Genomic DNA, 144179 nt, shown 5'->3' on the forward strand with positions numbered 1-144179 from the left:
AGTTTTCTTCCGTCGTCCTTTGTGGTAATTGTCGAATTCTTGTAGAAGTACCTTTGCAGAAAGTTGAAGCAATTGACCACTTGTAATACATCTGATGACACCAAAGGGAAAACAGTAAAACAAATCACCATAACGTTACATAAAAACAACACTCTTGTAACCCTTCTAGACAACTTGTCGATAGATCATTCGTTTAATTTTAATCAATTTATAAATATTCCTTTAAAATTCTTTTCCTACAGTATTATTCATAGTAAGCGTTTGTGTTTGATAATCGTTTTTATTTATGGTCGTAATTGGTTTATTTAGTTTTAAGATTCAGTTATGTACAAAATGATATCAAAGATGTTTCATTGAGGAAATTTTCTTAGAATAAGGTGGCTACTGCAAACATTGTCTACTTCCGGTAAGAATTGGAAAATAAAAATACTAAATCCGTGTAAGTACTACCTTTTATACTTGGAATTAAATTAATCTTGATGTTCCTTATAAAAGAAGCTTTTACTGAGAGAAGAATCAAATGAATCTTGGTAAGCGGCCTCCGTTGTCGACTGATTATTTTGCACATTTTTGGAGTGAGCGCACGTATAAATAACACAACATCAACATGGTCAGACGTGGTGAGCGGTGTACCTCAGGGAAGTGGTTTAGGACCAGCTCTTTTCTTAACATTTATAAATGATCTTCCTGATGTAGTAGAGGGTATAGTGAAAGTTTTTGCTGATGATTGTAAAGTTTATTCTAAAGTCTCGTCATATTATGAGTGATGTAAGTTACAGGAAAATTTGGACAGATTATGTGAATGATCAGATATATGGAAATTAAAATTTAATGTTGTAAAAGTATTGCATATTAATCCTGACAATGACCTGCAATATCGTTATACCATGTTGGATGAATCCTGAAATTTTATTGCATTATCTATAGTGAACGAAGAAAAAGGTCTGGGAGTAACTTTCGAGTCTAATTTGAAATTTAAAAAACATATAAGTGTTATTTATAACAAAGCGCAGAGAGTGTTGTCTCTTATTCATCATTATTTTGATCACATGGATCAAGATATGTTTCTTATTATTTATAAATCAATAGTGCGTCCACTGCTAGAATATGCGACATGTGTCTGGTTATCGTATCTTAAAAAAGACATCCACAAACTGGAACTGGAATTTGTACATAGAAGGGCCACAAAACTGGTAAAAAATATTTGAAAACAGGCTACGTTCATTGGTTTGCCAACCTTGGAATATCGTGGGAATAGGAATGATAGGATACAAGTCTACAAAGTTAATATATTATATATAAATATATTATTATGAGATGAGAAATCGTATACGACAATTTAAGATGAGGGGTCAGTAGAAGCCTTTGGCTTATGTAACGACCCAAAGGTAAAGGTATAAAGGTATAATTCAAAAAATATTTTATATAATGGAAAGGAGCAAGTTCGGGAAGGGCCATATTTGGCCAATTATAAAGTTCATAGTTACAAGACAATAAATGTTTTAAGTTGCCTTAAAAACATGTGAGAAAGTTAAGCAGAACTGTTTTTGTCAAAGTTTAATTCTAACACGTTGATTTTTACATCCCAAAAAGGTCAAGATAAGGGGGTTTGGTAAAATTGGACAAAATCAGCTGGATTTTAACAAAATTACGGACCAGGAACTATAGAGCGCAGGCGTCGACAAATTAATATTCAAATAAGACATGTGAAATGTCTTCACAAACATTATTTTAAAAGATCTTCGAATGCGCTCTATGTTTCCTGTCCAATAACATATGTAAATTTACCCATTTTCATTGAATTTTTCGTGAAACATCAATATGAGTACTACATTTGACGTCATAATGGAACGCAGAAGCGTAAAATTTTCAACAAAATGGCTTTTTCAAATCTAGTCACTGTATTAGCTATAATTTTTTGTGACGTTGGTCAATTTGAAATTTAAGCTAAGAACGGGGGCCATTTTAGGACATTACCGAAAATACTCCTGTAAGGTTCATCATAACAAACTGAAAATTAATAATGGCGTCCAAATTTAGGATTGATTGAACCTTAAATAAACTAATATATGTAACCTATTGTCAAAAACTTATATAATACAGTTAAATTGAGAATATGAATAATACAAAGAAAAATCTACCAATATGAAAAGGGAAATACATGAAATATGGAGAATGTTAGAGAATATTTGAACAGCAAATTTTGAAAATTTCAAGGAGAAGCTAACAAAGATGAACATTGAAGAAAACTGGACTCTCTTTAAAACTCACCAATTTCAAGCAATGGACCTACATATACCATCTAAAAATTTGAAATTGAGATTTAACTTACCTTTATAGGTGAATCAACACATAAAGAAAATGATACGGAATAAAGAACGTATATATGAAGTTGCAAAAAAATACCAAACTAAAGAGCACTGGGATAAATTCAATCAATATAGAAAAGCAGTAAAAACAGAACTTGAGTTATCGCATAAGTGGTATATATTTGATATGTTAGAAGTTAGCCCATCAACATCAAAGCTTCAACAAACACACAAGACCAATACAGAATAGGAAAAAACTACTGAAAATATATAAAATTTAAAAAGAAAAAAAATGAAAGAGAGAAACATTTCGAGTATCAACACTCAAAGTTAATGGGGAGACAATAGACAACATCAAAGCAAAGTCAGAAGCACTTCATGCACAATTTCAATCAGTATTCACGATTGAAGACTTTAATAGCTTCCCCAATATACATGAAAATAGAACACCGGAAATACCAAACCTACACATCAGTTCAGAGGGATTAATCAAACTACTAAAGGGAGTGAACCCAAGCAAGGCAAATGGTTCAGACAACATATCATGTAGAATATTGAAAGAGTGTGCAGAGTCAATATCACCATATTTACAGCTAATCTTTACCAAATCATTAAAAGATCAAATTGTAGTTGCAAATGTCATCGAACTATTCAAGAAAGAGGATAAGAGTCAACCAGTCAACTACCACCCATTATCTTTGACGTCAGTTCCATGTAAAATAATGGAACATACCATATTCAAGCACATCATGAACCATCTTGACAAATATAATATACTTGTGAACTTCTAACATGGCTTCAGAAGAAAAACATCATGTGAGTCACAACTTGTCATAACAGCAGAGGACATTACTAGAAATCTGGATAATAACCAACAGGTCGACATGCTTATAGTAAACTTTAGTAAAGCATTTGACACAGTACCACACCAGCGGTTGTTGAAAAAAACTTGCATCATACAGTATCGACGGAAACATACTTGCCAGGTTAGAAGCGTGGCTGACACAAAGAGAACAACAAATCACACTGGAAGGAGAAAGTTAAAGTACTGCTAAAGTAATATCAGGCGAACCACAGAGAACAGTTTGAGGACCATTGCTGTTCCTCCTATACATAAATGACATAGGTAACGACATAACATCAAAGATTCGCCTGTTTGCAGATGATAGCTCACTTTACCTAGCAATATCAGCAAAAGACGATTACAAACATCTACAAGACGATCTTGACAAAATGGTAAAGTGGACCAAAACTTGGCAAATGATTTTTAATCTGTCAAAATGTTATTTCCTTACAATAACCAAAAAGAGACAAGCCATCAACTACAATTACAACTACAAAATCAATGGACATATCCTAGAATCAGTATCATCAACCCCATACCTAGGAGCTGAACTTACCAACACAATGTCATGGGACAAACAAGTTAATAAAGTTGTCACTAAAGGAAACAGAGCACTAGGCCTAGGCTTACGAAGAAATGTTGGATCCTGTCCAGAGGAACTCAAGAAACAAGCCTATCTCGCCCTTGTCCGACCTCACCTTGTGTACGCTTGTAGCGCATGGGACCCTCACCTGCAAAAACATATATACCAGATTGAGATGGTCCAGCTCCGTGCAGCACGCTTTATCAAAAGTAAATAATCAAAAGAGCCTATTTTCCAAGTTTTGGGGTTTTATTGATTAACTAGAGGCTCTATAGAGCCTGTGTTGCTCACCTTGGTTTATGTGCATATTTTAAAACAAAGGACAAAGATTGAATCATGACAAAATTGTGTTTTGGTGATGGTGATGGTTTGTAGATCTTACTTTACTGAACATTCTTGCTACTTACAGTTATCTCTATCTAAAGAACTTGGCCCAGTTGTTACAGTGGAAAATATTTTGTAAAAATTTACAAAGTTATGAAAATTGTTAAAAAATTGACTATAAAGGGCAATAACTCCTTCTGGGGTCAATTGACCATTTTGGTCATGTTGACCTTTTTTTTACGACCGCAATATTTTTTTTGGGATGATAATGGTAGGATGTGGTCTGCGTCGTTGTCGTCTGAGTTGTCTTCATCGAAGACACATTTTGTTTCTGGACAATAAGTTTACTTTATGTGAATGGATCTCTTTGAAATTTTACAAGTAGATTCAATACCACAAAAGAAAGGTTGGGATTGATTTTGGGGATTATGATCCCAAAGGTTTAGGAATTAGAGGCCCAAAGGGGCCCAAAACAAGTACTTTCTAGTTTCAGGACAACAAGTTGTTTATAAGTATTTCAATTGCTATTAAATTGTACCAACAATGTTTAATACCATAAGTAGAAGGTTGTGATTTATTTTAAGGGTTATATGGCAAAATGTCTAGATATTATGGACCAAAAAGGGGCCAAAAACAAGTATTTTTCTAGTTTCAGGACAATAACTTGTGAGTACCTGTATGGATCTCTCTTATATTGTACCACAAGGTTCCATATAACAAAGGGAAGGCTGAGATTGAGTTTGGGGTTGTCAGAAACCTATGCTGTGTCAACTTTTTTAATCACACACCAAATTCAGAGCTGTATCCAGCATGAATCTTACTGTGTCCATACTTGTCCCAACTGTTCAGGGTTCGACCTCTGTTGTCGTATAAAACTGCAACCTGAACCAAGAATGATATTGATATTATTAAAAAGTTTGATCCCTTAAACTACACAGTTTGACTGCATATATATTGCAGTTGTGACCTTTTATTATTTAATAATTTGTTGTTTCTCCAATTTTTCCCGTCTTGGGAATGACGACTTTTTCAGTTTACCAATATTTGAGGTTTTTTTTCCATTAAAACTAACTACAGTAGATAGACGAAAAACAGTAAAAAGGCAGACATTACCATGCAGTTAAACAAGACCTGCAAAAAAATCGCTTAAAAAAAAAAATAAGAAATGCAATTAAGAACAAAAAAAGAAATAATTTGAAAAGGGGTATGAGTGCCATTGCCCAATAAGACAACTCTCCAAATGCAAGTCTTACTTTGTTTAAAGTAAATCGCCATAGGTCCAGATGTGGCCTTCTACACGGAGCGTCAATTAATATGGCTAAATACTTGTTTGGTTTATAGCATCATATATAGCCTTATAATTTTAATATAAAGATTTATGCTTATACCCGATTGTTTTACAAAATGTAGAAAACAGACATGGATTCTTAATGATTGAAACTACTTTTCAATGTTCTGCATAACTTTCCGGCTTGTTTCTTGTCAATTCTCTCTCTCTCTCTCTTCCGATAGAAAAACATAACAAAATTCTCAATAGAGGGCAACCACTGTATTTTACTTTTCGGAAGTTAGAGCTAGCTCCCATGAATCATGATTGTTTGTTTCTGTAGTCAGTTTGAAAATAGTTCACAAAGCTATACTGGCTTTACATCCCTCGCACGGTCGGAAACCAATTAGTAATTTACTGTACACTGGTATATATATACTTTGGCAATTAAGGATCGAGTTACCATTTGATTTTTATGGGAGGGAGGGCTAGGATGAAAAATCATAGTCTGTCCTTTTTTTTAGTTGAAATTAGTTCAACCCGCACCCCAAATAAAAATCAGGCGCGGATCCAGAGGGGGGGTCCGGGGATTGGAACCCCCCTTTTTTTGGACGATCAATGCATTTGAATGGGGACATGTAATTGGAACCCCCCCCCCTTTGTCTGGGTTAGAAAATGGCTGGATCCGCCCCTGAAAATCAAATAGTAACTGTAATTCCCTGAGCTAATATATTCAAGATATGCTCCAGATAGATTTCAGGGTAAAATTACATTATTAAGGGGGCCTCTATTAAGTTTGATGTATTTCAATATCTAAATCAAAGTACAGAAGTACTGAACATCTGACGACCGCAAGTTCTGGTGGATGGTCACAAGCACTAGTATCAGACAAAATAATCACATCTCTAGTCTATACCTGAAAGTGAGGTTAAATTATATTAAGGTACATATATGGGGGTTTCTTCTGAGACAACTGAGATCGTGTGTGGATGATGAAAAAATTACAGACAAATCAACCTCACCTTAAAAACTATTATATTTTGGACCTCGTGATATAATTATAGATTATCGGTGATCATCTCAACGAGATTGATTTTCTCGCTTGAGCCGGGACGGCGAAAGCGAGAAAGGCAATCGAGTTGAGATGAACAATGGTAATCTTTTTATCGCTATTTTACCTATGACGACGTTGTCAATTTCATGTCAATTTATTGTCAATTTCGTTGGCAACGCCACGTGTAGCTTAGTTTCTAGCGATAATTTTCCATCTCAAGCGAGTAGCATGATATGAAAATTATCACAAAAAAAGATCAAAGGAAAAATGCACAAAATAGCGATAATTATTTTTTATCGTTTTACTCTGGTTTGTTGTCATATATTATATTAATATTTGTATATATCAGTTATATATTATTTTCCTCCATTCAGTTGTATATTATTCTATTCTATTATTCTAATAATAATGCAGTGCAAGTGAATGGTGGACACTCTTCTGCAGTAATCCGCTTTTCTAATAGATTGGATTTGAGTTGGCACACATATTTTTCTCAAAACGTTCTTGTGATATTCTTCCGCATGCGATAATACAAATTTTCGGTATTCTCGAAAGATAACTCCAAATGAAAATTTCTTGCTATTGCACAATATTGTGCAATTAGATATTTCTTGCTATTGCGCAATACTGTGCAATTGAAAATATTTGCTATTGCACAATACTGTGCAATTGAAGATTTCATGGTATTGCGCAATACTGTGCAATTGACAATTTCTTGCTATTGCACAATACTTTTGATATAATAATTTTCAAGGCCGTAACTACCCTTGAGGCAAGTGCCTCACTAAAATTTCGACACTGATTATTTTTTTTTATACATATATATAAATATAATAGTCATTTGTTGTTCTGTCTCAACCTTAATTGCTATAACTTGTCATCATTCCTTTTAAACTATTCTTCCTGGGTATAACTCAGCATCTCAACGAGTGATGTTTCTCGATTACATTAACCTAGTTACGATAATCATCCTGGATCTTTAGTTAAAAACAGGCTCTTGCAGAAAAAGGAAAAGCGACACTGAAGGTAAAGAAGGAATAATTCTAGTAAACTAGCTTTTTTTGTGAACAGAGTCTGAGTATTGCATATAACTTCATTAGAACAATCCAAAAACGATAAGTAGACTGACAAATCAAGTACTGGTCTTCGGAAGGGGGCAGTCCTGTCTGCGTATTCATTTCTCCGTTTCACCAACTTTTGACAAATCAACGGTACTGGGCATCGCAAGGGGGCAGTCCTATCTGCGTATTCATTTCACGAACTTTAATCTTTCTCTTTACAGATAAATAAAATATAAATAATATGAAACATTAATGCATGAATTAGTTTTTATCCATCATTCTTTAACCTTAAAAATTGAAAGAATATCCCATATTCCAATTTGATATTATTGAGGAATGGTAGAACCTTTAACACCGGATTTTGTCTTTACTTATTCGGGACTACGGAATTTCGTTTCTTTATATTCGGGGTTTCGGAATCGGACACCCCAACCCTTAACTCCTAAATTTATAGATTCTTGAGGGGGGGCAAGGGGTTTAACTGTTATGCTGTTATGGGGCAATTTAATTCTTTGTTATCTGTTATTTTGAAAATGTATTTGCTGTTAGCTGTTATTGTCTTATTCTTTGTTAGCTGTTATTGGGCTTTTAGTTTTTTTGTTATCTGTTATTGTGATAATGTATTTGCTGTTAACTGTTATTGAAAATTGGAATGTTAGCATTTTTTTTTGACAGTCAATATTCGGTATAAATTGAAGATCATTGGCCATTGGGGTCTAACACTACTAATATGTTTGTCCTGTATTCAGAGAAGGATTCCATTAACATATACCCATCTCAGAAGTGAGGTCCAGGACAATTCAAGTATATCTTATGATTATCCTTTGTAATAAATTCCATTTTTTTTTTATGAATGTGTATTTAGAATTATCTTAATTTTTTGTATAAGAATAATGTTCCTTGTTTTCCGTACGAACATATTAAATTAAAACAATTCTTAATATGACAAAAAGGAAAACATATGGCTAGGAATATCTGACAAGGATCTCAATTAAGGACTAGGTCCTAACAACCACTTAACCTTTTATATAATATGGTACATAGACACAGCTCTGTAATTCTTTTCAAAGCAGAACCAAATGCATTGTACAATGAAAGTTCCAACCATGTACTTGGGTCCGAAGCTGCACATAACTCATTACAAACAAAGAGTTATTTCGTTTCAAGTTATTGTTTCCCTACTAAACTATGTATTCTACTTACTAGTACATTTGGTACAATCAAAAACCTCAGCTGATAAAAAATTGTTCAAATAAGGCCTTTGAAAATAGTGGAATAAATTGCATTTAGAGTGTCAAAATTCGTTCAAAGTACTTGATAAATTGCATGCTTATAATTGGTGCTTTTGATTTTTCTACCCTATATACCACTTTGCCTCATAGTTTTATTAAGGAAAATTCACACACCTCATTAAATGGTCATTTAGAAAAAGTCAGAATATTCAAACTCTTTTAGGTCACTTTTTTGATTAGCAACAAAGGGAGCTTCAGTCAATATATATATATAAACAATACACCAATGTTTCATGAGAACTGCTGAAAACGTTTTTGTGTTAATGTCTGAAAACTGGAAAATCACCCCTTTTTAATTAATAAAACCCGTTAACTCGGAAACGTAAAATCTAAAATTTATAAAAATTGAAAGTGACCTCATGTTAATAGATATAAACGATAAATTCACCAAAATTCCTTGCTTTGTGAAAGCATTTTTGAGATATTATCAGAAAACTGAAAAAAAACACCAATTTTATTGAATAAAAACCCATTACCCAGAAACTTAAAATCTAAAATTTATAGAAAAAAAAAAAAAAAAGGGAGCGTCAATAGATATAAACAATTTCCCAAAGTTTAATGCAAATGGTTAAAGAGTTTTTGAGTTAATGTCCGACATGTTGACAACAGACGGACAACAGTATACCATAATACGTTCCGTAAACGAGAGTATAAAAAATATTATAATATATTGAGTAGTAATTTAAACACATTCTAGATACATAAATTAATACTAAAACATAGTCATAAAAAATGGAATGCATTACAAAGGATTATATCCGTAATAAGAAATACTGATTTGTCAAAGACCGAATTATTTTAATATTTCATTTACTGTTATCTGTTTTTGTCCATTTTAATTCCTTGTTATCTGTTATGAGCCAAATCAATTTGCTGTTTTGCTGTTTTTGGGACCCCCCTTGCCCCCCTCATTCTTGAACTAAAATACCACCAACTATTTCCAGAAATAATTTGAAATTACGGAACTACATGTAAACGTCAAAAACTCCATTCCAATTCCCCTGTACCCATATCATATATACTTACTCTATAGATAGAATCATGTGCTTGTATGTTATCTCATTCTATCCCTAGTTTGTCTACTCTTTGTCAGCATAAAAGCGAGTTTAATATTTTGTAACTGCGACTGTATGATGGTGCTTACAGGAAAGCTTAATTCCCTTTTGCAAACAAAAGCTGCTACCGAATTGCTGATGGAGAAGGAATTGTAAGAAGACATTGATCATTGTGTTGATGATAATGTGCTACCTTTAGAAACACAGACTGCCCTGAAACGACTAAAAACTTGAAAAAGAGCATGCATGAGTGGCGAGAGATTGTGCGGTCTTGCCATGCTCCATGTTCATCGCGCTAAGGATATCAGCAGACCAAATTATGATTCTGAAACGATTTGACTGAACCGGCCATAGAAAAATTTGACAAACTCTACTGAATCTATGTTTGTTCTATGTTCTGGCAGCAGACTCAAATCAGTGATATTTGGATGATTATCTTACATGTTATAAATTTAAATAAAGTTGTTAAAAATTTGGTGTTAGTAAAAGTCTTAAAATATGAAAAATTTATATAAAAAGTGTCCAAATTCAAAACATTATCAAACTCTCTAAAAATGTCTAGAATGCAGGATTTTGCACCATTCATTTCATACCCTCCAAAAAAAAATTTCGCCGCCGGTGCGCACCCCCGGAACCCCCCCCCCCTGGATCCGCCACTGCATATTATTAATAACGTTACATAGGTATTCTTATATACATAGATTGTACTTCATATACAAAAAATGCTCAGTGTCCAAACAATAAAATTTGAACATTTAATTTGGTATGTGAACAAATTATGATGAAAATACAACAATCATCCCAACTAAAAAAAAATGTAGACCTCCTGTATTTGTTTATATCACGAGGTCAACATCAGAAATCATTAAATTGGAATATTTTGTTTATAAATACACCTTTTGCATTTTTCTAGTACACACATAGAAACAAAATTGCAAAATATTTCAGGACAACAATATTCTTTGAATTCATTGAATTCATTTCACGATGTTACAATAATTCTTTTTCCATCTGTGAATCATCTGTTGTTTATGCTCACCCCGACCAGGAACATAAGTTATTAGAAATGACATGTTCTCAGTCCGACCGCAGTGGCGGATACAGAGGGGGCGTAGAGGGCGTACGCCCCCCCCCCCCTTTTTGCTTGGACTTTTTTGTTTTTAAATTTGTAAAAATGATTAATCAGACTAAAACTTCGTGAAATTTGCCATCTCCCGTGTATTTTGTTTTTATGCGACAATTCTTAACTTATAACGATATTTTTCGCTCGTAGCTACTGTAATATACTATTGGTTATGTCCAAGTCATGTGATTCAAAACGGCGGAGTTAACCAGTGCGTCGAAAAAACGTCATTCAGTCATTTTGAAATTCAGATTACAGTAACACTTGCTTATGCTGAGGGTGACAAGTATGACACCTTCAAAGTGACAAAGGATTGAGCAAGAACGTACTGACTTCTTTTTCATAATTCCACCAAACAGAAAGTAATATTCTATTACACTTTCGTGAAAGTTCCACAGCAATATTATTTATCTACGAAAACATGTTAAGCCCAAACGCCCAGCCTATTGATAACATAGCTGAAAAATGATCCCCAGTCAGTACGCTCTATATATATTTAAAGTCTAAGGTACGGACTATTTGATTTGAGCGGGGAGTCTGAGAAATTTGAGAGAAAAAAATCTTACCCAGATTTTTGTCTTAATAAAAAATTCTGGTCGTATAAATCTGGATTGTAAACAATAAGTTTGTCCACTCATTTGCTATTAGAAACATAATTTCAAACATAATTATTGAGCATAAAATGAACATGATGAATAATAAACGGGTGGTATTTTTTTGTGCCGGGGTTTGCATGTAAATGCCATATCTGACCGGAATATTTGTTTCGCCGAACTGATGTATTGAATATTTTTTCAAGGCCCGGCTGCAACCTGCCTGCTGGGTGTGACCATTATGTCTCCATTTGTCGACCGTCATTCATAAATTCGTTGTCCTTTCAGACTCATTCGTAGACTTTGGTTAATTTGGAAACCTCACTTCCCTTGTTGGCTGAAACATTTCAACCAAACATTTGGACAAAAATGCTTTGTTTGTTTTTAACTTGTGTTTGTCGTATTGTAAATTTCATCAATAGCCCGGCGTATATATCTTGTTTACAACACACACAAAAATGTGAGGTTATACAAATTAAACAAACGAGAATTGCCCATGTCCATTTTTTACTGACAACTCCCACATCAAATATATTAGTACATAGCTTTCGATCTATCCAATCATTTTATGATAATTTTATGTTTTTTAGCCTAAAAAAGGTCCCACAACTATATCACTATACTAGCTCCGCTCGGCGAATTTATAATTTAATTCGCCCCCCCTCCCCCCTTTTCCAATATCCTGGATCCGCCCCTGGACCGGGCAGATAAGTTAACTTATATAGAATGAAATTCAAAACAGTGTAGCTGTGGCCATTGATTGACACATTAAATTCATCCATTGACTGGGACAATTTACGTGAACGTTTGTCTGTAACGACCACTGTTCACGACGTACCTACGATAGACATTTAAACTGTGGGGTCACCAAAGGTTTCTTAACGCCTTTAATTATAAAATAATTCGAAAAATTAATCAGGAATAACCTTTATGTTTTGATTTATATAATTGATATAAATCAAAATATCGTGTTATTTCTGATTAATTTTTCGAATTACTTTATTAAGGTGTTGAGAACCTTTGGTGACACCATAGTTTAAGTGTCTTTAAAAAGTACATAGTGAGAAGTGGTCGTTACATACAAACGTTCACCTAAATTGTCCCAGTCAATGGATGAATTTAATGTGTCAATCAATGGCCACAGCCACACTGTTTTGAATTTCATTCTATACTCCACGGCTCCTGTTTAAGTTTTATTGTTAAGTACAGAAAAGGGAAATTCGCCTTATTCGTTGTAAAAGGTTTTTAGCTTTTAAAATATTACTAGTGATTTTTATACGACCGCAAAAATTGAAAATTTGTTAGTCGTATATTGGTATCACGTTGGCGGCGTCGTCGTCTGCATCCGAATAGTTTTAGTTTTCGCACTCTAACTTTAGTAAAAGTGAATAGAAATCTATGAAATGTTTACACAAGGTTTATGACCACAAATGGAAGGTTGGGATTGATTTTGGGAGTTTTGGTCCCAACATTTTAGGAACTAGGGGCCAAAAAGGGCCCAAATAAGCATTTTCTTGGTTTTCGCACTATCACTTTAGTTTAAGTAAATAGAAATCTATGAAATTTTGACACAAGGTTTATGACCACAAAAGGAAGGTTGGGATTGATTTTGGGAGTTTTTGTTCCAACAGTTTAGGAATTAGGGCCAAAAAAAGGGCCCAAATAAGCATTATTCTTGGTTTTCGCACAATAACTTTAGTATAAGTAAATAGAAATCTATGAAATTTAAACACAAGGTTTGTGACCATAAAAAGAAGGTTGGGTTTGATTTTGGGAGTTTTGGTCCCAACAGTTTAGGAATAAGGGGCCCAAAGGGTCCAAAATTGAACTTTGTTTGATTTCATCAAAAATTGAATAATTGGGGTTCTTTGATATGCCGAATCTAACTGTGTATGTAGATTCTTAATTTTTGGTCCCGTTTTCAAATGGGTCTACATTAAGGTCCAAAGGGTCCAAATTAAACTTAGTATGATTTTAACAAAACTTGAATCCTTTGCTGAATCTAAACATGTACTTAGACTTTTGATTATTGACCCAGTTTTCAAGTTGGTCCAAATCGGGGTCCAAAATTAAACTTTGTTTGATTTCATCAAAAATTGATTTATTGGGGTTCTTTGATATGCCAAAATCTAACTGTGTATGTAGATTCTTAATTTTTGGTCCCGTTTTCAAATTGGTCTACATTTAAGTCCAAAGGGTCCAAAATTAAACTAAGTTTGATTTTAACAAAAATTGAATTCTTGGGCTTTTTTGATATGCTGAATCTAAACATGTACTTAGATTTTTTTTTATGGGCCCAGTTTTCAAGTTGGTTCAAATCAGGATACAAAATTATTATATTAAAAGTATTGTGCAATAGCAAGAAATTGTCAATTGCACAGTATTGCGCAATACCATGAAATCTTCAATTGCACAGTATTGTGCAATAGCAAATATTTTCAATTGCACAGTATTGCGCAATAGCAAGAAAGATCTAATTGCACAATATTGTGCAATAGCAAGAAATTTTCATTTGGAGTTATCTTTCGAGAATACCGAAAATTTGTATTATCGCATGCGGAAGAATATCACAAGAACGTTTTGAGAAAAATATGTGTGCCAACTCAAATCCAATCTATTAGAAAAGCGGATTACTGCAGAAGAGTGTCCACCATTCACTTGCACTGCATTATTATTAGAATAATAGAATAGAATAATATACAACTGAATGGAGGAAAATAATATATAACTGATATATACAAATATTAATATAATATATGACAACAAACCAGAGTAAAACGATAAAAAATAATTATATCACGAGGTCCAAAATATAATAGTTTTTAAGGTGAGGTTGATTTGTCTGTAATTTTTTCATCATCCACACACTATCTCAGTTGTCTCAGAAAAAAAACCCATATATGTACCTTAATATAATTTAACCTCACTTTCAGGTATAGACTAGAGATGTGATTATTTTGTCTGATACTAGTGCTTGTGACCATCCACCAGAACTTGCGGTCGTCAGATGTTCAGTACTTCTGTACTTTGATTTAGATATTGAAATACATCAAACTTAATAGAGGCCCCTTAATAATGTAATTTTACCCTGAAATCTATCTGGAGCATATCTTGAATATATTAGCTCAGGGAATTACAGTTACTATTTGATTTTCAGGGGCGGATCCAGCCATTTTCTAACCCAGACAAAGGGGGGGGGGGGGGGGTTCCAATTACATGTCCCCATTCAAATGCATTGATCGTCAAAAAAAAAGGGGGTTTCAACCCCCGGACCCCCCCCCCCTCTGGATCCGCGCCTGATTTTTATTTGGGGTGCGGGTTGAACTAATTTCAACTAAAAAAAAGGACAGACTATGATTTTTCATCCTAGCCCTCCCTCCCATAAAAATCAAATGGTAACTCGATCCTTAATTGCCAAAGTATATATATACCAGTGTACAGTAAATTACTAATTGGTTTCCGACCGTGCGAGGGATGTAAAGCCAGTATAGCTTTGTGAACTATTTTCAAACTGACTACAGAAACAAACAATCATGATTCATGGGAGCTAGCTCTAACTTCCGAAAAGTAAAATACAGTGGTTGCCCTCTATTGAGAATTTTGTTATGTTTTTCTATCGGAAGAGAGAGAGAGAGAGAATTGACAAGAAACAAGCCGGAAAATTATGCAGAACATTGAAAAGTAGTTTCAATCATTAAGAATCCATGTCTGTTTTCTACATTTTGTAAAACAATCGGGTATAAGCATAAATCTTTATATTAAAATTATAAGGCTATATATGATGCTGTAAACCAAACAAGTATTTAGCCATATTAATTGACGCTCCGTGTAGAAGGCCACATCTGGACCTATGGCGATTTACTTTAAACAAAGTAAGACTTGCATTTGGAGAGTTGTCTTATTGGGCAATGGCACTCATACCCCTTTTCAAATTATTTCTTTTTTTGTTCTTAATTGCATTTCTTTTTTTTTTTTTTAAAGCAATTTTTTTGCAGGTCTTGTTTAACTGCATGGTAATGTCTGCCTTTTTACTGTTTTTCGTCTATCTACTGTAGTTAGTTTTAATGGAAAAAAAAACTCAAATATTGGTAAACTGAAAAAGTCGTCATTCCCAAGACGGGAAAAATTGGAGAAACAACAAATTATTAAATAATAAAAGGTCACAACTGCAATATATATGCAGTCAAACTGTGTAGTTTAAGGGATCAAACTTTTTAATAATATCAATATCATTCTTGGTTCAGGTTGCAGTTTTATACGACAACAGAGGTCGAACCCTGAACAGTTGGGACAAGTATGGACACAGTAAGATTCATGCTGGATACAGCTCTGAATTTGGTGTGTGATTAAAAAAGTTGACACAGCATAGGTTTCTGACAACCCCAAACTCAATCTCAGCCTTCCCTTTGTTATATGGAACCTTGTGGTACAATATAAGAGAGATCCATACAGGTACTCACAAGTTATTGTCCTGAAACTAGAAAAATACTTGTTTTTGGCCCCTTTTTGGTCCATAATTTCTAGATATTTTGCCATATAACCCTTAAAATAAATCACAACCTTCTACTTATGGTATTAAACATTGTTGGTACAATTTAATAGCAATTGAAATACTTATAAACAACTTGTTGTCCTGAAACTAGAAAGTACTTGTTTTGGGCCCCTTTGGGCCTCTAATTCCTAAACCTTTGGGATCATAATCCCCAAAATCAATCCCAACCTTTCTTTTGTGGTATTGAATCTACTTATAAAATTTCAAAGAGATCCATTCACATAAAGTAAACTTATTGTCCAGAAACAAAATGTGTCTTCGATGAAGACAACTCAGACGACAACGACGCAGACCACATCCTACCATTATCATCCCAAAAAAAATATTGCGGTCGTAAAAAAAAGGTCAACATGACCAAAATGGTCAATTGACCCCTGAAGGAGTTATTGCCCTTTATAGTCAATTTTTTAACAATTTTCATAACTTTGTAAATTTTTACAAAATATTTTCCACTGTAACAACTGGGCCAAGTTCTTTAGATAGAGATAACTGTAAGTAGCAAGAATGTTCAGTAAAGTAAGATCTACAAACCATCACCATCACCAAAACACAATTTTGTCATGATTCAATCTTTGTCCTTTGTTTTAAAATATGCACATAAACCAAGGTGAGCAACACAGGCTCTATAGAGCCTCTATTTAATCAATAAAACCCCAAAACTTGGAAAATAGGCTAAATCTGAAATTTATAAAAAACCAAAAGGGAGATAAATATAAACAGTTCACCAAAGTTTCAGGCATATTGGTTAAAGTGTTTTTGAGTCATGTCCGACATTTTGACAACAGACAGACGGTCACCAACAGTATATGATAATACGTCCGTATAAAAGGACAGCACGACAGACAGCAATCTTTATAATATAATTTAACTCAATTTTCACCATTATTTTTTTTTATTTATTTCAACAGTAAATATATCTTGGTCAAAGAATAATTTCAGCTGAAATTGTCAATGAAACAAATATCAAAATTTGAATCATCCTGGAGACAGTTCACATTCTTAAGAAATAAGAAACAAGATCTGTAATTCATTCTTGAAGGCATCACATTCCTTCCATATACCATGAGTTATTTTTTTCATTATTAGTTTTCTTCTTGCATCTGGAGCTTTTCTCTTTCCTTTCAGTGTTTTGTTTTTCAACCTCTGATATTGATTCTGAAAAAAAGAAGAAAAATTTTGTTGATAATTTAATAAAATAAAGAATAAAACAAAAACAATTGCAAACATATATTTCTAACATTTTAAAGTGTATAAAAAATTTTTTTTTTTTTATTTATCAATTTTAAGATATCTTATGAAGTATACAAGTGTGGACACAGATGAGTGTGGATAGTATGGTTGGATGTTGGACATTGTCTTATGACAAAAGGAGTTCTATGTTTTTCTTTTATGGTGTAATTTTTTTGTCTATCTGATAAGCCTTTTTTAACTGATTTTTATAGTTCGTTCTTATGTTGTACTGTTATACCACTGTCCCAGGTTAGGGGGAGGCTTGGGATCCCACTAACATGTTTAACCCCGCCACATTATTTTTGTATGTGCTTGTCCCAAGTCAGGAGCCTGTAATTCAGTGGTTATCGTTTGTTTATGTGTTACATATTTATTTTTCGTTCATTTTTTTTACATAAATGAGGCCATTAGTTTTCTCGCTTGAATTTTTTTAAATTGTCTTATCAGGGCCTTTTAAAGCGGACTATATATGCGGTATCGGCTTTGCTCATTGTTGAAGGCCGTACGGTGACCTATAATTGTTAATGTTTGTGTCATTTTGGTCTTTTGTGGATAGTTGTCTCATTGGCAATCATACCACATCTTCTTTTTTATATTATTAACTGTGTTGCACGGTGACAACGAACCTGAGCATTAGAACTGTTTTTTATTTAATTTTTTTTTTATGTTCAAGACAGGCATGAAGGAGACAGTAATAACACTAGTTACCGAATGATTATGTTCTACATCTTTGATTTTGGATACATTTTGTATCTAGGAGAGCAACACATAATAGATTAATTTTTTCACGCGTTTTTTTTTATATGGGAGATGATATCTAGATTTGAGAACATGATATAAAGAGCCTGTAACTCGGTGATTGTCGTTTATTTATGTGTTACATATAAGTTTTTTGTTTATTTTTTTTTTTAACATAAATAAGGCCATTAGTTTTCTCGTTTGAATTGTTTTATATTGTCATTTCTGTGCCTTTTAAAGGCAAGTTATTTTAATAACTTATTTTATGCAAACGACGAAAACCATTTATTAATTTTTTTTGATTATTTTCATAATCCTTTGGGGAACCCCTGCATTACGCTCTTTTGACTGGATACCCATTGGTTAGTTTCCTCCCTCACTATGTATCTTATTACACTTTCTTGCTTATCTACAGATCGATAGTTTTGTAAACAAGATTTTTATTTTGAGATTTTATAAACTTTTTATTAGCTATTCGGACTTTTATACCGATACAATGATTGAATATGTGTAAGCAAGGAACTAGGTAAATTTTATTTAAGCATTCGTTCGTGCATATTATTCCTTTTGAACTGATGAATGCACGAATGTAGTGATGATGCAGCTCTCTCGATCGCCATTTTGGATATTTTATGTGCACGAACATAGATCTTATGAATATATGTAAACATATCGTACACATTATAGGAACATTATGTAATAGTGTATTCCACAACAATGATCATGATGATATATACGATAAATCTTTTAAGCACTTGAGTTTTTGAACTTTTACCACTATTGTTGTAAGTCGGAATTTATTCAAGCTTTATACGGAAGTTGATTTGTATGTTCGTTCTCGTCGTCCTAAATATTGACATCGTACCTAAATACACAGTTTTATTTCACGTCTCACTCAAGCTTTTTTCAAATGAACCAAAGTTACAACCTGTGCTTTAATTACGCGTCACGTAGCTATAATATGTAATGGCATTGGTGTATTTTATACAAACTGTATTAAGAAGATGTTTCGTTGGTTCGCTCTAGTCGTTCTATTAACCGACATTTTTTGTAAGGTATTGAAAATACAAAAGAGAAAAAATATGATTTTACGTCTCACTTAGGCTTTAACAAATTACCCAAAACTACAACATTTGCTTTAATTCAGCACAACGTAGTGGTAGATATATAGTGTGAAATGGCAGTGGTGGATTTATTCCAACTTTATTTTGAAAGAGTGTTGTCCGTTCGTTTCTCATCGTCCTATAAATTGGCGTTTTATCGAATGTATTGATACTAAATAACAGTTTTATTACCTGTCTCACTCAAGCTTTAACAAATGACTTGAAGTTACAACCTGACCGGAATTATGCGTCACATACATGTACATGTAGATGAGTGTGTAATGACATTGGTAGATTTTAAACATGTACAAACATGTACAAAGGATGTTTCGTTTGTTCGTTCTCATCATCAAGCTTTAACCAATAACTGAATGTTAAACCTGGCTTTAATTCAGTGCAACTTAGTGGGAATGTAATGGTATTGGTGGAGGCACAGTGGATAAGTTGCAAAATAATGCAGCCTACATTATACAGTTTAAACCATCAGTGATAAATTTGAAAATGAAAGTAATGGCCTGTGCGATGCAATCTTAAAACCACATACATGCATAAGCATATAGATTTGATGTGAGATTTATAAAATAAATTATAATTTTGTAAATTTTGTTTGTATGAAAACTATTTTCATGAACAACCCTTGATTCAGTACAGATTGAGAAGTCAGAGAAAAAAGAATAATTGATTACAATGCATTACCTATTTTTATCAATATAGCAATGATATACATGTACATTTATCCTTGGCACATTTAAGACCAAAGATCAGTTTGCTGCAGATGGGATACATTTATCAGCATTAACATGAATTATTAAATATTTTTGAAGTCTTTGCCTTGATAAAGTACTAGTGTATGTTCTAGATTTAGTGTAATTATTTTATTTCAAAAATATTCAAGTCGAGGTCAGTTTGCTAACTGGTGCATGACAGAATGACCAACCTTACAGAAATAATACTGTAGGCAAATTTGTCCTATGCAGGTACAATTTTGTATATCATCATGCACTTATAATAAAAAGACATGTATTTAGAGTCTGACCATGTATTTGGCACATACATGTATCATACTTGTTCGTACATGTACATGTTTGTATGTACATGTACACAAAAGAACATCTGAACCATGCATAGATAAATTTATTCCATGTATTTGGTAAATGGTAACAGTATTTACATTTAAAATACAATGTAGATCATGTATTTGGACAAAAAAAGTACAATTTAACTATACAAAATGTATATACATGTACATGTATTGTCATACAATATATTTGGATATAAAGAATGAATAAAACTACAGGGACACTTACTGTATATTTGGACTATTTTATTGAAGAAGCATCAATGGTTCATACATGTGTTGTTATGTTAAACATGTTTAAATGTATTTGTTTAATAAGGTTTATATATTTGAATTTAAAAAAAACTAAAAAAGCATAATTTTTTAAAAACTAAATATTTAGTTAATCAGTTGATGTTTAATTAAACACTGTATCTATTTAGACCATGTTCATCATGTTCATATATTCCTTTATAGAACATAAATTGGCATATATATATGTTTAATTTAGTTAAACATTGTATATATTAATTAAAGCTCATGTACATGCACTTGTTCAATATTTGTTGGTTAAATATTATATATACTCATGATACTTGTTCCATAGACATAATAGATTTATTTAGCGTATGTACACTGTATTTGTAAATTGATGTTCTTAAAAGATTGATTGATAGGTGTTTCATCCCACTGTTGGTAATATACATGTACATGTACATATTGCTAGATGGAATAGAATTTTTAGATATAATCATTTTATATTTACATGTACTACAATGTCAATAGAATATTCTGTTATGCATGTTAGATATATATAATGTATATATATACATTGTAGATTAGGTTGAATATGTTTATTTTCAATAGAATGTGATTTTTATATTTATATATTTTATTCAATTTAATTTAATGTATTTATTCTCAAAGAACATCTTTTATAGATACAATATGTATAATACTTTTTATTTAGATCATTTATTCATTCAATAGAATATGAATTTGATTTATTATTAGAGATATATATATATATATATATTTGATGTACACATTATACATGTATTTGTTCATTAAAATTTGATTTTTAGATACATACAATTTATGTTAACTAAATATAATGTTGCATGTTGGTAAAAGACCAATTTATATTACTTTTAAACCCTGTATTTGGTCAATAGATGTTAGTAACAGACCACGGTTTTCGTCAATACATGTATATGTATATTATAATATATTAATCATGTATTAGGTCCATGAGGTTGGTAACCGACTATGTTTTGTTTAATAGAATAAGATTGTTATGTATGATATGTATTTGTTCAAAAGAATATGAATTGATTTATAAAGATATGTACTTTTTATGAACAGAATCTATTTTTATTAAATAGAATTTAATTTTTTATTTTTTTTTGATACATACATTTAATACTGTGTGTGTTTTAATTTTGTTATTATACCTGTATGTTTCGTTTTTGGTCATTTTATATTATACATTGTATATTATAGTAAAAGACCATGTATATGGTCATTATATGTTTTGGTCGTTTGGTATTATATATTAGAGTAACAGACCATGTATTTGGTCATTATATGTTACGTAGACCATGGTTTTGGTCATTTGATATTATAGTAACAGACCATGTATTTGGTCATTATATGTTATGTTGAGACCATGGTTTTGGTCATTTGATATTATATATTATTGTAACAGACCATGTATTTGGTCATTATATGTTAAGTAGAGACTACGGTTTTGGTCGTTTGATATTATTATAGTAACAGACCATGGTTTTTCTTTGGTCAATATATGTTACGTAGACCATGGTTTTGGTCGTTTGGTATTATATATTATAGTAACAGACCATGTATTTGGTCATTATATGTTACGTACACCATGGTTTTGGTCATTTGATATTATTATAGTAACAGACCATGTATTTGGTCATTATATGTTACGTAGGCCATGGTTTTGGTCATTTGATATAATTATAGTAACAGACCATGGTTTTGGTCATTATATGTTACGTAGACCATGGTTTTGGTCATTTGATATTATTATAGTAACAGACCATGGTTTTGGTCATTATATGTTACGTAGACCATGGTTTTGGTCATTTGATATTATAGTAACAGACCATGTATTTGGTCATTATATGTTACGTAGGCCATGGTTTTGGTCATTTGATATTATTATAGTAACAGACCATGTATTTGGTCATTATATGTTACGTGAGACCATGGTTTTGGTCGTTTGATATTATTATAGTAACAGACCATGTATTTGGTCATTATATGTTACGTAGACCATGGTTTTGGTCAATAGATATTACTTTTAGACCATGTATTTGGTCAATAGACATTACTTTTAGACCATGTATTTGGTCAATAGATATTAGTAACAGACCATGGTTTTGGTCATTAATTGTTTAGTTTAGACCATGGTTTTGGTCGTTTTATATTATATATTATAGTAACAGACCATGGTTTTGGTCATTATATGTTATGTAGAACATGGTTTTGGTCAATAAATTTTAGTAACAGACAATGTATTTGGTCATTATACTGTTTTGGTCATTATATGTTATGTATAGACCATGCTTTTGGTCATTTGAATGATGTAACAAACCATGATTTAGGTCATTATATGTCACATACGACCATGGTTTTGGTCATAAGATAATATATTTGTATCATGTATATTACTTTAAGACTATGTATTTGGTCAATAGATCTTAATAACAGACCCTTAATTGGGTCAATATATATAACTTTTAGACCTTATTTTGGTCAATAGAATATAATTTTAAGTTATATAAATTCTGTGTATGTATTTTTTGTTCAATAGAATATGATTAAATGTAAATTTAGTTTATGTAGACCTAACATTTGTGTATAGAATATGATTTTTAAAATCAAACATGACCAGTTTACTTTAACCTGGTATTTGTTCATTAGAATATGATTTTTAGATATATACATTTTAGTTAGACATTGCATTTGTTCAATATATTATGATGTTTAGATACAAGCATGACCTTTTTATGTGAATCATGTTTTGTTTAATAGAAAATGAATTTAAGATATCTATACATTTTATGTAAACCATATTTTTATTTAAAGAGTGTACAATTTATGTAGACAATGTATTTGTTAAATAGTATTTTTATTCTATATATGTAAACATCAATACAATATGATTTTTAGATATATAGTAATAATATACATTTTACATATATACATTTGATGTAAACCATGTATTTGTTGATTTTGTTCAATAGATGTTGCTTTTAGACCATGTATTTAGTTAATATAGATGAACTACAATAAACTACCATATATTTATTGATAGACTTTACTTTTCATAGAACATGTATTTGGTCAAATAAAGTTGATGGTCAGTTATGCATTCAATATAAACCCTGTATTTGGTCAACAGAATTTAATGTTTGCATTCATTTTTAAAAATGAACCTTTTCTTATAAACCATATTTTTGGTTAGTAGAATTTCATTATCAGATATACATAACATAATAGATCAAAATATAAAGAATATAGCTTTAAAAATTTGTACAGCTGAGAGATGCTGGTCTGAGTTACAGTTATGCTGCAATGATAAAATGCTTTAAAAGAGACTCCAATAGACAAAGTTTTGACATTTCTAATATAATTACCTGCATGGGCCGGTAGTTAGTTTTAGAACCTTTTTGTTTTTGTTTTCAAAAGTTCTACATAAAGTAAGCCTTTCATAAAAATTATTTTTATGCACAAAATATGAATGTGTCATAGCAGTAGGATATCATGCTAGTTTAACTAAACTTAACTGCTTGGGCCGTTAAGTCATTATTACAAAATGAATGCTTGATTTAATCTCTCATTCAGATATTTGCTTATATGTCTTGCTCATTTAGTTGTTTTGTTTAGGTGAAAACAGTCTTTTATTGAAGTTTGATATTGTAATATACATGTATATATAATCACTGAAAAGATTGTTGACAAGGACATTGTCTCATTGTTATTTTGCAGAACTTGCTTGGGCTGGTACTGTATTGCAACTTATTTATAGGTTTTTCAAATATTCTTAATCACATTCAGTATTTTCACTGTTAGTTACAAACATAGATTGAGCTTGAACTAATATAGCTAATATGAAAAATTGAACATCTTGTGAAGGCATAAATAACTTGTTGAACATCAAATATGACAAACAGTTCTGAATTTTGCCAAGTGCTTGGCCTTTGTGGGGTAGGAAAGATTTATTTTATTGCATCTTTCCTGGTGGCTTAGTTGACCCCTTCCTAGGCCAAGCTATTGTATTCTGTATTATTTTATTATCGTTTTATGTTTTGCATTCATTATTATCAGAGACATATAATACATTATATGTCTCTGTTATTATCTTGTTGGAAAATGTATATGTATATATTATATATTGTTTATTTTTGTATGAGAAACATTTTTACTCTGAATAAGTAAAAATATTGCAATTCAACTTCTTGTTTCTCTTTTCATTTATGCATTGCCCAAATGGTCCAATAAATGTTAAATACATGAGATACTCGCCGATTCATTCAAGTGAAAGGTAAACCTCTCGTTGTTTGTTTGGCTTGAAGGAGGAAAGCATAAAGGCAAGTTATTTTAATAACTTATTTTATGCAAACGACGAAAACCATTTATTAATTTTTTTTGATTATTTTCATAATCCTTTGGGGAACCCCTGCATTACGCTCTTTTGACTGGATACCCATTGGTTAGTTTCCTCCCTCACTATGTATCTTATTACACTTTCTTGCTTATCTACAGATCGATAGTTTTGTAAACAAGATTTTTATTTTGAGATTTTATAAACTTTCCCACCCTCCTTCCCCTTTTCAACACCTTTAGCTTTTTATTTAAGATATTGGTTAGATGTTCATATATATTTTTGGTCGATTACAAATGTATTTCGGTAATAACGCCAGTTTATTAAGTTTGTTGGCTACCATCTTCATTTTTGTATGCTTATGTAGCATGTGTTACATTTATCATTTTATATCTTAATATGGCTTAGTTGACCCCTTCCTAGGCCAAGCTATTGTATTCTGTATTATTTTATTATCGTTTTATGTTTTGCATTCATTATTATCAGAGACATATAATACATTATATGTCTCTGTTATTATCTTGTTGGAAAATGTATATGTATATATTATATATTGTTTATTTTTGTATGACAAACATTTTTACTCTGAATAAGTAAAAATATTGCAATTCAACTTCTTGTTTCTCTTTTCATTTATGCATTGCCCAAATGGTCCAATAAATGTTAAATACATGAGATACTCGCCGATTCATTCAAGTGAAAGGTAAACCTCTCGTTGTTTGTTTGGCTTGAAGGAGGAAAGCATAAAGCTGATTATGCGGTATTGGCTTTGCTTATTGTTTATGTCAGTACAGTGACCTATAGTTGTTAACTTCTGTGTCATTTGGTCTCTTGTGGAGAACTGTCTCATTGGAAAGCTTACCACATCTTTTTCATATGTATTGGCTTACTATTGGTATGGTTCACTAGATTTAGTTAAAAAAAACTTAAGTTAAATAAAGACTAAATAATTCTTCAATGTTTCCATTTGTAAAAGGGCATAACCCTAGAATGATAATCAAAGTGCTTGTAATCACTAAATGGTTATTAAAGACTGCTTTAATTTATCAGTTGGTAGTGAATTTTGCATTGTATATTGTATAAAGCATTAATTTAATCTGATTAAACTACTATTCTGGACAGAGAAAGACAACTCTAATTTTCAAAGAAGATTTCATAAAGCATTGGTTTTAGGTAATTCAACAACCATTCTGGACAATTTATGGTCTCGACTTTACAAACATGCTTGTTTTTGGCCCTCAATTCCTCGACTGTTTGCCCCAATAACCCTTAAAATATACCCCAACCTTCTACTTATGGTATTAAACATTATGGTACAATTTCAGAGCAATTGAAATACTTATACACAACTTTATACTTTTATACTGACACTAAATAAATGCTTGTTTTGGGCACCTTTGGAACCTAAACCTTATGGACTATAATACCCAAAATCAATCCCAAGATTCCTTTTGTGGTTATAAACATTTTGTTATAATTTTATTTATTTATTTTTGCTTATAGTTAAGTTATTATATGGAAACCATCTGTCTTCGGATGACGACGACAGGATACCTATTTAGGACCGCAAAAATTTCTGTGGTTGTATAAAAATTTCAAGCATGAACAATGAAATATAGTTTAAGAAATCGATAAGCCTAGATAGAACTTGTCGTTTTTTTAACATATGTTTGGTTTAAATTTAAATAGAATGCTTTTATCTCCCCAATACTTACATTGTACATAAGAGGTGATACTACTTTGACAAATCCTTGTACACGAGAGTTGTCTGTCAAATCTTTATTTTACAAAGAAAGAATTGCATAACAATGAACTGAGCTCAAAGCAAAGTAATTTAATAATACACTTAGACAAAGAGCTAAATCCAGTGATATACTTTGTACTACAGGTCCTTCGTGAACATCCATCGACCAAAACCATATCTCAAGAACATTCCATACTACATGGTTGGATTCAGAAGTCCTGAAAAAGACATGATTTTTTTATCGTATTTTAAATATATATATGCACAGGTTAAAACTTTCTTGTGGTATAATCATTCAGTATCTAGCAACTATCAAGTTGCTTCATGCACATATTGATATAGGTTTAGTGTCCTTCTGTTGGAAATAAGAACACACACACCTCCATCTAGTTTTAGTCAACTGACAAAATATTCATAACTATAAAATGTTATCTAAGACCATAGGTGGATCCAGGGGGGCCGCCCCCCTTTTTATGGGAAAGAATTGGTTGATTATATAGGGAATCACTCACTGAAGCATGACGACACCCCCCCCCCCCCTGAAAAGTTCTGGATCCACCATTGAAGACTTGTCAGTGTCTATTTATCATTGCCACTAAATCAGTGATATATGTACACATACATATATGTAATTATATACATGCAAGACTAAAATTATAAAGTACATATATAAGACTAATACTGGCATTCAGCCTTTACTACATCTTCATTCCCAAATATAAGAAAGACGATGTGGTTTGATTGCCAATGAGACAACTATCCACAAAAGACCAAAATGACACAAACATTAACAATTATAGGTCACCATACGGCCTTCAGCAATGAGTAAAACCCATACTGCATATATAGTCAGCTATAAAAGGCCCCGATAAGACAATGTAAAACAATTCAAGCTAGAAAACGGCCTTATATATGCAAAAAAAAAATGAACGAAAAATAAATATGTAACACATAAACAAACAACAACCACTGAATTACAGGCTCCTGACTTGGGACAGGCACATACATAAATAATGTGGCGGGGTTAAACATGTTAGCGGGATCCCAACACTCCCCCAAAGTCATTTTCAAATTGGACTTCATGATAAAATAAGATTCTATGTACTACCAATGAAAATGAAATATCCCTCTAATAGACTAGCATTTAAATCACTGTTTTCTAAACTGGTAGCTAGGTCACCATGGATCTTAAATATTTCAAATGCATGTACATTTAATAATATAAATTCTCCAAAATTCACTTTATTTTCCCTTTTTTTTCTTCTGTTTGATATACCATTTTTTGAGTCTATATATTGTCCTTTATATTGAGGTAATTTTTCACAAAATAAACCCACTTAATCTGAACTTTAAATGCAAAAGACCCCTAAATGGCTAAGAGATATTGCTATAAAGAATTATAGTCCATGATTTATATACATGTGATTTAAAATTCATGAAATTTACACTGATGCACAATAATATCTTATGAGACCTGTTTTAACTTAGGCCATAGTTATTATATTTTTAGTTTTACGAAATTTTTTTATGAAGTATATAAATATAAGATTGGATTATCAGATATTTATGCGTCTTCAAATATAGATTCTAGCACTATTCCTATACTTAAATTTTAAAGACCCTTTTTTGGCCCGAAAGTATTAATATTACCTCATTCTGTTTTAACCAGATTTTCTCTATTTATGATAGACAAAGGAGTAGGACTTGGTGAAACCCCCTTTTGACCCCAAAATATAGCATTTTTACCAATATGTTAAAATATAATCTTTTAGCTATTTATTGGAAAGTAGAATAATATTGGTGTTTGACAATAAAATGCACATGCAGCAGGTAATAGCATCATGAATTTGTGCATTATTACTGAAATCTTCACAATTTCAGCATTTGTGCTGATTTTAAAATTATAGTTTTCTAAAATGGAAGTGGACGCATTAGTGTTCAGTCTTAAGATGTTGTATTTGATGATAATACATAACATCTATAATACTAAAATTACGAGGTCCAATTTGTCAGCCGTCATCACGTAAAAACGACGAATCAAAGAATTCAACTTTATATATATAACTAATATAGTACAAAGGTGTAGATTAAAAATTACACCACTCCAAGCCCTTTTGTTTTTCCACGTAATTAATATTCCCAACAATTAAGAAGTTCCGGGTCGAGTCCGATACCGATACCAATAGTATATTCACCTGTTACCTATTACCTTATCTGTACGTTCCGTATCTGACAGGCGCACCACCAAACGGTGTAATCAGGATTAAAATGTTATATACACGGGTCATAATCACAGGGTTGACACTACTAAATTGTCAAATTGTTACCTATTGTAGTATTTTAATCAGTAAGACTTTCTAAGATAACAATACGAATACTAAAAATCTGTGACTAAAAATAAGGTGTATAGGTACAGTTTTCAATTTGTTAGCGGGCATGACGTAAAACAGCGAATCAAAGAATTCAACTTTATTTATAACTCATATAGGACAATGCTGTTGATTAAAAAATACTCCATTCCAGGAGCTTTTGTTTTCTAAATAATTAATATTAACAAATAGAAAGATTTGATAGCAGAGAAAACTGTGTATATCTTATAATCGACATGACTTTATCAGATAACAATACTTATACTAAAATAAGGCTTGCGCATAGTTATATACTTTAATTCAGTCACGGACCGCGATATCACGGGTGTGTTCTAGTATATTCAAAGGTTTAGACTTAACATCAATGCAGCCACTTCCATTGTAGATAAAAACCATCTAAGAAGTGACTTTTTATGGCATATTTGATAGATTTTTTAGATTTAAGCTTGAATTTTATCATCTTGATTTAATGACCAAATCTGTTTAAATCTTTAACTTAAACTAATTGAATTGACTGTGTTTGAAAAATGTCCAATAACTTTCATAAGACGAATTTCAAATATTAGGCAAAAACTAGCCATCACCAGACCTTCTCCTTTGACTTTTACCCTTTAATCTATTTGAGAAAAGCTAACGTTGTCCTTCAGGTCTGTAGAGCTTATAATAAAGAGATGCAGTATAATTGATAATAAGGCATCTTTCCACAGGCACAAGAGTAAAAATGAAGTGGTAGTAAACAATTATTAGCCACTGTACAGCCTTCAACAACGAGAATAAAAAAGGGTGCAGCTTTATATGACCGAAAAGGTAGAACCTTTAAAATTTGGGACAAGTATGGTCACAACATTAATGCTTGAAACAGCTCTGAATTTGGATTTCGATTAAATATTTGTCGCAACATAGGTTTCTGACACAGAAGGAATGTGGTTGAAGAACTCAAAAATTTGAAGTTTAACATTTACCTACATGTATTATGGTCCAATACCTAATATCTTAATACATGATTTGGTTCAGCATATCAAAGAACCCCAAATTAAGAATTTAATGTACATGGACCAATTTGAATGGGACCCTAAATCCTAAATCTAAATGCACAGTTAGATTTAATTTCATCATTCAACATATCGAAAAAAAAACATATATTTAGTTTTTGTTGAAATCAAACAAAGTTTATTTTGGACTTTAATGCAGACTTTTTAAAAAAAAAAACAGGCCAAAATTCAAAAGTTAAAATACACAGTTAGGTATACATAAGATCATAGGCGATCCAGGGGGGGGGGATTTGGTTGATTATATAAGGAATCATTGGAGCATGACTGGAGGGGGCCCCCCTTAGGAAAAGTTCTGGATCCGCCACTGAAGATATCTTACTTAGATTATAAGTCATATAATTAAGTTTATAAGATATCTTATTGAGTTTAACCTAAAGTGATATATATAAAATTAATAATGTACTAATTGGTATATATCTTTATAAAAGATCGCATTTAATTCATAAGATATTTCAACTAAATAAGATTCTGTACATGTATAACATGAAAGTATAAAAATATGTAATTAACTTAACAAGACATTTCTAGATATCTTATATTGTATGTAAGATATCTTATTAATTTCTAGACTTGAGAGCATTTTTAAATTTCCAATTTTAGATGTTTTTGCAATTTTTTTAAGGAAAACAACTTAAATGCAGGGCCAATAGGGTTTACTTTTGTAAAGGATGGATAGTTGTCTCATTGGCACTCATACCACATCTTCTTATATCTACCAACAGTAAAACTCTAAAACGCAAGGGTGTAATATTGTTATGCCATGCATATGTATTTACACTTTTTTTTAGCTAAAAATTCTAGCACATGTCAATTTTGATTCAAAAAGGGTATTTATACATGCTGTGAACTTCTTTAGATTAAAATCTGAATAAATGTTCTTAACAGTTCAACTAAATCAAGTCTAAGAGATCAATCACTCAAGCCAGAATATGAGAAACAATCAAATTTTGACCCAAAAATTCTCCAGTCAATAATTTAAAAGGTACTGTCAAGGATTTGTAAAGTATCATTGGTACTGTGGATCAGAATTGTTTAACCTTTTTAAAAATATTCTTACCTAAACATTAATTGCTTTTTTCATTCCCTAAAACGGTAGCATCTTAGTATCTCATTCTGAAATATAATTAAGGATAAATTAAAAAGGCTATACTTAATTATGTTTTTTGTTAAAGGAGTAGATCCAGTTATGAGTAAGACCCCTTTTTGGCCCCAAAATATAGCTGTTTTACAAAATTGTTAAATTGTAAACTTTTAGTTTTTTATTGGACAGTAAAATGCTTCTGCTACAAAAATATGGGTTGTTTTTTTACAATGCAATGCACATGTATCGGGTACTAGCACCATTAAGTCATGCTAAATTACTGAAATCTTCACAATTTTAGCATTTTAGTTGAATTTTAGACGGATTTTGTGTAAAACAAAAGTGGCCGCATTCGTGTTCATCCTTAATATTAAAATGTAAGTTGTATTTGTGTAATAATACATAACATATATAAAGGTTGAGGATAAACACGGATGCAGCCACTTTCATTTTTGACAAAAACCATCTGAAAACCGACATTTTTCGGCATATTTGGTAGATTTTTCATATTTGAGCTTAAATCGGATCGTTTTTAATGACTTAATCAGTTAAAATCTTTCACATAAACTAATTGAATAAAATAAAATAGACACTTAAGCGTTTATAAAGTGGTCAAAATCTTTCGTCAGATGAACCTGAAATGTGAGGCCAAAATTAATTGGTTCTTACCCGACCTACTCCTTTGACAAATAACCAAAAAGTAATGAATTTATTTTTCATGTGATTTAATATCTCTTTTTTGTTAGTGGAAACTTTTTTATATTACTGTCTCTTTATCTCATATAATTCTGACAGTATTCATGGTATTTTATATACTACTTGTATTTATTTATAAATTAAGCCAAAATGTTCATGAATGTAATATGATATTAACCCTCATACAGCTGTAATTAGAACTTATAATCCTTTGTGCGCTACTTTGGAGATCAAGCCATGTCTTTTTAACTGGAATTAGTTGATTTTTTTTCTAAGCACATAAACAGGTGTATACTGTGAGAAAGAGGGGGAGGGGTTACAATGAATTGTCAAAAATACATATTTCTTCAATTCTTGAGTCTAATGTGGGTTTATTATGTGGTAATGTAATTAATTCTATTGCCAAAAAGTATAATCCTGAAGGGTTTGAAAGCAAACTTAAAATATACCCAAGAAACATACAATACATCATGCACATGATAAAAGTGTGTAACTGTTGTAACAAATCAAGTTAATATATTAATAATTTATATATAAATGCTGGTATGTAAAGTTAAGATAATTGACCTATGTGGACCTTATTTTGGCATTTCCATGGATTGCTTTATATAGCCAACAACACTAGACAAATATCTTTAGCATTGTTTATTGGGAACTAAAATAGTTAAGAATTTGAGTCAGGCTGGTTAAAATTAAGATATATATTGGGGTTTAATATTGCATTCTTAAGGGGATTTCTAATATTACTGTTGATTTGGCAATGTAGTAAAAAGTGTTCCTCATCATCTAGTATTTTGCAAACTTTGAGACTTTGTGCATGTGTTCTCTTTGATTTTTTATGTTAACCTTGTCATAATTTCAATTTCCAAGTTAGGATCACTTACACAGAATTTGCTAAAAGTTGAGGACTATTTAAATAGTTTAGATTGTGCAAGTAGTCTTGCAATTTAATAAAAAAAATATTTACCATAAATGTAAAGTTTTGAATCGATATTTGAAAGTTTTTCAAGAGTGATATTATTAAATATAATAACATTAACGGTACCAATTTTTCTGCACCAGATGCATGAAAGTTTTTTATTTGCAAGCAGAACAGCTGAAATAAGATGAGACCCACTATGAAACCTATCAGGATGGACATTTATTATTCAATTTCAAAGATGAAAAACACGTATCGCAATACATGACCGTTTACTGTTTTGTTTCTTATTTTTTAAAGTCTTTCAAGGGAGATAAATTGTTTACTAGATTGTGACAAAATGGCAGGAGCTCAAATTATTAAAAAATAAAAGGATTTAACACCCGCAAACGGGCTGGAATTGAATGACATCTTAATTTTAGATTGATAATTGAACCTCATGCAAGTCTACGACTTCCATTAATATTCCCGCGTTTGTCAAATTTACCGATCTACGACTGCTTAGACCCAGTCGGAATTTTGCGACCAATATTTCTCGTAAGTCGTAAGTCGTTAATCTTTGTGAAACGGTCGCATATCGTTAAGATGGTCGCACGACCTTTTTCACGATTTACGACCTTTTGTGGAACAGTAACAACTCCTCTAGAAGAATTGAACCTGACACCTTTAGAAACCAGAAGAAAAATAGCACGCATATCACTCTTTCATAAAGCCATCCATGAAAAGGTAGCTATTCCAATTCCATCGCACATTTTAAAACCGAGAAGAACTTCTAGACTCCATCAACCGAATACTAAAAGATATGTACAAATCAGGCCAAACAAAGATATTTACATGTACAGCTTTTTTCCTCGAACCATCAGAGACTGGAATAAACTACCAGACCAGCTATTAGAGATTGAGAGCAGTGAGGAATTCAAGACCAAACTCACCAAGCTCCTCTGTAGTTGATAACCAACACAATCAAAAGATAGATGTTTTAACCAGCACCTGTACATAAATTATTAGCACAATTTTGGAACTATTTTTATTAAATGTTATTTACAAAGTTTTTGTCATGTTGGAAAACGTAAAAATTAAAAAAAAGACTCATAAGACCAAAGTTGGAATACTGTTGTACTGTATGGGACCCATTTACAAACGAAAATATAAAATCACTGGAAAAAGTACAAAGACGGGCAGCAAGGTATGTGTGCAATAGACATCACAACACCAGCAGTGTGTCTGAGATGCTAGATACCATGAAATGGCAAACATTACAAGAACGCCGACTACGAACAAGGCTTATAATGTTCCACAAAATTGTAAATGAAAAGATAGCCATTCCATCGCAAAATGTATTACAACAGAGTCAGTCTACTACAAGATCCACCAATAAAGAATCCTACAGACAAATTCATTGCAATAAAGACAGCTATAAATTTTCTTTCTTCTGTCAAACCATCAAAGACTGGAACAAACTAACCCCTGAAATTACCAAAAACAGTACTACAGAAAACTTCAAGGATGCACTCACACACGACGTGCTCCTTGATACTTACCCTCATCTGAAATAAACAGATACTCTTGTTTTTATCTTATACCAAAAAACTAAAAATAAAAAATGTAATATTTAAAAACTAAATAAAAAATTGTATAAATTAAAAACAAAGAAAAATTGTAAAAATTGAAAATACGAAAATATATGACCAAAAACAACTTTGAATAAGAAATATTTTGTTAATTTATATTTTGACAAAAATTATCAACATAAATTTATCAAAAAACATTTACCAGGCATGCGCCGGAAAGTAAACATCAGTACGTTGATGGTTTTCTGTAACAAAAGAAGAAGAAGAAGAAGAAAAAGTAAAATATTATACTTGAGTGATGGGTCGAAGTACCCTTTTCGTAGATGTAAATGTACAAATTATATGAAGAATACACAATAACTTGTTTTGATTAAATATTAGTCCAAATAATCATGACGACTGGCAAGGTTTTTTTTTCTGGGACGACGTTATAACGTTGAAGCCATTTTTTACGTCTGGACATTGAGAAGAAATTTTGGGAAGGAACTTTGCAACCTAAGTTTGACATGAAATTTTTATTGCCGGCTAGAAATTTTTACGTAGATACAAAGTCCTATCTTTTTGTCGAGCCTTCGACTTTAGTCGAAAAAGCAAGACTTAGCGATCCTACATTCCATCGTCGGCGGCGGCGGCGTCCACAAATATTCACTCTGTGGTTAAGTTTTTGAAATTTTACTAACTTTCTTAAACTGCTCTGGATTTCTACCAAACTTGGACAGAAGCTTGTTTATGATAATAAGATAGTATCCAGAAGTAAATTTCGTAAAAAAAAAAATAATCAATTTTTTCCATATTTTACAAAAATGTACTTTTAAATGGACTTAGTTTTTCTGCGGGGAAACATTACATTCACTCTGTGGTTAAAGTTTTTTGAATTTTATTACTTTCTTAAACTATCCTGGGTTTGTAACAAACTTTGGCAGAAGCTTTTTTTATGATCATAAGATAATATCCAGAAGTAAATTTGGTAAAAAAATAAATCCATTTTATCCATATTTTACTTTTAAATGGACTCAGTTTTTCTGCGGGGAAACATTACATTCACTCTGTGGTTAAAGTTTTTAATTTCATCTACTAAGGAGTTACGCCAGGAAGTAGTATCAAGTGTTTAGAACAATTAATGGAGAATTGAAAATTTTGAGGTACAAAATGTTGCTGCAAATGGTTACTATTGTACTTGAATCACAGGGTGCTCATTATGGTTTAGCAGTAATACTATTAGCTAGATGTCAAGGATGTAAACTGAAAGTTCACACGGAGACAAGTTCAAAACTGAAAACCGATGGGAGTAGACATTATGATATAAATGTGCGAGCTGTTTGGGGTTCCATTGTTAATAGTGGAAATGGTCTTGCCCACCTCAATGAACAGTTAGCATCTATAGATTCACCTACTATGTCGCAGGTAAAAAAACTAAACTCATATATAAAAAGATTAATTTACCAATTCTTACCATAATTGAAAATACAGACAACAAAATATCACATTAAAGATGGAAAATTATAAATAATCAACCAACAGCCCTCTTAATTCTGTTCTTCATCATGACACTCGCTGTAGACAATTCAACAATGAAGGAATCATTCAGACCCTACAATGTCAAAACGGCCCCAAGCTTTGAACATGTTGATCAAGGGGCCATGGTACTGAAATATCAATGTCAGTAAAAATTTCCTACATGTATGTGAGTTTGAATCTTGCATGTGTGGGGGAATTCAACTTTACAGCCAAGATCAATTGTCATGATTGTTATACTGCTAACAGAAAGGTTCCTGGTTCGATCCACCCTCTGGATAGAAAATTTTACAGACTTTTGGCGCTCTCTTTAACCCAATTGCCAGTATGGTGTTGAGAAACCATGATAGTCCTTCGGTAGGGAACGATAAATGGCTGACCTGTCTAAATAGAGACCCATATTTCTTGCATGTTAAATACAGCCTTGTAGATTTAAAGAAATAAAGCAGGCTAATGCCGCTACAATGCAGTACATGTTGTACCTGAAAAAGTGGAAAAGGATTAATATAAGTTGCAATGACTTTTTTCCAAATCCACTATAAACAAATATATTAAAAATTTAAGTAATTAGAATGATCTAAAATGACCTTTCTGATAAATAATAATAAGTACATTCCAAAAACACTATGGATTACGACCGTTTTGGGGCTGTTTTCGAATTTGTAAACATTGATGCCCTAATTTATAAATTCAATGTATCAACATGATCAATGTTCTTTTTTTCATTTTTGTGGCCCATTTTCCAATCAGTCTACATTGAAGTTCCTAGCTAGTACAAAGGATCTACTGTAAATTTATATTGGATGGTGGCTTTTTAATTTTGGTCCCAATTTTTGAAGGAACCAAAAATTAATGTTGCTACAGCAATTTGATATTTTGGTCACCATTTAAATGTATAAGGGTTTAAATCAATGTTTGTTATTGGGGCCCATCTGTTAATTTTTATTAATTTAATTTTTTTGCCAATTTTAACATTTGTCCACAGTGATGTCCAGCAATGATCTAACAGCAAAGGATGGCCTTTTAATTTAGGCCATATTTTGAATAAAAAAGTAGTTAATGTGTTCACCTTTTCTTCATGATCATCACATGCATACAAAATAATCCAGTTTATTTTTTTCTAAAACGCTATGCTGTATCAACAGATATGGAGACATCAATTGCAAGCCTTAAGAAAATTATTAATCAACAAAACAAAAATTTAAAAAAATGAAAATCCTATAGTCTTGTTTGGTCATTTAATGTAAATATAGAGATGTTAACCGAAGGAGGAAAATAATTTACATTAGCTTTGTACATGGATTAAGATATAAATTATGGAAATCATATATCATAAAATTGAGAATGGAAATGGGGAATGTGCCAAAGAGACAACAACCCGACCATAGAAAGAAACAACAGCAGAAGGTCACCAACAGGTCTTCAATGTAGCGAAAAATTCCCGCACCCGAAGGCGTCCTTCAGCTGGCCCCTGAACAAATATATACTAGTTCAGTGATAATGAACGCCATACTAATTTCCAAATTGTACACAAGAAACTAAAATTAAAATAATACAAGACTAACAAAGGCCAGAAGCTCCTGACTTGGGACAGGCGCAAAAATGCGGCGGGGTTAAACATGTTTGTGAGATCTCAACCCTCCCCCTATACCTCTAGCCAATGTAGAAAAGTAAACGCATAACAATACGCACATTAAAATTCAGTTCAAGAGAAGTCCGAGTCTGATGTCAGAAGATGTAACCAAAGAAAATAAACAAAATGACAATAATACATAAATAACAACAGACTACTAGCAGTTAACTGACATGCCAGCTCCAGACTTCAATTAAACTGACTGAAAGATTATGATTTCATCATATGAACATCAGGCACAATCCTTTCCGTTAGGGGTTGAGTATCATACCGTCATAACATATATGAGAAGAACATAACCCGTGTCATGCCAACAACTGGTTTTTGAATAAATGTGTTTAGTTCCGATGCAAAGACCCTATAAGTGAATCAATATTAACGCCAAAATATGCAATCTTTTATGACCTGACAACAGTATCGTAACTATATCCCTTCTTAATAAGTCTATTCAAAGGTTTTGTTAGTGTTTGAGGTGAATACTGACACCTTTGTGCTTTATAAAGAATATTTCCATAAAAAATTGGATGTGAAATACCTGAACGTATAAGAAGTCTGCATGTTGAGCTATATTTACGAATGATGTCCTTATACAGGTCGAGAACTCTAGATTTCTTTACGTCAGAATATATTTGCATAGTAATTTCCCAAACACAAGGCCAATACGGCCTTGAAAAACTGACCAATCGACTCAATGAGCTACAATGCATTGTGGGCTACTACGAGTTTACTACAACCGAAAAACACGTGGAATTAGTGGAAGAACTGTCAACTAATATAGTGTCTGGGATTCTCAAAATGTATGTTTTTGTTCTGCGAATGTGATTATTGTAAAATATATAACATAATCGTTAATTTGCATGCTCAGAATAAAAAAGTATTGTTTACGGGCTTCACTATTCGATTTTTTTTTCGCCTTGTTAAAGTTGGTGACCAGGTTTTGTCCATTGTTATTCATTGTACCTATTCAATAATTTTACCACCTGAAACAGTGAAATTTCAGATGAAATGACCACTGTCCACTATGAAATTTTTTGAGCTCTTTTAAACCTGTATAATGTCATTCCAAAATCATTTCTGCCTAGAAAAACACGAAAACTTTCATTAAAACACTTCTTTCTGTACTGGATGTGTAAAATTTTATCAGGACCTGAACTGAAAGTAAGAACATCATAATATGCATTATGCTAAAAATAAGCGTTATAAAAGCGGCAGGGCGGATCCAGCCATTTCAAAAAGGAGGATCCTAACCCAGGACAAAAAGGGGGGTTCCAACTACATGTCCCCATTCAAATGCATTGATCGTTCAAAAAGGGGGGTCCAACCCCCGGACCCCCCCCCCCCTTTTGGATCCGCCACTGAGCGAGTACGGTATATAGCGTAATACATTTTTATATAGCTTCATCCATCGATAAAGTCCGATAGTTGCTAATTTTATCACAAAATATACCTTAGAAGTTTTTTATCGTTCTGCTGCTGTCATGTTGATGTATGTGAAATATCTCCAAGCCTCTGGATCACATTTGGTGCCATATTACCTTTTATTTTTGTTCAAAAACGTGCTTTGTATATAAAATAAGAAGATGAGGTATGAGTGCCAAATGAGATATCTTTTATGGCTGACTATGCGATATTGGCTTTGTTAATTGTTGAAGGCCGTGCGGTGAACTACAAATGTTAATTTCTGTGTCATTTTGGTCTCTTGTGGACAGTTGTCCCATTGGCAATCATATCACATCTTCTTTTTTATATTATATCCAACGCTGCAATTTTCACAAAACATATCAAATTTTCCACCTCGTCGCACATACATATAAGGATAACATCATTACAGCTTATTTCCTAATGCATGTAGAGCAAAACTTTGGTTAGCTTGCTTGCTTTGTTTGTATATTGTACAATCATATTAGGATAACAACAAATTAAATTCAAATATAAAATATACATGTTAAACTATGACTATATATATTGTTTAAACAACTATACACACAAAGCAAGCAAGTCAACCAAAGTTTTACTTTACAAGCATTAGGAAATCAGCTGTAATGATTTTATTCAATTTGGCGAATGTCCGAGCCCGTTAAAAAACGAAAACAAAATGAAACTACAGTTGCTGACTTCACTACCTTCAAAACAAAGGGAACAGTTTGGAAGTCTCTTCGCCTTTTTTACGAACACAAAATTCAAGGATCACACATTTGCCTTTAATCATCTATACGGAAATTGCTGTACTCGTGAATATTAGCACCGGCTGTTATCGACGGCTTACTTTACACTAGTAAGTTTGTCTCATGGGTAATTGTGTTTTTCGCTGTTGTTTCGTTGCTGTCTGGTGGACGAATACATGAAATCTCCGTGCCATCATCAAACATATTAATGGCTATATATCGGGCCCAGATAGCAATACTTTGTTGGGCCAACATTGGTGATCGGTTGGCACAGTTGGTAAATAGTTGGCGTTGGCAGCACAACAAGAAACCGACGTTGGCCCAACAAAACTCAGCCAACAGTTATTTTGACACTATTGGCCCCTTGTTGGCCCAACAAAACTCAGCCAACAGTTATTTTGACACTACTGGCCCCTTGTTGGCCCAACGACTTTCCACCAACTGTCATTTTGGTGTTATTGGCCCAATGTTGGCCCAACATTTTCTTACCAACTGTTATTTTTAAAGTAGCTTCCATAACGATATTTGACTTACGTTATCCATTGGTTCAGTGTAAAATCTTCTGACTGAAACTACTGATCCAATTTTATTCGAACTTTATTTGAATGATTCTATGTTATCATAGAGACTATAGATTGTGTTTGAAGAACATTGAGGACTTAGTAAAATATCAAATAATAAAGTCTTCCCAAATAGGACTATTTTAAACCGTCTGTGCCAAGAGCTAGAAAATTCTTAGTATTTTGAATAATTCAAAAGTTTTTAAAACAGTATATTTATAAAAAAAAACAACATATCATTGATATTTCATGACAATATTGAAATATGAGCCAACATTGTGCCAACAATATGCCAACGTATTAAGTTCTTATCTCCCCGTATTATACCACAGATTTTTTAAATTTTTTTTAGATATTATTTCAAAGTGCAAACCAAAAAAATGTGCTCTTCATTCTCTTTATCTAATATTTTCAAATTTTATGAGTCATTTAAATGTATTTATCTTAATGATTGAATAATTTTGTGCACAAACAAAAAATACTTAAAACCAGCCCAAAAAAACAAATAAAATTTGAATATAGTTTCTGCCAGTTATTAAACTAATTAACTGAACTCAGCTGCTCATTTGACACGAGTGTAATATCACATTCTCCACATGACAGCTGAGATTGACCATCCAATATAATATACAATATATACTAGAGATAGATATTTCTTAGTACATAACATGAAATGCATGAAAAACATGATTGACAGATTGAAGCCATCGTTGGCATACTGCTGTTCGACCAACATTGGTCCAACATAATTTTAAAACTAGACGACGTTGGTAGACTGTTGGCAAATAGTTGACATTGTTGGCAGATTGTTGGCAAATAGTTAACCTTGTTGGCATACTGATGTTGGGCCAACAAAGACCCAACATGTTGGGCCAACTGAGGGCCGATGAGCAAAATGACGTTGGCCCAACATAGTTTTCCAACATTGGCCCAACAATGTTGCCAACAGAATGCCAATATTGGCCCAACACATGTTTGCTATCTGGGGGTAATTCAAAACCTTTTTTCTTCGCATAGAAACAACTCTTCGTTAATCTGAGCATGAAAGGATTACTTTGTACCACAAACTATAAATGAGGATACACAAAATAAAAAACTAAGCGAAATTGTGAATCCCGCATTGCACGAAAAAATGTGTTGTATTTCAATAAATAACGCGTGTTCTCGGTTGATTGTAAACACGTAGTAGTCCATCATGCATTGTTACTCATTTAGTGGATTGGTCAAAAACCTAGGTAAAAATAAATTGCGTCACATGTAAATAAACAATTACATGTGCGAGAACATAAGTATGCTAATATATGCATTTCCATATAAGGTAGTGGTCCCGACCTGATAAACAATGATTTCATACATTATTTTTTTTTGGTTTACACTTTATATAGGGCTTTATTTATGATCTTATTCCAGAGTGCACAATTCTTATTCAACATATTTCACCTTTATCAAAATTAGGAAATCTGTTTGGTCGTCCCATTTTGTTGTAGGGATGTTTTGATTAAGTGTCGAGTTAATATGTGTATTATTTTGTGTTGTCTGCGAGAAACAAATCATTTTTCTTTTTTCTGATCCAGTAACTAAATTCAAAACCAATAAATATAATGTTAACATATATATTTTATTGAACTGTGTAAATTAATCGGAATGCGAATGACAACATGCACCTACAATTCTTTTGTGTGTTTCCCGTTTCGGTAACACATGACATTTGCGCGGGAACTTCTTACATAAACATCGTTTTTGGATTATTGAAACATGTGAAATGCACCTGTAACAGTTATTGATTTTTGGAGGTAATGTGATATTATTTATTATTCAATAGTACATAATTTTACGTCATGTTTGTACACACTAAGTCTCTGGTCAGTGTCGGATCTAGGGGAGGGGGGATTCCGGAGGTTGAACCTAGCTCCCTTTTTTGTTGACGATCAATTCATTTGGATAGGGATATCAGTTGGAGCTGACCCTTTATCCTGGGTTAGGATCCCCTTTTAAAAATGGCTGGATCTGTCTCAGCTAGTCAAGTCAGAACCGAAACACATCAGTGGCAGATCTAGCCATTTTGAAAGGGGGATCCAACCATGTCCCCATTCAAATGCATTTATCACCCCACAAAAGGGGCGATTCCAACCTGGAACCCTCCTGCTGGATCCGCCACTGCACACTACTCGGACCTATGTTATTTAGTGCTCAAGTGATGCGAAAAAACTCAATTTACATTAGGTCCCCATTTTTGAAAAATTACTAAATCCGCCTCTGCTTATCCTGGTTGAGATCCCCCTTTTAAAAAAAATGGTTGGATCTGTCTCAGTTACTCTAATCTAAACTGAAACACATCAGGGGCGGATCCAGCCATTTTGTGAAAAGGGGGAGTCCAACTATGTGCCCATTCAAATGCATTGATCACCCGAAAAAGGGGGCAGTTCCAACTAAAAACCCTCCCCTGGATCAGCCACTGCACATTACTTGGACCTATGTTAGTTCGTTACATGTAATTACTTAAGTGATGCGAAAACGACTCAATTTACTAATAAACTTCCTTATTAAAGAAACTTTATATAAAAGTAAACATGTTCATTATATTTTGCTGTGTGAAATTGCTTATGCGGGAAAGACCCATTACAACCCGACCATAGAGGAGACAACAGCTGAAGGCCACCAATGGGTCTTCAATGCAGCGAGAAGCTCCCACACCCGGAGGCGTCACAACAAACCCGTTCTAGAAATAATTTGTGAATGAAATTGGTAAATACAGTTATTCTTGATCTTCATACAATTTAAGGGCAATTCCAAATAGTCCTAAATATAATGCTTTATGCATCTGAAAAGGGTTGAAAATAACACTGAAAAATCATCGTTTTTCCTCTAGCATAGTTTGTACGTGCAGTATAGGTGTATTTTAAAGGCACAACAGTGAAGCCGCCGTATAATACTTTAATTGAACCGATTTACTTTTTGAAGTTTAATTACTATACTATATATAAAAATATTAATTTTCGCGAACCATTTAGGTCACGGAAATTCCAAAATATGGCATCAGTAAGGAGAGTTGTACAAATAATGTGAATACACAGAACCCCCATCCAATTCATCTTTAACTAAAAGTATTCATCATTTTCTACTTTATATGTACTAACAATATTCCATTTTTCTATAATTTGGATTAAAATGTGCAAAAATCTGAGTTAGAATAGGTCGAATGCCCCAAATAAACATTCCCTGATTGGTTGAAGCACTGTGGCGTCGATGTAAAGCATACGCTTCGCAGGAATAATTAAGGAGAGTTTTACAAATAATGTGGATACACAGACCCTCAATCCAATTTATGTATTGCTAAAAGTAATCAAGTGTTCATCATTTTCTGCTTTGATTCTGCTAACAACATTCTATGTTTTCTATAATTCCATTTGAAATATGTGAAACCCCGCAATGAAAATAGATGGCCTCAATGATGTAAAAGCAACCCAAAAAAATTCCGTTAACATGTTAACATCTTGAACTTCGACCCTGGGTTCAAAGGGTTAATAAACCGATTCACAAATAGAGATATTCTTTCGCTCAAGTGAAGTATACAGGCAACTTCGTTTACAGAAATATATACACACTTTATCAGTAATATATTGTCATGCTTCTGCATATTCACGTTTTTTTGTATGCTGAACTTCAGTCAAATTCAATTCTATACAAACTTTATTACGTAAAGCAATAGGAGTAAGAATATTTTTTGCACCAATTTAACCGAAGACCAGCATCATCGTCAGTATCAAAATTGTTTATCGTAATCATTGTGAAATTTCACTGACATAGGGTTTATTAATATAGAGTAATTTTGGTAAGTATGGCTTATGTATGTTAAAGTTCTCCAGAAGTGCTTCTCTAGACATCTTTGACGGTCAGTTTAATCCCATTTATCTCAATATTATCCCCGATGACAGAAATGTCAATCCGACCTATTCGTGTAAAATCTAATCTATTTGATGAACTAATTTCTTCTAAAACTGTACATGCATTATTTCTGTATTATTTGATAACCAATCACATTTGCGTTGCATGATAATGGGTACTGTTTGAGCGAAATGTCTAGTGTACTGCAAGATCGATGCAAATTGTGACGTCAGTGAGTGATCACGTGACATTATTATTTGTAAATAAACCAGCTCCTCATGTAACACGTGTCTCAGTCTGAACTATACATTCAAAGTGCAATCAATCTTTCAATCCCTATTTAATTTTTATGACATTTTTGTGTCTGTTTTTTGGTTTGCATATCAGTAGTCGAAGTAAACTCAAGGTTATTATATAAAATTATTTGTCTCTTTTCGTCTGTAGTAGTCCGGCCGATCGGTGAAAAAATTGCTCAAATAATGAGGAAAGCACCATTTTTTGCATGATTGTACATTTTTGTGTACTTAGCAATATTAGCTATGGACCCACCCTCAAAATTCAATATTGCGGCTTATTTCAAGATGGCTGCCGTACGTTCTAAAATATTTTCCAGTATTGCACAAACCACAGTGGATTTGATGCTGGAAGCACAAAAATCAACATATTTAAATGACTTGGTGTACTTAAGCAAGATTTTGTTTTGATCTATCTTTGAAATGCAAAATGGCGGCTATTTTCAAAATGGCCGCCTTGAAAAATAAGCAAATATTCATTATTGAGAATTGACCTGAATATTAGCATTTTATTGATGTATAGTGTCATTAAGTATCTGTCCCACTTCTGCCCTTTCTGATTTTGCCTTGCTTGTTATTTTATACACAAAGTAGTAGCTTTCATAAAAAGCTGCAGTAGTAGCTTTCATTAATAGCTGCACTATTTGTTGTCTTGGGTCACAAATAAAAGCTGTGGTTTGGGATTCATCTGCCTTAAGATGTTATTCAGTGCCTATCTTATTTCTCGGGTCGCAATATTTTGCAATTTGAGATATTATACTGTGAATTGAGAATCATTTAAACACATATCAGTGAAATTGCAGGAATTGAAGACAACAAGGACAAGAACATTGAAATGACAGAAACTGAATCACTTGGAGGTATGGAGAAACCCACAGCTGAAGACTCTTTAATAGAGGACAGCTCATAAATGACTATTAAACAATTGTACCAAGAATTTTTAGCAGATAGAAAATCTAATGCTCAAAGAACAGCTGAGATTTACCGCAGTATAAAACAGAGCGAAGCGCGAATTGATTAAATGTGTGTTGATCTCATTACGAGTCAAGCTGAACAGAAAGAGGCAATGAATATTAATAACGAACAGATGGGAGCAATATCTCAGCAACTGTAGCAGTCTGAATACAGGATCGACCACAAGGCTAGTGGTAATTGCTTGGTTGAATTGATGGTCAGACCAATAAAATATTCAATGCTGTGTTGAGACGGATGGACAAGCTGACAACAACTGTGAAAGGAGACACAGTTCAATTTAAAATTGCATTTAAACAGCAGGGTACCTTCCAAAAACTGGCATCTGTTGTAAATGAATTAGTGGACAATCGAAATAAAGAAGTTAAAACTCTTGCAATGGACACATCATCTAAGCGAACATTTTACCTTTGCCAGTACAACGCAAGTTTACCAAAAGTACACAACAAAATCCATGCCTTGGGTTTCCCCACTTGTAGTTCGCATGAACCATCAACCGCGCCAACTCTGTTGAAGGTATCTTCACCTTAAGTCAAAAGTCCTATGTCATGGCCCTTGGCCCTGCACGAGACATTTCAAATTATTTAACAACAATCTCCATTTAAGAACATACTATAAACCTCTAGTACTAATCAAGGATATCAGCAAAAGGCGTATGTGTCTTCTTACGCACACTTACCATCTACTATGAGTCAATAATATTTGGTTCAGGGCAGCACACCATTATAGAAACAATTGGCTGCAAGTGTATTCTATCAAGTTTTTCCAATGCTAAATACAGTGCCTACTTACGGTATCATCCCCGTCGAGTCAATGGCAAGTCCCACATTTATCACTCCAATTATGACAACCTCGTCAGCTCATGTAGCTCTAACAGGCTTCCCTTAACAGCAAGCTGACAACTGACCGATCCAGGAAAGGGCAGAGGAAACAAAAAGAGTGTGGCAACCGCTCTTCTTCAGACTCCTTATTGGAGGAAAATTATACCTGATGGCAAGAAAATCTTGGTGCAAGGGACCGGAGCCGAAGCCCACAGCTCCCAAAAATGCAAAAACTCAATTGAAGACGATCCTTGAATTCGGAGGCGTTCATTTACCAATTTGAACGAACTGTCGGTAGATGACAATGGGAAAACAGGAAAATGTGTGTAGGCCCCAGATTGCAAGACCGATGTCGGCTTTGAGTACGCTTGCAAGGTAAACACAGATGATGATTCCAAGGCCTTAAAAAGAACATTCATTTAGAGCAGCGCTTCAGCAAAAAAGACGATCAAACCAGATTGGAACCGAAGCGTCCTCCTAGGGTGTAAAGACAAAGATTTTTCAAGGCATGTAATAGAGAGGAACCCAGAAACATTCAACAAGGCGTTAAAACAATTGAAAACCTCAATAGCAAACCAGATGGCGATATATGGATCAAAAAGTGCCAATTATGACCATCGACAAGTCTACTTTGCTGATGGTGCAGTATCACCGACCGATAAAGGAAATATGAGCAGTCCTTTGGATAATGAGGTGCATAACCTCATACAAATTGTCACAAAACTGGCTGATGTTATGCTTTCAACTGAGCATAACCGTGGATTGGCCGATCAATATAACCTCGGTTCTTCTGATCAAATAATCATGGAAGATTACCAGTTCAATGGAAGATCAACAGTTCAATGGAAGATCAACAGTTCAATGGAAGATCCCCTGATCAATATACACGTGGAAGATCTCCTGAGCAATACAAACGCGGTAGATCGCCAGATGGAAATACACCCAAGCTTAATGCCTATCGATCATCAACACCCCCATTTAGCTCGAGATCATAAAGTCCCTAAAGAAAACGGTTAGCCTCTTCACGGATAAACTCCAGAAATCACGATTGTTTCAGACAACGGTCACCTTCACCAGGATACGGAGCAAATCAAAGTGCAACCCATCCAATGGAGTTTTTAAACAGCAAAAGGTCGGGCCAGTAGGCCAACGCACGATTACAAAGTTTATTGGCCATGAAACATCACCTCATCACAAAATCAAACAGAGGTCCACGGCCTAGTCCGATATTGTCATCAGACGAACCATTTGAAAGAGCTTAGCAGTACGAGGTACTATACATGACCAGAATGTGAGCATGATTGTGGACACTGCTGCAATGATAACATTAGTAAATGAGAAATTAATTTAGGTTTGGGTTAACAGCTTGTTATTGGGAAGATTATAAAGAACGACTTTCGACACTAATAGAGTAAACATACAATGGGATGTGTGCAAAGAGCCATACACAGATGATGTTATACTTACGCTAGATATTTTGGACACACTGAGCGCAGTGATAAACCTGAGAACTCCCACAATTACCATCAACAATAAAGGGATAAATGCGGCATTTGTTAACAGTGGAAACGAGATTTCAACTCAGCAAGTTTGCATAAAACGAACCATCACAGTTCCGCCAAACTCAAAAATGACTGTTACCTTTAAAACAAATAAAAGTGCTGACCAGGAGTGCATTTTAGGACCATGCTCGCTGAATAGTGGCGAATTGGTTTCGCACGTAGTTGGAAAAGAAAATAGTTGCCCCTTAACCATTTTAAATTATGGCAATCGTCTAATCCGCCTGAAGAAAGGTACACCTATTGATTACATAGAATAATTTGACGATGTAGTGTAAACGGCAGATGAAAACGCGATAAGTGACGTAAGACGTTGCGTTGAAGAGACACGAGACAAGGTGCTCTCGGCACTGCCTCAAAGTTCAGATATGTTACCTACTATTCCACCACATTTAACCGACCTATATTAACATTCAATCGACTCGTTTCAACCTTTTTCATTCCAACCATTAAAACTGAAAGCGTTTAAAGAACAATTACAATAACATGTAACATATTGATTAACATTTTGAATTTCAGTTTTTGTATATGCAGTCATATTTGCCAATGTACATGTGTATGTGTTATAGAAAGAATCAAATTATTTTTTTATATTTTAAAACTAATTGATAACAAATTCAAGAACATGAAGTCCATTTTTAAAGAATCATTACTTTAATTTCCGACATTATATAGAATACCTTGAGGACTATCTTGATATTTATACCGTTTTTCGCCATCTTGAAAATGGTAGCCATATTGGATTTTTCAGAGTGGGTCTATAGCTGAAATCAAAGGGTATATAACCAAGAACTACTATGCAAAGTTTCATGATTTCCTCATCAAGTGAGCAATTCTATTCTATACCTGCACAAATCGGCCGGACTATAGTACATGCGTTTGAGGTCCGGTTTAATTTGTACGCATGAAATCTCTAGTCTAAAAAAAGCTAGTGATAGAACCTTAACCAGATAAGCAACTGTCTAGGGCCAAGTAAGGAAGGTGAAAAAAAAACAGTATTGGTACTATTACGCAGAACCATAAACAGATGCATAGACAGACCCAGGGGTGGCAGTGGCGGATCCAGAACTTTTCATAAGTCGGGGCCCGCTCCAGTCATGCTTCAGTGATTCCCTATATAATCGACAAAATTTTTCCAACAAAAAGGGGGGAGGGGTCTGCCCCCTAGATCCTCCTATTGGTGGGAAAAATTTAGTTGATTATATAGGAAATCATCAAAGCTTGACAGGAGTGGGCAGCCCTTTTGAAAGTCAGAGGCCACCCCTTTATGAAAAGTGCTGAATTGCCACTGAGATTTGCAGGTTTTCTTTGTAAAGATACCTTAAAATATCAACAACTCTGACTGAGTACACAATTTGATTCATTTTAGCTCATTAGCTGGGCTCACTCGCTAAAAATATTCATTGCGGCTCACTGGCAAATATCTTACGATACTCGTGTGTAGAAAACTATACATGTGTGTGAGGAGTAGTTAGCTTAAATATAGCTAAATTTGGAAAATTTGAAAATGACTTGGGGAATGAAGATGTAGTAAAGACCGAATTTCAGTTTTGGTCTTACATGTATATATGTGTACAAATATATCACTGTTTCAGTGGCAATGGTAAATAGACACTGAAAAGTCTTGGATAACATTAAAAATTATTTTTATAGTTTTGAATGTTTCTTCATCAGTTGACTTAAATTAGGTGGAGCCAGGAGGTGTGTTCTTATTTCCAACAGAGGAGCGCTCAACCTATATCAATTTGTGCATGAAGCAAATTGATAGTTGCTAGATACTGAATGAGTATACCACAAGAAAGTTTTAACCTGTGCATACTTAAAATACAATAAAAAAGACATGTCTTTTTCAGGACTTCTATTCCAACCATGTAGTATGGCATTTTATTGAGATATGGTTTTGGTCAATGGGTGTTCATGAAGAACCTGCAGTACAAAGTATATCACTGGATTTAGCTCTTTGTCTAAGTGTATTATTAAAGTACTTTGCTTTGAGCTCAGTTCATTGTTATGTAATTCATTCTTTGTGAAATAAAGATTTGACAGACAACTCTCATGTACAAGGATTTGTCAAAGTAGTATCACCTCTTTCTTCAATGTAAGTAATAGGGAGATAAAAAGCATATATTGATTTGAACCAAACATATGTCCTTTGACCAAATTTTATAAAAAGAAAAAATTTACCCCACAATGCTACTCCCGCTACTAGCAATATGATGCTAGGTTGTTTTAATACATCTGTACTGCCTACTGATGACTTGGTCCTGAGTGTAAATGGTCATTCGATTATGTTTTAAAAAAATTATAAGGCCTATCTGGCCTAATTGATTTCTAAAACTATGTTTCATTGTACATGTTCAACATTTTTCATTCAATTGTTTATTTCTAATAAATTTGTGTGAATTAAAATTGTAACAGTAAATGTTAATTACTACGTATACACTTTCATACCACAACAAATACTGTATTTGTGGTACATTTGTACATGTATCCCTTATATTTGTATCTATATAACAAACAAAAATGAAAAGAGAATAATTTTGCAATACCTTTTGAATACTATAACTTTTTAGATATTTAGACATATTAAGACTTATTAAGTAGATGTTGATAATATCCACTTGACATGCTTGAAATTCTATAAGATTACTTTTGGAGCAGTTTTGAGTCTTTGAAGCATGTTCAAAAATTAAAGTTCTTTTGGTGAAATCATTTTCATATTTGTCAATTTTGTTTTGCTTCGACCAGCTTTGGAGGAAATAGTATCAAAGAATTAATAAAAATCAGCACAGAAGTTTACTTCCTAGCTCATCTAGCCCCTAACATCTTGTCAGGCATTGTCATTACTAAAAACCAATAAATGTATTCTAATCTGAGGAACAATTCGACCTTTTAACAATTTTTTTAACTAATGATACTGGTCCGAGAACACAATTAATTCGTAGTGCATTTCTTTTAGAACATAAATGAAAATAAAAAAAATCCCACCTGCGCTTTCTCAAAGAAACTTTTACAGTGTGTTGTACTACTTTTGGGACAAATCATATCAAATTTATAGAAAACTTCATCGCCTCTAACTCAAAATATGGACAATTTTATGTTTAGGGCGTCTTGAAATCTTTTGACAGCTTCCGAAGTGCTCATTTTCAACCTTTTTCAGCTGGACCAAATCACTACTTTCCTTTAAAATTCTGGACCCAAATTTTTTTACAGTGTAATTTCATCCCCCTACTTGCAATTTGAGGCATTGAACATGGAGAAATAAATTTGGAAGGGGTATAAAAATTAATGGCAAGTAACCCACTGTCAACACTAGGGACTATATTTGTGAACAACGAAAATCAGGGGACGACAATGGTGGTCTCGGACCTACTGACGATCCTCCACAAAGTAATATAAATAGAACCATACAAATAGTAAGCAAATACATATAAAAAAAAAGATGTGGTATGATTGCCAATGAGATAATTCTCCACAAGAGACCAAAATGACACAGAAATTAACAACTACAGGTCACCGTAAGGCCATCAACAATGAGCAAAGCCAATTCCGCATAATTATCTATAAAAGGCCTTGAAATGACAATGTAAAACAATTTAAACGGGAAGACTAACAGCCTTATTTATGTACAAAAAATAAATGAAAACGAATATGTAACACATAAACAAACGACAACCACTGAATTACAGGCTCCTTATATCATGTTCTCAAATCTAGATATCATCTCCCATTTAGAAAAAAAAACACATGAAAAAATGAACCTAGAAAATGTATTATGTGTTGCTCTCCTAGCTACAAAATGTATCCAAAATCAAAGATGTGGAACATATTCTATCATAATCATTTGGTAACTAATGCAATTAATATCTCTTCCATGCCCGTCTTGAACATAAAAACTAAATAATAAACAAACAACACTCCTTATGCTCAGATTGTTTGTCATCGTGCAACACAACTAATAACACCATATAGGAAAAACATAGAACTCCTTTTGTCATAAGACACTGTCAAACATCCAAACATACTATCCACACTCATATGTGTCCACACTTGTTTATTTTAATAAAATGTTTTTTATGATCTTCAGGGCGATCAATTTTGGGAAATAGTTTAGAATAACAATATGCCATAATAATTTGAACAATTTCATACTTAGGACTGCTATGTGAAATTGTGTTGCAATCCTCCAAAATTTTATTTAACTTATTAACCGGTAATGAACAGAGTTTTGTTAACAGATAATGTCTGCCGTTGTTTTTTGAAATAGAAATTAGGTCCGAAATATTGGTATGATTGGTCCGAAATTTTCTTTGATTGCGATTTGTTCTACGATCGTGAGAACGGTTTTTACGAACAGTTTCAGAAACTATATCCAAAATGTTAACGGAATCGGTTCTAGATATATTACCAATTCCCATGATATTATCATTAAGACCGATAGGGTAGACTGTCTGTAATTTTTTAATCCAATTTAATTCAATTATTTTCCGTGATCGTACAAACTTAGAATGAGATTCACCAGGCTGCTTATTTACTACTTCTAAAGGTTGAACTGCTAAATATTTAAAAGGATGGTTGTGCTTCTTAAGGTGTTGGTAAATGATACTTTTGAATTTATTGGGTCTTTTAAAACGATACAGATGTTCTTGAGTGCGTTTAGATAAATATCGTCCAGTTTCTCCTACGTACCGAATACCACATCCCAGTTTGTTTCATGTGAGTAAATAAATAATACTGTTTGTTTTTCAAGTTATATCAGTTTCAAAATTCAAAGAAAATGTGCGACCATTAAACGTGGACCTTACCGTATTCTTGGTGGAAAGACGGGGGGGGGGGGGGGGGACATGTAAGTCATTTTGTGGCATGACACTTATCGATAGAAGGGTAACCACGATTTTTATTGTTAAAAATGTTAGCGATGGTAGTATTTTTAGATAACCGATCATGTATTTTACATGAATATTTATCAGAAGACTGTTTTTAGTTTGTTTGTTTATTCTTCAACAGAACACATACCAGGTTATTGAAAATGAAATCAATTCCTGGTGGAAGGAAGTTGTAGACAGAGAAATATCATTGACCATTGAAGAAGAGAAAAAAAATAGCTATAGATAAAAACAGATATCATGAAGGTTAGCACATATATATACAAGAACACATATTTTGGTTATGTGCCAGTGTTCAACTACCAGTTATTTAGGAATTAAAAAAGAATAAAAATGCAAAGTAGATGTGAATACATATCATGCATATCAGCTCTACACTGATAAAATTACAATTAAAAAGATGAATCAGTACAAAATATAATTTATTTTATAAAACTTTCAACGATGTGACGTGTTCATTATAAAAGTTACACAAACACTATCGCTGACTCAACATGCTCATAGGATTGTTATTGTTTGAACTTGATTTCTTTTTCTTTAAAAGATAAAAACATGCCACATCTTATGTGTGATTTGGTTTTATACAAATGCATCTTTACAACAGATTTATTATTTACTGTAAAAAAGTAATGAACTCTTATTATTTCATATCGGTTAAGAATAAGCTTCTCTTATTGGATAAAAAGGGACCACATGACATTCATTATTCTTCAGTAATAAATTCCATCGGTCATTAACAGAACAAAACGGACCAGAAAACCGGTCTTTAATGGACTTTTACATGATAATGACCGATGGGGCGTGGTTTCCGTCTGTTAATGACCGTTGGGGCGAGGTTTTCGTCTGTTCATGACCGTTGGGGCGTGGTTTCTCTGTTAATGACCGGTGGGGCGTGGTTTCCCTGTTTTGAAAGATGTCACTTTAATAAAAGATATTCCTGTTTTCAATATTATATTTAAGTTGTTGAATTGCTTACCATATGTTTTCGTAAATAATAAAATTATAGAGAACTTGATTAAGTATTTGTATTCTGAAAATTGCACTTAAAGTAATGGCAGTAATACTACGACTGGTCTTCGATCTTTCCCATAGAAATCGATCGTTTCCCATAGAAATCGTACAACTACTCGAGTTTATTTTGGACATTTTGAATTTATGAGAATTTTCAAAGACATGGTTCTTCAATGAAATAAACATAATAGTCCTTACAAACTGGTCATTATCGTGATACATGGACTGCCCGTAGGACAGTGGTATTGACTGTGACAGCGATAATGACCTCGCCTTCGGCTCAGTCATTATCACTATCTTAGTCAATACCACTGTCCTGTGGGCAGTCCATATATCCCGATAATGACCAGTTTTTCAAGAACTATTATGTAAATGTTCTCTCATGACACCGTAATAGACCAATATAAATACATGTTATTTCATATCGGATGAGAATAAGATTCTCTTATTGGATAAAAAGGGGTCACATGGTATTCATTATTCTTCAGTAATAAATTCCATCGGTCATTAACAGAAAAAACGGACCAGAAAACCGGTCGTTAACGAACTTTTACATGATAATGACCGGTGGGGCGTGGTTTCCGTCTGATATTGACAGTTGGGGCGTGGTTTCTGTCTGATAATGACCACTAGGGCGTGATTTCTCTGTTAATGACAGGTGGAGCGTGGTTTCTCTGTTTAGAGAGATTTACCTTTTATGAAACATGTTCCTGATTTTAATATTATATTTAAGTAGTTGAATTGTTTATTATATGTTTTCGTTCAATATAAAATTAAAGATAACTTGATTAATATTCATATACTGAAAAATTGCACTAAAATGAATGGCAGTATTACTACGGCTGGTCTTCACTCTTTGTCATAGAAATCGTACAACTACTCGAGTTCGCTTTAGGCCTTTTGAATTTACGAGAATTTTCCAAAACATGGTTTCTCAATGAAATAAACATAATAGTTCTTGAAAAACTGGTCATTATCGTGGTACATGGACTGCCCGTAGGACAATGGTATTGACTGCGACAGCGATAATGACCTCGCCTTTGGCTCAGTCATTATCACTATCTTAGTCAATACCACTGTCCTGTGGGCAGTCCATATATCACGATAATGACCAGTTTTTCAAGAACTATTATTTAATTAATGAAAAGCTTAAAAATTATCTTTTTTCTATCTGACTGTCCATTATAAAGTAAATGTACAATATTCCTTATTCTATCATCAGATTTCAATAAAATTAATCTTCTGTCCGTTTTTAATTTACTGATGAAGTTGTATAATTATAGTGGAGTGACAAATCGGGAAAAGTCGCTGATTTAAAGACGGCTCACGGCTGAAAATTCGCATGAACATAGAGTAAACATTAGACTTTCATTTTAGCCCTGTCGTAGAGTTTTCCCACGGTGCAGTTTTTTGTAAAATCGCGTTAAAGTGTGATTTTCGTTTTTTTTTGTTTTTTTTTTTCATTTTCATTTTCAAAGACGGGAACGCTTATTGAAAATTCCCGAATGAAGATATCAGCTTTTATGTGACATCAAACTTTAATATCATTTGATCGTATAAATTGAGTAAATTGGACGATTTTCAAATGTATGTAATATTTTTTTCAATCTTACCGTCTGTCAAAGTATATTAAATTTCTTATATATATCACAAACAGTAAATTTTCACACAAAAAAGTGGAACAAACAATACGTAAGAAGTTTTGAGAGATTAAAGTTTGATAGAACATACAAATAAACTTTTACAAGCATTTTTATAAAACTCATCACATAGCAGTATTACTACTCAATTTTCAATCAAATAAGTCATGTAACGTTCCCCTTAACGGTCCAACGATTTACAGAAAAGAGCGACGATTTACATAAAAGAACAGAAAAGAACCGAAAAGGACAAAAAAGAACCGAAAAGGACCGAAAAGAGCATACATATAATTATTATTTAAAGCAAGGATTTACTATACAAATCCTTGTTTAAAGTTAAAACAATGTATATATATACACCAATTGTTTTCCACTCGTAATAAAGGAATGTATAATTCAAATTTAGATTGTACATTTATAGGGATATGTAGACTTACAAAAAAAGTTAGATTTCCCTGTATTAAGGCATTTATAAATGTTTTTGAACAAAAATCAAAGTGTCATTTCCTTGTTTTAGAAGATAGAATTGTAAAATACGTTTGAAGAAAATTTCAATTCCTGCTACATGTAAACCTTGGCAAACTTTACGATGTTCTTGATTCGTTTCAATTTTTTAATTCAATTTACGGTATAAAACGATGGGCTACATGTGAATAAAAGGAGATTAGTCAATAAAAAAAATGCATCATTATCTATATAATAAATTTTGTGCACTTTACAGTCATTTCATTTCGTGTTTCAGTAAATATAAATAAATGAAAAGCGCACACGGTTTCGGTATAATATAGCGTATAGATTGAAGGGTGTGAAAAACGTTAATGGCCTGTTGATTTTTATTAATTTTATCTTATAAACCACTTAAAAGTTAAAACAGATATGCAGATTAGCTAAACGATGTCAGATGGTGATAAATGTTGGTCTGTGCTACATGTATCTATAGAGAAATTTGTACATGGAGATAACGGGTACCAGTCTGCTTATATTTTGAAAGCCGAGTTTTGTTTCAATTTGTTTGTTTATTTGTACCTGTTTAGTTATTTTATCGTATATCTGTCGTAAACATGGTAAGGAGAGGGTGAAAATACTTTCATACATGTCATAAGACAGCATTAATTATTGGTTTTTTTTTCTGCATCAGATGAGACGACTTCTGTGTGCAGCAGTGTTAATGAAATTGGAGCCGAAATTAATGAATATGAATAAAACTGCCATTATTTGTGTTTTATTTACATTTTTAATAATAATTTTGTAATAAATGAAGAACAAACCTTTCAAAATACTTTCAAAAGCTTGAAAAAATTCAGGTTTTTTACATCAGGTATGTATTTATGCATACCCGTTATGTACCAACTTTGCCGGCCGTAACCATGGAAACGAGTCTGGTGACATACTATTTTTAATTCAAATTTTTATAGAGGCCATTGCATGGTATATGTATGCAAATTTTAAGAAAAAATCAATGGGGAAAAAAAATTGCTATATCTGGTTTTTTTTCTGCATCAGATGAGACGACTTCTGAAGGTTTTATATTGAAATTTCAATTGCAAAATTTCTAAAGAGTGTAAAAATAGTAGGACTTTTATAGCTAATTATAAATGTATGAGGTGATTATATCTTAATGGTTGTTGCACTTCAGTTATTTTCGACAATTAATTCATTTCGGAATATAAACTTAGGTAACCCTATAGTAATATTATATAATTTTGCAAGACTGTTTACTCCATTAATTTGTCTTTATCACTTGTAAAGATTGTCATCGGTATAGTTTAGTTATTTTATCGTATATCTGTCGTAAAGGAGAGGGTGAAAATACTTTCATCAGACAGCAACAATTATTTTTTTTTTTTTTTGCATCAGACGAGACGACGTCTGAAGGTTATGTATAGAAATTTCATCACTAAAACTTCTAAAGAGTGTAAAATAAGTGCATGGGACTTTTAGGGCTAATATACGGAAGCGTATTAGGGACATAGAAAAAATAAAAGTAATAGTGAACTTTTTTTTCAAAGTCGAAATTTTGACATTTCAAATCTTAAAATTTCGACTTTAACTCGAAATTTTAACTTTTCTTATCTTGAAATTTTGACTTTCTAAAATCTTGAAATTTCGACTTTTCAAAGAGTCGAAATTTTGACTTTTTTAGAATTCGAAATGTTGCCTTTATAAAAAGTCGAAATTTCGACTTAAACTCAAAATTTCGACCTTTTTTAAAACTGGAAATTTCGTTTTTTTCTAAACTCGAAATTTCGACTTCTTTTTAACTCAAAATTTCGACTTGTTTTCAACTCAAAATTTCGACTTGTTTTAAACTCAAAATTTCGAATTTTCCTAAGTATTTATACGTTTGCGATTACCACATTCACAGTCATTTATATCAGCAAGCGGAGAGCCATATACATCATCAACTTAATAAGCACATTTTAATAAACTTAACCATTTTAAAGAGGTTATTTTAGATAGAAAATCTTGTTCTTGCCGAAGAATAAATAAAATATGTTTCACGTTCAAATACATATTTCAAGTCTGGACTTCAGATATGTGTATCAAGACAACCCCGTTATTCCGATACACCCATGTTACGACTTATTTTTATTCAACAGTCTGATATATAAAGACAAGGGTTAATAGTTGTGTCATAAGAATGTCAACTTGTAGAGTTTAATCAATATTCCAGAAAAAAGAACCATTTATGTATTTCAAAATTCCAAAACTAGAAAACCGAGCTGCTCAGTTGTCGTTCTGAATATGCATGGCATTTTTGGCTACTTAATTTACCATTGTTTAAACAAGGCAAAGTCAGTGACTTGCTATTGGGAAACCAAACAGGCCTTTGAAACTGCGATGCTATATGTTCTCAGATATGACGATTCTATGACAGTGTCGTGGGAACTAAAACATGGAACAAAACCTATTTCAAAATATAAATTGCCAAAATGTGTTGATGACGCTTTAATAATTTGCGTCCATGTCTACTCCTTCTAAAATTGAAATAACTGTGTTTGAATACTAACATCAAAGTTTTAAAAGAGGTCAAAGTCGAAATTTCGATTGTAAAAAAAAATCGAAATTTTGAGTTTAAAATAAGTTGATATTTCGAGTTTAAAATAAGTCAAAATTTCGAGTTTTAAAAAAGTCGAAATTTTGAGTTTACAAAAAGTCGAAATTTTGAATTTAAAAAAAGGTGAAATTTCGAGTTTAAAATAAGTCAAAATTTCGAGTTTTAAAAAAGTTGAAATTTCGAGTTTAAAATAAGTCGAAATTTTGAGTTTTATAAAAGTCGAAATTTTGAGTTTAAAAAAGTAGAAATTTCGAGTTTAAAGTTAAAATATCGACTTTTCACAAGTCAAAATTTCGAGTTTCAAAAAAGTCAATATTTCGACTTTTCAAAAAGTCGAAATTTCAAGATTTTTGAAAGTCAAAATTTCAAGTTTATGTCAAAATTTCGAGATTTGAAAAGTCAAAATTTCAAGTTAAAGTCAAAATTTCGAGATTTGAAAAGTCAAAATTTCGACTTTGAAAAAAAAGTTCACTGCCAATTTTATTTTTTCTATGTCCCTAATACGCTTCCGTACTAATTATTCACGTATGATGTGATTATATCTTAATGGTTGTTGTACTTCAGTTATTTTTGACAATTAATTCATTTCGGAATACAAACTTAGGTAACCTGTAGAAATATTATATAATTTTGCAAGACTGTTTACCCCACCAATTTTCATTTATAATAGACTTAAATAATTTGCAATTTGCTAACTAAATTTTCTTCAATTACAAAAAACGTCGATCTCCCTTTCTGTTCTTTTCGGTCCTTTCCGGTTCTTTTTGGTCCTTTTCGGTTCTTTTCTGTAAATCGTCGCTCTTTTCTGTAAGTCGTCGACCCCCCCGCCCCCCCCCCCCCCTTCCTATTTTCCCCTCTCTAGTAAATGAAAGAATTTAATATGAATTTTCTTAAGTTTTATAAAAAAAAATATATATATATTTGTATCAAAAGTTGTATCTATGTGCTTGGAATAAGTACAGATGCTAAGGTGTAATACCTTTTGAGACAGAAATATGACTAGCTGTATTTGTGGAGCATTCCTAGCGCATGCTTCCATCGAAAAAAAAATCATATAACATTAGAGACTACCGAGAAATCGTTAAAAATGTCTAAAATTGTCGATTTTTTTAGAATCCCTCTTTTTTACCTTTGACCGCAGTTTTCAAAAATCTGCACCACTTTGACACTCTACGACATGCCTTAATCAAAAGATATCATATTTTTCTACAAAATAAGACCAAAATTAGCCGTGAGGTATTTCCACGGTGGGTATGGTTGTCCTGCGAGAGAACGTACTGTGCTGGTGATTCGGTCCTGACGGGTGCTGGTGATCAATGAAAAAATGTAAACAAAGACGAAAATGAAGATTTTTAACGTTTTCACTCATAAAAAATGGAAGAAAACAGTTGAGATTTTTCAATTTCGTTTCTTATGGGTTCATATATAAACCATTAAAAAATTGACCCTCTAAACTGTGTCAGTAAGCGTAACACAAAAATGCTCATTTTCAGAAAATCTCGAACTGAAAAAATAAAACAAAAATGCTCATTGAGTCCGCTTTCTATACCGCAATCCACACGACAAAACAATTTTGTGAAAAAAACATTGCAATTAATTAAAATTTAGCATTTTCTCAATTTATTCATGTCCTGATACTGTGCTGGTGGGTCCTGTCATTGTGCAGGTGGGTCCTGATACGGTGCTGGTGATTTTGGATAAGAAGTTGGTCATATTTGAAACAAATGTTACAAAATCAATAAAGTTAGCCAGATAATTGTTGCCAACAGGATCTATAACTCCTATTTTAGCTCTTGTGCATCCATTTGGCTGTTTAATATGTGTTTTCAAATGATCTGAACTTGTATTACATAATAACATAAAAAGGCAACATCTTTCGTCCAATATCAGATAACAATATATAGTATCTAAAATAAGTTAAAAATTCCACAATACTATATAATTCATTTTATGTGTCGATTTGTTCGAAAAAAGTCGAAAAGAAGAGATTTTTTTTAATGTCGTGATTATCTGTCGCTTTCTAGATCTATGCTTAGCATTTATTTCAGATGACATGGACTCCTGACCCTGCTGCCTTTCATAACTTTATCCGTATACATATATTAATAGATAAACAAAAGGCTGCAACACGTATTTTTGTATTTAAAATGATTCGTTGTAACGAGAATATTTGTGGTGAATGGAAACTGTGAGGGTCACAATCTTAAATTGCTTATAAATGTTGCTGGACCCAGTTTCGTTATATATCTGATCTGAATTTTCTTAAATGTGCAAGGTAGATAGACATTTTGATTTTTTTACTCGGTAATGAACCATTGTGTTGATCCCATGCTAAACATAACAAAAATCTCTGTTCAAAGGTCTGTGAATTCTCTACATAAGAACTATAAATAATAATGCTTTGCAAGAAGTTTCCCCTTGATATATGTACAAAATTATATCTCTATTATTCATTGTCTGTGCTGTTTTGATACTATTGCAGTTTGCACATTTCGGAATTGACAGGCCGCGAAAGCGTGCACCTGTCCTAAGTCAGGAATCTGATGTACAGGGTTGAGTTCAATATCGTAGCAGCTACGTAGCGGCTATGTAGCTGCTATAAATATCTATGTAACAACTAGTCTGTAGCTACACGTTCAATAGTCAAAATCTACTTAGCACTACATAGCTGCTACGATATTGAACGCAGCCCAGTAGTTGTCGTTTGTTTATGTAATATATACGTGTTTCTCGTTTCTCGTTTTGTTTATATAGATTAGACCGTTGGTTTTCCCGTTTGAATGGTTTTACACTAGTAATTTTGGGGCCCTTTATAGCTTGTTGTTCGGTGTGAGCCAATGCTCCGTGTTGAAGGCCGTACTTTAACCTATAATGGTTTACTTTTTAAATTGTTATTTGGATGGAGAGTTGTCTCATTGGCACTCACACCACTTCTTCCTATATCTACGAAAAGATAAAATAGAATCATATTCAAAACAGTGTGGTCCTGGCCATTGATTGACGACCTAAACTATCCCATTGACTGGGACAGATTAGGTGAACGTTTGTCTGAAACGACCATTGCTCACTTCTTGCTTATTATAGAATTTAAACTGTGGGGTCACCAAAGGTTCTTAACGCCTTTAATAATAAAATTATTCGAAAAATTATTCAGGAATAATCTTTATGTTTTGATTTATATTATTGATATAAATCAACACATCGTATTATTCCGGATTCGTTTTTCCAATTTTTTTATTTAGGTGTTGAGAACCTTTGGTGACCCCACAGATTCAGTGTCTTTAACAAGTACATAGTGAGCAGTGATTGTTACCGACAAACGTTCACCTAATCTGTCCCAGTCAATGGGATAATTTAGGTCGTCAATCAATGGCCAGGACCACACTGTTTTGAATATGATTCTAAGTACTTAATTTGCATCTTTGAACCCCCACCCCGGCTTGCTTTTTTAGGAGCCTGTGGTGTCTAAAAATGGTCGATTACAGACAGCCGAGTACGCATTTTCCAGGCGTGTTATTGTTGATTTTTAAAGTCCTGAAAACGGATAGATGAAACAAAAGTGTTTGATATATCTGGCTTTAGATTCAGTTTTTTAAAAATATAAATTAAGGCTACATTATAATATAATAATTCTATGAATTCACAATATAAAAAAAATGCAGAAAAAAAAAATGAATGAAGTGAAATATCTTAGTAAGGAGTCATTACTACAGAGATGGTGTGTTTGACACACAAAACTTAAAAGCTTAGTGATATTTCCAATATTAAAATAAATGTGTATTTTAGTTGGGTATTTTTTCCATTTACTCATTTTCAATTATAATCAAGGCACATTTTATTTTTATTCATGAAAAATATTTAAATATAGAAAAGAAGGACACATTGTTCACTTCCTCCCCCGTAATTCTTTATCAAAGCTTTTTATTTTGAAATGAAAAAGCTAAGAAATCTTAATTTTGTTCGTGTTCTCTATGTTATCTCGTCTTCATTCTCTGACATATTCTAGCCTGCCCTTTCATAAAATAGTGATTTTTTTTAAGTGTTCTATCGAACTTTCGAAAAAAAAAAATACCTGATAACCGTTAAGACAAAAAAAAATATGTTGGAAAAATCTAACAGCAAGTGATTCTTAACAGCTATAAAATACATTTTTCTTTTACAATACAACTTTTAAATCTTACGGGAAACTATTCCAAGCTTTCACTGTAACCTCGCTCTAACTTATCCCCATCCCTCCCCACCCCCCAAAAAAACACCAAACAAACAAACCCGCAATACTATTGTCATTCTTAAAGTCAGCACTCAATTGTTTACTAACAAATGTGTTTTAAGCTGCTAAAGACATGATTCAAACGCGCAGAAAGTCCTTTGTTCTATATTTTTGCTCTCCATTTTTATGTAAAACCTTTCACATTTTTATTTTATGGGTTATTGTTGAAGGTCGTACGATGACGTATGGTTGTTAACACATACTTCCTTTGGTTTCTTATGGAAATTTGTCCATTGAAAACAAACATACCACATCATCTACTTTATGTAAGTATTGTATAAACTACAACGTATTTTGGTGATCTTGCAAAATGATCATAATTCCGAAAATCGTAAACATATTTTCTTATCTTAAAAGGGGGCAAGAAGGGTTCCATTAACAGGCCAATAATTAAGATTACAGTTAATTTAAAAAAAAAAATTAAAAAAATAGGGGTCTTTTTTCTCACATAATAACAGGAAACAGATTCACAACAATGTCAATTTCAAGAAAGCAGACAACAGCTAATTAGTCAATAACAGTACAGCATCAATGATCTTGAATATATGCCACTTTTAACTAAAATATAAAAGCACAGAACCAGGACATAGGAGCACAGAACCAGGACCGTTTTTCTTATCACCAGCACAGCGTCAGGACAATTCCGTTTAACGAACTTGCACGACTTTTGCAATATAATATTGTTGTAATATGCTTTGCATGGTACTTATGACACATCAGAGAAAAATTAAGCAACAAAACAGTCGTTTTATTGCCGTTCTGATACAATGTAAACAAACCCACCAGCACAGAATCAGGACCCACCAGCACCCGTCAGGACCAAATCACCAGCACAGTACGTTCTCTCGCAGGACAACCATACCCACCGTGATTTCGGTCCATTAAATATTAAAATTTACCTGATTTGTCACCGTACTATAAGCTTAATAAACTATTTAAACACTCTGACAAAAATAAGGGGAGATAATTGTTTGCTGATTGTATCATGTAGCATGTTACTGCATATTTAGTAAGTTAAACAGTTTGACTCTTTAATCTTAAAATGTATTTTAAGGAATATTCATATCAGACATTTGCGGAAACTAGGTCTATACCTATGATTACACTTAGACTTTCGATTACAGTTGACGAAAAACAAGGGGTCCTCTCAAAATTTAAAAAAAATCCCGATTGAGATGCACAGTAAAATAAAAAAATAATATTTTTATCATGGAAATAAGTCTTTTCGACGACACTAAAATGCAGAAACGTATATGTATTGAGATACACAGTAAAATAAAAAAAATAATATTTTTATCATGGAAATAAGTCTTTTCGACGACACTAAAATGCAGAAACGTATGGTCACAGCAAATGTGAATCTCGGGAAAAACAAATGATCCCGACCGGTTCTCTGTCTTAAAAGACCATTAACATCCGCTTCAATCTGAAGTAACATTTCGGGAGTTTCACTTACAAAAGGAATATCGGTTGATGGCAAAACAAGTGACCAACACATCTCTCCCAGTCCAAAAGTGTACATCATTGCCTAAAATATTTCCCTGATTGTAAAAGATTGGCCGTTGATCAAGCTAGAACTACCAGGGTTAGAATCAGACGACGAATGAAATGTGTATAACATCTGGTGGAGTCTGCATCAGGGCAGGTAAAGCTGCCATGATGGTTAACCTATGTTCTTCATAAGGAGGAAAATAAAACAAATGCGTTAAATACACTAATAATTTATTCATTTTCCGTATTAATAGTTCCAATCGCTTCAAAAAATCAAGCGGTGTATTGTAAAAAGTGGTCGTTCTTCTTTTATACGATAAAACTTTTGTTTCCACAAATAACTGCTTCCTAAATGACTTAAATAGTGAATGTTTGTTTTAACAATAACGTTTTTAAATCTTGCAAAATAATATAAACGGTATTTTTCTACTGTTTTTGACGTGTTTTTGACGTAGTAACTAACTCGTTGGCGATTTTTTTTAAATATCAGTTTATAATTTATTCCTAATGAAATATGAAAATATCTGATTATAAATGATGTGTTATGTGTTTGATTAAGATTCGGATCCACTTAATATTCGCGTGCATTCAAATATCTATACAAGCAAAGAGCATTTAAGTCAAGAATGGAGTAATATGATTTTATGTGATAACATATTACTAATATATCATGTTTATATTTAAAGAAATATAAAACAAAATCATTGTTTAAAAACATTGTTTGACTTGCAATAAATCTTGAATTGCATGGGTCACATACATCCGTGTACTTTAAAAAAAACAACTATAGTAATATTATATAATTTTGCAAGACTGTTTACTCCATTAATTTGTCTTTATCACTTGTAAAGATTGTCATCGGTATAGTTTAGTTATTTTATCGTATATCTGTCGTAAAGGAGAGCCTGGGGTGAAAATACTTTCATCAGAAAGCAACAATTTTTTTTTTTTTTTTTTTGTATCAGACGAGACGACGTCTGAAGGTTATGTATAGAAATTTCATCACTAAAACTTCTAAAGAGTGTAAAATAAGTGCATGGGACTTTTAGAGCTAATTATTCACGTATGATGTGATTATATCTTAATGGTTGTTGTACTTCAGTTATTTTTGACAATTAATTCATTTCGGAATACAAACTTAGGTAACCTGTAGAAATATTATATAATTTTGCAAGACTGTTTACCCCACCAATTTTCATTTATAATAGACTTAAATAATTTGAAATTTGCTAACTAAATTTTCTTCAATTACAAAAAACGTCGATCTCCCTTTCTGTTCTTTTCGGTCCTTTCCGGTTCTTTTTGGTCCTTTTCGGTCCTTTTCGGTTCTTTTCTGTAAATCGTCGCTCTTTTCTGTAAGTCGTCGAACCCCACCCCCCCCCCCCCCCCACCCCGCCCCCTTTCCTATTTTGCCCTCTCTAGTAAATGAAAGAATTTAATATGAATTTTCTTAAGTTTTATAAAAAAAAAAATATTATATATTTGTATCAAAAGTTGTATCTATGTGCTTGGAATAAGTACAGATGCTAAGGTGTAATAACTTTTGAGACAGAAATATGACTAGCTGTATTTGTGGAGCATTCCTAGCGCATGCTTCCATCGAAAAAAAAAATCATTTAACATTAGAGACTACCGAGAAATCGTTCAAAATGTCTAAAATTGTCGATTTTTTTAGAATCCCTCTTTTTTACCTTTGACCGCAGTTTTCAAAAATCTGCACCACTTTGACACTCTACGACATGCCTTAATCAAAAGATATCATATTTTTCTACAAAATAAGACCAAAATTAGCCGTGAGGTATTTCGGTCCATTAAATATTAAAATTTACCTGATTTGTCACCGTACTATAAGCTTAATAAACTATTTAAACACTCTGACAAAAATAAGGGGAGATAATTGTTTGCTGATTGTATCATGTAGCATGTTACTGCATATTTAGTAAGTTAAACAGTTTGACTCTTTAATCTTAAAATGTATTTTAAGGAATATTCATATTAGACATTTGCGGAAACTAGGTCTATACCTATGATTACACTTAGACTTTCGATTACAGTTGACGAAAAACAAGGGGTCCTCTCAAAATTTAAAAAAAATCCCGATTGAGATGCACAGTAAAATAAAAAAATAATATTTTTATCATGGAAATAAGTCTTTTCGACGACACTAAAATGCAGAAACGTATATGTATTGAGATACACAGTAAAATAAAAAAATAATATTTTTATCATGGAAATAAGTCTTTTCGACGACACTAAAATGCAGAAACGTATGGTCAAAGCAAATGTGAATCTCGGGAAAAACATATGATCCCGACCGGTTCTCTGTCTTAAAAGACCATTTACATCCGCTTCAATCTGAAGTAACATTTCGGGAGTTTCACTTACAAAAGGAATATCGGTTGATGGCAAAACAAGTGACCAACACATCTCTCCCAGTCCAAAAGTGTACATCATTGCCTATAATATTTCCCTGATTGTAAAAGATTGGCCGTTGATCAAGCTAGAACTACCAGGGTTATAATCAGACGACGAATGAAATGTGTAATGACGTTACGCACGATGTTCGTACCTCATTGGAAATTCGGTGTAGTTGGCAAGATGCAAGTCCAAAATATATAATTGTGTGATATCATATGCATTGCTATTGTACGTATTTTAAAAAATAACGATTTTTAAAATAAAAACGAAAAAAATAATTGTTGAAACTATGTTTTATGCTGCATGCGACAAGCTTAATTTTTTTAAAACGGCGATTTTTAGGTTGTCCCGCGTAACATATTTCATTTATTGTAACCACTAAACTATGATTTTCGTCAAAACTATTTAATATTTTGAAAAACGGGTTTTTCCATTATTAAACAGGATGGTTCCCCAGTCTTTTATGCATTTTTTATGACGTTATGATGACGTTATAGAAAAAAAAACGCGTTCCATACTACAAGGGCAAATTTGTCCCGCGGGAAAAAAAATTGGGATTCCAGATTTGAGAATCAAAAAACATTTATCTTTAATGAAAAAAGTTTAGTATTTGTATTTACTACATCAATGTCAATTTGCTTAATTTTATGAATTTAAAGACAAATATCCTGAAAAATTATATATGGTAATTTATGAGCGATTTTTCAAAGGCTTACAAGTTTGTCGCACCGCCATTTTTTGACGTAAAAACTAACTCAACTCAAATTTACGTCAATTGTTTGCTTATCACTGCTCTTATAATGGTAGAATTTTACAATTTTTTAAAGTGTTATTTTTCTTAAATTTTCAAAAAACTAAAATACATCAATTTTCGATAAGTAGTTAAAAAGCACCGTCAATTTTGCCGAGTCTTACAAGAATGTCGCACTTGCTTAAAAACAACGTTTCAGTCGAATTTTCGGTTTGAACGTTACGAAATATTCGCGACGTTGTGTTACGCTTACATGTACGAACATCGCGCGTAACGTCATAACATCTGGTGGAGTCTGCATCAGGGCAGGTAAAGCTGCCATGATGGTTAACCTATGTTCTTCATAAGGAGGATAAAACAAATGCGTTAAATACACTAATAATTTATTCATTTTCCGTATTAATAGTTCCAATCGCTTCAAAAAATCAAGCGGTGTATTGTAAAAAGTGGTCGTTCTTCTTTTATACGATAAAACTTTTGTTTCCACAAACAACTGCTTCCTAAATGACTTAAATAGTGAATGTTTGTTTTAACAATAACGTTTTTAAATCTTGCAAAATAATATAAACGGTATTTTTCTACTGTTTTTGACGTGTTTTTGACGTAGTAACTAACTCGTTGGCGATTTTTTTTAAATATCAGTTTATAATTTATTCCTAATGAAATATGAAAATATCTGATTATAAATGATGTGTTATGTGTTTGATTAAGATTCGGATCCACTTAATATTCGCGTGCATTCAAATATCTATACAAGCAAAGAGCATTTAAGTCAAGAATGGAGTAATATAATTTTATGTGATAACATATTACTAATATATCATGTTTATATTTAAAGAAATATAAAACAAAATCATTGTTTAAAAAAATTGTTTGACTTGCAATAAATCTTGAATTGCATGGGTCACATACATCCGTGTACTTTAAAAAAACAACTTGGGTGCTTTGATTTGCAATAAATCGAAATTCGGGTTCACAGACATCCGCGTACTTTAAAAGACAACTTGGGTGCTTTAAGAATATCTAAACGAAATTCTTGGGGATCTATACTTTGAAATGCTTGATTTAATTTAAAATGTATATGTTTAATGCAACTCAAGTTACTTTTATTTGTTTTTAAAGAAAACGATGAAAAGGGGCATTTAGAATCCGTAAGTCAAGAAAAAGACCCCACCTGCGCAAAATTTAAAGTGACGAAAATACAAATAAAAGTCCACAAAAACTCCACAAAGAAACATATTGTTCATTTCTCGATGACGATTAAAAAAAATCAACAGATTTTGACGAATCCTGGGGTGCATTTCTATAACCTTAATCTGTAACATGTTTCAGTATAATGTTTCGAAATCAGAAACATGATTTAATGTAATATAAAAACAGTATGATGTTTCTGTTTCCTGAAACATGTTGCTTTTTTTCTGTTTTCTGTTTCTATAAAAACAAACTGCTGTCAACGTTAATATAGTTGTTGTAGCGGCTCATTCCTGTCTAGAACTGCATGTTCTACAAATTTGATTCATGAAACTTTTAGCACAAAACCATTTGTAACAATATTTACTGTCGCTGTCAATGATCAGCTGAGAAAATGTAAATCGGTGTAGTACCTATGTTGAATTATTTGTTCCAAATTGCACTTTCAATGAATTTCGCCAGTGTTTTCGACTCGCCAGACTGAGAGGAACTTTCTATGGTACTAGGGTTACAAAGAGTCAATCCGTGGTATTACAGACAAAATAATTAGGGAGATATATTTATCTTTTGTCCAGAATTCTATTATATGTGCAAGTTTATTTAGTGGCCCACATTATCAAATGAAAATTTCCAGTTTGTACGCAGTTGTTTTTAATTTGGCTTACTCTTCCAGGATGCATAGGATCATTGCATGCATATACTTAACATACATAAAATCAAAGCAACACTCGAGCAGGAAAAATCATAGCTTAATCGTGAGAGGTATATCACAATTCAATAATGTTGCAGGGTATATATAACGACCAGAGAAAATTTACATATGTACTCTGTGGATCTTCAGTTCGTCTTTATATGCTGAAGATTGCAGGAATAAACAAAAATATCTTGCTGACGAACATACTTGGTAGGAGATTAAGCTTATCCTTTATTAAAAAGTACCAAGCCACTTGAAAGCTCTCTGACCAGCAACTCGTTTTACAAGTGTTTGTCTAGTTGAATAGCGTTTAAAATGGTAGGTTTCGGAAGCTAATGTCATGAATGTTGAAATAATAGCATACATTCCTGCACTGGTGTGTGATTCATACACACTACACAATCATATGTTCAGAACATGAAGATGACCTCGATTTAGTTGTTCTGGAAGTAGATAAATGAGATGTTAGACTATTCCGATAACCATTATTCCGACATCCGATCATTCCGACAGCCAACTACTCCGACATCCCATTATTCCGGCAGCCAATTATTCCGGCATCCTATTATTCAGACAGATCATTATTCCGACAATGCATCTGTCATAACTTTATGGGTAATATTATTTGTCTCAGTGCCTCCCAGTCCTTATCCTGCCCCCCCCCCCTTTTTCAGTGTTTGTGTGTCCATTGTCATTCTGTGCTGTTCTAGTCCACGGTTTTGTTTAAATTATTGTGGGTTGATTTACCTTCGTTTGAGTAGATTTTCGATCCTCCTTTTCATATCAAGGGAGTGATATTTCACCACTAACATATATACGTTAAGTAAGTTTGCCCCACTAGAAAGCAAATTTTAAGATAAATTTTAAAAAGTCGAAGCCCGGTTCAAGGTTGTTTTAAATATACCAGAGCTGGAAAACTCGACCCGCCCTCTTTGTTCGTACCACTTTCAACCCCCTGTATCACTCTACTGATTAAATTTTGCGGAATATTGCGACAAAACGCTACGTCAGGAAAAATTAGGAAAATCACGAGACAAAAACAAACACAGGACCCAGAATAAAAGATGACAATTAAATAGGACGAATTTGGTGCTCCGACAAAATTAGAAACTCCAGCGTCGATCAAGATCACCGTGGAATTTCATGAATGTTATGTTCGGGCATATGAATCCACGAATAACGGAGAAAATAAGCGCCAAATAACGATCGATCAGACATAAGAGATGGGACTCAATATATACGTAGGGATACCGGTTTTATATCCTGTCAGAGCTTATTTTAAAATATAGAAAAAACATGCCACTTTTATAATGCAGTTAGGGCGGGATGAAATACAGCAAAACTATTTACGAAAAACAAATATGACAGACAAGAAAAAACGACAACCACTACAGGGCTGATATGAGACAGGGACACAACGAATGTGTAGGCCGTACGGTGACCTATAGTTGTAAATGTCTGTGTCATTTTGGTCTCTGGTGGACAGTTGTCTCATTGGCAATCATATCACATCTTCTTTTTTATATTTGCGGAGTTTAACATATTTGAAGGCGTTCTAAATCTGGGCCAGTGTGGTTAAAGTACAAAGATCAAACTATAAAAATCAGTTCAAAAAGGCCTAACGCTTCATAAAGCAGAAAAAACCCATCTTACACAAATACAGTATGGACGTGGCAGGCCTAGTATATTTATACATCATTCACAACAATAAAAACTCAAAGTACATATCTGAGGGTACTTTAAGTTAATGAAAGCTAGTTCAAAGCCAATATCAGCTAATAAAAAATAATGTATCTAAGACACTCTTTCTTAAATTACGTTGAAGGAAAAAGAAACTGATACCTATAGTAGTAGTACTTACAATTATCTTGTAAAAAGTAAAATGTATGTTTAATGCATCACAATACGGGATTCAGTGAGAATCCCTCCTAAGGTCGCGTTTAGTTTGCCCCACTTTTAAGCAAATTTAATATTAATTTTAAAAAGTCGAATGTTGTTCTAAATGAGACGCATATTCGCCCCCAATATCCCTTAAGAGGCGGGTCTGATTTTGGCATGTTGGAGCCACACGATTTCCAATATGTACAGAAAATATATTCTGCATTTTATAAAGCAAATCATGACCCCACCGAAATTGTTGAAAATACTTTGATGAGAAGCTGTATAAATAATTCCATGTAAAACGTGATGCGAATGCATTGATCGTAAATGAAAGGTTTGTTCCAATCCCGGGACCCCCCTTCTTGATCCGCAGACAGACAGACAGACACATATATTACCCGATATATCGTGCAATAATTGTTTCTAAGTGTCGGATTATTGGGTTGTCGGACTAATGGGCTGTCGGACAAATTTGCTATCGGAATAATGGGTCGTAACCCCCTGTATTTGTTTAGGTCTTATCATTGTTAGACAAAGAATAAAATCAAAGTAAAAATACATTTTTGTTTTTAGATCAGAGACGGATTTAGGGGGACCAGGGGGCCCGCCCCCCTTTTTTGGGAAAAAAATTTGTTACTTATATAGGGAATCACTGAAGCGTGCCTGGAGCGGGTCACCTCTTAGGTCAGTCAGTGGACCCCCATTTATGAATAATTCTGGATCTGCCACTGATATTTATTAATCTTATTCCAGACAGTTACATGCCATTATATTCCGACAGCCCATTAGATGGCTTGCTACTTTGATTTTTGTTCATGACTTCTTAGTCTAACAGTGATAAGAACTTAAAAAATTAAAAGGGACAAAAACTGGAAAAATATAAAATATAACTATAATAGATATCTTATAAAGTTTATGAGATATATAACCCCGTGAATTCCCGGTATCACTCCGTGAACTTCGGCACGGGTTACATTAAAGTCTGTAGGTCTATAATTGACACTATGGCTGCTTTGAACGCAAGACCGTAAAAAATACATACAAATTTATTCACAAGTTTACAGCTTGAGAGCTAGGGGAAGACTACCCCAGCAACAGTTTACAAAACATATAAATTAAGTCCAAGATAAGGGTATTAAAACATTATAAAAGGTTCTCATGAAATATATCTATCATTGTCTTATCTTATGTAATCATAAACGGATTATTGTCCTCCGGCTTAACATAGCAAAATAGCGATAATTGCTTCTTTTGAAGTTGAGTGTAAGTTTAGCACTTTTGACAGCCATCGGATTAAGTTGTAAAATAGTAAATCTATAATCTCTTTGGATATTTGAAATAAGAAATATTATATTTAAGAATAAAGAATTATTTAAAACAAGAAATATTCAATTTAAAGCGAGAGTTCATATAAATATTCAATTCAACACGAGAATTCATATAAAGCACTTTGCAAATTATTGTAAAAGTTCCTAAAGTCACTTTTCTTCCGGTTATAGATATCTTGAAGTTAGAACAAATAGCAAAACGGCTTGCCATAGTATATCCTTGGTGTAACTGACAGGACAGACACCCCTTATATAAAAAAAAAAAACCACCAAAGCATCAATAATAGGACGCATAACCATGCTAATTAAGAGGCTGAAGAGCTTATCTTGATAAATTTCATGCTCCCATATATTATATAATAGAAAATTTACAGTCGTTTAAGAGGGAAACATGTTGACCCCCTTTTAAATTGGATGTATTTAGTATACTTTATAACAACACTTTACTGGGACCACTTTCTTTCGTAGAGCTTAATTTTAAAATTCAAAAGAGCTGCCCACTGCTGATAGGAGTTGCACTATTATAGTGTACTAACACAAATTCTTTTTAAAAGGTATGAGGCTTGACACCAAATATTAGAAAGCTATTATTATAGATGCTGACAAAATGTTTAAAAAAATATGTCGAGGAATGTATATGGACATACACAGATAAAACATTCTTCTCCCCTCTAGTCATCTCTAAATACTAAAAATAAAAAACAAAAGCAAAGGTTCATAAGAGTTGACAAACATGTTTAACAACGCCGCATTCTGTATTTGCCTATCCAAAGTCAAGAGCCTATAATTCAGAAGTTGTCGTTTGTTGTTTTGCAATATATTTATTCTTTGTTCATTATTTTAAACATGAATTTAGCCATTAGTTTTCTCTTTGAATTGTTTTACATTTGTCCTTTCGATGTTATAGCTGACTATATACATGTATGTATGCGGTATGGGATTTGCTCATTGTTGAAAGCTGTATAATGACCTATTGTTGTTGATTTCTGTGTCATTTGTTTTTTGTTTTTTTTTTGTAGAGTTGTCTTATTGGCAATTATACCACATCTTCTTTTCTTTTTCTTTATAAAAAAAACATAGTTAGAATGAAATTCATAACAGTGTAGCTCTGGTCATTGATTGACGCATTAAATCATCTATTGACTGGGACAATTTACGTGAACGTTTGTCTGTAACGACCAGTGTTCACAACGTACCTACGATAGACATTTAAACTGGGGTCACCAAAGGTTCTTCACGCCGAAATAAAATAATTGGAACAACTAAGGCAACAACCATTTGATTCTCGGGGGGAGGGGGCGTTAATTGTTTTCAGGACAAACTTTGTTTTTCGCTTCGTCGAAAACAATCTTTTTTTTGGCGACAAGTCGAAAAAAAAAATTCTTTCGATTTTAGCATTACATACAGTGGCAGGTAAGGGTTTAACAAACATTTTTTTTCTTAGAGTCAAAAACTATTTCTCTCAAAACTGGAAAACAAACTATTTTTTCCCAAAAAATCAATTTTGATTTATAATATCGAACATCTAAAAAAAAACCTTTACTGGTGTATTTGTTGTGTTTTGATAATCAATTAATATGATATTGCACGTACTTTTAGAGATTTTTTTTTAACTGGCTTTAAAAGTTATAATGCACGTGTTGCCGGATAATTATATTTTTTCGGACGTTATAGCGATTGTCGAATTATGTCATTATTCAAAGAAATATAGTGAAAATCAAAATGGGATAGATCAGGCAGCTAGTGAGCTTGATTTAATTTTATGTAACTTAACAGAAAAATCTTGTACACAAAGACATGTAAGAGGTATACCAAACTTTAAAAGAAACAAAAATGGTCAGATAATGAAGACTAAGTATATGAATATAAAAAGTCAATAAATGCAGTTGGAAAAGAATTAAGACAAAATTGTTGCCGGGTCCTTTTATTGCTATTATACTGTATGGACTATGTTCAATGTTGAAGGCTGTATGGTGGCCTATAGCTGTTTACGCCCACGCTATTAAGTTTTAGGCAAATAGTTGCCTCATTGACATTCATGTCGGATCTTTTAGTTTTCATATTTTCTGATGGTAAAAGTAGAATTCAGTCATTGGTAATATAAAAGGTATTAACCATATATCTGATTACAAACATAACAGTTCGCAATTGGCAAGTCAAATATCTTCATCTGTTACCATATCAATTTTAATTATTTTTCTATATTGTATATTACCAATCTGGAGCTGATTTTGATTGATTGTCAATTTAAGATATTTCATGTTTCCAAAAGCGTGCTTCGATAGTGAGTTTTTTAATCACCAAAATGACTTCGTTCGTCCTCGGAAGTTTGTAGTTACTTATGGTTGTGTTCTCTTATACATTTTCGTATCATAATTTGTTAGCAAGGTCAAAGTGTTATGAGGCACTTTAAGTAAAGAGATAAACTAATCGTATGCTCATTCTCGAAGGGCCCCGCAATATTTAGTAATCCACTAAAATGGACATGACATCGGACAAAGCGTTCAATACGATAGGACTTAACTTATAAGCGATATTGATTTTCTCCAAGATTTGTTACCTTAGTCAAATTTGCTTGGTTCCAATGTTACCACGATTGCAAAACAAGAACAAGATTCCAAATAAGTGATTGAACCAAACTACAGTGAGAAGGAATATGTTATTTGTCAGATATTGAAAGTTATCTAATTTTATACAAGTTACAATTTCAGGTTATGCTATTATCTATTTTCAATTATTTATTATTCAGTTATGCTATTATCAATTTGCATCCATTCATTGACCACCAAACGGCGAAGTAGGTCATTGGCTTCGGGAATCTGTTAGCTAGTAGTTACTGCGGTCAGATTCTTGTTATTACACAATATTACAATCAGAGTTATCTGTTATATCGACTCTCAATGAATGGTACTGGTTGGCGGTAACAAGTTCCAAAACATTCTTTATGAAATGAATGTTTTTGAACTTGTTTAGTGGCGGACTTTATAGGCTGCACCAGTACCAATGAACTTGATTTATCACTGTATTATTATTTAATTTAGAACATTAATCCATGTAATCTTCATTTCCACCTCAAACGTAGTTTCTCGTGTTGATTTTGGACATCTGTTGCCAGTGAGTAGTGTATGTGGGGGAGTATGAGCCCTAAACCTCGGACGCGAGCTACATGCATGCGCCGACGCTATATTTGGGTCTTAGCGTGGACACCGTAGTTGACTATGAAATCTAAGCGTATGACTCACAGGCCAACGCCAAATTTGGACCTAAAATCGGGACATGAGACGTTATAGTTGGACCTGCGCGCGTACACTATAGTTGGGCCTTCGAGCGGACATCGGGACACCAACTCTATATTTGGACCTGAAATCTTCCTGGTTTATACCCTCTACTCTCTTCTATTCAGTTTTCAGTTTAAGCTTATGCAAGTCTCTGTTTACTGTGCTGTACGAATTACATATACCTAGCTTTGATAGCAGAAAATATCCCTTCTTTTGTAGCTGGTTGTTGTAAAGGGATATGCCTACAGATCTTTGTAATGAATTTAAAAAATTATTTCTTGTATGATATAAAACAGAAGCAGCTGTTACCACTCTGTTTTCATTACATACACCACGTCCATTTAAGCCTGCAGACTATAATACAGACCAAAGTAGAGGATTGTCACTTTGAAGTTCTTTTGATAAAGCTTTAAAGTTAAATTTATCAATATCCTCTACTTTGGCTGTAAAAGATGTTCTGTCTTTTTTGGCACAATTTGTGCATTCTTTCTTTACCACATTACACATTGCGGCAATGGTCTGCTTTCTCATGTCTTGAGATTGGTGGTTTAATAAACCTTTGACAGCCATGAAAACAATACCATTTGCTAGTTGATGAATTGTTGTAGACAACATTTTTTTATTGTTTAATGACCTATACTGCACCATTTCATTTCTAGAATTTTCCAATGCACGGCTCTTATTAGTTGATTCTAAGTTTTGACAGGGTTCAAATATTTGACATGATTTTTTTACATTAGAAATTTCTGTTTGACTAGACTGGTCAACTTTGATGTTAATATTACAGGCAAGAGTCTTCTCTGGTATCAAATCCTGGTTTTTTTATTCAAGACCTACAACTTAAAGTAAGATAATACATGAAATACAACAATAAATCCTAACAGTTTTTTTTAATGCAATGATTGTTAATTGTAGCAGATTTCAGGTTCAGTATTATATATATACTTAAAGTAGACAAGTACCCCTTTTTTCAACTTGCTGTATCCTGCTGATAATAATTGTTGATAAGATAATATGCTTGGCGCATACTTAATCCCAAAAAATAATCTATAAAGCATACTCACTTAATCATTAACTTTTCTAATAACTGATTTTCATCTGATTTCACATCCATACAGTCCGGAATGCGGTTCGATAAAATTGCTCCCCTTGTTTATTTCGCTCTCCTGTCAAATCATGTAATTTCGCTACCTCCAATGGTAGACGCTACAACGATGGGTGTCGTCAAGAAAGGTACGATTAAAAGAATCAGCTAGGAATTAGACGATCACCATTGGTATAGGTGAGTTGTTTAATAGTTGTTGCTTTGTGATAAATGCATGTTTTGGATTAATTGATAATCAGGAATAACTGGAAAGGAAAGAAACGTGTTGCTACGTGAACCCGGAAAGGCCGGGACGAATTTAAAAAAAAAATCTAGAGACGATCGTTCTGAGTGTGCCACCTACACATTTAAACGTGTACACAAGCACAATATTCCCTATCTATGTAATGTGTTTTCATAATTATGTGATATAGAGCAAAAAAAGGTAGCAGTTTTTTGTGTCTTGTTGTTAAGCATTTCCAGGGGAGATAATGTTATTTTTCACGGTGTGTTTGATAGGTTTGTTACATTGTATCATTATTTAATACACACTCAGAAAGTGGATTAAAATAGCCTCCCACACTAAATTAACTGAATTTTAATTATTATATTTACCGTAATGCTATTATATAAACTTCGGAGGTTCATATCACTTATATTCAACGTTTGTATATCGGATTTTTTTTTACTATTGATGTTGAACGATTCATAGTAAAAAAAAAAATCCGATAAAACCGTTGAATGTAAATGATATGAACCTCAGAAGTGTTATATATTGTCCTTTAATATAAGACCAGAGGTTCATATCATTAACATTCAACATTTTTTATCGAATGTTTGTTATTAACTATCAATGTTCAACGGTTCAACGGTTCAACATTGGTAGTTAAAACTAGAGGCTCTAAAGAGCCTGTGTCGCTCACCTTGGTCTATGTGCATATTAAACAAAGGACACAAATGGATTCATGACAAAATTGTATTTTGGTGATGGTGATGTGTTTGAAGTTCTTTCTTTACTGAACGATTTTGCTTCTTACAATTATATCTATAATGAACTTTGCCCATTAGTAACAGAGAACTATATTTGGTAAAAATTTACATAAATTTACCAAATTAATGAAAATTGTTAAAAATTGACTATAAAGGGCAATAACTCCTTAAGGGGTCAACTGACCATTTTGGTCATGTTGACTAATTTGTAGATCTTACTTTGCTGAACATTATTGCTGTTTACAATTTATCTCTATCTATAATAATATTCAAGATAATAACCAAAAACAGCAAAATTTCCTCAAAATTACCAACTCAGGGGCAGCAACCCAACAACCGATTGACCGATTCATCTGAAAATTTCAGGGCAGATAGATCTTGACCTGATAAACATTTTTATCCCATGTCAGATTTCCTCAAAATGCTTTGGTTTTTGAGTTATAAGCCAAAAACTGCATTTTACCCCTTTGTTCTATTTTTAGCCGTGGCGGCCATCTTGGTTGGTTGACCAGGTCATGCCACACATTTTTTAAACTAGATACCCCAAAGATGATTGTGGCCAAGTTTGGATTAATTTGGCCCAGTAGTTTCAGAGGAGAAGATTTTTGTAAAAGATTACTTTAATTAACGAAAAATGGTTAAAAATTGACTATAAAGGGCAATAACTCCTAAACGGGTCAACTGACCATTTTGGTCATGTTGACTTATTTGTAGATCTTACTTTGCTGAACATTATTGCTGTTTACAGTTTACCTCTATCTATAATAATATTCAAGATAATAACCAAAAACAGCAAAATTTCCTCAAAATTACCAATTCAGGGGCAGCAACCCAACAACCGATTGACCGATTCATCTGAAAATTTCAGGGCAGATAGATCTTGACCTGATAAACATTTTTACCTCTGTCAGATTTGCTCTAAATGCTTTGGTTTTTGAGTTATAAGCCAAAAACTGCATTTTACCCCTGTGTTCTATTTTTAGCCGTGGCGGCCATCTTGGTTGGTTGACCGGGTCACGCCACACATTTTTTAAACTAGATACCCCAATGATGATTGTGGCCAAGTTTGGTTTGATTTGGCCCAGTAGTTTCAGAGGAGAAGATTTTTGTAAAAGTTAACGACGACGGACGACGACGGACGACGACGATGGACGCCGGACGCAAAGTGATGGGAATAGCTCACTTGGCCCTTTGGGCCAGGTGAGCTAAAAATCCGATAAAAATGAACGGTTCAACATTGATAGTAAAAAACAATCCGATAAACATGTTGAATCTTAAAGATATGAAACTCTGAAGCCTTACATTATAGGACTATCGTTTATTAGTTCTTTATCCTAACTAAATGTTGTTTTTTTTGTGGTGTATATTAAAAAAGGGGGAGGGGCTTTTAAAACACCAAAATACCTTACAAATTTCAGGATTCGACACTAACGCATCCTACAATATTTGTTTACAGAATGAGAATTGAATTCCGATCCGTTTGTACGGGGAACATGTGGTTGCAACCCCCTCTTTAATTGCCTGTTCGATTTTTTTTTTTTTTTTTGCAGTGTCGAAAAGGGAGATAGACAGCAGTTTGTTTTATCAAGAAGTTATGTACGTTCTGCTATACATTTGACAGTCAGTAATTATTCTGAAGTACACATGTCGACCAGAGGCATGGAACAGAGAGTAGAGGTTTTAAAGTACCAGATGCTTATCTGAGATTCCAATTTGAACTAAAGAAAGCAATATATAAAGATATGTAGGAGAAATAATCTATATGAATAAAGTTATGTCACAAAAGGAACTTGTTTTTTTTATATACAGAATTTGTCAAACGTCTCCATAACAGAAGAGATGTGAATGCATCCTTCATAGTCTTGTAATACTAATGGTAATAATTTATATAATTTCTGAGATGATATAGCAGTGCTATTGGTTTCCCATTTCTCCTTCTTCAAAGAACTTGATCATCTGAACTCTTTCTTTTTTTTAAAATTGGAGCCCTGTTCAAGAACAGTTAAAAGAGCATATGCTTAATTTTCGTTATCTTTTAGAATCATTTTTTTTTTAATAAAACAGGTTGTACATTCTACATAAAATATGCCAGTCAACCGCAAATGTTAACACCCAAAAAAGGTCTTTAGTATATTCATTTTTCAACTTACAAAATATGCCAAAGGTTTAAGCATGCCAAACATTACTCTTGTACAAAACTGTAACAGATTATCAAAGACTATCTAGTAAGTACAATTTTAACCCCAGCCGCTGCTCTTTTAAGCACCGTCTTAGCAACGACTTGGTTGATTGTAAGAGTTCGATGCAGAGACTGAAGACTTCAGACAATAAGATGGAGATAAGTATGTATAAGAACAACGTTTTCAAGAATATAGGCGGGGGGGGGGGGGGGGGGGGGGGGGGGCTTTCGTCGGGGAAATATGTTTAATTAAACATAGGGAATCCCTGGAGCAATACTGGAGCGAGCTCCCCTTAGCTCAGTCTTAATTCCTTGTTGATGGATTGTTTCCTGGCTTGCTTTAGTAGAGTATTGTCTGCATGTTTCACACTCGAGTAATATATATACGCATGTGCAGTACATGAAATATGAAGACACCGGTGTACTACTATAGTACTTGACTTGTTATAGTGAGCAAGTATGAGAAAAATAGAGTGAGCCACCGTATACGGTAAAAATTAATATAAGGGAACTTTGATATTCTTGAAAACTAGGGAGAGGTGTTTGAGAAAATTGAGTCTAATGTAAAACGGTTAAATAAGTAAAGACTCTTAATGTCTTGCAAATTTTCGACTGTAGGTAAACTAATAAGAAAAGAAAAAGATATCAAATCGTATGAATAATATTGGCAACAAAAAAAGTATCACATTATGTCGACGGACAATTGTAAGATGCTATAAAATAGACTAAAATGTATCGAAAATATAGCACAAAAGAAATCATGAAATAACTCGGTGCAATCCCAATTTAAGATGCAAACACATCAAAAGAAAAACAAAATCACATCATATCTCCACATGACACAAAACAAAAACCAACTGCAATCAACAAATAAGACGTAAAGAATAAAAAAAATCCATTCGCGGGCAATTACCGACTTATTATACTGTATGATCGAACACAAACATAGATCCCGCTAACATGTTTAGCCCCGCCACATTATTTATGTATGTGTCTGTCCCAAGTCAGGAGCCTGTAATTCAGTGGTTGTTGTATGTTTATGTGTTACATATTTGTTTTTCGTTCATTTTTTTTATATATAAATAAGGCCGTTAGTTTTCTCGTTTGAATTGTTTTACTTTGTTATATCTGAGCCTTTTATAGCTGACTATGCGGTATGGGCTTTGCTCATTGTTGAAGGCCGTACGGTGAATATGACACCAACGAAATAAGACGCAAACTAAATTACAAGAAATTGCAAGATAAATAAATGACGTATAAAAAATAATTCCGAACGACAATTGGTTAACACAAACAAAGAGAGTACAACGATATAAGTTTATGCTACCCCAAAAACTCAACTTCACAATGGTCAACCAATCCGGGTTACTGTATAACTAAGGTGTAACAAAATGTGTAACAAAACTTTTTTAAATAATACAGAAATTATGACTGTCGGTGTAATTGTAATTGTTAAAGAAAAAAACATGTCAAACATGCAAATATTATTTAAAAAAATTAGTTTTAATCACTTAAAAGTCATGTGATGTTACATTTATAGGACGGGTGTGTTCGATTCAAAAAATAATTAACAAAACCCCGTCATATAACATCCAACTTTGAAATTGCGTCCAAATGTCAAATTTAGGTGTGCCACTTTGGGAATGGTCTTAAACGATTGGCAATTCATTTCTCAATTTTTGTAATTTTTCCAAGATTTTTTCTATGTCCAGCAAAAAAAAGTAGCAGTTTATAAGGAGACCCCCTAAATGACGTAACAGCTTGACTTATGGTCGTTTTGAAAACGATTGTTTGCAAGTTGCATTGTCAACAATTGTACAATATGAAAATTAAACAACGTGAATGCAAATATTTATAATGACTTTACGGAAAGTAACTTTTGTGACATCTTGACAACCGTATACAAAGTTCATTTCACTTTTCTACCTTCTAAACACAAGAGGTCGAATTCTTTTGTTCTATTTAAACCGCATATCGGACTGCATATTACATAAAAGATGACTGTTTCTTACTTGCATTCCTTTTCTCTTCCATTTAATATCCATTTGCAATATGCTGCTTGAACAAAATTGGCTGATATTTGGCTCATTCAAAATAATGTCTGCACTGCAAACTTATATTAAAACAGTTTGACAGATGCAGAACTATTTAGGAATGACCAGTATGTTATAAAGCTTTGTGAACATGCAGTAAGTGTCTTAACTGAAAAGAAAAATAGTGGTAATAAAAAAATGATGTGCATTGCATAGTTGCTTTAACAGAACAATATATTATAAATTGATAAGAAATGGCTTATATCACTAAACTTAACTATTGTGTTTATTGTTTACTTGGTATCGTTCTGAAAATGATTGAAAAATTGGCCACTGGAAATTAAGCAACTATCATCAATCAATCAATCATTTGATACAGTGTCCCTTGAAAAGTCATTTGGTTTAAAATAATTATCGTGAGAAATGATAATAACGTCTACTTAGAGTTGCAAAACGTAACAGTTAAGCCTCGGTCATACCTTAAGGGATAGCTCGAACGGATGCCGAACGGATAACTTTTTTTTCAATCCGTTCATGCCCGTTAGACGTCAGTCCATATCTGGTTCATGTTCGCTTAGCATCCATAGGCGTTTGTTTTGTACTGTACTCGTCCTTTTTGTTTCCGTTTTGTATACGTTATTTGTCCGTTATAGATTGGTTGGAGGTCTGGTAGAGAAATTCACCAACGCACTTCTACCGGACCTATAACGGATAAAATGGATGGGAAACGGACATGAATGGAAGGATAACGGATACCTACCAAAAGCAAAACGGATAAATGCCAATTGAATTTTGTTTAACTCAGAAATGACAATTATGGAAAGATAAGATTTCTTGAATGTCATGAGTGTCTATATATATTACTCATGCTTGGCTTGAAGTAAGATCATGTCTTCACTATCGAGCATCTCTTATTCAGGTCCAACTGAACTTAGATGTTTCAAATATAAACCTACTAGTTGTTAAAAGGATAAGAAGGATAAGACAAAGGAGGTGGGCAACATCATTGCTTAGTCATGCAAGACATGTATTATAATCATCGCTCAGTTTATCTTATCTTGTTCATCCTTTTCATCAGGAATGCTTGCGTTAGGTCAACTTTAGGTGTCTTTTTTATACGGTACTCGTCCGTTTGATGTCCATTCTGTCAGGTAAGTTTCTGTTTCTCGTACATTACATATCCTGTAAGTGTCTGTTAGGCATTCGTTACCCGTCTGTTTTATTTGGTCACTATACCAACGGACACCCAATATTCTTTCGGTACTCATTTTCAAAGCAGTCCAAAATATCGCTTATATCAAACTATGATTCAACTTTCATCAAATTTGAGTATGAATTGTACATATTGGAGCACCTAAAATGCACTTATCCATGTCATTATATTTCCAAGGAACACCACTCTTTGAAAATTGGCCGGTGCTTTGCTTTTGCGCCAATTGGCATTTCATTTGCGCCAAAAAAATCTTTCATTTGCGCCACAAACCATATTTCATTTGCGCCAAAAATTAAATCTTTCATTTGCGCCAATATCACAGGTAAGTACAGGTAAATACAGGTAAATACATGTAGATTCCTCAGACCTCAGTTTCACTTCTGTAGGTATTGATCAGTGTACACGACCGTTACTTATAACTTTCCATTTTGAACTATCAGGTGCATGTATAATATACATTTTTGTCTTGCGTGTCCGAAAGTGATATAATATACTAGTCATTACTGAACTCATACGCTTGTTTATAAATAACATTTCTGGTGTAAATAATATTATTTATAAAAAAAAAATAATACAAAAAAAAAATGAAGAAATACAAATCTATTTACATATTTTTCCTAGGGTTAATTTGGGAAAATGTAATATATACTCGTTGTCAATAGTTTAGGACAGATTGGAACATACCAGAATTATTGATTTAAAAAAATGTGCGCACTTGTCGACGATTCGTGTATACATACGCCTGGGTAGAAAGTTACGGAACTATAGTCAGTAGCGCAATTTAAAATATGTATACATGTATACATTGAACATAAGAAAGAAACATACATTTTGTGTAAATTGTGGTAAAAGTTTTGTAAATAGACTAGTCCACGTATGCCAACAGTATGTAATCAACGAATTCGATAGACTATTGTATACCAAAAGAAGAAGAAGAAAAAAAAGAAACAATTTGATTTAAATACAGGTCAATTTATAACTTGCTTTGGTTCATCGAAGTTAAGAACATAGTAAACTCACAGATTTATATATTATATATCAATTAGATTGTTCTCGAATAAAGGACGAAATTCGTCATCATCACAATTGTTCCAACATTCATGTAAAATATATGCAACTGGACGTACACTAATAATCCTCAAGGGATGTGAATATTTTCTAGGAAAACTATTGAGTATCAATTTCGGGATTTATTTTCTTTCTTGATATTCAATGACAGCAAGTTAAAGAATAAACTGCTTGTCGGATATTTGTCCGCTTTAGGGGTATTCTTGCAAGTTGAACAGACTTATAATAACATTCAAAAATAGGGAAAGATAACATTAAATTCGTCGTCTTTAATTTTAAACATCGTTGGTCAAATAGTTATTTAAGTATATATATACGTTGGGAGACGACGATTATTATAGTAGTCTCAGATTTTAATAAGGACGTTCCCGATTATGAATAAATTTGGTCGACGTTTTTCACACTTGAAAAGATTATCTATTCGTAATTTTTCGATTCCATTCCAATACAAAAGTATTTTTTCTTTATTCGTACATATTATATTCCGCTTCGGTAGAGTTATCTTCAGATAGTTTCATATATTAATTAATACATGGCTTTCAAAAGTCTAAATGTAAGTGTTCTCGTACATTTTTTCGCCTAATAAAGACAAATAAAAATGATTTAGTAAAGCTATTTCTAATTTCTAAGTCCCCCTTTTTTATGAGACATAAATCAAGGACAAGACTTGTATATCATTTCATTCTGACATATGAATTAAGTTTCCCGTCTTTAACCGAAAATTGTGTATTTCTTAGTAAATTAACTAATTTGAATTCAAATAAATAATAGCACCAAATATAATTAAATAATTCCACGGCGACCAATTTTTATTTGTCACCAACTTGAATATGTATTTTTAATGTGTGTATTAAATGCTCCCACTGATCCGAATAGACAGTCACACCTGGCAAGGTGTGCCCTAGTGGCGTGGTTAAATACCGAAGTGCAAATAACAATTTACCTTTCAACAAGCCATCTACGAGTATTGCCGCAGAACCGTGAATACACACATCGTATAAACCTAGTCATAGCAGAGATAGTAAAAGGTCAATAATAGTACACCAACATATTGTCTTGACAGATTATTGTACTTTAATTTGTTCACCTTATCAGTCCGAAAATGCATTTATTAAAAATAAATTTATAACTTTTTGTGTTGTCTACAAAAATAATTCGAATATATACGTTTAACATAGATAATTTATCTCACGAATGAGTACAATTGAACGTCTGTGCGTTTTATCTTCTTATTATCGGATGGTTATTAGATAAAGCATAAGTCATCGGCGCGCTTACGATTACGTTAAAATATGATTAAAAACCAAGACTTTTAATGATTGTATTTTAAATCCCGGCATGCAAAAATCAGGAGAAAACGTCACGACCTACAGGAAGTAGTTGATATTTTTTCATTAATTATTGAATTTCTCCTTTATTACTGCACATATAGCGATAAATCTTTGTGAATATATATATTATGTCATAATGAACATATTTAAACCATAAGTAAAAAATCGTGAATTTTCCCTTTAAGGAGGCTCGAGGGTATAAAAATTTCAGAAAAAAAATAAACATTTGTTTTTCATTTCAAATTTTATTCGTTACCTCTTGTAGTTGTTACTTATCATATGGTACAAAAATCATTCAAAACAAACAATTCGTGTTGGCCCCAGATGACTTTTGAAATGTATACATCATTGAAAAAGTTCCAAATTATCTCCCTTTGGAGGAAAAATGCCATTTTTTGGCTTTAAAATTGAAATATCTTTTTTAACTCATCGGTGACCTATATTTTTTAATATAATTTCCATATAAGCTGTACTTAAACTAAATTATTGTAAAATTTGAGCGATTTCTGTAATAAATTTCTTTCTTTTTTTTCGATATTACCTTTATTTCTCCTATTACTTCAACAGAAAAATCCCAACTTTACAAAAATGTATGCTTCTTTCAAAGGCAGATTGTGAGCGCAAATGAACGGTGACCCCACTTTTTTATTTTATTTTTATGTTAACTATAAGATAAAGTTCATTTATAGAAAAATATAGAGAATTCCTATATAAATGATTTAGACCCGCGAACCCCCTTAAGAGATTTTTCTATTGACCTGAATGAAAATAAAATGATTTCCCTATTGATAACTCTGGTTAGTCAAACATACAGACTTATTTCACTTTTTATCATGTCTATAAAGAATGTGCATATATAGTATACTGAATGTACATTTGTACTATTACTGTAAATAGTGAAGTTTTAGAACCAGATTTATTTTAGCTATATTAGCGATAATAATTGAAATGTGAAAATTAAACAACTTCAAAAATGTAAAGGAATCAAAATTAACAAGATGAATACCCATACATCACATGGACTTATCTGAATGGGATATAATGTAGAGGACCATTGTACATGTATAACACAGATTTAGCAGACAAAATGTCTGTACCTAAAATTATAACTGTACTTCTTTTTTATAAAAAGCAATGTAAGAAATTGATACTTTACCTCTGATATTACCATGGAAGACTTCACTAGCATGTGGACATCATAAATATTGTTATGTAATCAATGTTGATTAATTAGCATTAATCAGGTTTTTATTATTGTTATTCACTTTTGACGAGTTGTTCTTTCTTGTAATTGTGTATGTGTTTTTAAAAGCACTTCATAAATCAATAAACCAAAGGTTTATATGAGTAAAATTGAAAATTCTAAATGGCGCAAATTTAAATTGTAAATACTGTGTGTGGATTCATTTTTATTCGTGGTATACCAATTTTCGTGGGTTTCGTGGGACACAGCGAACCACGAATTTAAGAATTCAACGAAGAATAATTAATCCCAAGAAATGTGTATGGAGTCGGATTTTTATTTCCGGTTATGTTATGCAGTTCTAGTATAGTAAGTGTTGACTAGGGACAAACATTGTAACATAAAACATGTTTTTTATTGAAAGAAGATACAAGTATTTTGATTAAATCTATAATAAATATATCGAAAATCAGTGATAATTTACATTATAAATTTATTAAAACTGTTCATGGAAAATAATTGCAAGTTGTTAATTACCGTGTCATAGTTTGGTTTACCACTGATTAAAAATCAATAGGATTAAGTACAGGGATATTGCCCGTAGGTAATATTGTTTATGACAGGAACATTTATTTTCACAGGACAAGACAAGACAAGACAAGACAATATTTTATTTAAGTCTCACCTCTTCATTATATAAAACCTACAAACAGTTGATAAAACAACATCATAAAACATACAAGAGCCACTCTAAAAAGAGTTATGAGAGACTATCTAAAATGTATATACAATATTTACACTAAAATTAGCTATATAAAATACATTTTCTTTTCAATAAAATGTCATTGCAGATTTTGGCAGTATAAAAGAACATATTTTCATTTGTGAATAAAAAATATAAATTTATCGTCATCAGACAATTGCATAAAATTAACATTAAATAGAGATGCTTGATAAAATAAATAACAACGCAAATCTTCATACACAGGACAATTCATTAAAACATGTTTTTCATCTTCAATTAAAAGATTTTCATTACAAATACTGTTATAACAAATTCTATTTTCAACTAAAAGACCTTCATACCTTCCGGTCTCAATTTTCAAAGGAGCCGTACCACTTCTAAATTTGGCATAGGCACTCCTATATTTACCAGGTATATTTAATAAATAATTTTCTTCACCAAATTCATTTTTGAACAGTCTGTAAGTACGTAGTTTACTACGCTCGTTTGACATTAAATCAATATACCATTGCTCTTTAAATCTATTGAAACAGATATTCTCAATATTTTTTATAACATGTTTATCAATAATCAAATTAGTATTACAAAAATGTTCCATATCAAGTTCTTTAAACTTTGTGTGTACTCTGAACGTCCAATTTTTCAGTCTATTATTGCATATATTATTTGCCCATATAAAAACTTTTTTGTTTATTCTATTATCACACATTTTTGTAAATCTACTATAAGTTCTAAAAATACATGTCCATTGTTTTACAATACATGGCATCCAGCCCATATCACCATATAGGGCTAAATTAGGTGTGTACTTTCCAACACCCATGAAAAAACGCATTGCCCTGTTTTTTACAGCATTTATACAAGAGTATTCTTTACTTCCCCATATCGCAGCACCATATTCAATTACAGACATAACAAGAGTGTCAAAAAGCTTAGTAAAAGTAGAATATTCAAACCCACCATTTGCTTTGCATTTAGCAATTAGTAAACCTAACGATCTGCTGGCTGATTTTGCTACAATTTTCGCCATCTCGTTATAATCCAAAAACTCATTTAATAATAAACCAAGATACATATATTTTGATACAATATCTAACTGGTTTCCGTTCAACATAAATTCAAAATTTGTTTGTGTCACAGATTGTGTTCTAAAATGAACAATTTTTGACTTGTCCATATTTACAATTAAGTCATTTACATTACACCATAAACTTAAAACATCTAATATTCTTTGAAGGTCATTTTCATTTTCGGCTAATAAAACTACATCGTCTGCATATAACAATATACAAATCTTTTCACCATTTACATTTATACCAATATCTAAGCTCTTCATGTCATCAACTAAGTTATTTATGAAAATATTAAATAATAACGGCGATAATATGCAGCCTTGTTTTAGGCCAGAATTTACTCCAAACCAATCAGTCAAATTGCCATTTATCTTGACACAAGATTGAACATTAAAATATAAAGAATGTAAAGCATTTAACATTTTGGTACTTAAACCTAAGGATTCTAATTTACTAAACAACAAATTACGATTAACCCAGTCATATGCTTTTTTAAAATCTACAAATGCACAAAATGTTGAAAGTTTACAAAGTTTTCTTGTTTCAATGATAGTTGTTAAAGTTGATAGATGGTCTATGGTACTGCGACTCTTTCTGAAACCATTCTGTTCGTCATTGATCACTTCAAGTTCGGTAAGTTTTCCGGTCAGACGTGCATTTAGGACGCCACAGTATAGTTTATACGCCACTGGTGCTAGACTTATTCCTCTATAGGACATCGGATCTCTGGGATCTGCCGTGGATGACTTGGGGATCGGTGTAATGATACATTTATTCCACATAGCTGGCACTTTACCGGAATTATAACATATATTAAAAACACGGATAAGCGCATTCAATGCTGTAGGATTTTTATATAATTCAACTGGAATATTATCAACGCCAGGAGATTTACCACATTTTGATATTTTCACTACATTATACACTTCGCTACTGGTAATTTCACCATCTAAAATTTCATCACAAATTATATCACTATTACAATTTTCTATTTCATTACTAATACTAGTATCGCTATTTTTATTTAACATTTCTTCAAAATCATATTTCCATTTATTTATAACTATATCCTTATCATCACATATTGATCCATCATTTAATTTTATCTCCATTGGAATAATATTTTGACGCTCGCTCCCTACTCCAATCCTGCCAATTTTCCGCCAAAATTCTTTTGGGTTTCCTTGCGAATTAATTAATTCCTCTTGCATTGAATGCCAATATTGACGTTTTGATCTTTGGACACCTCGATCAAATAGTTTTCGTTTTTGGACAAAGATATGACGCAGTTCCCTTTTTTTGTTACTAAGACGACATTTATTCCAGTTTTTCTCCGCTTTACAAACATCATTCCACAACATAGTAAGCTCGGAATTCCACCACGGTTTTTTACATTTCCTAGCTTTGTTGTTAAACGCATTACTAATTCGAATTTCTTTACTTGATAACTTTTCGGACATTTCTGTTTTCAGTACCGATACAAAATTTTCATACATTTTATCGATATTTTGTTGTGAAGCTTCAGATTGTTCCAACTGCAATATCACACGATTAATTTCTGTTACAATAGAATCACCGATAAGCCAATTTTCCGGTAAACTTTTAGTATCATATTTAATTATTTTAGTAACAGTTTGATTTTTGTCTTTATTTTTACTGACTTGGTCTTCAATTGGAAAATATAGGCACATATTCCATGTCAATAGTGAATGGTCAGGTACTATTTTACGAAGGTCATATCTACCGGGCTCGCCAAGACTTTGAATGATAGTAGTAGCTCTTGTTACGCTAAAGGAGTTAAATGAATCCAACATTTCATATGGTAAAATACAGTAGTCCACTACACTGGAACCGCGTGTTGATACAAAGGTAAAGTCGTTGGTTAAAGTTTTCCGACCATTAAGTATGCAACAATTAACATCAATTAGAAAATCACAAAAAATGTTCCCATATCCGTTTGTCTGAAAGTCGACTATATCGCGCTCTGGTAAGCAATCTATTCCTTCGATTGAATCCGAGAAATCAGAACAACGACTGTTAAAATCACCACACAGATAGAACAAATTACCTTGTGGGATTGTGTATATATGTGTCATTAATGTTTCCATAAATTCGTGTACATTGACTGCTCTAGTTGAGTTTTCTGGTGGCAGGTAGACGACGCAAACGTAAAACATATTGGAATTACAACGTTTATTTTTAAACTGTACCCACATTATACCATCAGTGTTATCATCAACAATTTCAATGTTAAATTGTTGATCAAAGTCATTACGGACCAAAAGTCCTACACCACCCGATCCATTCTTCGCTCGAATATGTATATTCCGTCGGTTATGGCCGTACCAGCAGTAACCATCCACGTTTACAGAATTAGAACCCATAAGGTGTGTTTCGGCAATACCCAGTATGTGTAGATTGCGTTGCATAATACAAGAACTTAAAAGACTATATTTGTCACTATTTACATTATAGTTCCATCCGTTAATGTTCCAAAATCCGCATTCTACCTAATAACCGCCACGCCCACTTTTGTAGTGTTTCCCTCGTCGATTTCCACCTCGTGCGCTGTTGTATCCCGGAGTACTATAATTTCGATTTTCATATTCTTCATCTATTGATAGGTGATCTCTTTGTTGGTTTTCACTACGACGTGGGTTGCTGTCAATTCGGTTGTCACGAAATCTTGATTCTCGAGTTCGGACTCTGCCTCCTTTTATTTCTAGTCTATTTTCGCCAATTGCGTTCACAATATTCCGTAAGTTGTTATTAAGAATCCGTTGCGACTTCGACAAATCATTTTCAATAAATATGACTTTAAAGTTTCGAGAATCTTTCAAATTGCGCTTTTTATCCATGACTTTTCTTTTTTCGTTCAACGATTTGAAAACTACAATTACTACACCGTATTTCCCTTCTTTGTAACTCTTCTTACGATCTGCAGATACCGCTTTTACGTCTTTTAAATGTAGACCATCTTTAATTAAAGCGTTCACCTTGTTTACAGCTTTTACATTAATGCTAGCAAGACAAATCTTTGTTTGGCTTGCTTGCTTTGTTTGAATCAATGTTTGCTCAAGCATGGCAATTAAGATAGGCGGGGTTTCAGCTTGTGTACATCATGATACTTAAATTTAATTGGACGTTATGTTTGAGGTAAAGGACCTTAAATTTTAAAACATCACATGACAATTATTCTCACATGTTTCCTTACCTGTAAATATACGATACATTCGTCAAAATTATCTCCCTATTACGCCAATTCATTTTCACAATCGTAGAAATGGAAGATAATTTTTTTTTTCGAAGATATGCATTGTCATCATCCAACTTAAAAGACTGTCGTCTATAACTTTTATTTAAAAAAAAAAGCTTTTCGAACACACCTACTCTGATTTTGTGATTCATTACATATGTATTTCACTTGACCTATATATTTCATCTTTTAGTACAGTGATTTTTTTTTTATGTTATAAAGTCAACCTGTAGCTTTGCTATATAAAAATGATAAAATCTGAAGCGAGATGATGTATCAAATACTCTTGCTTAGTACGTTTTTAAGACAAAATATTCATTTCAAACGCACCCTAACATAAAAATGTGCACTCGATTTTCTCTTTTCAATACCCATTTTTTGGAATTTTTTCTTGAGTCACATAATGGAAGGGCAGACACGAAAATAACTGAAATAACAGTTAATAAAAATATAAACTTTTTTTGCACTCGACGCAAAATTGTGGAAGGCCAGTTTCTCAGCCTCATACAAGAAAAAAGTTAATATTTCTCTTTCATTGACCAATTATTGTTTTTTTTACAGGTAAGGAAACATGTGAGAATATTTGTCTTGTGATGTTTTAAAATTAAGTCTCCTTATTTTTAAACCTCAAACATAACGTCCAATAAAATTTAAGTATGATGTACAGTGATGTATACAAACTGAAGTCCCGCCTATCTTAATTGCCATGCTTGAGCAAACATTGATACAAACAAAGCAAGCAAGCCAAACAAAAATTTGTCTTGCTAGCATTAATGTAAAAGCTGTAATACATTCTCTCCGTTGGACTCGGGCAAATTCCTAACAATAACCCGTATAGCCTCGTCTGAAGTTGGTTGCTGTTTCGCCGCGTTTGCATAGGACTTTTCTATATTTTCAACTTTGTCAGACACAGTTTTTAATTCTTTTTGGAACTGTTGTTTAACTTTTTTCATTTCTGATGAAATTTTACTATCGATCAATGACGCTAGGTCCGTGTAACACTTATCAATTCAAAGTTTTAAAACGTTTTGAAATTTTAGATTTTTGGAATTTTGATCAAAGTTTTAAAATATCAAAATTTCAAATTGTGTAACAGTTTTGAAATTTTGAAATTTTAACCAAATTACTAAAATATTAAAATTCTAAATATCGTTTATAAATTTGATAGTTTAGGAATTTGATCAAACTTTTAAAATACTAAACCTTACGTGCAATTTTTATTATTTTCACTTTTTGAAAGTTTGATTTTTTAAATTTTTGATTAAAATATCAAAAATACAAAAGGGGCAAAAAGAGGGGTACCTGTAAAAAGCAAAACGAAATAAAAGCGGAACGAAAGGAAACAATATGAAATGAAAACATACTGATACTTAAAAGTTTATGTATGAAATAAAACCACAGACAGACAGTTGTAAGCGGTGAAAAATTGGATGACAAAATAAATATTTCTCAAAAGAAGAGAATTCATTTCATAACCAGACGTACGGCTCTGATATTGGCCATTTAACTTGCTGGTTTTTCTAGCACCCATATTTTAGGAGAAACAGGAGTAACAGTAAAAACTGAACAACTCGCAGTAGGTCAAATAGTATGATTAGGTTGAACATGTATATATATTTTCTACTGATCTGATCATCTCTAAGCAATAAAAAGGCTCAATACACGGTGTATAATCTCTTTTGGTTTCAAATTTTTCTGTTTTGCTCTGCGACTTCTTACTTTCTGCAATCATGTTGGCTAAAGAATATATCATTTCATGTACATTATGAACGATCATCTTTAACGTTTTAATCTGTTCTTTGTAAGTTGTTCGCCCTAAATATTCAGCCTTGAGCGTTCCCTAAGAAGGTCGATCAAGAAAAGCGCTTCGGTCTTAACTTTTAACGTTATGTTTTCATTTTTATCGGTTGTATGACGATCATAATTATATTGACTTGTATCAATGATTTTAGTTAATATTTTTTTGGTACGGTAGGAATACTGAATGCATGGTGTCCCAATTAAGGTTGTGCTAGTCTACAATGTGGGAGGTTTTTAATATTATATATATCTTATTTACGCTGAAATTAAGAGTACTAAGATCAAATATCAGTGGATGGAGCCAAGATACTGTTACAAGGTATCTATAAAAACTCATCATAGATGGATACCAGGATATAAATTTTGCCGCTTTTTGCGCCAGACGCGCGTTTCGTCTACAAAAAACTTATCACTGACGCTCGAATCAAAATAAGTTAAAAAGGCAAATAAAGTCAAATAAAATTAAAAAGGCCAAATAAAGTAAACGTTTAAATCCAACTTATAGCTCTGGTTTTGTAAAAGTTGAAACCTGTCATATCATATATAAACGTATACCATAAACATTATTTTCACGAGCATTCATATTTATGTAATAGTTGCCGCTGTACTACATTGCACCCATCAAACATTCATATTCATGTAATACTTGCCGCTGTACTATATTAAGCGCCCATCTATCCATTTGTAGATGTCGGCATTTTAAAAACTGAAACTTCTTTTCAAAAGTTTATATCAGCGATAAATGGTAATCTTTTGAGGAATCCAATATATAGATAGTCACTTTTGTTTACTTTGATACTACCACGAGGGGCTTCGATAATGGTACATTAAAATATTCTGATCCCAAATTTGATGAAAAAATACTATTCTGTGCCAGAAGAGGACAAAAGAAACATTCTGAATCCAAATTTTCTCCATACCTTATAGTGTTAAATTTTGAACCAAACAAGTTGATTAATAGCGATGAAAAACTTGATAAAATTGTTAGCGCTTCGACAAAACAACCACACTCCACTTTTAAAGTTAAATGGTTGTTCCCTTATAAACAACGTTTGGACTGGTTATCATATACGTAGATCCATTATGGGTCCTAAATCAACCACTGTTTTTAAATAGTAAATAAAAGGAAAGGGATTTTTTTTATTTAAGAATTGAATGCTTCTTTTTGTAAATTTATTTGGGTGTAAAAGCGTTGACCGAAGTACATTTTGTATGAAGCGCGGAAGCGCTTCATTCTAAAAATGTGCGCACGGTCAACGCTTTTACAACCCTATAAAGTTACAAAAAGAAGCATTCAATACTTATAATTACATTTTTTTAGCTATGATCATGAAAACACGAATTTTATATATTTTTTTATTTAATTCACCTGTGCACTTTATTGTTGGACCACGTGTCATCATGAATGAAAAGTTGTATTGAGCAATGCAACTGCTTACGGAATGACACGTGATGTGCAGTTATAGCCAATCAGAATAAAGTATTATAATGAAACATACATCTAATGTAATTATTAAGGGATATTATTGTTCCGTATTTGCATTTTGTTATTTGAGCATTTTTAAGTTATCGTACGACAATCGACTTTAAGCAAACTAAAAGAACACATGTTCATCCAGTCAGAATACAGCGTGTAAAGAGAAGCCACACTGCATGTCAGCTGCATAATGGATTTTTCCATTTTTGGCCGTACAACGATGTTGCTCTCGAAAAACCAGTACAATGTAAAACGCTGAATTTTAAGTAAAGAACTCACCTACGGAACGCTGAAACTGAAATTTGAAAGTCAAGAAAAATAAGGACCGAAACAATTGAAGAGGTGTTTGGCCAAAGTGAAGTTAAAACATATCAAAATCCATCTATAAGGGTTACTTTGTCCTAGGGAGTTGAATCCTACGTTTCTTCGTAATGTGTATGTAAACAACCTATTTTAAATTATCGATTTTTTTGTTGCCAGTGACAAATATTTCATGAATGTTCCGGAACAAATTAGCAATAAATGCAACAGGGAGAGAGTGTGCATAATGAAGACATATAAAACCTTTCAATTAGTTTAATTGAGGTCTTGAGCTGGCGTACGGCAGAAAAGTACTAGCCTTATATATAGTAATCCTTTGTTAATTTATTATCATTGTCATTTTGATTACTAGTAGTTTCTTTTGTTTCCTATTCTGACATAGGACTTGTATTTCCTTTTCAAGTGCGTTTTACTGTTCGTATTACTGTGTGTTTTTCATTCTTTATTGGCTAGAGGTTTAGGTGAGGGTTGTGATCTCACGAAACATGTTTAACCCCGCCGCATTTGTGAGCCTGTCCCAATTCAGGAGCCTCTGTCCTTTTAAGTCTTGTATGATTTTAATTTTAGTTCATTGTTATATTTCGGAGTTTAGTATGACGTCTATAATAACTGAACCAGTACACATTTTTATTCTACGGGCCAGCTGAGGCACGCCTAGCACAACGTTCATTGCGACGCTATACATTAAGTATTCCTTCCGTATCATTTCTTGGAACTGGAATAAATCATAAAAGACAATATGTTATCGTCATGCAATCGATAAAAAAGAAAACAAAACGTTTAAAGTTGCATGCGACTTTTGGTCAATTTTCACTGATACTTTTAAATGTTGGGCACTGGGAACACCAAATAGCTCTAATTTTTTTATCTCATTAGCTAACCTTATATAAGAGATTTAAATCAACTTATTTGATTCCGGTTTAAATAAATGTAGGTTTAATTTTTTTGTTGATAGATGCACAACCTTAAAATTTCAGGATACTGTTTTCCCATGTGATGTCTCATATGTTTCATAAAAAAAACGACTTCTTCTTTTCATTATTTATTTTGTAATTAAAAATTATTTGATATATTTCGTGCTATTTATTTATAACTTAGAATGATTGTTATCAGAGCCGCGTTTACATCAGTGTTTACAGGTATCCCTCTTTTCGCCCCTTTTCTATTTTTGATATTTTAATCAAAAATTTAAAAAATCAAACTTTCAAAAAGTGAAATAATCAAAATTACACGTTAGATTTAGTATTTTAAAAGTTTGATCAAATTCCTAAACTATCAAATTTATAAACGATATTTAGATTTTTAATATTTTAATAATTTGGTTAAGATTTCAAAATTTCAAAACTTTTACACAATTTGAAATTTTGATGTTTTAAAACTTTGATCAAAATTTCAAAAATCTGAAATTTCAAAACTTTTTAAAACTTTGATTTGATAAGTGTTACACGGACCACGCTATTGTATTCGGGATTGTTTTCTCAAGATTATCCATTCTTTGTGTAATCATTTGACAAAAACTGTTCATAGATCCCGTTAAACCAACAACTAGGGACTTTAATTCACTAAAATCACTTGAGTTATGTTCATTTGTACAAATAGAATTATCTTTACACTGTGTAGATTGTGTTAAGCGTATAATATCTTCATGGTCATCATTAACTAAAAATTTCAACTTTTTCGATGTCCCTTCAACAGATCCATTTGATAATCGCCTTTTATTTCGTGATGGTGTTTTATCAGACGTACTTTTAACGTTACTCACAGTTTTTTCTTGGTGAATTTCTGCTGTAGTAGTCACTTTACTAACATTAACGGGTGTTAATACCAATTGTACGTATGTATCTGCCAGTTGAGGATTGAGGGGATCAAAACTTAAAATGTCCAAATGCTCCATTTCTCTTGTAATAACACTCAAATTGTTCCTCTACTCACAAGTAAGCACTATAGATTGCAGATAATATATTCCCAATGTTTAAATATACTTTAAAATGCACTAAAATCGGATTTTTTTCGCCACGGAAAATAAACACTTTTGAATTTCTTGGCGCATCTTATACTTAAAAAATTATATTTCTTTTTACAAATGAAATTATGGTATTTTATACTGCCAAAATCTGCTATGAAATTTTAAATTTGGCGAAAATGTATTTTATACTCGTGATAGTTGACTTGTATTTGCATCATAATTTTAAGAAAAAAATGTTTTATAGTCTCTCAAAACTCTATGTAGAGTGGCTCTTGTTGTTAACTTGTTTTTTTAAAAGCTGTATATTTTATATGTAACAAGTGGCGAGACTTTAATAAAGTATTTGTCTTTGATATAGGTAAAACATGTACAGGTATGATATAGGTAAAAAATATTAACAGGTAAATGTGGCGCAATTTCATTTCATTTATTGGCGCAATTAATACCATCAAAATAAAAGAGAGTGGCGCAATTAATACCTTTTCAAAACGGCAATTGGCGCAAATTGATTCTGCCCCTTATATCGTAATAAGGGAATTGAGCTTTCAATCATAAAGTTTTGAATGCCTTATAGGATTCAAACAAGAATTTATAAATTGTAAAACAAACACATATAATTAGTTGTCTCTGTCCATTATTGTAATCGAAGTTATCAGTGGCGTAGCTGGGTCATATTTATGTGTACGCCCGAACCTTTGCGAGGGGTCTGAGGGGGTGACAAACCGTTCAATGACAACCCCCCCCCCCCTGCTGGTAGTGGGTTCGAGGGGACGGTGCCCCCGAAAGCGATAGTGTTATCGAGAATGACATACCATTCCTGTCAGTAAAAAATCATTGATAGTAACATACTTTTGAATCTAAATGGTATATTTTTATGTTTAATTTTGAGAACTTATTCATCTTGTTAATTGGAAGCTAACGGACATTGGTTTTAGAGAAAACGTTTAAACCAATATTACTTTCAAATTGTTTAAAGTCGTGAGTGAGCATACAATCGACAAAAGCACCTTTTAATGAACACGAAAAAAATATTTCTTAGAGATGCAATATAAAAAAATTCTGGAACACGATTTCTTTCCACAAGAAGTGAATCAATTTACCAGTCTTTTCCAGGAATTTAAAAAAATCAAAAAATTTCTTTATTATATTTTCTTGATCTGGAATTTAACGTGTGCCAATATATCACATTTTATGAATGTTTATAAATTGAGCATGTAAAACAATTAATTGCGCAAAGAAAAGTCAAGCTATAAGTAAAGAACAGAACTAGAGGCTCTAAAGAGCCTGTGTCGCTCACCTTGGACTATGTGAATATTAAAGGAAGCAGATGGATTCATGACAAAATTGTGTTTTGGTGATGGTGATGTGTTTGTACATCTTACTTTACTGAACATTCTTGCTGCTTAAAATTATCTCTATCTATAATGAACTTGGCCCATTAGTTTCAGTGGAAAATGTTAGTAAAAATTTACAAATTTTATGAAAATTGTAAAAAATTTACTATAAAGAACAATAACTCCTAAGGGGGTCAATTGACCATTTCGGTCATGTTGACTTATTTATAAATCTTACTTTGCTGAACATTATTGTTGTTTACAGTTTATCTCTATCAATAATAATATTCAAGATAATGACCAAAAACAGCAAAATTTCCTTAAAACTAACAATTCAGGGTCAGCAACCCAACAACAAGTTGTCCGATTCATCTAAAAATTTCAGAGCAGATAAATGTTGACCTGGTAAACAATTTTACCCCATGTCTGATTTGCTCTAAATGCTTTGGGTTTTGAGTTAATAGCCAGAAACTGCATTTTACCCCATGTTCTATTTTTAGCCATGGCGGCCATCTTGGTTGGATGGCCGGGTCACCGGACACATTTTTCAAACTACTAACCCAAAAGATGATTGTGGCCCAGTTTGGATTAATTTGGCCAAGTAGTTTCAGAGGAGAATATTTTTGTAAAATATTACTAAGATTTACGAAAAATGGTTAAAAATTGACTATAAAGGGCAATAACTCCTAAAGGGGTCAACTGACCATTTCAGTCATGTTGACTTATTTGTAAATCTTACTTTTCTGAACATTATTGCTGTTCATAGTTTGTCTCTATCTATAATAATATTCAAGATAATAACCAAAAAGAGCAAAATTTCCTTAAAATTACTAATTCAGGGCCAGCAACCCAACAACGGGTTGTCCGATTCATCTGAAAATGTCAGGGCAGATAGATCTTGAACTGATAAACAATTTTACCCCATTTCAGATTTGCCTTAAATGCTTTGGGTTTTGAGTTATAAGCCAAAAACTGCATTTTACCCCATGTTCTATTTTTAGCCATGACGGCCATCTTGGTTTGATGGCCGGTTCACCGGACACATTTTTCAAACTACTAACCAAAAAGATGATTGTGGCCCAGTTTGGATTAATTTGGCCCAGTAGTTTCAGAGGAGAAGATTTTTGTAAAATATTACTAAGATCTACGAAAAATGGTTAAAAATTGACTATAAAGGGCAATAACTCCTAAAGGGGTCAACTGACCATTTCAGTCATGTTGACTTATTTGTAAATCTTACTTTGTTGAACATTATTGCTGTTTACTGTTTATCTCTATCTATAATAATATTCAAGATAATAACCAAAAACAGCAAAATTTCCTTAAAATTACTAATTCAGGGGCAGCAACCCAACAACGGGTTATCCGATTCATCTGAATATTTCAGGGCAGATAGATCTTCACCTGTTTAACAATTCTATCCATGTCAGATTTGCTCTAAATGCTTTGGTTTTTGAGTTATAAGCCAAAAACTGCATTTTACCCCTATGTTCTATTTTTAGCCATGGCCGGGTCACCGGACACATTTTTTAAACTAGATACCCCAATGATGATTGTGGCCAAGTTTGGTTTAATTTGGCCCAGTAGTTTCAGAGGAGAAGATTTTTGTAAAAGTTAACGACGACGACGGACGACGGACGACGCCGGACGCCAAGTGATGAGAAAAGCTCACTTGGCCTTTTAGGCCAGGTGAGCTAAAAATGAACTGAAACAGATGCTTTCAAAATTTTGCTTTAGACATTAATCATAGAAAAAACTTCTTCCAAATTTTCATAAAATTCGATGACGGTTCGACAAGTAGTTAATGTAATTAAGAAATAAAAAAAAATAAGCCCAAACTGTGACCACTTATTAATTGCAGAAAGAAATACCTTTTATCCGTAAAATGTGGGGAAAATTAAAGAAATAATTGCATTATTATATTGCACTGGATACTCTTTTGATCATAAACAGTTTTTTTAACAGAGAGTCATTCAAAAAACTTTGTCCACATTCGGAACCTAAATATTGACGGCGCTGACGACGATATGTCTCGCTTTTGCGACATAAGTCACATGCTCGACAACAATGCAAACCGCATATCGAATCTCAGCAGATAATGAATTGCTTTAAGGATGTACTTAGGTGAGGTTAGGTGAAAAATTAATAAATTAACAAGTTAAAATTGATACTATAAGCTGGTAGAGCATCAATTAAGGATAAACATAAGCTAAAAATATTGATAGGTCATGGAGCTCCTTTTCGAGATGTTTGAGAATTAAAATATGGCGGGAAAAGACTGACTCGGACTTTTACCTTATATTTGCTTTGGTATTATTGGGTCTCAAAACAAAAGAAAGAAAATTAAGAATATTCTAAAATTTTGGTAAATGACCTTTCATGAGCTTTTTAGTCTTATATTAAAAAATAAATGGGTGTTATGAGGCAAAATATTTTACATTGTATTGTATGGAAAAACACCAAGGAGTCTGAACATTTGACACAAATTCCAACACCTCACCTAAGTACATCCTTAAATATAAGAAAAGTACGCAGAATTCACAGTAGATTCAGACTTTTACAGAAAATTGGAACTTATATATGAAATGAAATATTTGATTAAAGTAAAGTTAGTCCCTTTTTATTGAAAATTACAATCCATTGAAGAGAGAAGCACAAGGCTGATGTGCTTTTGACCAGTTTTTCAATATTTTCAAAATTCAAGTGTACGCCCGGGCGTTTTGACGTAAACGTAGCTACGCGCATGGTTATCAATGAACACTTTACCCTAGAATGACCAAGCGAGGATTTTGACGATTCAAAACTTTTTCAATTAATTCCTTCTTTTTTTTGTTTTTTGTTTTTGTTATTATTGATCAAACCAAGGAGGTTATATGATATCCTAAATCAAAAAGAAATCCACGAATTACGTATCTAATTTTTTGTTGTTGTAATCAGCGATCCACGAATTTACGTATACCAAGAAACGTCTTTTTTCTCTATCCACGAAAATTGATACCCACGAAAATAAATGAATCCACAGTAAAGTAAATTGAGAAATAAAGATAGCACAAAAATTCCAAGTTTAAATTATAATAATTCTTATATGATTTGCATATTACGGAAATGTTGATATGATTGGTAGATAGGACTTCTGGTAGTTGATCTTGACATTGTTTATTTTTTCAATAGACCATTTTGATCAAACTTCTTTCCCAACCAAGGCCATAAAAAAAGAATAGGTTTGTTTGCCCAAACCCTACCTACCCAGAAAAAAACCTGCCTACTAAAATTCTTTTATTGTCCTGATTTGAAGAAGTTTTATTTTAATCAGATAGGCATGAAGACTAATAAACACCCGATACTTCAATTTCTTTTTTTGAAAAAAAAGAAAATGCCTAACTACCTACCCACTGTCTCAACCATTGGGTAGGGTTTGGGCAAACCAAAATATTTTTAATTGTGGCCCAATGTGAAGAAGGTGGCAGCGCAAATAATACTGACATCAACAATTTCAGTGCACATGAATAATTAAATTAAGTTATAAACACAAAAACATTTGTTTGAATGAAAACAATAAAACCATAAAACAATTCACATAATACAATAAACAGTAATACTTACATCAGGTGGGACAGTACAAAAACAGACGATTTCACTCAGGTGTTGACAAACGATACAGGTAGCTCATTACAACAGTTAAATGATATTTTGAATAGTATTGAAATTGACACAGCCACCAGTGAAAGTGTTAACGGTCTAGTAAATGACCTAGGTCGTGTACTTTTAGACACGGCTGAGACTGTATTTGGTAAATCAAAAAAGAAACTACACAACCCCGACCATGAAAACAAACCATGGTTCAACAAAGAATGTCGAAGCAAACGAGATGCATTTCATAAAAGCAAGAGTACATATAATAAAGTAAAATCAAATGCAAACAAAACCGTATTAAATCACACAGCTCGAGAATATAAAAAAATTCTACAAGTTAATTATCACAAATATAAAGACAAATGTTCAAATGAGCTGAGAACATTGTCAAAGCATGACACAAAAGGATTTTGGAAAATACTAAAAAAAATGTCTTACACTAAAAAAGAATCTCCTCCTATAGATATAAATACATTTTACGATTATTTTAAGGATTTAAACGCGGGTGAAGAAGAAGATATACATGCACCCGATCTTGACATTAATCAGATATGTAGTAACCCCATTTATGATGAAATATTGAATGGAAGTATTACTGAACTGGAAGTCTTGGAAGCGATGAAAAATTTAAAAAATAACAAGGCTCCTGGTTCTGATAAAATACTTAATGAATTTTTGAAAAATTCACCACCTGTTTTTATGTCATTGTATTGTAAATTATTTAATATTGTATTAGATACAGGAATTATTCCAGACTCTTGGACAAATGGCATTATTAAACCTGTGTTCAAAAATAAAGGCAATCCTACAGATCCTGATAATTTTAGAGCTATTACACTTATCAGCTGTTTGGGAAAATTATTTACTTCCATTATTAATACTAGACTAAATTTTTTTGCAAATGAAATTTCGCTTATATCAGAAAATCAAGCTGGTTTTAGGAAAGGATATGCAACAACAGATAATATTTTTGTGTTACATGCACTTGAAGAATTATATTTTTCATTTGGAAAAAAACTTTTTTGTACATTTATTGACTTTAGAAAAGCTTTTGACACTGTTTTAAGAACTGGATTATGGCAAAAACTACATCTTAGTGAAATCAAGGGGAAATTTTTCAAAGTTATCTTTAATATGTATCAAGGTATTAAATCTTGTGTTCAATATAATGGTGAACAATCAGAATTTTTTCCGTGTCTGATTGGTGTTAGGCAAGGGGAAAACTTGTCTCCTTTTTTATTTTCCATTTTCTTGAACGATTTGGAACAATATTTTAGAAATTTAGATGGTATTCCTTTAGAACTTTTAAAGGAAAAATTTGAAAACGAACTTCATATATTTTTTGAATTGTTCGTAATTCTGTATGCTGATGATACAGTAATCTTTTCAGAAACTAAAGAAGGCTTGCAAACTTCCTTAGATATTTTTCAGTTGTACTGTGAAAATTGGAAACTGAAGGTGAATGTTAAGAAAACTAAAGTTATGGTATTTAGCAAGAGGAAAACTAAACAAAATCTGAAAATTTTCACTGCAGAATGATTTACTTGAAATTGTTGATACATATTCGTATTTGGTTGTCATTTTCAAATACAATGGTACATTTTTTGATACCAAGAAGAAACTTGTAGATCAAGCCCAAAAGGCACTGTTTTATATTTACAAAATTATACGGAATGAATCTTTACCTATTGATTTACAATTTAAACTCTTTGATTCTATGATAGAACCTATCTTACTGTATGGTTCTGAAGTTTAGGGCTTTGAAAACCTGAAAATTATCGAAAAAACTCACTTGAAATTCTGCAAAAGGGCGCTGAAAGTTAGAAACACTACGCCTAATTTTATGGTGTACGGAGAAATAAAGGTGAAAATTAGAATGATTATATATTGGTGTAAAATTGTAAATAATGAATCAAAACTAAGCAGTTTATTGTATAGACTGATGCTTGGTTTAAGGCCTAAATCTAAATACACCTTTAAATGGGTAAATTGTATAGAAGCAATATTAAACGATACTGGCATTGGATATATTTTTGCCAACCAAACAGGCTATCTACTGTGATAAAATGTACTTAAAACAAATACTTTGTGATCAATTTGTACAACAGTGGTTTAGTAATATTGAAAATTCATCACGAGGACAATTTTACTCAATATTTAAAAAAGATTTTGCTTTAGAAACATACCTGCTAAAACTTCCTGAATATTGCAGGCTTTGGATCACACACTTTAGGTGTTCAAATCTGCGTCTGCCTATAGAAACAGGCAGATGGCAAAATATCCCGAGGCACGATAGAATATGTACTTTGTGTAAGAGTAATATTGGTGATGAATTTCATTTGTTATTTAAGTGTACTTATCAAAATATTGTTGTATTAAGGGAAAAGTTTCTGCCAAGCTATTACACAGTGAACCCTAATTATAAAAAAATGGAAGGTCTTCTTTCAATATGTAATGTACAACTGTATAAACTGGCTAAATAAGTATTTTATAGGCTAAATACAAACTTACCTGTCAAGGTAGAATTGTAATCTGAGTGATACTGGTGTTATTCAAGTCACCATAAAATATTAACCTTAGTCATGTTTTTAAACGTTTAAAGGTGAGGTTTTTAATTTATAGACTTTATCTTTGGGTGCCGATTTGACTTATACCCTTAACTTTCAATGGTGCACATATGTGCAGACAGAAGTGACTTGTACTATACTGGAGCTAAAGTTTGTTGCACAAGCATATACATGTATACTCTTAATAATTAATAACATCTATAACAAGTTCATTTTTTTTAGGGTGAAAAGAGTGGGGATGTAAGAATAAGGATTTCCTTTGTGCTTGTAAACTTGTATGAATGAACTTCAGTATTCTACAAAATGTTCTATACTATAGTGTGTTTTTCCTATTATGTGATGTTATACAGTTTTGTACCATTAAAATGTTTAATCCTGCTACAAATGTTTGCACCTGTCATAAGTCAGGAATCGCATTTACAGTAGTTGTCGTTTGTTTATGTATTCTATATGTGTTTCATGTTTTTTATATAGATTAGACCGTTGGTTTTCCCGTTTGAATGGTTTTACAGGAAGCAGGACAAATCGCCCCACTGGCAAAACGCCCCACACCAAATCGCCCCACTATTTCACCAACTCGCCCCACTTTTTAGAAAATCGCCCCAAACTGGTTTACCAACTCGCCCCACTTTTTCAAAAATCGCCTCACTTATGAAAAGGGTTAAATCCCGTTAATGTTCCCCCTGTCAACTCGCCCCACTTATTGAATAAAGGTAAAATCTACTTCAATATATAATTTTCAGGTCTACCAACTAGCCCCACTTTAAATGAAAACTAGTCTACACTGTCACAGAATACCCCAAAAAACCGAAATTTATTGAATCATAATCATACAAGTGAAGGATTTCAATTAACAGCAATTTGATTTATAGCACTTCACTAAGGTTTTCATGGGTATTGAGGTGGGGCAGGGACATAGATTTACTACGGGATTGCATCTTTTTTCCTTAGAGGGTCGAGTATGCATTATCAAATCATCGTGGTTTTATCTCTTTGTCATGAGTGGGGCGAGTTGACAGACCTTATGTCAGCGGGATTTTAAGCCTTTTCATAAGTGGGGCATGTTATCCAACCTATTTGCAATGGGATTTTAGCCTTTTTCATAAGTGGGGCGAGTTGGTAAACAAGAGTGGGGCGATTTTTTAGAAAGTGGGGCGAGTTTGTGAAAAAGTGGGGCGATTAGGTGTGGGGCGATTTGCCAGTGGGGCGATTTGCCAGTGGGGCGATTTGTCATGGATTCGTTTTACACTAGTAATTTTTTGGGCCCTTTATAGTTAGTTGTTCCGTGTCAGCCAACATGGCCAAGGCTCTGTGTTGAAGGCCGTACCTTGACCTATAATGTTTTTACTTTTAAATTGTTATTTAGTTTAAACATATTTATTTTAAATTGTTATTTGGATGGAGAGTTCTCATTGGCACTCAGTCTCATACCACATCTTCCGCTATCTATTACACAGGCACTTGTTTCTATCCATGGGAAGACCCACTATCAACGTGTATTTGAATATACGTTGATAGTGGCTCTTCCCATGGATAGAAACAAGTGACTGTGATCTATTAACATGATTAAGGAAAACATTTTTATCCATCAGGAGAGTAACAGATCTGAACCAATGCTTTAAGGCTATAACTTACAAAATGTACCACTTCCGACAAACTATGTATGTAAATATAAAATACCTTTTACAATGTAGACATATGTAACAACCATAATTATCTTTGCAGTAGAAATCAGTCTCATAAAATTGACAACAAATTTGGAATGCAGAACCTTTAGACCCGCTGTTTGATAAATTTGTATACTTTCAACCTGGGAACAAGAAACACATAAAGAAGTATTTGGTACTACTGAGAGAGAACTGTGTGAAACACGCGAGGTAGACTCTGATGATATTGCTGCTGCCACGTCCATTTATAGTCCATTTCCGCTGTTCGGTTTAGTCTAATTTACCGTTAGGAGAAGAAAAGTCTTGAAACTTTCCGAAAACTTACAACTGGTTCGTTTGCATATTTGGACAAGCCGTTACATCTCAAGCATTCGAACCGATTGAATCCAGACTCTACATATATGCATATGGAGCGTCTGGATGATCGAGACTATTTAGTCCCATGACTTATATATATATATATAGGTAAATTTGTCCTAGATATTAACCTGTAAGTTTCTTCATTTATTTTTATATGCGTTTATGTCATCGTTAAACTTGACATTTGCATTTTTAACACACAAAATACCATTGAAATGCTGAAAGACACATTTATTATGTTTCAGTTACTATTATCCGATAAAGAAAATTACGATTATCAAAGAAGAAAAATACCATAGAGTTACGATTATCATACCGAATTTTTCAACGGCAATTTTCAAAGCGCTCAGACGATTCCAGTGCACCGTTACGATTCAAATATGATGTAATGGTATAGATAAACCTTGCAGCTGAGTAACTATTGACAAAAGCATGGTACATTTAAGTGTAAAGATTTTACCTATATCTACCGTCGCCATATTGGGATAATCGTAATTGCAGTTACTATTATCTCTTTAATACCAGTGATATGATTGTAAACATATGTTTATCATATGTTTGTCCTAAAAACATATGAAAAACATATGTTGCAATTTTTCCTGTATACATTTCATCATTATAGTAATATTTAAAACAATGTATTGTCGATATTTTTTTTTTTTATATTGCTAACCTTTTTATGTTATATATCCTTTTTTAATACATGTCGTTGAATTTGGAAGTATACTTTTTCTACAAATTGTCGGCATTCCTATGGAAATTAATTGTGCGCCTTTCCATGAAGACCTCTTCTTATTTTCATATGAATCGGAGTTCCTTCAAACACTTGTCAAGAATAAGAAGATCAAAGAAACCAGTCTATTTAATTTCACTTTCAGATATTTTAATGATGTTCTTTCCAGTGACAGTCCGAACTTTTCCGATTGGGTTCCATTAAGATATCTCCTAAACTAGAAATTAAAGTAACAACAGACATGACTTCTTATGCCTAAGACTTTTACCTCAATTTGACACACACACAGTTATCTCAGTACCATAATCTACGACGAACGAGACGTTTTTTTTAAATCAATTTTCCTCAGCTTAGTAGCAATAAACTAACTTTATCCGCATACTCCCAACTTATTCGGTATTCAACAGCTTGCAGCTCCTACTCAGACTTTGGATGGAGAGTCGTCTCATTGGCACTCATACCACATCTTCCTATATCTATTTGTAAAATGTCACCAGTGTCTGAGCAGAAAGTTGATGAACAGAGGTATATCGAAGAATGGCTCGTCCTTTTTCTAAAAAAGTTTATCGCCATGTACCAATACCACTAGTGTGGATCTAGCCGTCGATAGCAGCCGGCGTTAATATTCATGAGGCCAGCCTTCAATAATATTCATGAGCCGTCAATAATATTCATGAGATGACTTGCGTTCGAAGAAGTGTTGTTAGAAACTATGAACGATAATTATAATTAAATAACGTTCCTATTTATATTTGATATTACTTCAAATAGGCATGTCAATGGGTGTCTTCTTCGAGGTCCGCGTTTATTGAATCAACTTTGGGTCTTCTTCAAGGTCTGCGTCTTTAAACAACATTGTAAATGTAATAAAAACAATGTAAATGCCTCCATAAATATAAAACAAAGAAACGGTCTTTTAACATTCTGTGATTAGAGAAATAATGTAAACTAAAGCAATAACAAGTTTTAAAAAAATATAATTAAATATAGAAATTAAAAGGGACATTACAACAAACAAATAAAGTAAAGAACAGTTCTTATTAAAATTTTGTGATAATTAAATCAATGTAAGCTACAATAAATTAAAAAAATTGATTAAATATAGAAATTTAGGAATGACAGAGAATTGATGGTCATTTGTTCGTTGTCTACAAATATAGTCCAATCATGAAACTAAAACATACAATATTACGACAGTATTTTCTATTTAAACATATCAGAAAAATAGAAACATAGTTAATTGCAGAAATAAAAATAACAGAAAAATAACAACTGTCAATTACTATTTCAATGACATATGATTCTTCAAAATTATGGAGACCAATCTGAGTCATTATTGACAATTCATATTATTGCCTCTAAAATGGCCCATAGCACTTATGCCCTAGACCCGTACGAGTTAGTCAGGAGAGAATAAGGGGGTACCCTGGTATATCACAAATTCGAAAATGTACTTTTGCCGGCTGGCCAAACGAAGAGATTCTCCACGTGGGCAATGGTATCAGACGAAGAGGTACTTATTGCCTTTAAAATGGCCCATAGCACTTATATCCTAGACCCGTACGAGTTTGTCAGTAGAGGGTTCAAAGGGAGGATATGGTATCCGGTTTACAACGAATTCTTACTGAACTATTGCCGGCTGGCCAAACTAAGAGATTCTCCACATTGACCATCATACCAGAGGTAGAGGTTGGTATTGCCTCTAACATGGTCCATAGCACTTATGCCCTAGACCCGTACGAGTTAGTCAGGAGAGGATAAGGGGTACCCTGGCATATCACAAATTCTAAAATGAACTATTGCCGGCTGGCCAAACGAAGAGATTCTCCACACGGGCAATGGTACCAGACGAAGAGGTACTTATTGCCTTTAAAATGGCCTATAGCACTTGTACCCTAGACCCGTACGAGTTTGTCAGTAGAGGGTTCAAAGGGGGGATATGGTATCCGGTTTACAACGAATTCTTACTGAACTATTGCCGGCTGGCAAAACTAAGAGATTCTCAACATTGACCATCATACCAGAGGTAGAGGTTGGTATTGCCTCTAACATGGCCCATAGCACTTATGCCCTAGACCCGTACGAGTGAGTCAGGAGAGGATAAGGGGTACCCTGGTATATCACAAATTCGAAAATGAACTATTGACGGCTGGCCAAACAAAGAGATTCTCCACGTGGGCAATGGTACCAGACGAAGACGTACTTATTGCCTTTAAAATGGTCTATAGCACTTGTACCCTAGGCCTGTACGAGTTTCTCAGTAGAGGGTTAAAAGGGGGGATATGGTATCCGGTTTACAACGAATTCTTACTGAACTATTGCCGGCTGGCCAAAATAAGAGATTCTCCACATCGACCATCATACCAGAGGTAGAGGTGTGTATTGCCTCTAAAATGGCCCATAGCACTTATGCCCTAGACCCGTACGAGATAGTATGAAAAGGATAAGGTGGTACCCTGGTATATCACAAATTCAAAAATGAACTATTGCCGGCTGGCCAAACGAAGAGATTCTCCACGTGGGCAATGATACCAGAGGAAGAAGTACTTATTGCCTTTAAAATGGCCCATAGCACTTATACCCTAGACCCGTACGAGTTTGTCAGTAGAGGGTTCAAAGGGGGGATATGGAATCCAAGATACAACGAATTCGAACTGAACTATTGCCGGCTGGCCAAACTAAGAGATTCTCCACACCGACCATTATACCAGAGGTAGAGGTTGGTATTGCCTCTAAAATGGCCCATAGCACTTATGCCCTAGACCCGTACGAGTTAGTCAGAAAAGGATAAGGGGGGGTACCCTGGTATATCACAAATTCGAAAATGAACTAATGCCGGCTGGCCAAACGAAGAGATTCTCCACGTGGGCAATGATACCAGAGGAAGAAGTACTTATTGCCTTTAAAATGGCCCATAGCACTTATACCCTAGACCTGTACGAGTTTGTCAGTAGAGGGTTCAAAGGGGGGATATGGAATCTAAGATACAACGAATTCGAACTGAACTATTGCCGGCTGGCCAAACTAAGAGATTCTCCACACCGACCATTATACCAGAGGTAGAGGTTGGTATTGCCTCTAAAATGGCCCATAGCACTTATGCCCTAGACCCGTACGAGTTAGTCAGAAAAGGATAAGGGGGGCGGGGGGGGGTACCCTGGTATATCACAAATTCGAAAATGAACTATTACCGGCTGGCCAAACGAAGAGATTCTCCACGTGGGCAATGATACCAGCGGAAGAGGTACTTATTGCCTTTAAAATGGCTCATAGCACTTATACCCTAGAGCCGTTTGAGTTTGTCAGTAGAGGGTTCAAAGGGGGGATATGGAATCCAAGATACAACGAATTCTTACTGAACTATTGCCGGCTGGCCAAACTAAGAGATTCTCCACACCGACCATTATACCAGAGATAGAGGTTGGTATTGCCTTTAAAATGGCCCATATCACTTATGCCCTAGACCCGTACGAGTTAGTCAGAAAAGGATAAGGGGGGGTACCCTGGTATATCACAAATTCGAAAATGAACTATTGCCGGCTGGCCAAACGAAGAGATTCTCCACGTGGGCAATGAAACCAGCAGAAGAGGTACTTATTGCCTTTAAAATGGCCCATAGCACTTATACCCTAGACCCGTACGAGTTTGTCAGTAGAGGGTTCAAAGGGGGGATATGGAATCCAAGATACAACGAATTCGAACTGAACTATTGCCGGCTGGCCAAACTAAGAGATTCTCCACATCGACCATTATACCAGAGGTAGAGGTTGGTATTGCCTCTAAAATGGCCCATATCACTTATGCCCTAGACCCGTACGAGTTAGTCAGAAAAGGATAAGGGGGGGGGGGGGGTACCATGGTATATCACAAATTCGAAAATGAACTATTGCCGGCTGGCCTAACGAAGAGATTCTCCACGTGGGCAATGATACCAGCGGAAGAGGTACTTATTGCCTTTAAAATGGCTCATAGCACTTATACCCTAGACCCGTACGAGTTTGTCAGTAGAAGGTTCAAAGGGGGGATATGGAATCCAAGATACAACGAATTCGAACTGAACTATTGCCGGCTGGCCAAACTAAGAGATTCTCCACACCGACAATTATACCAGAGGTAGAGGTTGGTATTGCCTCTAAAATGGCCCATAGCACTTATGCCCTAGACCCGTACGAGTTAGTCAGAAAAGGATAAGGGGGGGGGGGGGGGGGTACCCTGGTATATCACAAATTCGAAAATGAACTATTGCCGGCTGGCCAAACGAAGAGATTCTCCACGTGGGCAATGATACCAGAGGAAGAGGTACTTATTGCCTTTAAAATGGCCCATAGCACTTATACCCTAGACCCGTACGAGTTTGTCAGTAGAGGGTTCAAAGGGGGATATGGAATCCAAGATACAACGAATTCGAACTGAACTATTGCCGGCTGGCCAAACTAAGAGATTCTCCACACCGACCATTATACCAGAGGTAGAGGTTGGTATTTTCTCTAAAATGGCCCATAGCACTTATGCCATAGACCCGTACGAGTTAGTCAGAAAAGGATAAGGGGGGTACCCTGGAATATCACAAATTCGAGAATGATCTATTGCCGGCTGGCCAAACAAAGAGATTCTCCACGTGGGCAATGATACCAGAGGAAGAGGTACTTATTGCCTTTAAAATGGCCCATAGCACTTATACGCTAGACCCGTACGAGTTTGTCAGTAGAGGGTTCAAAGGGGGGATATGGAATCCAAGATACAACGAATTCGAACTGAACTATTGCCGGCTGGCCAAACTAAGAGATTCTCCACACCGACCATTATACCAGAGGTAAAGGTTGGTATTGCCTCTAAAATGGCACATAGCACTTATGCCCTAGACTCATACGAGTTAGTCAGGAAAGGATAAGGGGGGTACCCTGGTTTATCTCAAATTCGAAAATGAACTATTGCCGGCTGGCCAAACGAAGAGATTCTCTTCGTGGGTAATGATACCAGAGGAAGAGGTACTTATTGCCTTTAAAATTGTCAAAAACACTTATACCCTAGACCCGTATGATTTTGTCAGCAAGGGGTTAAAAGGGGGAGGTGGTACCTCTGTTTACAGCGAAGTCGAAATAAACTATTGGCGGCTAGCCAAACTGAGAGATTCTCCACGTGGACCTTTATACCAGAGAGAGAGGTGGACCTAGCCTTTAAAATGGCCTATAGCACTTATGCCCTCGACTCGTCCGATTTTGTCAGCAAGGGGTTGAAAGGGGGAGGTGATACCTATGTTTACAATGAAGTCGAAATAAACTATTGCCGGCTGGCCACACTAAGGGATTCTCCACGTGGGCCATAATACCAGTGGTAGAGGTGGGCATTGCCTCTAAAATGGCCCATAACACTTATGCCCTAGATCCGTACGAATTAGTCAGTAAAGGGTAAAGGGGTACCCTCGAATATCACAAAGTCGAAATGAACTGTTGCCGGCTGGCCAAACTAAGAGATTCTCCACGTGGATCATTATACCAGAGATAGAAGTGGACCCAGCCTTTAAAATGGCATATAGCACTTATGCCCTAGACCCGTAGGATTTTGTCAGCAAGGGGTTAAAAGGGGGAGGTGGTACCTCTGTTTACAACGAAGTCGAAATAAACTATTGCCGGCTGGCCAAACTAAGGGATTCTCCATGTGGGCCATTATACCAGTGGTAGAGGTGGGCATGGCCCATGACACTTATACCCTAGATCCGTACAAATTTGACAGCAGACGGTTTAAAGGGGGATATGGTATCCCGGTGTACAACGAAGTCGAAATGAAATATTGTCAGCTGACTGACTAAGATATTCTAAACGTGGACCATTTTAGCAGAGGTAGAGGTAGTCATTGCCTTTAAGATGGGCCATAGCACTAACCCTGATGGCGTTGTCCATTATATCAGATGTAGAGAATAATATTGCCTCGAAAATTACGCATGGTTTTTATGTCCTAAACTCGTACCTGTTGGACAGCAAAGGGAAGGTAGGACTCTTGTATATCACAAAGACCAAAATAAGAGATTCTCCTTGTGGGCTATTAAAAAGATTAACGTAGTTGTTTTCTCTAAAAAGGCCCATATATCGTATATCATAGATCCGTACGTATTGGTAGGAAAAGGGTAAGGGAAGTACTCTTGTATATCAAAATATTTAAACATACTTTTACTTGCTGGCCATTTTAAAGGCAATTATTACCTTAACCTCTGTATCATGGTCCATGAGGAGAATCTTTTAGTTTGACAAGTCGTCAATAGTTCAATTCGACTTTGAGATATATAAAGGTACCTACCTTTCTCTTTGCTGACTAAGTCGTACGGGTCTAGGGAATAAGTAATATGGGTCATTTTAGAGGCAATGCCTACTTCTTCCTCTGATATAATGACCCACGTGGAGAATTTCTTAGTTTGGCCATCCGGCAATAGTTTGTTTCGACTTCGTGATGAATCGGAGTACCACATCCCCCTTTTTACCCTCTACTGACAAACTCGTACAGGTCTAGGGCATAAGTACTATATGGGCCATTACACAACTACTACATCTACCTCTGGTGTCATGACCCATGTGGAAAATGTCTTGGTTTGGCCAGCTGGCAATAGTTCATGTCGACTTTGAGATATATAAAGGTACCAACCTTATCCTTTCCTGGCTAAGTCGTACGAGTCTAGGGCATTAATGATTTGGGTCATGTTAGAGGCAATGGATACCTCTCCCTCTGATATAATGGCTCGTGTGGAAAATCTCTTCGTTTGGCCAACCAGTAATAGTTTATTTCGACTTTGTGTTAAACCGGGTTACTACCCTTTTAACCTACAGCTGACAAACTCGTACGGGTCTAGGCTATCGTTTAGTGGATAAATCGGGCAACTATATGGCTAACAATAACAAATCTCTCCATTCAAGCTCTAATGTCAACATGTCACACTTAGGTGACATTACAATGAATAGCGGCAGCGAGAACGTTACGTTTGTGATTTTGCTCCCAACATGCTTGGGCCGCACATGAATTACTTTACAATAAATGAAAGTGATCACAACTTTAATTATTAAAGTTCTAATAAAATAAATTAAAACTTGAAAGTTTATATGTAAAATATTTAGCAGCCCACTTTTTATATTCATTTTAATGTCCATATGTTAATCACACATTATCATTTTACTTTTCACAATTTACATTTAACACATGTTAGTCCAAGTTTTTATTTTCGTCTTTGCCTCACTCTGAGCTGCTCTATTTTCAAGTTCCAAAGAATTCAGTTCTTACAGATAAAGTTTGATAATTGGTCTAGATATCAAACCAGTTTTTGTTCGATTATGACTGATCGTGTAAGTCCATCTTTGCCGTAAAATAATTTGTCAATGATCTAATTTACTCTTGATACATAGTCCTGAATCTGAACTACATTTCCGACTTTAATGTTCTATGTGTTTCGATCTGTGTATCGGTAATGTTCCCTAAGCGAATTTATGTGTTCCTGCTTCCATCTTTTTATGTATTTTTTACGTGTTTTAATGAAAGAAACTTCGATTGTCTAGCCAGTTACTGATTCATGCGTAGTGTCTTTGGTTCCTGGTTGTAAACTACAGTCTTCAAGTCCGTTATACGGTAGCGTCCTGGTCTGTTTTCAATGTAATGAATGTGACGGACTAAGGGGTTTGTCGTCCGTTTGATCCGATGAAACGTATGTTAGTGGGCGATCACTGAGTAAACTTTCTACTTCAGTAATTATCGTGTTGAGTGTTTTATTGTCCATAAGTGCTCGTCCTCATACTTTTTTAATGCAGTTTTTCGTTATTCATCTCAATCTCTCCCACCATCCGCCGAACAAAATTGTTCCATAAGAATTAAGCTTCTCGGTTCCATATGATGATTTTGATAAATGTTCAATTTCTTATGCTCCCGCATCATACAAATCATTTACAAATACTCAACGTGATGCATGAAAGAAGTCTAACAAAGCTCTTTGTTGATCAAAGCTCGAAATATTATTGTCGACATAAAAGTCTTTCTTTAAAATTGTGGTCAAGTCTGTGGAATTGCAGTCAAATGTTTACGTATAACAGCATTTAGGATAAACGGAGAGAAAGTTGCTCCAAATTATACTGACTTGAATCTGTTTGCGGTTAGTTGACTATTTTGGTCATCCGGGTTACTAGGTTAAAAGAATCTGGTAACATCACGACCCTCTTCATCCAACCCATATTAAGAAAGGCTTTTTTCTATATCTGACGACACGGCGTATTTGTGCATTCTAAATCGGAGAAAAATTCCGGTTAAATCATTAAAGTTCGGCCAAAGATCCATCAAACAATCATTTAATCTTAGACTAACAGGTGAAGGTTTGCAGCTGCAGTCAAATACAATTCTGATGGGCATGGTTGACGACTTTTACAGTATGATGGTGCGGTATGGAATGAACATTTGTTTTGGTTGATCGTTCATCAACTCTCTCGATAAATCCACGTTTTTCTTGTTCATTTATAATTTTTCCGTTGTTCTATAAAAATGTAAGTTCACGACTAAGACGCTTATTGACATTATCTGTTCTCCGTTGTGCAACACTTCTGTTGTCTAGTAAGGTGTGGTGTTCCTCCTTTCAAGGTAACTTAGCAATATATCTTTCTGTTTCCATATGGTAACCTCTACTATTTGATTCATATACATCTTGGAATGGTCTGTTTTCAGATTTGTTGTCAGTATTATTTATACTAGCAGCTTCAACTTCTCAAAATTTCTCCAATATATGCTCTTCAAATTTGTGACCTACTAATATGTTCATCATTGACGTAAGTGTGTGATCTGGATTTGCAGGTATTCAATTGATTGTGCCGGACAGAAGGTTACGGATTTCCGACTTGACGGTAGTAGGTCCTGCTCCTCATACTATTCTATCATCGACAATTGACCAGTAATAATCGATTTAGATAGAATTCAATAGAGAAACTTCAACCATTGGGTCATGTGAGAGCGGATGGGCTAATTTCAAGCCAAACAAATACTTTAAATTTGTAATATTATGTCCATAAGTTTTCATTGGTACAGCTATTGCTGGTACAATCAAAACGTTGATAGGTAATTTTCCGTTGTCTGTAAGTAAGTAAATGGTACCATTATTTTGATGTCGAACTGTTTTGCCCTCACTTGTGTCACAAAATCCTGACAAGTTTATGGTCTCCTGTCTGGTAATTGTCAAATCAAGCTCTGTAGCTAATTTTTCTGTGATGAAGGACATCTGTGCGCCCTTGTCAAATAATGTGTTTGTGTTAGTACATTGAATGCCCGAACTTACTTGCGCTACGGCAGTTTTTATTCTGTGTCTGTGAGTGAAGAACTGTGCCCGTTTTCTTCGCGTTGTGTTGTGTTTCCTGAATTGTGTTAATATTTACATAAGTGTTACTCTGTTTTTCATCTTTTTCAACCGCGTCTTTGCATAAACTAGTATGGTGTCATATTTTACATTTCCTGCAACTTTGGTGTGATTTGCAATCATCTATATTGGGAGGTCAAAGACAGTTAAAACATAAACTATCCCGTTTAACAATAGAAATAATTGCTGTGTGATCAATTATCTTAGTGCAGTTAACGGGGACATGTGATTCGTTACAAAAGTACACATGGTTTTACGTTTATTTGTCTGTTGATTTATTTTGTACGTACTTTTGCATTGGTGTGAAATGCTGCTGTAGCGGTATACGTTTCCGTATGATCATGCAGAGGAATTGCCTTCCTCCATTATGTAGAGTTCGTGAGATAGTATTTGTAGTAGTTCATTTAATTGCCAACTATTTGATTCATGGTGTCTTGTTAGATTTATGCGTACGTCCCCCGGTAACTTTTTAATATGACAGGGACCAGTAATGGGCCATATGTATTCTCTGTCTGACCAACGGATTCTAAACCACGTACATATGTTTCAATTTTCTCGTAAAAAATAACGTCAGCTCTTATATGAAGGTATGTAAAATAATGCATTCATGTACTTTTGTGTGATGTTGTGAACTTGTGGCATTTGTGTTTAGCGTTGATGTTTGTACTTAGATACATTTTGCTATTAAACGTATTTTTGTTTCTAAATTAAATAAATACTCATCAGAGTCAACGATTTCTGTTTCGAAAGTTCATCGGAATCAACAAGTTCTGTTCCGCTCTCCCCATTTTCGTCTAATTTCTGGAATATTCTGAAAACGGCGCTTCTATGTCCTGCTAGTATCGATTTCAGCTTCAAATTCATCCTGGTCACTTGACACCAATATCGTTAAGTGGATACATCGGGCAACTATATAGCTAACAATAACAAAAGCGAATAGAATGTATATATATATATTCGGACTCTAATGTCAACACGTCACACTTAGGTAACATAACAATGATTAACAGGAGCGAAAACTTGATCAATTACTCCTTAACAAATTGTTTAAGTATCGGTACCCAATACGATTGTAGTACGTAAGTAAGCGTAGCACTGAGTCCAAAATGAAGTGAACGCTCGTGTGCGTCTGTCACTATCAGTTTGGTAAGTAAATGATTCGCAGGTAATAAATACGGAAATTTGGTATTCTCTGAAATCGTTGCGGTGTGAATCCTTCCATTGCATCTCACAAAACCACCGTCATCTATGAAGAGTCCTACTTGTCTAATGCTAGGATATTTCCTTGTGTTTTATCTCAGATGTTTGGTATATCGGTATATTGGTAGTTGGATATGAACCACTGAACGTAAGCAGATACTAGAATCACTTTCCTGAAAGTTCCATATTTCGAATTGTCTATAACGTTACTGATACCATAGTGATCAGTATGAACTTCATTGTTTAGAAATTCCTCGTCTTCGTTTTCTTCTGTAATTGTCAATACCTTTAACTAACTCGGTCTTTTTTTAATGACACTATTGATGTATTGATCGACGTCAATTCCTCGTGTTAAGAGATCGGTTGGGTTGCATTCTTTCGGGCAATATCTCCATTAATGTTGATTTTGTAGATTTTGTTATTTCTCGCACTCGATTCACAATAAATCGTTTAAACGGTTTCGATGATTTTAACCAGTGCAATACAATACAACTATCCGACCAAAAAAACACGTTTTTACATTCAAAGGTCGATTTTACATGAAAAGCTAGTCTAGTTCCAATAACGGCGGCCATAAGTTCTAGTTGCGGTTATGTTAGGTTTTTTACTTGCGCTAATCTGCTTTTTGCAATCACTAACGTAGTTTCGGTTCCGTTGTTCAGATATGCAGTCGCAAAATACGTGTAGTTCAAGGTATTCCGAAGATTAGATGAAGCAAAGGAGAATACAAATTTCGATGAAGTAGAAGTCATTGCAACACTCGGAAAACTTGTGCAAAAACAAACATTTTTAGGACTTGAATGAACAAATTCTAAAGTTAACGGAATGTTACGATGTGGTAAATTAGATTATTTGATTCAGATGAATTTTCGGTTAATATGGTAACGAAGATTCAACACGTACGTAAGTGCATACAAAATGTCCAAAACCCTGCAGTCCCGTCATATTGAATCAAATACTTAAGTACTAAAACGCACACTTTAAATCCAGAAACTATACCGTTTGTTTCAACGCACAACATAGCCAACCCACACAACACACAGTCGTTTGAAAACCAGTTTGCCCAAGCTAGTCTCACAATCAACACGCAACAAAGTACATTTTCTGCAGCTATTAATCAGAGTCACGGCCTACAAAACTTACGCTTCCAACTTTCAAAGGCACCATTTTAGAATGGCAAACCTTCTGGGACTCATATGAGTCGGCCTCACATCTGAACCTGTCACTTACAAATATACAAAAGTGTAACTGCTTGAAAGCTCATGAGCTAGAACACGAAGCACTAGGTTTAGAAATTCCTTCGCCTATAAATCAGTTTACAAGCTTACGAAGTTTTTACGATCAAATTGAAGGTAGTCAGGGTCTAGAAACTTTTGGTCAGACACATGAAACATACGGCACGCTACTTGTTCCCATTATTGTGAACAAATTACCCGTGGAAGTCAGAAAATATCTCGCGCGAGAACATAGAATAAAAACCTTGGTATAACGGGACCTCCGTAAAAGCATATAAGATGAGATCGTTATACTGGACACAGGACAATAGAGTCGACACCCGAAATTGATGAAATCTAAATCTTACAAGAATATTGAGACTAGACCTAGCGTTTTCTGTCACGAAATACACGCACCAACTCGTTGCAGTAAAATAGCCGACACAGAATCCCGTATGAACAGCTTAGTTATTCTTTAACTGCCTTGTTATACACAGACTAAACGAATGTAAATCTAAACACACATGTACACATTGTAATGAGAAACACCATACAAACTAATGTAATGCACTTCCAAGAAACAATATAATTTTATTAAAACAAGGGAATGAGGTTAGCCATAGAAACAAGGGTAGTAACTCAGCGCATACTAATTTTCGCGCAAAAGGAAATCAGAGCAGCAACCCGTTAATCCCACTATCTTCGAATTCGACCAACGTTCAACTCGTGAATGACATTCGTAATACGGAACATGATGCTACTAGTTTGTATTCTCAATCGACAGAGTTGCAATCAATCATATCCAACTAAGTTGGACATCACGTGACTTTTGTGACGTATAATAGCCGCCATTTTGTATTATATTTCCCCATATAAAATGCATATATGCTTCAATAAAGTTTAATTTTCTCTTAAACCTGATCCGTTTTCTTACTTTTGCAAATCAATCCTTTATATTCAAACATATTTCTATCAAACAATGTTGGTCCTAACAGTTTAATTTTTGATTAAATTCGGTCAAATCGGAATCGTAAAACATGCACTTTTTCTCGTCATTTCTCCGTTGACTCAATGCTAAATTACCGATACCCATGTCTACTTTTACAACAAATAAAGAAATTCTGTAATTAAAAAAACAAACTTTGCAAATCGATTAAGTATATTCAAACATATAGCTGGCGAAGCATACTACTTAAAACAGTTTAATGTCAGGGCAAATTCGGTCAAACATCGATTTAAAAAAGGGAATTTTCCGAGATTTTTCAAAATGGCGGCTGATGTATCATATGGAAATGTTGCATCAAATCAATGATTACTATAGTAAGACTTTCCTAGATTATATTTATTTTTTCATAAAGAATCTCTGATGTTTCTGTTATTTTCCTTTAGTGATATTTCGGTATCATTGATTTCAAAAGGAGAAGGTCCGGTAAGGACCGATTTTGGCCTCAAATTTCAGGTTCGTCTGACGAATGAATTTGACCACTTTTTAAACACTTAAGTGTCTATTTTATTTGAATCAATTAGTTTTTGTGAAAGATTTTAACTGATTTAATCATAAAATACGCACCGATTCAAGCTGAAATATGAAAAATCTACCAAATATGCCGAAAAATGTCACTTTTCAGATAGTTTTTGTCAAAAATGAAAGTGGCCGCATCCGTGTTCATCCTCAACCTTTATATATGTTATGTATTATCATAAAATACAACTTACATTTTAATATTAAGGATGAACACGAATGCGGCCACTTTCGTTTTACACGAAAAGCGTCTAAAATTCAACTAAAATGCTAGAATTGTGAAGATTTCAGTAATTTAGCATGACTTTGTGGTGCTAGTACACGATATATTTTCATTGTATTGTCAAAAACAGCCCATATTTATGTAGCAGAAGCATTCTTCTGTCCAATAAATTACTAAAAGTTTACATTTGAACAATTTTGTAAAACTGCTATATTTTGGGGCCAAAAAGTGGTCTTACTGGACCTACTCCTTTCTTAATAAAAAAAAAATATTTTAGGTGTGACACGGGAACATTTATTTTGACAGATATTCATCCAGGAGATACTGTTACCAGAAAAAAGTTTACAATATCTATAATAAAAAAAATTCTCTTCTTTTTTTAAAGGTGTTTTTCAAGTTTTCTTTATATTTTATCTTTCTTTAGAAATATATTTATACATTCCTTTTAGAACAAAAAGAAATGTTTTCATCCTAAGAGAAAAAAACCAATGTCCAATTATAATAGATAAATATTCTATACCTTTAAAATTTCATTCCTTGACCGAACAGGTGAAATCTAACTTGGGTTATAATGTTACATCATAATATATTGTCAGGTAGACGTGCAAACCAAAAGCAACCAGGTGACATTTAACATCCTGTCAGTGTGTATACATGTATTACCAGAGTTTAAATTTTGTGATATACAAAATTTTTCATAAATGTACAAATAAATATCTTCTCCTTCCCGTGTCAAATCATAAGAAGTATGTTTCATAATAAACTTTAGGAACATATGAATATTATGAAAATTTCTTTAAAAAAATATATTTTGCTTAAAAGGCATTCAAATATTTATATGTTTCTATAATTATTTCAAAGAAATATTCTGATTCAAATTTTAATTTAAATGAATTTCGATCATTGAATATGATTTTATTGTTATTTATTTTTTAATTAAATATTTAAAGCTAAATCCAGGCAATGAATCGATATACAGTTTAAATTGTGTAAAAAAAAAAAGAGCTATTGTATTCATTCCAACAGAGACGTTTAATACGAGTGATCTGGTTTTAACAATATTGTATACCCGATAATATCTATCGACAGAGTTATCGGTCCTGAATAGGACTGATATAGTTGGGTATGGTAATTTGGTAAACTGCCGTAGCACAAGTAGGCTCAAATCAGTACTTTATCGATACGAATATTCTTTTTGACGAAGGAGCGCAAACATCTTTTTTAACGCAGAACTTAACTTAATTTACAGATAGCGGGAACAGAAATAATATATTTATCGGCATTTGGATGTGCAGAGAAAAACGCGAGGCACATAGAAAAGTCAACAATCTATCTGAAAACCGTTGCAGGACACGTCTTGTCAATCAAAGTACAGATGATCGGCATGTTGATCGGCATGCCTCTACAGAATTACATACGTAACATTGATACACAGAACGGTTATTTGCGTGGTTTAAAGTTAGCGCACACGATGAAAAAGCATGATTCATTCGAGATATCGTTGCTGGTAGGCGCATATCACTACGGGGACATTGTTAACGATTATATAGTACGTGGAAACGATCCGACCGCCGTGAAATCCAAGATCGGATATATGCATTCGGTACTTACATACGGTACGAAAACAAACACGTCGAAGACTAGTATGTTTAATGTTCTAATATCACACAAAGTTGAAGAATACAATCTAGAGAGATTTTGGAATTTAGATTCAATAGGAAAAAAAAGCAGGGAGGTAGACGAAGACGACAATGCATATATTAAAGTCTATCAGGACAGATCAATTGAGTTCTGAGAAACTAAATATTTCGCTAGGTTACCTTGGAAACATGATGAATTGCCTATAAATTAAGCAGTCACGAACAGAACGACTGAAAACGTCCTTCAGAGACTTACTAAAAACTCAGATATGTTAAAGAAGTACGGAAACATTATACAAGAACAGGAACGAAGAGGATGCAAAGAGAAGGTAGATGAAACAGCTGAACTTAAGAAAAATATCACTACATTCCTAATCATCCTGTACAGAAGGAATCAAGCACTATGCCTATCAGAATTGTTTACGACTGCAGTTGTCGACAGTCGCATAATTCGCCAAGTTTAAATGACTGCCTTTTGGATACACCGCCGAAGCTAAACGACCTGAAAAAAATTCTGATGAGATTTACAGACAATTCTGTCGCCATAACAACGGATATTTAAAAAAGCCTTTTTACATGAAGGATAACAAAAAAGGGTGATCGAGACGATACACGTTTCTGGTGGCTAAGTAACCCATCCGACCCAACAAGTTATTTACAGACTTAGAAGTTCAAATCCGTTCTGTTCGGAGCGACTTGTTCGCCGTTTATACCAAAAGCCACGATATTTAACATTTACAACGTAATAACACTATAACAGCTACATAACAGCTGATGGAAAGAGATTTGTATGTGGACAACATTCTGTTAAGTTTACAGAACGAGGGTGTGCTGACTATAAGGAAGGGAGAACAATGATGGAGGAAACTGGATTCTATCTACGATCCTGGACGTCAAACAGTGTGGATATACGTAAGCTAGCTAAGACAGAAAAAGTACTATATGCGGACAAAACACAAAAGTACTTGGTATGTTATGGAATAGCTGATTCGATGATCTGATGTACCAGAAATTAATACGGCAGCTTTGTGAAAAATTGTGCAAATCCTGCTACAAGAATAAAATTTGGCATAGACCTTCCTCATCTATTACTCTTTTATTTCAGATAAGGAGGCATTTGAAAAAAAATGTCTCACTTCCGGTAAAAATCCAAAATGGCCGACATCATACTTAAATCATCCAAATATCAGAGGCTAGTGTGTGAAAAGCGGTTTTTATCATGCTGCTATAATAATATTTGGTACAAACCTTTGTTATGTACTACTTTTGGATATATTATATAGATGAGATGTCTTTAAAACCCTACTTCCGGTAAAATCCAACATGGCGGACATTGTACTAAAATAAGCTTATTTTTTAGGGAGGGTGATTGAAACGTGTTTTGACGTATTGCTACTATCATTAAATTGTTCAGGAACCTTTCTTTGATGCTGCTAATGGATATAATAAATAAGAGATATGTCTTTAAAATCATTACTTCCGGTTATATTCAAACTGGCGGACATAAAATATCATTATTTTATTTTGATATTCAACTTTATTTCAAAATGAAAAGAAACTGGTTTTTTTTTGTGCTGGTCAGTAAACATTTGGATTTGGCTTTAAGTTATCCTCTAAACCACTTATTCTATTCTATAGATAATGATTAAATACAAAATTAACACTTCTGGTAAATAAAACCAATTTTGCGTAAATTTTAAAGATGAGTCCTCAGTCCATATCTTCGATGTAGAGTTTTGGATAGATTGATGAAAATAAAATAAAATCACTTTAGTACTAAAACATCTTTAAAATTACGGATTAATGGCCGCAAATATTCACAATCGGAGAGCTGATTTTCCTCATTTAAAAAGACAGCGGTATTGTTTCTTACATCAATAATGTACAAGCTCCTGATAAGGTGAAGAGGCCTCACAAAGAGTTGTCCAAAAGGGTTCCAATGGTTCATATTTTTCCTTTCGCCATACATAAGCGTCTGGAATAGTAAGCATAGAAACCAATCCCAAGCTTGTTACTCATCCACACCCGCTATGATATATTGCACGTTTTATATGCTGAAAAAAACTGGACCGAGTCGTTAAAATAGCCTCATAAGCGTCTGGACTAGTTAGCATAGGAAAAAAATAAGCTTGTTACTCATCCAAACCCGCCATGGTATATTGCACGTTTTACATGCTGAAAAACACTAGACCGAGTCGTTCAAATAGCATCAATAAGTCTTTCCACTTCCAAAAACATGTTTTCTTGCTTCATAAACCCCATCTGATAAGTTTGTTCGATCTTACTACAAAACCACGTATCATTTTATCAATGACATTATCAAATCCATATCTGGTGATGTTGGCTGATCAATTATCATTCTAAATCATAAAGTCACATCTTCAAACGCCATCCATGTCAACAACGAAGTTCCCTTTCAAGTAAAAGTGCATTTGAAAGGACATTGATAGATTATATCTAAAGCTTTTCCCACTTCCAAATGCAAGCCAAAGTTCGTCTGCCCCTTTGTCACGGAATAACGAAACAGCAATGACAGCAGCATCAGAATCGACTGTTCAAGTCATGACTCAGTTAAGTCTGTGTATCACTGCATCAGACACATGTATATTGATTCTATAGTATAAGCCTCTTCATTTTAACATGGGGCTAAACTTGAAACACCATCATGTGGTGAATAACACAGAACATCCTGAGCATTTGTTGCTACAACTTACTCTCCCTTAAAATCTATTGAGCAAGCTCCTGAGAATAAAAACTAAAAAGTTCTTTCTTAATGTCGTCATCTCTAAGAAAACTTTACCAATTTTGAGATTTGTTTTGACTCTGGATACGTCTATGTATTCCCTTACCCCTAAATGTAGCTCTTTTTTCTTGTGGCAGCCTTCAAACTACCGGTATTTTCTATGTACGCATTCATCCACTGTTGTTTACAGTTTCAAGTTGTTTCATAACGAGTATGCTGATAGGGCATTATGTCCTTACCTTAAAAAAAAACATGAAACTATTATGATGAAGTCTTAAATGCATATGACAGTTGTAGCAACACATGTTCAGGATATTCTATCTTTACCACCACGCGATGCATTTCAAGTTAAACACCATATTCATATTAAAAGGCTGACACTAGAATCATGGTGTATGTGTCTGATGCAGTGAAACACGAACTTAAACAAGTCATTATTCGAACAGTCGTTTCTGGTGATGCTGTCATTACTGTTTCGCTATTCCGTGAGATAGGGGTAGACAAACTATGGATTGTGTTTAGGAGGAGGAAAAGCTTTGGATAAATATATATCAATGACCTTCCAAATGCACTAGCGATGAGTGATCACACACAAATATTGTGATCCATATATTTTCCGGTTGTGATACGGTTCTCTGTTTTCTTGAAAAGGGAAAAAAAAAGGCTGCTTGGGAGACATTGCATTTGCAGATGTGACTTTCACATAAAGAATAATAATTGATCCGCCTCAATCACCGGTGTTTACTGTAAGATAGCACAAACTTATCATATGGGGTTAGCATGGTTAACAAAGCAAGAAATATCTATTTACGCAAAAGGGTAGGTTAATTGAGGCTATCAACTTAGTCTAGTCTTTTCCAGCATGCAAAACGTACAATATACTAAGACACGTGTCAAGGGGACGAGCCTGAAATTGGCTCTTATGCTACCAAGTCCAGGCGCTAATGGATGACGACGGGACAAAGAGGATCACTTTAAAAAAAACTCTTTCTGAGGCCTCATCATGTTGTCAGAAGCTTGCACATTGTGGATGTAAGAAAGGTGCCGCGGTTGTTGTTAATGTGGAAAATCAAGTCTCCCGTGCCCTGCGTCGTGTGCATGTGGTGGTAACTGGGAATACACATATTTTTGGGCCAATTAGTAGTAGTTTTTAAAATGTTTTAGTACTTAAGTGATTTTCTTTGTTTAAATCAATCTATCCAAAACTCTACATCGAAGATATAGATTGAGTACTCATCTTTGACCTTTACGCCATATTGTTTTTTTTACCGGAAGTGTTAACTTTGTATTCAAATATCAACTACAGAATATGATTAGTGGTTTAGAGGATAAATTAAAGCATATGGTTAATGACCACCACAAAAAAAACCACTTTTTTCACATTTTGAAAAGAAGTTAAATATCAAAATAAAAAAATGATATATTTATGTCCGCCATTTTGAATATTACCGGAAAAAAGTGTTTTTAAGACATATGTCTTATACATTGTATCCCTTTTAAGCATCAAAGAAAGGTTCCTGCACAATTTAATAATAGTAACAATACGTTAAAACACATTTCAATCACCCTCCCTAAAAAATAAGCTTATTTACGTCAATGTCCACCATATTGGATTCTACCGGAAGTTGTGTTTTTAAAGACATCTAATCTATATAATATATCCAAAAGTAGTACATAAAAAAGGTTTGTATCTTTTAGTTTTGCCAGTCGGCAATAGTTCAATTCGACTTAGTGATATACCAGGGTAAACCCCTTTCTCTTTGATGACTGACTCGTAAGGTTCTAGGGCATAAGTGCAATATGCCATTTTAGAGTCAATGCCCACCTCTACCTCTGGTATAATGGCCTACGTGGAGAATCCGTTGCAAACCAGGATACCATATCCCCCTTTTAACCCTATGCTGACAAACTCGCACGGGTCTAGGGTTTAAGTGCTATATACCATTTTAAAGGCAATAAGTACCTCTACCTCCGGTATCATTGCCCACGTAAAGAATCTCTTAGTTTGTCCAGCCGGCAATAGTTCATTTCGAATTTGTGAAATACCAGGGTACCCACCTTATCCTTTCCTGACTAACTCGTACGGGTCTAGCGGATAAGTGATATAGACCATTTTAGAGGAAATACCCACCTCTACGTATGGTATAATGGCCAATGTGGAGAATCTCTTAGTTTGTCCAGCCGGCAATAGTTCATTTCGAATTTGTGATATACCAGGGTATCCACCTTACCCTTTCCTGACTAACTCATACGGGTCTAGGGGATAAGTGCTATGGCCCATTTTAGATGCAATACCTACCTCTACCTCTGGTATCATTGCCTACGTGGAGAATCTCTTCGTTTGGCCAGCCGGCAATAGTTCATTTTCTGATTTGTATATATACCAGGATACCCCCTTATCCTTTCCTGACAAACTCGTACGGGTCTAAGGCATAAGTGCTGTGGACCATTTTAGAGGCAATACCAACCTCTACCTCTGGTATAATGGTCGATGTGAAAAATCTCTTAGTTTTGCCAGCCGCCAATAGTTCAGTTCGAATTCGTTGTATACCGGGATACCATATCCCCCCTTTTAACCCTCTACTGACAAACCATTACGGGTCTAGGGTATAAGTGCTATAGGCCATTTTAAAGGCATTAAGTACCTCTTCCTCTGGATCATTGCCCACGTGGAGAATCTCTTCGTTTGGCCATCCGGCAATAGTTCATTTTCTAATTTGTTATATACCAGGGTACCCCCCCTTATCCTTTCCTGACTAACTCGTACGGGTCTAGGGCATAAGTGCTATAGGCTAATTTAGAGGCAATACCCACCTCTACCTCTGGTATAATGGTCGATGTGGAGAATCTCTTAGTTTGGCCAGCCTGCAATAGTTCAGTTCGAATTCGTTGTTTACCGGGATAATATATCCCCCCTTTTAACCCTCTACTGACAAACTCGTACGGGTCTAGGGTATAAGTGCTATGGGCTATTTTAAAGGCAAGAAGTACTTCTTCCTCTGGTATCATTGTCCACGTGGAGAATCTCTTCGTTTGGCCAGCCGGCAATAGTTCATTTTCGAATTTGTGATTTACCAGGGTACCCCCTCCCCCCTTATCCTTTCCTGACTAACTCGTACGGGTCTTAGGCATCAGTGCTATAGGCCATTTTAGAGGCAATACCAACCTCTACCTCTGGTATAATGGTCGATGTGGAGAATCTCTTAGTTTTGCTAGCCGGCAATAGTTCAGTTCGAATTCGTTGTATACCGGGATACCATATCCCCCCTTTTAACCCTCTACTGACAAACTCGTACGGGTCTAGGGCATAAGTGCTCGGAGCCATTTTAGAGGCAATACCAACCTCTACCTATGGTATCATTTTCCACGTGGAGAATCTCTTCGTGTGTGCAGCCGGCAATAGTTCATTTTTGAATTTGTGATATACCAGGGTACCCCCCCCCCCCTTCCCTTTATCCTTTCCTGACTAACTCGTACGGGTCTAAGGCATCAGTGCTATAGGCAATTTTAGAGGCAATATCAACCTCTACCTCTGGTATAATGGTCGATGTGGAGAATCTCTTAGTTTTGCCAGCCGGCAATAGTTCAGTTCGAATTCGTTGTATACCGGGATACCATATCCCCCCTTTTAAATCTCTACTGACAAACTAGTATGGGTCTAGGGCATAAGTTCTATGAGCCATTTTAGAGCTAATACCAACCCCTACCTATGGTATCATTGCCCATGTGGAGAATCTCTTCGTGTGTGCAGCCGGCAATAGTTCATTTTCGAATTTGTGATATACCAGGGCACCCCCTCCCTTTATCCTTTCCTGACTAACTCGTACGGGTCTAAGGCATAAGTACTATAGGCCATTTTAGAGGCAATATCAACCTCTACCTCTGGTATAATGGTCGATGTGGAGAATCTCTTAGTTTTGCCAGCCGGCAATAGTTCGAATTCGTTGTATACCGGGATACCATATCCCCCTTTTAACCCTCTACTGACAAACTAGTATGGGTCTAGGGCATAAGTTCTATAAGCCATTTTAGAGGCAATACCAACCTCTACCTCTGGTATCATTGCCCACGTGGAGAATCTCTTCGTTTGGCCAGCCGGCAATAGTTCATTTTCGAATTTGTGATATACCAGGGTACCCCCTTATCCTTTTCTGACTAACTCGTACGGGTCTAGGGCATAAGTGCTATGGGCCATTTTAGAGGCAATACCAACCTCTACCTCTGGTATAATGGTCGATGTGGAGAATCTCTTAGTTTGGCCAGCCGGCAATAGTTCAGTTCGAATTCGTTGTATCTTGGATTCCATATCCCCCCTTTGAACCCTCTACTGACAAACTCGTACGGGTCTAGGGTTTAAGTGCTATGGGCCATTTTAAAGGCAATAAGTACCTCTTCCTCTGGTATCATTGCCCACGTGGAGAATCTCTTCGTTTGGCCAGCCGGCAATAGTTCATTTTCGAATTTGTGATATACCAGGGTACCCCCCCTTATCCTTTTCTGACTAACTCGTATGGGTCTAGGGCATAAGTGCTATGGGCCATTTTAGAGGCAATACCAACTTCTACCTCTGGTATAATGGTCGATGTGGAGAATCTCTTAGTTTGGCCAGCCGGCAATAGTTCAGTTCGAATTCGTTGTATCTTGGATTCCATATCCCCCCTTTGAACCCTCTACTGACAAACTCGTACGGGTCTAGGGTATAAGTGCTATGGGCCGTTTTAAAGGCAATAAGTACCTCTTCCTCTGGTATCATTGCCCACGTGGAGAATCTCTTCGTTTGGCCAGCCGGCAATAGTTCATTTTCGAATTTGTGATATACCAGGGTACCCCCCCCCCCCTTATCCTTTGCTGACTAACTCGTACGGGTCTAGGGCATAAGTGCTATGAGCCATTTTAGAGGCAATACCAACCTCTACCTCGGGTATAATGGTCGATGTGGAGAATCTCTTAGTTTGGCCAGTCGGCAATAGTTCAGTTCGAATTCGTTGTATCTTGGATTCCATATCCCCCCTTTGAACCCTCTACTGACAAACTCGTACGGGTCTAGGGTATAAGTGCTATGGGCCATTTTAAAGGCAATAAGTACCTCTTCTTCTGGTATCATTGCCCACGTGGAGAATCTCTTCGTTTGGCCAGCCGGCAATAGTTCATTTTCGAATTTGTGATATACCAGGGTACTCCCCCACCTTATCCTTTTCTGACTAACTCGTACGGGTCTAGGGCATAAGTGCTATGGGCCATTTTAGAGGCAATACCAACCTCTACCTCTGGTATAATGGTCGATGTGGAGAATCTCTTAGTTTGGCCAGCCGGCAATAGTTCAGTTAGAATTCGTTGTATCTTGGATTCCATATCCCCCCTTTGAACCCTCTACTGACAAACTCGTACGGGTCTAGGGTATAAGTGCTATAGGCCATTTTAAAGGCAATAAGTACGTCTTCCTCTGGTATCATTGCCCACATGGAGAATCTCTTCGTTTGGCCAGCCGGCAATAGTTCATTTTCGAATTTGTGATATACCAGGGTACCCCCCTTATCCTTTTCTGATTAACTCGTACGGGTCTAGGGCATAAGTGCTATGGGCCATTTTAGAGGCAATACCAACCTCTTCCTCTGGTGTAATGGTCGATGTGGAGAATCTCTTAGTTTGGCCAGCCGGCAATAGTTCAGTTCGAATTCGTTGTATCTTGGATTCCATATCCCCCTTTGAACCCTCTACTGACAAACTCGTACGGGTCTAGGGTATAAGTGCTATGGGCCATTTTAAAGGCAATAAGTACCTCTTCCTCTGGTATCATTGCCCACGTGGAGAATCTCTTCGTTTGGCCAGCCGGCAATAGTTCATTTTCGAATTTGTGATATACCAGGGTACACCCCTTATCCTTTTCTGACTAACTCGTACGGGTCTAGGGCATAAGTGCTATGGGCCATTTTAGAGGCAATACCAACTTCTACCTCTGGTATAATGGTCGATGTGGAGAATCTCTTAGTTTGGCCAGCCGGCAATAGTTCAGTTCGAATTCGTTGTATCTTGGATTCCATATCCCCCCTTTGACCCTCTACTGACAAACTCGTACGGGTCTAGGGTATAAGTGCTATGGGCCATTTTAAAGGCAATAAGTACCTCTTCCTCTGGTATCATTGCCCACGTGGAGAATCTCTTCGTTTGGCCAGCCGGCAATAGTTCATTTTCGAATTTGTGATATACCAGGGTACCCCCCCCCCCTTATCCTTTTCTGACTAACTCGTACGGGTCTAGGGCATAAGTGCTATGAGCCATTTTAGAGGCAATACCAACCTCTACCTCTGGTATAATGGTCGATGTGGAGAATCTCTTAGTTTGGCCAGCCGGCAATCGTTCAGTTCGAATTCGTTGTATCTTGGATTCCATATCCCCCCTTTGAACCCTCTACTGACAAACTCGTACGGGTCTAGGGTATAAGTGCTTTGGGCCATTTTAAAGGCAATAAGTACCTCTTCCTCTGGTATCATTGCCCACATGGAGAATCTCTTCGTTTGGCCAGCCGGCAATAGTTCATTTTCGAATTTGTGATATACCAGGGTACCCCCTCTTATCCTTTTCTGATTATCTCGTACGGGTCTAGGGCATAAGTGCTATGGGCCATTTTAGAGGCAATACCAACCTCTACCTCTGGTATAATGGTCGATGTGGAGAATCTCTTAGTTTGGCCAGCCGGCAATAGTTCAGTTCGAATTCGTTGTATCTTGGATTCCATATCCCCCCTTTGAACCCTCTACTGACAAACTCGTATGGGTCTAGGGTATGTGCTATGGGCCATTTTAAAGGCAATAAGTACCTCTTCCTCTGGTATCATTGTCCACGTGGAGAATCTCTTCGTTTGGCCAGCCCGCAATAGTTCATTTTCGAATTTGTGATATACCAGGGTACCCCCCCCCCTTTATCCTTTTCTGACTAACTCGTACGGGTCTAGGGCATAAGTGCTATGGGTTATTTTAGAGGCAATAATATGGACTGAATTAAAGATTAGACTCTTATTGATCTCCGTAATTTTGAAGAATTATGTCATTGAAATAGTAATTGACAGTTTCTATTTTTCTGTTCATTACATGTCTTTAATTAACTATGTTTCTTGTTTTTCTGATCTTTTTAATTGTGTGATACTATCATATGTATTGTATATTTTAGTTTTAGAATTGGACTATATTTGTAGACAACGAACAGATTATGGAATGCCCATATGACAATTAATTCCATTTAATTACCCTCTATTTAATCATCTTGTTTTAATTACTAAAGTTTACATTGATTCAATAATAACAACAGTTTAATGATCATAATTGTTTTGTGTTGTGTGAGGCAATGCAATTAAACTATCATTTACTTTCATTTTAAATGACGCGGACCTTACAGAAGACACCTATTGGCTTAATATTTCTTAATTACTTTAGGGGTCATCCATAATTGTCAACCATTTTCCAAAGTGTACAAAACGTACACTTGGGGGGAGTGGGTTAAAAAATCAACATTTTTACCGTACACTTTTTTTTTATTTATTTCCGGAATTTATATCGTTTCCGTAGGGAACGTCGATTTATAAAATAGAGAATTGGCTTGGGTGTGTTTCTCTTATTTCTTCTTTATTATTTTCACTTGATGATATTGATTTCGATATCATAATTCTACTCAATCGGGATTGAACGATTAAAAGATCAAATCATATGAAAACTAAATCTTTCAAAAATGTGAACTAGTAAAATTGTTTAAACAAAAAGTTTGCAAGCATTTCTCAGTACCCCCGATTGTCAATTTCACCTGCTTTATTATTGATCGATATCGTTTTACTCTGTTTAATAAACAACATTGATTGAAACACTAAATTCTTTGAATGTTAAAAAATAATTTTGACAAGACGCCATTTCGTGAAAAGATTTAAAACTGGTCCTTCAAGACAACTTTCGAGTTCGATGCATTTCCGTCAAAAACTCTGGTTTTAGTGAACGTCATGTGTGCGTTTAGGGGCGTCGTCACTTCCATTCCAATGTTGAGCGAGTGGTTGGAAAACTATAATTCTATATTGTACGAATTATACGACAAATTGAATTCTCAAAATTGACAATCAGCATTGATGTCATTAGGGAATTGTCATTAAGTACCTACAGAACAACCATTATTTCTAGTTTATCCTGCACAATGACGATCACCAAGACGCTTGATGAACGTAAATAGTAGGCGACCCCCTCTATCTGGTAAATGGCGTCATAAAGGCGCGTATAATTGACGAGTTTTTTCCGGTGACGGATGAACTCGAAAGTGGTCTATTAATTTCCTTGTAATGCATTCCAAAATAGTAAACCTGTAAACCGGAAGTAAACTTATTTTTCTTAGTATAAGCCTCCTTTAAATAGGAGCACCTCCATATGAAGTTTAACCTTAACTTAAAAAATATCCAATATATGTACACGTTACAGTATATATACATAAACGATAATAGTGCCATGAATGGCATATTTACAGGGACCTTTTAAATAGAAATACAGGCGGGAAATTTAAAAACCCAAAATGTTTTAAAACATTACACTTTTATTGATTGCTGTCTTGAGCTCTGATTTCATCAACAACTGTCAGTCCATACTTTACCAATGCAATATAACCATGCATTTCCCTTTCTTTGATTCTTAGCATAATGTATGTGCCCTTTTGTTAATCTTTTGCATGCTCTAGGTGCCCTTTTTTATTGGAGTTACCATTCCCACTGCGTGATAGGGGAAACACTTATCTTTGTACTCTTTATTTTGACAAAACACAAGCATCACAGATAGATGTCATCAAATAAAACAGTCAGATATTTTTTAGGTTTTTTTTCTTCTTTTTAATAAGAATGACTGATTCTTCTCTTGAAATCTGAAAATGGTTGATGTACACTTTTTGAGGGAGGGTGGGGGGTCTGAAAAAGTGTACGTTTTGTACACTTTGGAAAATGGTTGACAATTATGGATGACCCCTTATATTGCTATAAATAGCATAACCATAATGGATATTGACAGCAAAATTTATTTTATTGTCACAATCTAATAACTACCCAAAACATTTCATCGAACGCGGTTTTGATCTCATGAATATTATTGACGGCTAGCCTCATGAATATTAACGCCGGCTAGATCCACACTAGTTAAAGATTGGATGCAGAATAATCAAGGAATATATGCTAGGATAATAATCCAGTTATGTTACACTGTAGTCTTGGATATTTATACAGTTTTTAAACTAATAAGTATATGTTCTATTGTTTGAAACAAAATATCCATCTATATCTAAAAGTCAATTATCAGATAAGATACGATTGATCAGCACAATGAACTTTTGATACATACTTCCACACTTTGTTTTGTTTTGCTAATTACAACACAGCTTAGTTTTATAATTAACAACAAATGAATGCAGAAAATGATTTCAATAAAATTCTTCAATGATTTTTGTGCTTTCCCTTGAAAACTTTTAATTTAAATACCAAATAAAACCATGTTAAGAATAACTAAGTCCTGTATACTTCCGATATAACTATAGTATTTTACATTGGACATATAACAAAAAAATGATATTACGCGTTTCCCTCGAAACGCGCATCTGGCGCAAATATAATTTTCAATCCTGGTTTCTATGGTGAGTTTATTAACAACCACTTGGGTGATGCCACTGCTGATGGAGTTTTATTTCCCCGATGGTATTATCAGCTCAGTAGTCAGCACTTCTGTGTTGACTTGGGTTATCATTGAAATGTTCATAATTATAAATTAACTGTTTACAAAACTTGGAATTTTTGAAATTGTCAGGATTTTTTACCTTAGGAAATTACCTTCGCTGTATTTGGCAAATCTGTGAGGAATTTTTGGTCTTCAATGCTCTTCAACTTTGTACTTTACTTGTTTTTTTTAACATGTTTAACATTTTTTTAATTCGAGCGTCACTGCTGAGTCATGTGTAGACGAAACGTGCGTCTGGCGCAGATATAAATGTTCTATCCTGGTATCTATGATGAGTTAATTTACAACCACTGGTTCGACGCCACTGTTGATGGAGTTTTAATTCCCGATGGTATTAGCAGCCCAGTAGTCAGCACTTCTGTATAGACTTGAGTTATCATTGTTAGTTCATAATTATAAATTAACTGTTTACTGTTTTTCTCACTATATAAGTATTGGAAATATGATGGATGCTATAACATATATCTGCCGTGAGCAGGCGAGTTGTTAGTAGTTAACCATTTAGCATTTCAGAAAATATGGAATCTCCCAAACAACATATCAAAAATTATATTTGTATAAAAAAAGAAGATGTGGTATGATTGCCAATGAGACAACTATCCACAAAAGACCAAAATGACACAGACATTAACAACTATAGGTCACCGTACGGCCTTCAGCAATGAGCAAAGCCCATACTGCATAGTAAACTATAATATGCCCCGATAAGACAATGTAAAACAATTCAAACGAGAAAACTAACGGCCTTATTTATGTAAAAAAATGAACGAAAAACAAATATGTAACACATAAACAAACGACAACCACTGAATTACAGGCTCTTGACTTGGGACAGGCACATACATAAATAATGTGGCGGGGTTAAACATGTTAGCGGGATCCCAACCCTCCCCCTAACCTGGGACAGTGGTATAACAGTACAGCATAAAAACGAACTATAAAAATCAGTTGAAAATGGCTTAACTCATCAGATGGACAAAAATACAAGTAGACGGGTACTTATACATCCCGACACAAAAAGACGCAATGAACAGATCTGACAGCTAGTTCAAAGCCACTAACAACTAATAAAAAAATCATGCATCTAAGACTAAACAATCAATCCGTACACATCCAACATCCAATGGATTTTGTTTTTTTAATTTCCGGGCACGGTTAACAACATTTCCGTAAAAATGAGGATGTGCTATCTTTGGTGACTTGACGACACTCTTTCCAATCTATTTTAGATGGAGGACGATATTTTGGTCCTTTTTTCAAAAAGTTTTTAACGTCTCTGTCCTATACGATATTGAGGTCCCCTGTAATAACATGGCCATAGGGAACATATCTAAACTTTGACGATTCACAGTTTCAAGTTAAGGGAGTATTACTATCTATATTCACGTCTGATGTAACTGACGTATAAATAAAAATTAAACTTCTGCTGGGTTTTTTGTATGTGTATGAAATTATAGGTGGTTCTATATTATCAAAATAGGGAGGTATAAAGTTTTTAACGGTAGAGTCATTAAATATACTAGATAAGTTGATAAAATCAATACCTCTGCTAATATATTTAATTTTCAAAAAATGACGTTTATTATCTTAGGGTTTGTCGATACGCGGGAACAGCCTATGGTGGCAAAAAGCTGTAATTATACGAGAATATTCACACAGTGGGCTGAAGAATGAGATGGTGTCACACTCTTTGAAAATATCGTGTAATTTACTAATGGGTATTTGACCCAGTTTACATAATAATTGATGCCTACCATTATTTTTAAATATAGAAAGGAGATTATCAAGTGTATAATTTATACGATGTTAAACTCGTTGATTTTTTATCAATAATATTCATGATATCAATAGAGGAAGTAGTAGATATGTTACAGACCTTCTAAAATTCAAACTGACCATTATTCCGTGCGTTCATCGTGTATCGTGCGTGTTGCGTGCGTGCATCGTGTGTGTATCGTGCGTGTGCCAATCGTGCGTTCATCATTCATCGTTCCGTGTATTTTCCGTGTAACGTGTGTGCATCGTGTATTCTTAATCGTGTATCGTGCGTGTATCGTGCGCTCATCAATCATTCATTCTTAACCGTGTATCGTGCGTGTATCGTGCGTTCATCAATCATTCATTCTTAACCGTGTATCGTGCGTTCGTCAATCGTGTATAATTGTGTATATCAGATAATGTGCATTTGTCAAACGTTCATCTCTAATTGTGTAACGTTCATACATTGCGGTTTTTATATGATAGTCGGTTGAGCTCACCAAAGCTTATATTTTTTCTCACGGTTAAAGTATATACATGTATATATAAACGAGTCTAAATTGAAAACTACGTTCAAACCTATGATTGCGTTGGATAAAAACCGGAATTTTTATACGTGTGCTTGTAAAACAAATTTCGTTGTAGAAGGGTCTAAAAACAGCACAAACAACATTTTCCAAAAGAGTGAAAAAGTATATTTAAACAAAACGCATTTGACCATCGGCGATTGCCAAATAAAATTGATCACAAGATGTAATAAATGGATCTTAATATAAATTTAATACTAAACAGAAAAAAATTAACTTGTGGCCACGATGTTATGCCACTAACATACGGTGTCAATATTTTTTTATTACACCAGATGCTGATTTCGACAATAGATGTCTCTTCAGTGATGTTAGGGATCGAAACGGTATTTGGAAGGCCATATAAAAAGTACCCTCTTTTTTTGAAAAAGTATCCTCATTTTTTAGATAGACTCTTGAATTTTAAGAGTCAATGTAGGATGAACGGATCATATAAACCGAGGGGAAAATATGATACAAGCCCAAACGAAAAAATATAAACGAGTCTAAATTGAAAACTACGTTCAAACCCATGATTGCGTGGATAAAAACCGCAATTTTTATACGTGTGCATGTAAAACAAATTTCGTTGTAGAAGAGTCTTAAAACAGCAACATGTATATATATATATATATATATATAGTGTGTGTGTATGTGTATGTTCCGACTTAAATAAAATTTACAGTCATACTTACTTTCTTGTGAACACTTAATTAACTTCAACGTACATAACGTTCATACAGATTTATGACTTTTGTGTAAATATTTTATCATCTGTAAATATTTCGTGGTTATTCAGTGAATCTTGGCTGGGACTGACACTTCTTGATATAATGATACATGTTGTACGTACAAACAATAACATGATATTGACATTTCTACGACATTAAAATTGGAATTTCTGTTCAACTGAGCGAAAATGGAAAATTTTGCTGTTTTATTTCCTTCCCAACAAAATTGTTTGCCATAGGAGCACGACTTTTATGTGCGCCAACATATATATTTACAGAGACGTATTATATGTCTCTGATATTTATAAGTGTTTCGTTTTTATATTAATTCTGACAAAGATACGTGTATATACAAATGGTTTCACTAAAAATATGAGTAAATTCCGAAAACCATCATAAGAAACAACTATATGTTAAGTTTCATGAAATGGATAAGCGGTTCTCAAGTTACAGTGCGACATGCGGACGCCCGGCGGACGGACGGACGCCGGACATTTGTATACCATAAAACGTCCCGTCAACATTCGTCCCGTCAAAATGTTGACGGGCGTATAAAAAAGCGTAGTGCGCCCGTATGTCAGAAGGAAATCTGATTTGTATGTTTTTTTACGAGTCTTAGACTTTAGTCGAAAAGGCGAGACTAAGCGATCCTACATTCCGTCGGCGTCGGCGACGTCTACAAATATTCACTCTGTGGTTAAAGTTTTTGAAATTTTAATAACCGTTTCTTAAACTATCCTGGATTTCTATTAAACTTGGACAGAAGCTTTTTTATAATCATAAGACAGAATCAAGAAATTTTTAAATATTTATTAGATTCATAAACTGTCCTGGGTTTTTACCAAACTTGGACAGAAGCTTTTTTCAATCAAAAGATAGTATCAACAGGAATATTTTATTGATTTATTTTCTCGTTTTTGTTGAGCATACGATTAACAGAAAGAATAGGCGAGACACTGGGTTCCGCAGAACCTTTACGATTTTTTTTAACAAAGTGTCTGTTTAACATATTGTATGAGATAATCTATGAAATAAATTTAATGACTGTGGTATGTTCATTACTCACTGTTGAAGGCCGTGGGGTGACTTATGGTGAAAACTTCTGTGTCATTTTATTTCTTGCGATGACTTGTCTCATCCCCAATCATACCACATCTTTTTCTTGTTATCAAAACTTCAACACGTTATTTTCAAAAACTTAAAGAACGGTTGTACGAATATGTATTGAAACCTCGTAACCAGCTTCAACATGTTCATTTGTGGACAAGAATCATTTGCGAATCTATAAAACACGTATTCAAAATGGCTATTAACTGGAAACAACAAAGTATACCAGAATTTGTTAAAACGCTCCACGAACAAGTAAAGCTGACGACGGACGACGACGAAGTGATACCAAAATACGACCGCAGAATTTGTATGCGGTCTTTTAAAAACCGACATTAGATGTATTGCTCTGTTGACAAATTTATTATTTACTTGAAATATTTACAAAATACACTTGAAAAAATACTTCTTCGTTCTGAATTTTTTTTCAACAACTATTCATTTTATAGCAGTATCCATCTTTACCGATCTTGTCGATTAAACGTTAACACAACAGATAGGAGGATTCCCGTGTAATCAGTTATGTAATTTGACACGTGTAAGACGGTTAATTGATTTACAATCCCATCATGAACAAAAAATGGATAAAAACTACCGATTTTTCTATGAAACTTTAGACGCACCCGTGTTTTTTTTTTTTACAATGGGGTGTTTTTTGTTCTGTAACTAAGGACATTTTTTGTCCTTTATGATCCATATGACAAAGACTCCAATAAGGATAAGTTTTGTTTCATAGAAAAATCGGTAGTTTTTATCCATTTTTTGTTCATTTTTATCGGATATTATAGATTGCAAAATACTAACAATTAATTGAAGTTTCGTATGCATCTATCAAGACCAGGCAATTTTTGACTAGTATAAAGGGTTGCCTTGGTTTTATAGCTCAAAACCGTATTATTCGTTTTGCTTTACATTGGGTCGAATAATGAAATAATAGCTCAGCACACTTCGGCGCAGACCAGCAGACTTTCGCGCAATGGTGTGCGATGGTTTATATAACGCGGGATACCTCAATTAAAGTCTACATATGTGCAATTATTATGAGCAGTATAATTGTTTCAATGTCAGTATATAAAGCATTTACTATAGTGTTATTGCCTATGGATGTTATAGTTCAATTTGCTGCGTTCTTATTGAGAGATCGTCCTATTTGATGTTTTGAATGTGGAAATCATTCTTGCTTCTACATGTATCTTTACTTAATTTGTTCCTCTAACGAGATCCTCATTTACCATTATATATTCATAAGAAAAGTTTGTGGACCCGTATGTATTTAGGGAATGATACTCAATCGTTCGTATAAAAACAAATCTTTCGTGTATTTCTCGTTTCACAGTCCTACATGTATATTGAATTTTACTCACAACTCAGTAAGTTGATACCAGCACGGGGTACATGTATGCTTAAACCTCTTATTCTAGATGTCAGGTAACTTTCTTGTGTTTATATTCATATGTTGTATTGCTGTCTGATTGACGAATACTCGTCATTTTATACATATAGATTTTTTAAAATTTGTTTTTTAGGGATGGCACCCAGATGCACCTTCTCCTTTAAGATATATTTCCGTGGCGTAACCTCGAAAGATAAGTCACATCACTAAAAACAATAAGGGAAATGCAACTTCTTCTCGCATGTTGAACTTTGGGTAATAGTCCTCTTCAACAAAATACTGCCTTGAACTCAATTTTGGTATAAATATAAGGAAGCCACAATTTGATTCTGAAATGGATATTTTTGTAAACACCAAAAGCTAGGTAGAGTATATCCCTTAATTGATATAGGCTCTTAAATTATGCAATGTTGAGAGACCATGCTAGGGCTGTTAGGCAGCAACCATTTGATTTCCTGGGGGGGGGGGGCGGGGGGCTATGGTGTTTTTTTTCTGGACAATTTTTTTTTTCGCCTGGAAAAACAATCTATTTTTTTCGTGACAAGTCGAAGACAATTTTTTTCTTTCAATTTTAGCATTACATATAGTGGCAGCTGAGGGTGAAACAAACAATTTTTTTCCCTCAGAATCAAAAACAAATTATCAATAATCAAATGGTTGCTACCTTAGCAAGTCAAAATCGCTAAACTCTCATTATCCGTTGAGAGATTTTCTGAAAATACCGAATGGCTTTTGCCTTATTCGAAACTAAAACATTAGCAAATATAACTGGTGGCCTTCGGCTGTCAATTGTTCTTTTCGGGTTGTTGTCTCTTTGACATATTCCTGATTTTCATTCTTAGTTTTAAAATAACTAAAAATATTATTAACAATTGTTAGTTCAAAATACATTTAACAAGTCAGAGTGCGTTGATACATGTTATATTCTACTGAATCTACTATATCCGTTATTATTACGTAATATATATATATCATAAGTCCTGTGTCCAGGTGGAAATAACGGGCGGTAATAACAATATGTGATTTGTATGTCAGGTGAAAGTGACAACGGGTGGTATGTATACTACAATGTTTATCGTCTTCCATTATACATGAGGGTAAGGATGGGGGTTTATAGAAGGAAATTATAGACAAAAAAATAAAGAATACCGAAAATAACCAGACAAATATATAGAAAAGAAAATGATGAGGTACTAGAATATATGGAATAAAGAATGATCGGCAAAAGGTAAAACGAATTATAAAACAAATTGCCTAAAATAGAATACAGAAATAATGAATCCCCATTCAGACCCTCATGATCTGACATTTAAAGCTTTAGGACAATTATGGGCATGCGATACAGTTTTAGACCGACTGTGATTTCTTTTTACAAAATTATTTTGTACATGTGTATATGTGCTAAAAATTATATCTTCATGTGCTAAATTTAAAAGACAAATGGGTTTGAATTATTCGACATTTACTTAATATTTCAGTTTCTTGGACATTTCTGTCCTTTGCGCAGACACCCTTAACATTTTATGTTTCAAAATATAAAGACATGCAGATTTCGGTAAAGAGATAAGGATTAACTTCATTACAAAATTGGGTTGTTACTACATTTGTGTAACAATTCTTTGTTAATAATTGATTTTTGTTAAAAGAAATTAATTTAAGAAAAAACGGTATTTTTGTTAAATATTTATCTAGTTAAAAAAAGTCGTTAATTTTTTCATAATAGTTGGAACAAAAATCTCCATACGGTATCAAGCCAAATTTCTAAAAAGAGGAGACATATGCTCTTAAGCTAAATTAAAATGGTTAAATCTCGAAAAAAAATGTTAAAATGCTAAAAGAAAGAGTTTAATGTCTGCTTTTTTAGATTAATTCTGCGAATTGTTTTTGTCCGCACAAAACATCAAACAGAGAGATAAAGAGAATCACAACTAATTGAATAAAATGGAGGATTGAAATGGAGAATGTGTCAAAGAGACAACAATCTAACCAAAGAGCAGAAAATGGTGCGTCTAAACACGACTAAGGACTCCCAAGTGCACTAATGAGTTATAATATGCTACTAAAGGACTAAAAGAGTGATGTACAATGTAAACAAATTTCGTATCTAGATAGAGATTGATATTTAATGCACATATTTAAATTTAATCATTAAAGATCACAAATAATAATTGAACAATGCTTGTGCCGGTTTTCGTTATTTTTTCCGAAAATCACTGAACTATAAGACACGTGTCAAATTACATAACTGATATCAATATTACCCTAAAAAATGAAAAAAATAATTATTTGGAAAAGAAAATTACCCTTACATTTAGATATATTTACCATAAAAATATTTTTAAACATTTTTTAAAAATCATTTAATATGCATCGGTTTATGATTTAATGAAAAAATACAGAAAATTGTTCAGCTGTTTTTTTATTAGGAAGGAAAATAATGTTTGCATCGAGAAAAATAGCCCCTCCCCTATAAATGATCATTAATTTGAATCACTAGTTAAACCTATTATCATGTATAACTCTGAAATTTGGTATATGGATTTTTATGAAAAAATAATAAGAGCTGAAAGACGAGCACAAATTAAAGACATGAGTAAATTTGATATTCTAGCAATGATTGATAGTAGCCAAGTGGAGAAGACACATTTAAAATTTTGCAAATATGTACTGGGGCTTAGTAAACAATCTGTCAATATAGCTGCAAGAGCAGAACTAGCTCAGTATCCCATAGATGTCTTTATTAAAGTACAATCATTGAAGTACTTAGCAAGAATTTCAGGTGATGAAAATAACCCTTTATTATATGATGCTTTCTGTTTATCTAAATGGCTTAGCACTAACGGTATATTTTCATGGTTCTCATATGTAGAAAATATAGCCAATGTAAATAAATTAGACATAAATAAAATACAGGATATAAACTATAAACAAGAGAAGAGTTCATTCTCAAAAAAATATTAAAAAAGAACTAAAAGATAGCTTTGAAAATATTTTCTTTGAAAAATTAAAATTAACTAATGAAACCAGTAAAATATTCTTGTACAGTAAAATAAAAACAAAATATGAAATAGAAAAATACATTTCTAAAAATAGTTTTGAAAATAGAAAATTATTATGTAAAATGCGAGTAAGTGACCATTTCTTGGAAATAGAAAGGGGTAGATATAAAAGAATTCAAAGAGAAAATAGAATATGTAAACATTGTAATATAAATGCGGTTGAAGATGAAACCCACTTTTTCTTAAAATTAATAAATCTTTACGTAATCAGCTTGAAAAAGATATAAATAATATATGTCCAGAATACTTTACATTGTCTGAAACAGATAGATTACAATTAATTCTATCTTCATTTGATATTATGCAGCTTACTGTTCCGTTCATTAAAAAGTCATTTGCACTGA

At 33.8% G+C, this 144179-nt stretch overlaps 1 long non-coding RNA gene across 1 annotated transcript; it reads left to right on the forward strand.

Moving 5' to 3' along the window:
- Window positions 1-76670: 76670 nt before the first annotated feature.
- Window positions 76671-79412, forward strand: LOC139491983 (uncharacterized). Its single transcript, XR_011656683.1, has 2 exons — window positions 76671-76835; window positions 79178-79412. It is a non-coding gene; the product is annotated as an uncharacterized lncRNA (long non-coding RNA).
- Window positions 79413-144179: the final 64767 nt, after the last annotated feature.

This window comes from Mytilus edulis, chromosome 1 (genome assembly GCF_963676685.1).
Source record: "Mytilus edulis chromosome 1, xbMytEdul2.2, whole genome shotgun sequence".
NCBI lineage: Eukaryota > Metazoa > Mollusca > Bivalvia > Mytilida > Mytilidae > Mytilus > Mytilus edulis.